Below are 144,179 nucleotides of genomic sequence, written 5' to 3'. Positions count from 1 at the left end.
GATTTAGCATCAGCTATCATTTACTCATGCTGAAAAGACCAGCACAGGTCACAAGCATATGTTGTGGTTTGGATACTGGTATCCCAATCAGGCTCCTTATTTCCTGGTAAACCAAAAAGATATTTTAATAATGTACTGTTACTCTTTTCAATGCAGCTTCAATAAATGGGGATGCAAAAGCACTGTAAAAGTATTATAAAATTGATGCATACAACTTGTGCAATATATTGAGTCTTCTCTTGAAGACATATAATAGCTTTGTTATTCACTGATAATCTTCCAGTCTAGTGAGCGCTTAACTTTTCTTGATTAACTTTTCATTCAGACCAGTTTTGTCAACTGGATCAACTCATTCATTCATTCATTGAAAAGATTTGACTCAAGAGAATAAGTAATTTACAAATCATACATCTCTATAGGTGTTTTTTCAATAGCAAGTACACCGAGTTCAGACTCATGAACCTAGTGTCCTTAGTATTTAGAACTTGGCAAGATCGGCACGTACAAACTCCTGAGGATGGTAGTCATTCTGTGAATTGAACAGCAGCAATGCTTGATACAGTCCTTCAGCTCTTATCTTCACTGTAATGTACTTTTACAATAGAAAAGTATATTTTTTTATTTTAAGAATATACTATATATGTCATTCAGGGAACACATCTTCTCTTATTATATTCAGTGTACACTAGTCAAAATTTGAAGTGAATCAAAAACTGTTGTTCTAAAACCAAAATGTGTTTCTTTCACAATTCATGCACAACATGTAAGTCTGTTATTAGTCAGTGTTGTCATTAATGAAATTTCATCCTTCATGGCTTTTGATGGTCTCCAGACATGATTGTTTGTCATTAGGTACCAATTGATCTGTCACAGGTGTACATAATTGGGAACTGGTCATCATTTAAGGCCCTGAAATCTTAATTTGAGGTCAGAATGCCACGTTTCGTAAGATTGCCAGATTCTGACCTCAACGGGGCCATTGGGATGCTGCAAGGAGGCATGACTCAGCGTGAAGTTGCAGACGCAGTGGGGACATCTCCAGTGTCATTTCTAGAGCCTGGAACAGGTTCAGATGGTCTGGTAGTGTGAGTAGAAGGCATGGTGGAGGCAGACAACGGGTCACAACACCAAATCAAGACCGATACTTGACCCTGCAACCCCGCAGATATCGTTTCAAGCCTGCAGTCAGTCTGCGAAATGACCTTCAGGATGCAACAGGGGTGCGAGTGTCCACTCAGACTGTGAAGAGATGACTTCATGAAGTTGGCTTAAGAGCCAGAAGACCAGCTGTGAGGGTCAGTCAAGTCAAGTCACCTTTATTTATATAGCACTTTTTACAATGCAGATTGTGTCAAAGCAGCTTTACATTGGTAACAGGTACATACATTTTGGCTGCACAGCAGCTCTTAAGAATATTGTCAATGCAGGCAGATCAGAATCACTGTTGAATAAATGTCGAGAATACTGTTGAATATCAGATGTCAAGTCAAATGTCAAGTGTCCCCAACTAAGCAAGCCAAAGGCGACAGCGGCAAGGATGAAGGCTGCAAGATGCAAGGGTGCCTCTTTCCAGAGCACAGAAACTGGCACGTCTGCAGTGGGCCACAAAACACAGCAGGTGGACACTTAATGAGTGGGGTACAGTACTCTTCACAGATGAGTCCTGGTTCTGTGTGAACTTCCTAGACAGGCGTAGGAGGGGCTGGCGTCGCCCTGGGGAGAGAAATTTGCCACAAAATGTTGTACAGCATGATAGTTTTGGTGGATCATCGGTCATGGTTTGGGGAGGCATCTCCATTGGTGGAAGGACAGAGCTTGTCATCGTTGAAAATTTCAGTTTGACAGGCCAAAGTTATAGGGATGCAATCGCGACTGTATGCTGGTGCAATGTGGCCAGATTTCGTGCTTATGGATGACAATGCCCACCCACATTGAGCAAGGCTGGTGTGGCAAGGGGGGCGTGGTTCAGCGAAGTCTGCAGCGGGGGAGAACGTCAGGAGACACGTGGTGAAGTGAGTGGGTTAAGCGCAAATAACAAACACCTGTCTCTTGTTTCAGTAATTGGTGTGGAGAGAGTATTTAACGCCAGGAGAAACAGGAGCGAGGGAGAGAGAGAAGGACTACTGGCTGCCACACTCCTGGATACCTGCTGATTGTCGCGGAGTGAATTTATATGTTGATTTATGACTGTTTTGGTGCCTGTCTGCACGCCTTTTTGTTTGTGTTGCACAATAAACGCAGCCAGTAGTCACAGCCGACCCTGTCATCTTCCTTCCTTCCTTATGAACTCTGTTACACTGGTGCCGAAACCCGGGAAGGAAGACGGAAGCCGCCGCCATGCAAATGCCCTCCGCCGCACCATTTGCGGAGATTATTACATCCCTCATGTCATGCAACAAGACCAACATCAGGCCGTGCTTGACTTACGTCAAGATCAGGAGAGGCGGTTCCAGGCCGTCCTCCAAGCCCAGCAGGAGGACCGCGAGAGGTTCTGGAGCTGGATGGACCGGGAGGTTCGGCCGGGAGCCATGGACCAATGAGCTATGCCCACCCACATCCCAGGTAGCGGCACAGCAGCTTCCGGTGCAAAACCTCCTGGTCTTTGAAGACCTGAAGAGGACCGTCATCCAGCAGGTCGGCTGGAGCCCTGAACAACATCGCCAGCGGTTCCGGTCCTTGGAGCTGGCCAAGTTCGGCCGGCCCTTCGTGATGGCCCAACAGCTCCGGGACTCCTGCCGCAAATGGTTGCTGGCCGACGGAAGCGACGTGGAGATGATCATCGACCGAGTGGTAATGGAGCAGTTCATCACTCGGCTGCCCAGAAGAACAGCCGAGTGAGTCCAGTGCCACCGCCCCACGTCGCTGGAGTCGGCTATTCATCTCGCGGAGGACCACATGGTGGCATGCCCCGGGGTCGGTGAACCTCTCCCATCTGCTTCTCTCTCTCCCTCTCTCTCTCTCTTCCATCTCCTTCTCTCTCTCGGCCTGTCCCTTTACCCAGGTCCCGTCCACCTGGCCCTCGCGTGAATAACCACGTTCCCTATGCGGCGCCACGAGTCCCGCCCAGGGGGGTGGGACTGCTGTTGGCCAGGGTGGACCCCGCTCCTGTTTCTCCGCTCTCTTCATAACATAGTATTGAAGTGGCAGTTAATCCGCACCTCCGGCATCCGTTAATTTTGGGAACTAATTGGCCAGCATTTACTGAATTATTGGGGGTTCTATGTACGGATGCCTCTTGGGGGGAAATGCACCGGAGGGGAACGCGAGTGTGCAGGCGGGAGAGACTGAACCGGGACCACTGGGTACTGCCTCAGGGGAACAGAGTGAAATCGAGAGACTTCTTCTCTCGGAGTGCGATGATTTTCCCCTGGAGCAGTCTCAGGATGAGACGCTGAAATGTGCGTTTGAACAGGTCAGTCCCATCGACGGTCAGCCTCTCCATCCTGGACAACCAGGATAAAAATAAGTTGTATTGAGTGTCTCAAGACGCTCAGACAAAAGAAGTTCCTAGGAGCCGCCGTGAAATGCGCGGCTTGTCGTGAATGTCAGTTGGTAAACCCACCGGCCACCCCAAAGCGCCTTTGCGCCCACATCCATTAATGCGGGTCCCCTTCGAGAGAATTGGCATGGACCTCATCGGGCCATTAGAGCGATCAGCAAGAGGACATCATTTTGCATTAGTCATTGTGGATTATGCAACACGATATCCAGAAGCAGTGGCTCTCCGCAACATTTCCGCTAAGAGTGTTGCTGACGCACTGTTTTCTTTAATCTCCCGAGTGGGGATTCCTAAGGAAATCCTCACTGATCAGGGCACGGCGTTTATGTCACGGACGTTACGCGAACTTTACAAATTATTGGGCATTAAATCGTTTCGGACCAGCGTCTCTCACCTACAAACGGACAGGCTGGTCAAACGTTTTAATCGCACGCTTAAAACAATGATTCGTAAATTCATTCAGGAAGACGCCAAAAATTGGGACAGATGGTTGGAACCCCTGTTGTTCGCTGTGTGAGAGGTCCCGCAAGCCTCCACAGGGTTTTCCCCCTTCGAGCTTCTCTATGATCATCAGCCCAGAGGGCTGTTAGATGTCATAAGAGAGGCTTGGAAGGACGGACTTTCTCAATCTAAAAACGAAATTCAGTATGTGCTGGACCTGAGAACAAAACTCCACACTTTGGGGTGGCTCTCTATGGAGAATTTGTTACAGGCCCAGGACAAACAGAGCTGGCTGTATAACAGGGGGACCAATTTGTGTAAATTTGCACCAGGAGATAAATTGCTTGTATTACTCCCAACGTCAAGTTCAAAATTACTTGCAAAGTGGCAAGGACCATTTGAGGTCACACGGCAAGTTGGAGAGCTCGATTATGAGGCAGTACGCTCAGATAGGAGAGGAGCACGTCAAATTTATCACCTCAATCTCCTGAAAAAATGGAATGAGGGAGAATCAGTGATGCTGGCGATGGTGATTAGCGGAGAGGATGATCTTGGGCCAGAGGCGAATATAAAAAAACAATCTCTCGCACTGGCCCCAGGGGGAGATCATCTCTCGCCCTCCCAGCTCATTAATTTAACCAAATTACAGGCAGAGTTTGCTGACGTGTTTTCTCCCCTACCTGGCCGTACAAACCTCATTCAGCAGACCCGGGCGTGCTGGTTTGCAGCCAGCCATATCGCTTGCCTGAACACAAGAAAAAAGTAGTTCAGGAAGAATTAGGTGCGATGCTTGAAATGGGGGTAATAGAAGAATCCAAAAGTAACTGGGTGAGCCCGATAGTTTTGGTTCCTAAAACGGACGGCTCGGTCCGGTTCTGTATGGATTATCGCAAGGTGAATGCTGTGTCGAAATTTGACGCATATCCAATGCCACGGGTTGACGAATTGCTTGACCGGTTCGGTACGGCTCGTTTTTATTCGACATTGGACTTAACAAAGGGTTATTGGCAGATCCCCTTGTCTCCATTATCCCGAGAAAAAACAGCTTTCACGACGTCGTTCGGATTACACCAATTTGTTACACTTCCGTTCGGGCTGTTCGGGGCACCGGCTACCTTTCAGCGGCTGATGGACAGGGTTTTACGGCCCCATGCTGCATATGCGGCTGCCTATCTAGATGATATCATCATATTTAATAATGACTGGCAGCGGCCTAATTATTCGGACCTCACCAGCCCCTTGAGTGATCTTACTAAAAAGGAGGCACCAGATATGGTCCAGTGGACGGAGCTGTGCCAGCAGGCTTTTACCCAAGTAAAGGCTGCTCTGTGTGGCAGGCTGTTGCTTCACTCTCCTGATTTTTCTCTCCCTTTTGTGTTGCAGATGGACGCATCGGACAGGGGGCTGGGTGCTCTCCTCTCCCAGGAGATAGAGGGGGAGGAATGGCCGGTGCTGTACATTAGTCGCAAGCTCTCTAAGAGAGAGACTAAGTACAGCACCGTGGAGAAGGAGTGTTTAGCCATCAGGTGGGCTGTCCTCACCCTCCGCTATTATCTCCTGGGATGGGAATTCACCCTCTGTTCGGACCATGCTCCTCTGCAGTGGCTCCACCGCATGAAGGATACCAACGCGCGGATCACTCGTTGGTATCTAGCTTTACAGCCTTTTAAGTTCAAGGTGGTCCACAGGCCGGGTGTTCAGATGGCTGTGGCCGATTTCCTCTCCAGAAATGGGGGGCGTGGGGCTGCAGGCCGGACGGCTCCCTGGCCTGAGTCGGGCGGTGGGGTATGTGGCAAGGGGGGCGTGGTTCAGCGAAGTCTGCAGCGGGGGAAAACGTCAGGAGACGTGCAGTGAAGTGAGTGGGTTAAGCGCAAATAACAAACACCTGTCTCTTATTTCAGTAATTGGCGTGGAGAGAGTATTTAACGCCAGGACAAACAGGAGCAAGGGAGAGAGAGAAGGACTACTGGCTGCCACACTCCTGGATACCTGCTGATTGTCGTGGAGTGAATTTATATGTTGATTTATGACTGTTTTGGTACCTTTCTGCAAACCTTTTTGTTTGTGTTGCACAATAAACGCAGCCAGTAGTCACAGCCGACCCGGTCGTCTTCCTTCCTTCCTTACGAACTCTGTTACAGCTGGTGATGGAATTTTTGGAAGAGAAGGGCATCTCAAGGATGGAGTGGCCAGCCCGGTCACCCGACTTGAACCCCATTGAACACATTTGGGAGCAGCTACAGTCAAGAGTGCAAGCACACCAGAACGTTCCCTCCAGGAACCCGTGTGGAGTTGTGAACAGCGTTGCTGGAAGAATGGCAAGCCATCCCTCAACAGAATATCCAAAACCTTATCTCAAGCATGCACAGACGATGTGAGGCTGTGATCAACTTCAGAGGTGGTAACACTTACTACTGACTGGTTGTCTCAATGCATAACGTTTGTTGTTTGTTGTTCATGACTGGTTTGTCACATTTATTAAACCATGCAATTCATGTTTGCTTTACAATACTAACTCAGATTTTTGATCAAAAATTTGGCTACCTTGTAGAATAATCTATTAAGGGAATATATTTTTTACTAGATTTATTAACTGTGACATGTTCTATTGTTTCTATTGGCTATGTGTAGGTTGCTATTTTTCATAACAAATGCTATGATAAAAAAGAAAAATGTTATAGTTTGACTTCTTATGGTACATTGAAGTAGAAATTTCTGTCAAACTGATAAGCTTACAGGTGTGTACGTACTATAAAACATCATATAAACCATGATGCAATCTCTGACATTTAGTATATCACAGTGTAATATTTTTATCATAATTAAAATGATGAAAGTAAGCAACAGTCTTATGCAGACACAGGCATATAGTGTATGTTTCGTTTTGTTTAAAAAATGACGGAAATAAGCGAGAGGTTTTACAACCTTTACATGCCAGTGCTGAGGGAAATGATATAGAATTATATGAATTAAAATAAATTCTATGAATGTATCTCTGAAGGGAACTGACTGACTTGAGAACATTTTTGATAGCATTTTCTTTTCATCTTCCCTCCATGTAAGGCATAAGCAGCGCTGCTTTGTTTACTGAGGTTACCGGGGAAACAGCTCTATTTCTGCTGTTCCATAAGCGCCACCTACTGACAGAGAGTGGATTTAAATGCGGTTTTTGTTTGTTTGTAAAACTCATGACCACATTTTTATGCGCTGTTTTAAATGTTTACCTAATGTTCAAACCAAAATTACACCCTTGAATAATTGGCTTTTGCCACTAATGTCAAAGCAAATTTAAAAAAAAAACAAACATTATCTGGTAATATTTATTTATGTCATATTAAGTTATTTTTAACACCCATTTGAAAAAAAATGTAACAATTTCAGATGTATCTCTTTTCACAGAGAATATATTTCCAAAGCAGCATGTTTAAATAATAGTCACACTGTAATGCAGTCAAAAATAATCTGAAAAATGTATTGTATTTACCTGTTTTTAATGAAACAAATGCTACTAGTGAACAACAACATAAAACACATTTACTGTCGTGATTTTTATGTTTTATTCATTATTATTTAAATTTTTTGGTTAGCTGATGAATTTATGTAGCTGATGTGAGATATCTTAAAGTCATTGATTAGCATATTCTGTTACGATAATCTATAAATTGCTCCTGTGGGAACTGTTGTAAGATGCCTACAGAGCCAGAGAATATATGCTGCATGAAGATAGAAGAGGTATAGTTTAGTTTAATTACGGTTATAATTTGTGATTTTGTTATCTTGCTTTTATGACATGCTATTGCATTTGTGTTACATACTATATTGCAATAACATGGGCTCACCCCTTTGTTGCATGTTCTCGGGGGCAGGGTTTTTGTAAATTTTAGGGTTAATGGTCCTTAAACAGAAAATTCTTTAAAAGAAAATATCTCCCTTTGCATTGAACTTTCAGTGCTGTAACTTTGCAGATACTGTATATGCTCAAGCAGCAACCTTACACACTAACTAAAGTTAAAAAAAAGTGAAATAGTACTTAGTACAGTACTTGGGTAGCGACTGATAATACTGCATACTGAGAAATGTCTCTCAAGCAAGCACAGCTAGGTATACACTTTCATCAATAAAGACTTGAATTTCATTACCAAAAGTTATCATATGGCTTCAGAGGACTTGGAGCACAGTGAAAGAGTCATGGAGTACTTTTCTGATACATTAACAAGACTTTCATTGTGCTTTGTATGTTTCAAAACTTGAAAAAAATTAGTCCCAGAATTTTGATTTTTGGGTGAACTATTTATTTTACTGCAGCTGGAATAATGTAATTGATTTACCTGCTATGCAAGTACAAACCCGATTCCAAAAAAGTTGGGACACTGTACAAATTGTGAATAAAAAAGGAATGCAATAATTTAAAACCTCATAAACTTATATTTTATTCACAATAGAATATAGATAACATATCAAATGTTGAAAGTGAGACATTTTGAAATGTCATGCCAAATATAGGCTCATTTTGGATTTCATGAGAGCTACACATTCCAAAAAAGTTGGTAGCAGTAAGAGGCTGGAAAAGTTTAATGTGCATATAAGGAACAGCTGGAGGACCAATTTGTAATTTATTAGTTCAATTGGCAACATGATTGGGTATAAAAAGAGCCTTTCAGAGTGGCAGTGTCTCTCAGAAGTCAAGATGGCAGAGGATCACCAATTCCCCCAATGCTGCGGTGAAAAATAGTGAGAGAGTTTGAAGTTATCATCACCTGCAGTGCATAATATCATCCAAAGATTCAGAGAATCTGGAACAATCTCTGTGCGTAAGGGTCAAGGCGGGAAAACCATACTGGATGCCTGTGATCTTTGGGCCCTTAGACGGCACTGCATTGGCACAAACAGGAATGTTACTGTAATGGAAATCACAACATGGGCTCAGGAATACTTCCAGAAAACATTGTCGGTGCACACAATCCACCGTGCCATTCGCCGTTGCCGGCTAAAACTCTATAGGTCAAAAAAGAAGCCATATCTAAACATGATCCAGAAGCACAGGCGTTTTCTCTGGGCCAAGGCTCATTTAAAATGGACTGTGGCAAAGTGGAAAACTGTTCTGTGGTCAGACGAATCAAAATTTGAAGTTCTTTTTGGAAAACTGGGACGCCATGTCATCCGGACTAAAGAGGACAAGGACAACCCAAGTTGTTATTAGCACTCAGTTCAGAAGCCTGCGTCTCTGATGGTATGGGGTTGCTGATGGTTGCAGCTTACACATCTGGAAAGGCACCATCAATGCTGAAAGGTATATCGAAGTTCTAGAACAACATATGCTCCCATCCAGACGTCGTCTCTTTCAGGGAAGACCTTGCATTTTCCAACATGACAATGCCAGACCACATACTGCATCAATTACAACATCATGGCTGCATAGAAAAAGGATCTGGGTACTAAAATGGCCAGCCTGCAGTCCAGATCTTTCACCCATAACACCCGAAACATTTTTCACCCGAAACATTTGGCGCATCATAAAGAGGAAGATGCGACAAAGAAGACCTAAGACCGTTGAGCAACTAGAAGCCTGTATTAGACAAGAATGGGACAACATTCCTATTCCTAAACTTGAGCAACTTGTCTCCTCAGTCCCCAGACGTTTGCAGACTGTTATAAAAAGAAGAGGAGGATGCCACATAGTGGTAAACATGGCCTTGTCCCAACTTTTTTGAGATGTGTTGATGCCATGAAATATAAAACCAACTTATTTTTCCCTTAAAATTATACATTTTCTCAGTTTAAACATTTGATATGTCATCTATGCTGTATTCTGAATAAAATATTGAAATTTGAAACTTCCACATCATTGCATTCTGTTTTTATTCACAATTTGTACAGTGTCCCAACTTTTTTGGAATTGGGTTTGTACATCTTGGCTAAAGAGAGATGGACTGTGAAGCACAAGCGATTAGCTCAAGGTTAGGCATGGGGCAAATGCCGCCTACAATATACACATTTGCATTTGAGATAACTCTATTACGTTTGTGTGAGTCAAACATTGATAAAGAGTGTTGTTTTTTTTCATTGTGCTTCATCTAATAGTTCCGTTTCAGGCTGGGTTATCAGTTTTTACAACTTAGTGGGCTAACCTTTCCTGTTTGCAGTGATATTTACACTGCAGGGCTTTTACATGAAGGGTTTTCAATGAAAAAGATGAAAATGTACATCCAGCTGGGTTTGTTAGCAGCTTGTTGTTTTTTGGTTTTTTATCCATGTAATAATTTATACTTGCCGACATTGAGGCATTATTTGAATAGTTGACATTTTCCATCCATCCCTTCTGATTATGTACAAAGGCTAATGAGAGACATCAGACTTGTTTTTTCTGTCGTCCAAGTACGCAAGTTCCGATGCAAGATACATTCTCCCAGCGTCTTTTGATGCCAGCAGTGAGCAATCATTCTAATTGGCCATGGCAATACCGATGAAATTTTCAGAACTGGGGAAAACATGGGATTGGAAAATTGAATCAATATCATTAATCACACACAGGAATCTCATATTAATTATGTCTGCTTTCCATTAGGGTCCACGCACACATGGAAGTTAGAAAGACCGTTACTAAAATTCACAATGATCTGGACAAAGTTTTTTTTTTTTGTGGCTAGTTTCCCTTTCCCTTTAGCCCAATAACTATATTATACAGCTGTGGTTTTGAATTGGTGGGTAATAACCCAAAGTTCGAAGGCCTGTCAAGACAGCAGGAGAAAACTTACAAAATATAATGAATTATTTACATTCAATTTTCCCTCTCTGTCTGACAGCCCTTGGACCTTTGGGTTATATGACCCACCAATTCAAAAATTATATATATATACATACACCAATCAGGCATAACATTATGACCACTGACAGGTGAAGTGAATAACACTGATTATCTCTTCATCACAGCACCTGTTAGTGGGTGGGATATAATAAGCAGCAAGTAAACATTTTTTCCTCAAAGTTGATGTGTTAGAAGCAGGAAAAATGGGCAAGCATAAGGATTTGAGCAAGTTTGACAAGGGCCAAACTGTGATGGCTAGACGACGATGAGTCAGAGCATCTCCAAAACTGCAGCTCTTGTGGGGTGTTCCCGGTCTGCAGTGGTCAGTATTTATCAAAAGTGGTCCAAGGAAGACTGGTGAACTGGTGACAGGGTCATGGGCAGCTTAGGCTCATTGATTCACATGGGGAGCGAAGCCTGGCCCGTGTGGTCCAATCCAACAGTCAAGCTTCTGTAGCTCAATTTGCTCAAAAAGTTAATGCTGGTTCTGAAAAAAAAAAAAAAAAAAAAAAAAAAAAGGTGTCAGAATACACAGTGCATCGCAGTTTGTTGCGTTTGGGGCTGCATAACCGCAGACCAGTCTGGGTGCCCATGCTGACCCCTGTCCACCGCCGAAAGCGCCAACATTGGGCACATGAGCATCAGATCTGGAACATGGAGCAATGGAAGAAGGTGGCCTGGTCTGATGAATCACGTTTTCTTTTACATCACGTGGATAGCCGGGTGCATGTGTGTCGGAACACATTGCACCAGGATGCACTGTGGGAAGAAGGCAAGCCAGCGGAGGCAGTGTGATGCTTTGGGCAATGTTCTGCTGGGAAACCTTGGGTCCATGTGGATGTTACTTTGACACATACCACTATCTAAGCATTGTTGCAGACCATGAACACCCTTTCATGGAAACGGTATTCGCTGGTGGCTGTGGCCTCTTTCAGCAGGATAATGCGCCCTGCCACAAAGCAAAAATGGTTCAGGAATGGTTTGAGGAGCACAACAACGAGTCTGAGGTGTTGACTTGGCCTACAAATTCTCCAGATCTCAATCCAATCGAGCATCTGTGGGATGTAATGAACAAACAAGTCCGATCCATGAAGGCTGCACCGCACAACTTACAGGACTTAAAGTATCTGCTACTAACATCTTGGTGCCAGATACCACAGCACACCTTCAAGGTTCTAGTGGAGTCCATGCCTCAACTGGTCAGGGCTGTTTTGGAAACAAAAAGGGGACCAACACAATATAGGAACGTGGTCATAATGTTATGTCTGATTGGTGTATATAAGAATATATGAATGGGATGTCATTAAAGTTTATATGCATGTAAAGGCAGACGTCCCAAAACTTTTGGCTATATTTATATGTATTAGGGCTGTCAATCGATTCAAAATTTTAATCTAATTAATTACATACTCTGTGATTAATTAATCTAAATTAATCGCATAATTTTTGCTGTGAAAGTATTCAATATTTCAATTCAAATGAATCAATGCAGGGTTTTTCGTCTTCGGTGGTGACAGACATGGTCATCCACACAAACAGTAAAAATTGCCCTACCCACATGATCTGCGAGCCCGATACTGACAATAAAGTAGTAATTCTTAATTCTTTCTTGTAATTCTGTAACACTGTAATTCTTTCTTGCCCTCTTTGCAAAAAAAAACAAAAAAAAAAAAACAAAAGGGATTTTATAGCTTTGTAAGAGAAGATGCTTTTTTTGCTAAATCTGAAAAGTATTAAAAAGTAGCATTTAGAAGTTATATTAACTAATAATATAATTTTCTACCATATACAATTGAAAGCACCTAGCTAACAACAACTTGCTTTGTTCTGGTTTCACCTCACTCCAGTCTAAACTAACTGATTTTATAGGTAGGCCTAATTTACTACACATTGTCATCTAAATAACCTGAAAATATTCTGGATTATTAAGGCTAATTTTACTAAACACTCTTGCTAAATGGGGTAAGCACACTTATGTTCTCATTTCAGAGTTGTTCGAGTAAATGATTCATTATAGAACATGTGGACAGATCAGTTGTTGTCATGATTCATTAAAATTAATCTGTTCAAATGAGTCATTAGGTCGCGAATTGGACATTAGCGGACGGTGACGCTTTGCGTGCAAATCACGACTGCCATTAGGACATCGCAAAAGATTTGTCAACACAGAAAACACTTCACCACTGGATAGGTTTTTCTTTTTGTTTACTGAAAGTGTGGTTTATGTCAGCTGCATGTGCAGGGCACGTTTCAGAGAAGATGAGGTGACGTTCTTTTAAGCACTATTCACACCCAGCTGTTATTCAGGAAAAACATTCTCTGATTGCGCCTCGTGAAAAATGGATTCGGTCTTACGAACTTTTAGCATCGTGTCAGTTGATTTAGATTATTATGTTCGAGGTAGAGAGAGTGCAAAGACGGTGCTTACTTGAAGAAGAAGAGACCTCGCGCGCACGAGGGAGGCACGTTCTGTCCGTCAGCACAGCAGTCGTCTCCCTCCTTCATTTTACAGTCAAATGGTGGCTAGAACGGCTCCAGGTTCAAAGGTCAATACGGAATGGATTAATCTGCGTTATTTTTTTAATGTGTTATTTTTTCTCAGATTAATTAATCGAAATTAACACATTATTTTGACAGGCCTAATATATATATATATATATATATATATATATATATATATATATATATATATATATATATATATATATATAAACTCTCAACTCAACTCTTCTGGGAAGGCTTTCCACAAGGTTTAGGAGTGTGTTCTTCTAGAAGCACATTTGTGAGGTCAGGCACTGATGTTGGACGAGAAGGCCTGGCTCGCAGTCTCCCCTCTGTTTCATCCCAAAGGTGTTCTATCGGGTTGAGGTCAGGACTCTGTGCAAGCCAGTCAAGTTCTTCCACACCAAACTGTCTTTATGGACCTTGCTTTGTGCACTGGTGCACAGTCATGTTGGAACAGGAAGGGGCCATCCCCAAACTGTTCCCACAAAGTTGGAGCATGAAATTGTCCCAAATGTCTTGGTATGCTGAAGTATTAAGATTTCATTAAGAGTTAAGCATTAAGAGTTAAGAATTAAGTTATTATTGTATTTTGATCTGAAACTTAACATACACACTCTGGGGACATCAGAGACTTATTTTACATCTTGTAAAAGGGCGCATACAGTAATAGGTCCCCTTTAAAGCCAGACTATGCACCATTAGAGTAGCATTACACATAAGGAAAGCTGGAATTATGGAAGCTATATTACATATTAGGTCATCTTTTGTGGGGAGGATGAGTCTTTAGGCGATATTTTGAAATGATTTTGTCACGGTTGTGCTCTTTCACACCAAGTGCTTCCTTCTCTTCTCCACTACAGACATGACACAACATTGATTTTGGAAGTCAGACCATGCAGTGGTTTATCAGATCCTAAACAGGTGTGGTCATCCTTCCTTTTCATAATCTTTGTGTAAAATGGTTGGGTTCTTGCCTTTGGGTTGGGTTGTCTTTGAATTGTTATTTCAGTAGTTTGTTTGAGTTATAATGCTTCACATTTCATCAGGTTTATGTCAAATGTTGACCTAAATGATCCAAATGATACCTCATCATTAGGGATGCACTGTAAAAACAGGCATATCTTCTGAATACGGAAGCGTCTGAGATAGCAACTCTCGCAAATCATCCTCATTGGATAAGCCACCCAATCTCTAACACAAGAAATCACACAGAGCCAGAGCGATTGATTACAAAGAATAAATTGAACATGGCAGATTTTGGGTAAGGCGGCGAGAAATGAAACAAAAAAGCATGTGTTAAAGTTTTATGCATGTGTGTTGGCTCAAGGCTGGGTGACCTCGTCCAAAGTGACACAAAGCTAGTCCTGCGAGGCACCAATAAATACTTGAATTTGTCTCTGAGCTGATGCCAAGCACAAAGGTGGAGAAGTTGTCCAACGTTCACAAGATGCCAGTCACATTGTTTTTCTCGTTTGATTAATTCTGCCTGAAAAACTCGCTCAAGCGGAAAATTGTTATGCAAATGCAGCACGAGACAAATGCGTGCAGGGCACCCACTGATCCAGCCAAACTGGGCAGCGTGACTTGGCCACAGGCATGTGAACAGGAGCGAGAACCCACCTTTGAAGTAGCGTCGCTTATGTTCTGTTTTTCTTGGCTTTTGTACCGAACGGAAAGTACAATGTAACATCTTTCTCAACATGGCCTAAGAGAACAGATTTTCTTTTTCTTTTTTTATACAGTATTTAAACATGAAGGAGCTCTTTGAACCTGACATTGACATGCTAATACCACCTAATCCCAAACTCTACAAACATTCTGCTTTAAGGCTGGATAAATTCCGACCAACATGGGCCATTAAAGGGAGGTTCTGCTCTTCACCCTTTCATTCTTGCCTTTATCTGAAGCCTGTGACATCATCTAAACATCATTATGCGTGTTCATGAGTTTGATGTCATGTGAGCCAGTGCTAATCCCACACTTGTCATAGCAAGTGTGAAATCGCTATACAAACAACAATGGTATTTTTTTAATGTGGCCCTGCATTGACAGAGCACGCAAGGCAGTTTGTATTGAAATTGAAATCTGACCTCACATGTCAGTGTAACAAAGGTGTTCTCACATGGACACAAAAACAATGGCAGGTGAAGAGTGATGCATACCAACTCGTTCAAACATTTGCAGTAATGTGTTACAATCTCTTTAAGATAGCCAATGTAAATACCCACAGTGCATCTGTAGGAAAACTATGTGACAACATAAATTCCCATAAGCAAATATTCAAGCTACATAATACATGCTTTATTGTAGTTTTATGACATAAAGACATCTGGCCAATGTTTAGCATTATACTGTAGGAACAGTGGAGATTTCTTGTTTGTCATTTCTGTATCTTTCTCACTCATGTTGCACATTTCCATCATAATTAAACATGATGTGCTGTGAAGTGCTGTCCAAAGAAAACACATCAATGCCTGATGAAAATGAGATGAACTCTGTCTCTAATGCTGTTTTCCATCCATGAATCAAGGCCAAAAGTGTTTGTATTTATACCATATCATCAATTGCTCAGTTTCTGTATATGGGCTTTTGGACAAGCGTGGTTGATCTCAGTGCCTGGGAGAGGGCGCCGTATTCTCGTCAGGAGACAATTGACTTGTGAAAAACTGTGCGGAGCTTCCATTCTTTTAAGAGAGATTGGGTCATGTCATCTGTCTCTTTATCATGTCAGGGTCACAATCACCATGAGAAAAAGCAGTAGAGTCATGGGAAAAAACTAATCTGTGCATTCAATGGCAGCTTGGAAAAATACTGGAAGCTGTCAAATAAAATAAATAAATAAATAAATAAATAAATAAATAAATAAATAAATAAATAAATAAATAAATAAAAAAAGACCAGGCACAAGATGTGCAAAATTATGTTATGTTCAGTAACAGCACCACTGTCTACAGCAAGATTAGAATGGACATTCACAAGAGTTCTGCAGTCGAGGACACATTAGAGAAATACATAAGTAAATTTTTCCATTTCAAGAGTATCTGTTGTATTACAACATGCTACAGAAGCATCATGCCCTTTCTAACTTGGCCTGTGTTTCCCTTCAGATTTTCAATGCAAATTCCTTGGAAAATAAAGAAATGTCAAGATCGCTGGCCATGTAAACTGGCCAAACTGTGACCCCCTAATACCAACCACTCCTGCACCTATCAAACCCCAAAAATATAGCTAAAACTATTTAGCACTTCTAAAGAACGGAAGTAAGATCTCATTGTATTTAGTACATACTCTGAAATCATAGAATTTTGGAACTCATGATTTGTTACTTGTTATTTCTGTTGTACACTATAGCATGTAATCTATCAATCATACGGTCACCGTGATTTTGCCAAGTAAGACATGTTCCTGGATGAACATATTTTGTTGATCCTGGAACAACATTCCAGTCTGAAAATTTAGTCTTAACCCTATTCCTACCCCTAAACCTAATTCTACCCATAACTTATCCCTAAAATCAGAGGGGAAAGATAGGTGAATAACCTAGTAGAAGCACCTAACCCTGGTTGCAAGCCTAAACTTGACATAAACGGTAAACTCGTCCCTCAAATCTGATTGGTTGATTGGAATGTTGTTCCTGGATCATCAAAGATGTTGATCCAGGAACATGTCTTACTTGGCAAAATCACGGTGACCCAATCATACACCGAAAGCTAATAATGTAATAAACATAAACTGAAAGCCATGTGCATTGGACCAGGACAGTCACCTTTAGCACATCTGATGGCATAGTTTTGCCCTCTTACTTCAACATCTGGCTTACTACAGTAGAGAATAGGGATGCAACGGTTCAAATTACACATGGTTCGGTTTTTATCACAGTTTTAGGGTCACGGTTTAGCTGCGGTTCAGTATGTACCATGTTTAATTTGATTACTGTCAAATAAAAATAAAGAAAATAATCAAACTACAAGAACAGCACAAATAAATACAATCGAGCAAAGATACAAATAAAATAAACAGTGCTTTTTCTATATTTTCATGTATTTAACAGTAGTTTTCAGGTACAGAAATTAAAGTAATCAAATGTAAAACAACATTGCATATAATTTTCACTGTATAAAATAAAGATTAATCATTATTAAAGTTACAAAAGCTATTCAGTCAAGAGCAGTGAGTGATTTCCTTATCTTTTGTTGTTTGATTAACATTAAAAGCACAGGAATATTAGGCTGCTGTCACTTTAAGACATAATTCACCGATCCAGTACACTGATAGTGTGCACATGCATTGTCTTTCTCGACTGTTTATGTTCACTTAAGACATTTTTGTGTGAATTTATCTATTCAAGCACAAGACTTGAAAGGGAATTCAATATTTGTACGCTGTCTGAGACGTGGCTTTTTGTGTACTCGCTTCGGATGAGTGCACACACAAATTCTCTCACAGTGCACGCAAGTTCTTATTCAAGTCTTCTTGCACTTGAATGTTTATTTTGGTAAGGCTTAAGTGCATTTCGTTTAAACACAGATAGCAACGTGTGCTATTCAGGTTTCACCTCACCTAACAACACCTGTGTGATGATGGCGTAAATGACTGGTCATTTAAGAGCATATGGCACTCGCATTGAACAAAGTTTAAGGGAAGCCAGAATGTATGTCCAAAAACAGAAACATACATTAGCCTAAATCTGTTTTATGCATTCTTATTTTCAACAAACCGTAGTATAGATGCATATGCGTTATCAGATTTGAGATGAACCAAGGTGCTATTTCGTGCCAAACCTTGGGTAGAGAACGGTACAGTTACTTTTTTTTTTTTAACAAGAATGTTACACCCCTAGTAGAGAACAATATATTTCTTATAATTTTACACATCCAACCTCGAAAAGACTTTTCGTTTTATCATTAGATTCTCCACATATAAAGTTAAAAAAGTAAATGATGGTAGGATATTTTGGGAGGTAGTTTACCAGAACCTGGCACAAAGTTTGTTTGTTTTTTTTTACCCCCTTTTATTGTAAATAATTGTAAGTTTACATGATTTGAGGTATTTTGGAAAATCACAAACCAAAGTATGAGCAATAGTAATAGTCATTATTGCATCAATAAACAGTAACATGTGTCTCCAATATTAAATCTGGGGTTTTAATTAGAAGTGTTGCATGCAGGTTCAAAAAAGGAACAGCCAAAAATTGACACATTTGTAATTGCTTATTAGTGTCAGCTCAGTCTTTCTCCTGGACCGATCTCATCTCATTCCTTAAAATGCATTCAGTACTTTGACAGATTGGAGTACAATATTACAACTGTAGCTGTAACAGACACCCACAGAGAAAATGATGTTTCCCACATGACAAGCAATTCCCAAGCGCAGCCTGAGACAGATTTGAGTTAAGGGTTGAGTGCTGCTGCCCTGTCCAATATCCTGAATATATATGGTCGTTGTTTGTGTTATAATGATTGTGATTATGGTTCTCCTTCGCAAGAATACTCAAGTCAAAGCCATGGGTCGGAAAGCTGTCTCCCTTGTGGCACGGTTGTAATCGCACTTCCAGAGGCCTTATCATTACATCGCCAAAACTGGAACATCAGGATCAAATGAGGCCTGTAACACTCAGCCATGGAAATTCCTACAGGGACTTCAATGAGCAACAGTCTCTGTAAATTTCTAGTGTTTGTTACTCTCTGCGATAGCTATTCATTTAGCTAATGCAAAAATAAATAAATAAATAAAGCAAAATAAACTACATTTTTACATTAAGGAGCAATATTTGCCCACTGGAATTGTGTTCCAGGGGCATTTTTTTCCTCTGTAAGGGAAATTTTTATAAGTTTACTTTTTTGTCTAATATTTAACCAATTACTTCAATTAAAGGTGCTCTAAGTGATCCTGGGTGGAGTAACTTCCTGTTGACGTTCAAAGTGTTGTCAAACAAAACAGAGGCTAGCTAGACCCTCCCTCCTCCTCCTCCTCCCCCTCCCCTCCGAGCTTCCTGAAACAGTAATGAACGCGCATTTAAAATCATTCTTGTCGGTTATTGGCTGGTGCATGTTTATTATGATTCGTGGTCCAGGCTGCACCAGTTTGTTTTTATTGCCATTTTTGGAGCTTATGGCGACTACAGAGACTGCGTTTTTTTACAGTGTGTTCAGGGGACAGGCAGCTAGCGGATAGTGAGGAGATGTTTGCTGTATGTGACAAAAAATGTTTTGGCCTAAAAACGCGTGACATCACTTAGAGCACCTTTAAGTCAGAATACTATAGTGCAGGGGTATCCAAACCTGCTCCTGGAGGGCTACTATCCTGCAGAGTTTAGCTCCAACCCCAATTAAATACACCTGAAACAGCTAATCAAGGTCTTACTAGGGCTGCGTTCCACTCCAGTTTTAGACAGGCACTAGAGACCTTCCCTAAGCACTTCCCCTTGGGGGAATCCCTGCCTCCATTTTGAAGTGCGTTCCATTTCGTGAAGTGGACGAGGGAAGTTTATAAGGACAGACCCTAGCTCCCTCGACTTTGACAGATCTGAATCTACTTCATATGTACACTTCAGGCAGCTCCATATAAACCACCATGCAACACAATTGTGACATCACCGCACATCGCGTTTAATTTACCCCACCACAAACAACTCTATGATTTATTAACTGTTTTTATATATACATAACACCCAAACACACACATATATACACATATAGAATACTGCATTAAACAATTTTGTGAGGGGAAAAAAAATTAAATAATAAATCAACTCCATAGCAGATACCAAAGTGATCAAGGGCTTAAGATGTTTTAATTTAGCCCATTGCGAAGGTTCCGCCAGTAGTGGGCACTCATAAAACATAAGCAATGACATACATCCGAGTCAACGAGACTGAGTGAAGTTAGCGAGGGAAGGGATAAAAACGAACTGGAACGCAGCCTAGGCATACTAGAAAACTTCCAGGCAGGTGTGTTGAGTACGGTGGCTGATAGAGCTCAACTCGCTGCAACCGAAGAAAACACATGCAAACACCAGCACTAAATACAGTCAACAAAAGCTATCTTTTCACTGCAAAGGTAGAGCAGAAACACAAAGAATGTTTAATGTGGCATACATTGATTTACATTGCATAGATTCCATGATGTAAATAGATTACAATGTGTAGAAAAAAACAAAACAAAACAGGATCTCATTACAGGGTAAGGCTGTAATACTATGACAAAAATCATTATTCTCGATTATTGCTCTTAATATAGTAATAATGATTAATTGTAGAATACATTAAAAAAAAAATTGTGTTTGGTGAAATGGCATGTTAAAGCGGAACTCCCCCTACAGGTTCCTTTAGTGAATCACACTGTCGTAAATACTCCAAGCGCAGCTCTGGACTACAACGACTACAATGCTCACCAGCGCAGCAGTTTTGCAAATACAGTACAAGAAATCTCAATGGAGGTGGGTAATTTTTAAAATTGTCTTATAAAGTCATAATATATACAATGTGTTTGAATTACCGTAAAGCATTTTGTCACTCTCGCGTGAACGTGAACATGAGGCGAGATTGTGTCGGGTCGGCGCAGCTCAACTTGCAAGTGCTGTTTTCTGGCGTAGACGTGCCAGAGGGGGTTGGTGCACGCCTCAAACACACCACTACAAGTCAATTAACCATCGTAAGGACTTAGAAAACTATTTATAAAGGTAAAAAAAGTTACTTAGTTCTGCTTTAAGTTCTGGCTACACAGACAAAACAAGCTAAGAACCATTAGCCTTTATGAATTAGATTGCTTTTTGTGTATTAGAAAACCAAAACTTCACATTAGTTATTTTAAGTATCATCAAAAACAAAATGGTTATTCAAACTAGGAATAAGTTATATACAGTTATATAAGTTATAATTAGACTGACGTGGTTCATGACTTCAGTTCAATGTGATGTAATGCCTTAATCAACACTTTTTATTCAATTTCACTTTAATCACAGCAGGGGCATTTTTGCCACAACCATCTCCCCCAATTATATGTACAATCACTCAATAATATAAAAATATGACCACACAATTTGAGACATTGTTCATGTCTGTAGCACAAATGCAACAAAATAGGTTAGATAAATATTTAAAATCTCAACACTAGTAACCTTAAGCAAACCAACAGTAATAGTGATGACTGTTGTAGCAATGGCACTATTGATAACTTGTTCCTGCATTGCTTCTTAATACATTTTTTCAACAGCTTTATGACGTATAACATTAACTATTCAATCTGTTTAAGGTGATAGGAAGGACAGTGGCCTTTTGGCATTTTGTTTTTACTTTTTTTACATGTGCACAGTAATGCAAAGCAACTAACTGAGTTGCAGTAGATGACTTGAGGAAGACATGCACTTGTAAAGTTCAACATTTGTATATTCTTTCAGGAATGATGTTGGTTACGAAGGGTGGTGTTATTTCCTCAAGTGTCTTAATCTTCATCATATTCACACAGTCTGTGTGAAGGTCTGTCTGTGTACTGGGCTGTCATGACTGTACACTATAGCTAAGGTCATCCCATGACGTCAGTGCTGTGGAAACGCACCTGAGCACAGGCAAGTCACGCTGACGAGCAACAACGCCAACAGACAACGAAAAGGAAACAGTCTGTAAACTTAGAATATAATAGCGTTTCCATCCGACACACCCCTCTAATGCGACGCCTCACCTACCTGTTGCATGACGAGCACTTCCTCATCATTCAACAGGGCTGTGTTTATTAGCGATACCACTGGTATTTATGGAAACGTGATCAAGGGTGATGAAACCACGATAAATGAGCAGATTGCTCTTTTGTTTAGCCACCCAATGGCCAGTCTCCTCACACACAGGAGATTATATTTAGTCCTTTTTTTCCAATTGGCCTTTCCATTTCTAAATTAAACCTAAAGACACAATTGGTGTGTGAACAGGTTTTGGAAAAAGAAATCAGCATCATGGGGAATGCATTTAGATTTACATGATGTTAGCTCCATTATTATAGAGTTGACAGTAGATATGTACAGTGAGGTCGACAAGTCTGTGTCTTCTAGTGAAAATACCTCTATTTTTCACACTTTTCAAATCTAATACAAAAATTCTCATCACAAATTAATAATTAGGATTGTTTTTAATCAAATCAATCACATATATCAATATTTGCTGAGAGAAGACATTAGATAAGGCAAAGTATTTAACATTACCGAAAGTGGCTTTAGAAGACAGTATATTGTTGGTCGTATTTCCAAGTCATTGAACATAAACCGACAACTGGCCTACAGTTCTCCACAACCCATTGTGCAATTGACTATCAATCTGTTTGAGGCTTGGGTATATATATATTTTTTATGTCTCACACACTGTTGAGTTTTCAAGCCTTTCTGACTGTACTCCATTTAACAAGTTACCATCAGTGTTGGGTAAGTTACTTCAAAAAAGTAATTAATTACTAAATTCATCATCAATGTTGTATTTAAAATACTTTTCTAATTACTCTGTCTGAAAAGTAATTTAATTACTCAATAAGTAACTTACTAATTATTTGTTAAAATCAGTGTAAACCTTGACCGGATAGACAATACAAAGGAAACTATTTTAATAATTTAGTCAAACATGGAATAGTTTAGCCTTTTATAGCTTTTAAAACTTTTTAACTTTATTAAAACATATACTATAATACTTTTATTTACTTTAATACTTACATTTTTTTTTGAGTAACAAATAGGGATGTCACTATACCAAAAATCTAGTAGTTGGTAGGTACCGATACCACCAAAAGTGCACAATACTCAATACCATGGTAAAAATATATAAAAATACAAATAAAACAATGCTATATTCTTTTTTTTCCCCAGGTAGGTCTAATATTAGTAAGTAAAAATACCACAAATTGAATAATCAAATATAAAATAACTGCATAGTCATAACTGTATAGATTAAACATAGATTTATCCTTATTAAAGCTTTTCTTTTGTTGTTTGATTATCATTTATAACAGACAGCCTATAGTAGACAGTAGCATGTTTTAAAGGCTGCTGTCACTAAGACCTAATAGACGGAGACAATACACTGTTACACATGCTGTTCACATTCACATTCACATAACCAACGCAAATATAGACAGCATTCACTTTTATCTTTTGACGACAAATTTAATTTTAAATTCAATATTGATTTAAACAGAACTGTTGGTCTAATTTACAATATGTAACGCAAGTACATTATAAGAAACTGTAATTAAATTACCTAAAAATGAACAGTAATCCCTTACTTTAATTTTTCAGTGGATAAGTAATTTAATTACAGTAATGCATTACTTAGTAATGCCTTACACTCAACATTGGTTACCATATACCATCAGCAGCCTACTACATCTGATGCATATGCACTACAACTGCTTTATGTTACTAGCCTGCAGAGGACAGCATGGTGTTGTCAAGTCAAATCACTTTTATCATAGATTTTTTTTCATAGATTTTTATACAATAGAAATTGTTTTAAAGCAGCTTCACAATAATAAACAGGAAAGTAACAGAATTAATGATGCAAACTTCATCAGATATGAGACGAATTCAAATTCTGCTGTAAAGAAGCTGTAGCAAGATAATAGTGTCATTATTCAGCTCAGTTCAATAACTGTGTAAAGTTAATTCATTATGAAACAGGTTCAGTTCAGCTATAAGCAGCTCTACAGATGACAATAATGTCATTCATCTGTTCAATGTTCGGTTTAGTTCAATAATGGTGTCGATGTTGCACACTTCATCAGTTTTGAAAAAAAAAAAAAAAGATTCAGCTATAAAGCAGAAAACAATTGTGTCATTATCAAGCTCAATTCAGTTGAAGTTTTGTTCTCATCCGATACTGTTAGTGCCACCAAACCAATAATTCTGCCGAATATTAAGTGTCCCCAACTAAGCAAGCCAAAGGCGAAAGTGGCAAGGAACCTAAAGTCCATCAAGTGACAGATCAGTAGGGGGTCCAGTTCTCCTCTGGCCTACAGATGATGAACACAGTGTTAAATCAATCAGGATACGTCACACAGGCATTTAGGTTGGAAGGGAATGGTTGTAGTAGCAATGTCCAACACAGGTCTTCTAATCTGGGGTGCGTTTTCCAAAAGCAACATTAGCCAACTGGTCAAAAGTTCCTCCATTAATTACATAGTTCAAAGTTTCGCCATTTCCTGAAACTATAGATCCAATGAACATTAGCAAACAGCATTGCAAACTTGTGTTTGCTACTACAGCTCTCGACCTGCGGTTACAAGCATAGTTTCATGTTACTAATGACATGTGGACTAGATTGTGCTCGAGCACAATAAGCAAGCTAACATGCAGCTAATATACAGTAGTCAACATTTAAAGTGGATCAAATCTTTCATCAAAGTGAAAAATAGTAATTATTGATTAGCTAATAGTAAATTATTGGTCTCTACTGTGTGCTATTACTTACTAATTTGGTAATCAGAGTTTCTTGTTAGATAATAGTAGGTCCTAAAAAGTGAACTCTTTCCCTGCACAAACAATCTAACGTGATCATCAAACATTCAACAGCATAAATCAAAACTGCCTTACATTACCAAATGAAGTATCAAACCCACAAAGATGTATGAGAATGTGAAGCTTTGGGGGTGTTCATGGACTTGCTTGGTCTATGTTCTTTCTTTAAAAATATTGTATGTTCAGATATTTATACAACAAAATCTTCTGGGGGCCATGAAAGTTTTGTGAAAATGATAAAAATGCTAATGGAGAAAGATTTAATATTGAGTTTGTAGTTATTAAATAGCGACATAACAAAAATCCTAAGTTTCCCACTCGAAATTACAGATTTGTGGTGACTTTCATGTCCGTTCAACTCGTAAATTACATGACTTGAACACACCAGCCTTGGGCTGCATCTAAAAGCTGGAAAATGCTGCTTCCACAGGCAGCATACAGAGGACATGATCATATCACATGCTGACACTAAGATACACTATATTGCCAAAAGTTTTTTAATCCATTCTTAATCCATAGAGTTTAATATGGAGTTGGCCCACCCTTTACAGCTATAAGAGCCTCAACCCTTCTGGGAAGGCTTTCCATAAGGTTTAGGGGTGTGTTTATGGGAATTTTTGACCATTCTTCTAGAAGCACATTTGTGAGGTCAGGCACTGATGTTGGACGAGAAGGCCTGGCTCGCAGTCTCCGCTCTGTTTCATCCCAAAGGTGTTCTATTGGGTTGAGGTCAGGACTCTGTGCAAGCCAGTCAAGTTCTTCCACACCAAACTCGCTCATCCATGTCTTTATGGACCTTGCTTTGTGCACTGGTGCGCAGTCATGTTGGAACAGGAAGGGGCCAGCCATCCCCAAACTGTTCCCACAAAGTTGGAGCATGAAATTGTCTAAAATGTCTTGGTATGCTGAAGCATTAAGAGTTCCTTTCACTGAAACTAAGGGGCCAAGCCTAAACCCCTGAAAAACAAACCCACACCATAATCCCCCTCCACCAAACTTTACACTTGGCACAATGCAGTCAGGCAAGTACTGTTCTCCTGGCAACCGCCAAATCCAGACGCATCCATCAGATTGCCAGACAGACAAGCGTGATTCGTCACTCCAGAGAACACGTCTCCACTGTTCTAGAGTCCAGTGGCGGTGTGCTTTACACCACTGCATCCAACGCTTTGCATTGCACTTGGTGATGTAAGGCTTGGATGCAGCTGCTCGGCCATGGAAACCCATTCCATGAAGCTCTCTACGCACTGTTCTTGAGCTAATCTGAAGGCCACGGGAAATTTGGAGGTCTGTAGCTATTGAAATATTTGCTTAGTTATCACCAAAGCTCTATTTTGTTGTAGATCATTAAACCTTTTGTCACGGTTCGCAGATCCACTGTGTCATTCTGTTGTCTGTGTGTGGGTTGTGGGGCGTGTCACCTGATTGTTCTGTGTGGGCGTCGCCGCTGATTACTGATCAGCGGCAGCTGTGGGTTATTAGATCTTGCCTATTTAACGCCTTGTCTTTCGTCTCATGTTTGTCAGATTGTTGTTTTGGAGTCCTGGTGTTGTCTCGTGTTTTCGTGTTTCTTGTTTCCTGGAGTTGGAGTTGGAGTTGCTGTTTCCTGTCTGTTCCCCTGGATACTCGTTCTGGATTTACCTTACTCATCTCACGGATTCTCACCACGGAGCACCACTCACCACGGACACCATCGCCCATCCAGTTCCTGTGTTACCATCTCTCCTGTTGTCTTTGTTGTGACTGTATTGTATGTATATATCTGACTATCCTGGCGTGAAGCACTATTAAAGTGAATAACTTGCTATTGCATCCAGTCTTCTTTTCACGTGACAGAACGATCTGACCTTCTACCATGGATGCAGCGAGTTCAGCAGCTTTCACGGAGTTCATCAGTCACGCTGTTAATCGCATGGACCAGCAGCAGGAGAGTCTTTCATCCACCGGACTCGCCGTCCAGGCGCTGGTAACACAGGTGTCCGAGCTCTCCCAGCAGCTAAACAACTTCGCGCTCCCACTGCACCAGCCCCACCATCCGTTCCCCCACCATCACCCGTGCAAAGAGACCTGTCGGAGCCCCGCCTTCCCGTTCCTCAGAACTATGCCGGTGAGCCAGATTTTTGTCGAGCGTTTTTGAATAAATGTTCTCTCCATTTCACCCTTCAGCCACGCACCTTTGAGAGGGAAGAGTCCAAGGTGGCGTTTGTGCTGACCCTACTCACCGGGAAGGCGGCGCTATGGGGAACGGCGGTTTGGGAAAACCAGGACCCGTGCTGCTCCTCCTTCACGGCACTTGCCGCCGAGATGAGGAGGATGTTCGACCGTGCGGTTGCGGGGAAAGAGGCCGCCCGCAAACTCACCGCTCTCAAGCAGGGCAACCGCACGGTCGCTGACTATGCCATCGAGTTCCGCACCCTCGCGGCAGAGTGTCGGTGGAACGAGGAGGCGCAGTGGGACGTGTTCCTGCATGGGCTGGCTGATCGTATCCACCGGGAGATATACACGTTGGACCTTCCAGAAACATTCAACGGGCTTGTTGAGCTCGACTTTCTCGGGAGGAGCGGGAGCGGCGGAGGTCCCTTGGTCTTTGCTTATACTGCGGGACATTGGGACACATCATCAGGAACTGCCCGGTAAAAGACCAAGCCCGATAGTAAACTCGAGGCTACTATCGGGCGGGATCTCTGCCGAGAAGTCCTCGCCATCGACCCTCCTCCCGGTTAGACTGAGATGGGCTTACACACGACATCACCTGTAGCGCACTTTTGGATTCTGGGGCGGAGGGCTGTTTCATGGACATCACGTTTGCACGACAACATGGTATTCCTACATCATCCCTTGAGCACTCCATTTCAGTCAACGCACTCAATGGACAGTCTCTTTCCAGTCTCTCCCACACTACGGATTACATCACCCTCGTCACTTCCGGTAACCATTCTGAAGAAGCACAGTTCCTCCTCATGGACACCCTTCACGCACCTGTCGTTCTTGGACACCCCTGGCTCACCAAACACAACCCTCGCATCGACTGGCAACTCTGAACTGTCACTGAATGGAGCACCCAGTGTCACAAGTCTTGTCTATTGTCTGCTTGTCCCACGGTGTCTGTTTCTGTTTTGCAGGATGAGGCGGTGGATCTGTCTAACGTGCCTAAGGAGTACCTTGACCTGAAGGAGGTGTTCAGTAAGGCCCGAGCTGCTTCTCTCCCTCCGCATCGTCCCTACGATTGTGCAATAGACTTAGTTCCGGGTAAGTCTCCGCCTAAAGGCAAGTTGTACTCTCTATCTGTTCCCGAGAGGGAGGCCATGGAGAAATATATTTCTGATTCTCTGGCAGCCAAGTTCATCCGCCCTTCCTCATCTCCAGCGGGGGCGGGGTTCTTTTTTGTGAGGAAGAAGGACGGGTCTTTGCGACCTTGTATTGATTACCGGGAGCTGAACAACATCACGGTAAAGAATACTTATCCTTTGCCGTTGATGTCTTCAGCTTTCGAGAGGTTGCAAGGAGCGTCCATTTTCACTAAATTGGACTTAAGAAACGCTTATCATTTGGTCCGCATCAGGGAGGGGGATGAGTGGAAGACCGCTTTTAACACCCCTAGAGGGCACTTTGAATACTTGGTCATGCCCTTCGGGCTGTCCAACTCGCCCGCGGTCTTCCAGGCACTCGTCAATGACGTGTTGAGAGACATGGTTGACCAGTTCATATATGTCTACCTGGACGACATATTGATTTTTTCATCGTCTCTCCAAGAGCATGTTCAACACGTCAGACGAGTGCTTCAGCGGCTGCTAGAGAATGGGCTTTTTGTCAAGGCGGAGAAATGCGAATTTCATGCACAATCTGTTTCTTTCCTAGGGTACATCGTCTCGTCTGAGGGAATTCGCATGGATCCTGACAAGGTTAAGGCTGTGGTGGATTGGCCAAGTCCAGATTCCCGTAAGGCCCTACAGCGGTTTCTGGGGTTCGCCAATTTTTACCGGCGTTTTATTCGCAATTTCAGCCAACTAGCCGCGCCTCTGACCGCTTTGACCTCCTCCAGAACGACCTTCAGGTGGTCAGATGCAGCCGAGGCTGCATTTGCCAAACTGAAGGACCGCTTCATGTCGGCCCCCATTCTGATAGCCCCTGATCCTTCGCGTCAGTTCGTGGTGGAGGTCGACGCGTCAGAGGTGGGGGTAGGTGCAGTTCTCTCCCAGCGTTCTCCCTCAGATAACAAGATGCACCCTTGAGCGTATTATTCTCATCATTTGTCTTCCGCTGAACGCAATTATGATATTGGTAACAGAGAGTTGTTGGCAGTCAAATTAGCGTTGGAAGAGTGGCGTCACTGGTTAGAGGGTTCAGGGGTACCCTTTATCGTTTGGACTGATCATAAGAATTTAGAGTATATACGATCGGCTAAAAGACTCAATTCCAGGCAGGCTCGGTGGGCACTTTTTTTCGGTCATTTTGATTTTACTCTATCGTACTGCCCGGGCTCCAAGAACATCAAGCCCGATTCTCTTTCTCACATTTTTGATCCCTCCGAACGCCTGTCTACTCCCGAGTGTATTCTTCCCGAGACATTAGTGGTCTCCACTCTTACATGGGAGATCGAATCGAAGGTCCTGGCGGCCTTAGAAGGGGTAACGCCTCCGCCCGCATGCCCACCGAACCGTTTGTTTGTGCCGGATTAATTAAGGTCCTGCGTCATCAAGTGGGGTCATTGTTCTACCGTGGCTTGCCATCCAGGGGTTAATCGAACCAAATTTTTGGTCAAGCAACGATTCTGGTGGCCAGGTATGGCTCGCGACATTCGCGATTTTGTTTTGGCTTGCTCGGTCTATGTTACTGGTAAGACTTCCAACCGCCCTCCAGATGGGTTACTCCAACCGCTGTCTGTCCCTTCGAGACCCTGGTCCCATATTGCGCTAGATTTTGTGACCGCCCTCCCACCCTCCCAAGGGTATACGGTTGTTTTGACCGTTGTGGACCGGTTCTCGAAGGTGACCCATTTTATACCCTTGGCCAAATTACCCTCTGCTAAGGAGACAGCGGTTACTGTCATTGATCATGTCTTCCGGCTACAAGGCCTCCCGGTGGATGTGGTTTCTGACAGGGGTCCCCAATTTGTGTCCAAATTCTGGCAAGAGTTACTGGGGCGACGGTTAGTCTTTCCTCTGGGTTCCATCCCCAGACCAATGGTCAGACCGAGAGAGCCAACCAGGATTTAGAGCGAATGTTGCGATGTTTGGCGTCCAAGAATCCTTCCTCCTGGAGACAACAACTCTCTATGATTGAGTACGCTCACAACTCATTACCAGTGTCTTCTACGGGCCTTTCTCCGTTTGAATGTAGCCTAGGTTACCAGCCACCTGTGTTTCCCAGTCTGGAGTCCGAAGTTGCGGTCCCCTCTGCCCACGCCTTTGTCCAGAGGTGCCATCGCACTTGGAACAGAGCCCGCGAGACTCTGTTGCAAGTGAGGGCGCGCACCAAGGCTAAGACCGATCGCCACCGGTCAAAGCCACCCGTATACGTCGTTGGTCAAAAAGTGTGGCTTTCTACTAAGAACATTCCGCTCCCAAATTCATTGGCCCGTTTACTGTCACTAAGATCATTAGTCCAGTGGCAGTCCGCCTCAAATTGCCTCCGGCGTACAGGAGGATTCATCCCGCCTTCCATGTGTCCAAAATCAAACCAGTTTTTCATCCACCACTTAATCCGCCTGCTCCGGTTCGTCCACCGCCGCCGCGTCCAACTTATTCGGTTAATCGTATTCTGGACTCGAGGCGGAGGGGACGCGGATTCCAGTACTTGGTGGACTGGGAAGGTTACGGTCCGGAGGAGAGAAGTTGGGTACCTGCGAGGGACATTCTGGATCACTCCCTTATTGATGATTACAATCAACAGGTAAGGAGTGGTGGGAATGCCGAGAGGCGTTCCTAGGAGGAGGGGTACTGTCACGGTTCGCAGATCCACTGTGTCATTCTGTTGTCTGTGTGTGGGTTGTGGGGTGTGTCACCTGATTGTTCTCTGTGGGCGTCGCCGCTGATTACTGATCAGCGGCAGCTGTGGGTTATTAGATCTTGCCTATTTAACGCCTTGTCTTTCGTCTCATGTTTGTCAGATCGTTGTTTTGGAGTCCTGGTGTTGTCTCGTGTTTTCGTGTTTCTTGTTTCCTGGAGTTGGAGTTCTCGTTGCTGTTTCCTGTCTGTTCCCCTGGATACTCGTTCTGGATTTACCTTACTCATCTCACGGATTCTCACCACGGAGCACCACTCACCACGGACACCATCGCCCATCCAGTCCCTGTGTTACCATCTCTCCTGCTGTCTGTGTTGTGACTGTATTGTATGTATATATCTGACTATCCTGGCGTGAAGCACTATTAAAGTGAATAACTTGCTATTGCATCCAGTCTTCTTTTCACGTGACACCTTTATGCTGCCTCAGAAGCCTGAATTCATATTTTACTTTTTTTTTCTTCAATTTTCTAAATTTCTCTTTATTTCCAGACTTAAATGACAAAAAACTGAGATTTTAATATGGTTTTAGACCCCACTGTTGGAAGCTTAAATAGATGGTCTTTGTGGGACTACCTTTGAAGCAATGCACACAACCTGAGCATAAAAACATAAACAGCAGCTAGTTAAACAAAAATAAATAAGAGCTTGACTGACAAAAGTTATAAATAATGATCTTCCGAGCAGGTTGCTTTTGGGATTTTTTACTTGAGTGCTTATATAAAACACCTGTCACAGATGCTATTTGCCCATGTATGGTCATAGGCCAGTGAGAGAATTCACGTAATTCACTGTGCTCACGAAACCTCTGACTTGCGCAGCAATAATTTACTGCTTTTATTATTGCACATATTACCTTCCTAGTGGCACAACCATTTAAAATTTCCATGATTGTTGAAGACACACTCCACCCTAGAGCAGATTTATTTTCACACATCTGGATGAGGTGTCTGTAGTTTCTCCCTGCCCTGTCATTGTTTAATTTGCTGTTAAGAGTGAATATGAACAGAGACCCAGGAGCAGAAAAGTCATTTCTTACAGCTCTCCTGTCCGCCTTTGCCCCGGCTCGCACACAGTGTTTGGAGTGTTGGGAAAAGAAACAGGTTTTCAACAATGTTTGGGTGGTTTCATTAGAGAATAGTGGTCACTTTGAGATCTGTCAGCCTGGCATGTGTTTGAGCCCCTGGGAAAATGCTGAATTTAATGACAGCTTTAACAGTTATGAAGAATAGTTTCCAGGCCTATTAACACATTTCATGTCTTATAATTAACCCCGCCAAGTCATTTTTAAAATAACAATAGTCCATTCACAGGAAAATCACAGATGTGTGACCTGAGATTATGGATATAAGATCACGAAATGCGTAACCCTCAATAGCTGGTCATGGGATGCAAAAAATTCTAGAAAAAGTTCTGACTGTTATTTGTGTTGGTGAAAATTGTACAGTATATGTGGACTTTAGTAAAGATTTTAATAAGTGGTTTTGATCTAGATAATGAAGTATGTAAAAAAAGTTTATGAAAAAAATACATTTTCTTAACCCAGTTTATTGTTTACTGTCTATTAGTATGCCATTGGATTAGTTCTATTTGTTGGCCATGGTTTATCTCAAGTCAAGCTTTATTGTCATTCTGCTACGTGTGGGGACATACAGTGGAACGAAATGTTGTGCCTCGCAGGACCATGGTGCTACATTTTTAAACATAAATATAAGTATACAACAGTAGAAGTATAAACCTGTATAGCTAACTCCTCTCGCCAGAGGAGAACCGACTAAGCCTGGTTTCTCCCAAGGTTTTTTTCTCCATTTTAACACCTATTTGCCACTTGTTTGCCACCTGATGTCACCTGTTGGAGTTTGGGTTCCTTGCCACTGTCACCTTTGGCTTGCTTAGTTGGGGACACTTGACATTTGACTTGACATTTGATATTCAACAGTGCTTTGATCTGCCTGCATTGACACTATTCTTTAAAAGCTGCTTTGCAGCCAAAATAATGTACCAGTTATCAATGTGAAGCTGCTTTGACACAATCTACATTGTAAAAAGCGCTAAATAAATAAAGGTGACTTGACTTGACTTAACCTGCTGAGAGAAGTAGATCTAATTGTACATATACAATAAATAGTTGACTAATGACTATATGCATAATCCAAGAAAAACTATACAAATACCGTACATTAGAATTAGACATTTCAGGGTAAGCAGCGCAGCTAGGAAACAGTACAAGATGATTTGTAGTGCATGTACATGTAAACATACATATTATCTTATTGAGTCTTTGTAGCATGTTGTGTTTAAAAAGTGTACATATAGAGAGAAGAGTGTGTTACTACAGGTGGTTCTCCCACAATAGTATAAGCTCCAGGCACCATCAAAAGCCAGAGGGTGTTTAGCCGCTGTGAGACCATGACTGACACGTTAACTGTGTGTTCACACCGCCATCGGCGAGAACGTCAAAGTGACGCTAGTCATTCATTTTCAATGAGAGCCGGCGGCGAGCTCTGGCGAGAGCGGCGCAGCGCGTCTTGGACGGCGAGAGCGTCGAGGAGAGTTGAAATCAGGTTAACTTTATGGTAATGAGCTATGACGCGGTTTGGCGGCAACCAATTAGAATGTAGAGGTCCTCGCTTGAGAGGCTTCCGATTGGTTAACGCGACTTGTAATTTACGTTGGCTCTGCTTTGACCCTCCCGTCAGCGGCGGTTTGAACGAACAGTACAGCGTTGTTGGCAGAGAGGCCAAGGCGAATGTTGACGCTCTCGCCGCCGGCGGTGTGAACGCACGGTAAGCCAAGGCCACACTAGACTTTAGATGTGTCCCAATTCAGAGGCTGCATTCTTCGAAGGTCGCGGACTTCTTAGATGTCTGCAAAGATTGAACCAAGCGCTGTTTAAAGGGAGAGTCTAGCCTATGCTCTTATGGACTAGCAACTGTGACAGCTGCCGGTCACTGTGATTTTGCCAACTAAGACATATTCCTGGATCAACATGTTGATCCTGGAACAACATTCCAATCAACCAATCAGATTTGAGGGACAAGTTTACCATTTATGTCAAGTTTAGGCTTGCAACCAGGGTTAGGTGCTTCTACATCAATGTTATTTACCTATCTTTCCCCTCTGATTTTAGGGATAATTTATGGGTAGGAATTAGGTTTAGGGGTAGGAACAGGGTTAAGACTAAATTTTAAGACTGGAATATTGTTCCAACAAAATATGTTTCAGGAACATGTCTTACTTGCCAAAATCATGGAGACCAACAGCTGCCGTTGACGAGCAGCAGTAACATTTGCAGTGGACTACTGGACCCTGTCTAAGGGGTCGTTTACACAACGCCGTTTTCAACTAAAAACTGAAAACGTTTTGGCCATTCAGTTTGGAAACTTTTGAAAATGGGATTAAAAGTGCAAGTCTTTGAAAACAATACTGTTATCATTGCCATGTAAAGTACAAAAATGCAATGTCATGCACATGTGAATTATGTGTTCAACCCACTGATCTATATAAATTAATGGATTGCTTATTACTTTCTAAACTGCCAGCTGGTGAAGAAGCCACCGGAAGTGTTCAAGCAGCCATCTTACAATCATAAGATGGCCAAAATGCCTTCATTCCTCCAAATCCAGCTTGATGGTGAGCAACTCAGTTTCCAATATCAGAATTCTGTCTGCCGGGGTAAGTTTCTTTGAGAAGAAGAAACATGGATGGAGTTGGGAAGGCTTCACCTGCTGCTGTGACAAGTGTCTTTTAGGAGTTGGTATCAGAGTTCCAGGACAGAGACCTGGCTTGGTTTTCAAGAGAGATGTGAGGGGTGCAGTTATAGAACTGTAGCTCTCAAGTAAAACAACGGTAAAATTTGGAGAAACCAATGAAGCGTTGTATATTGAGAGATACAGCCGCAATTTGGGTTCAAGTCCTTGGTGATTGGTAGTGAGGAGAGATTGTTCATTCCATCCACTGGAAGCTGCTATGGTGTGAAACCGATAGAACTTTTCCCTTGACATAAATGATAAACTTAGTCACTTATGAAAGAATCCAAAAAAGGTTGTCTGAAGAACCTTAAGGAAATGAGTGACTAAACTGCTGAGAGATTGTGTCACCAGTCAAGTCTGTTGCCCATTAGTTTCTGCCCATTGTAGAGCTCATACGGAGAGTAGGGAGAGGACAAATTCAAATTTTGGCTTTTTCCAAGGGAAATCTCTACAGCTGCATCTCCAGAGCAAGAGAGCATTGAAGCAGTCATCGCAGGGTGCCGGATTGACCGTGGGACTGGCGACATAGAACCTGCAGGGTTAATTTTGTTATTTGGTCTGGCTTTCTGTCAGAATACAACCAGACTGAAAGACAGAGATGAGTGAACCCAAACCGGTATTTATTTACATTCAGCAGGTAAAGTCAATGCAGGTAAGCATTAGCACAGTCAAAAAGAGTGTTAATGACTGTGCAGCTGATCCTGGATAGCAAAACATGGAATTTTTCCACTTTTTGAACACCGCAGTTTTTCATGGAGACTTGGGAATGAGCTATTTTGACCTTAGCCAGTTAACAACCAATCAGAAAACCCTAGAAATCTCACAGCAATGTGTTAAAAAAAAATATTTATAACACATTAGAAACCAAAATCGCAGCATTCATGTTGTATCAGAACATGCAAAAATTAATAGTAAAATTTTTACTATTGTGTAAGCTGTGTTTGAGGCTAGTGACAGTCTATTATTAATGTGATTAAATACAGCCAAACATTGTGCGGAGCCGCACATCGCTAGCTGAGGGTGCAAAGTCAATATGATCACTATATGCGCAGATCAAATGTTACTCATTTTTTCCATCGTGCATTTCTTCAGATCAGTGGAGATTTTCTTTCATCGCTGTGAAGTCATGCACTTGTTTTCATGCACCAGTCAGTTTTGTAATTAACATTTTTTCATGTGCTCCCTTTAACAGACTTCAGAGACTCAACTGGAAGGAAAATAGACATGAAATTCTTTGTCTGCCTGCACAGATCAGTGACTTTAGGCTCGTGATGAATGCGGAGTTTCCAAAATGTATTCCATCCAGACTTCAAAAAGTAACACAGATGATGAATTTACTGTCCAGACACTTAAGCATGCAGGGAATGAAATGGGAATGCTATCAAACTCTATACTTCATTTCAGCGTGATTCAAAAAACACCAGTCATGGACCTGAAACTTTACCATGGAACCAAAACGAGAAACCCACTTAAGAAGACAGACCTGAGAAGTCTGGGAATGCAGTTAACGGTAGACGCAGACTGATGCATGCAATGCACCCACTCACCCGCTCATTCACAAACTCGCTTTATTACATTTAGCATTAATTTAGGCCTTTGCATGTAACGCAACATACATCTGTACTGAATTTCTGCCTGTCTGTAATATTTCTCTCTCATGTAGCTACAGTGTGCACCAAAAAAAGGAAGAAAAAAAACACAAAATAGATTTACAATGAGAAATAACAGAATTACAGGTAATATTTTACAATGAGGTTTCATTAGTTAACAACTTTAGTTAACATGAACTAAGAATAAACATCTTCTACAGCATTTATTAATCTTAGTTAAAGGGGCCATGAATTGAGAAATCAACTTTTCCTTCAGCTTTTGATATATAACAGTTCATCATAATATAAGAATATCCTGTAAGTTTTAGAAATGAAATCTTCCTTGTTAGTACAATAAAAGCTTTTATTGACACCAGACCCAGTGAACGACTCATCTGGAATGTGCCTGTAGATAGGTGAAACACAGAAGAAATCAACGCCTACTTCATCATTGCAACGTTAGCCCAACCCACTGGCGTGTTAGTGAGATGAGGAGGAGAGAAGAGCGATACAGGACTAAAAATAACATTACTTTTCAACGGATCCTAATGCTAGAATATGGTTATTTACGGTATTTTCAACAATGTGAATGTCTCAGTTGAGCATTATTTATTTCTATTCGGTATTCACTGTGGATTCTTTGGTAAATCAATCACATTTTGGTGCAGGCTTTGCAAACAGACTTTTACGATATGGACTTGAAAGTAATGCAACAACATGTAAGTAACTGTGTTAATTCTAATGCCTGATCTGATATGTAATGATTCATGTACAGACAGATGATCTTTGTCTATGTGTCAGTAAATCAAACCAGTGACTAAACGGTGAACTTCATGTTGTTTCTCCTTGTAGGATGAAAATAGTTTATTTAAGCGATTAAATTATTTATAGAAAGCAATCATAGAATGCTCTCTTTACAATCGTTGGAGCTGTCAATCAAACAGCTTGTTTATCAGTGACTGAGTTCTGGACTCGCGCCAAAACTCCCTTTTTATTTAAAAAATCTTAGCTACATCACGTTTGCATTGTTAGTTATGATGAAAGCATTCGTTAGTGTGCAGAAATTGAGTTGCAATGACGAGATCACTGCATTCATACAATCAACAATGTTAATGTTAAATTCAACATTTAGGCTTACTAATTACGAAAATCAAAAATTGTATTTGCTAACATTAGTTAATGCACGGTGAACTAACATGAAATGTATGCGTATGCCTAATTCACATTACTGCTATGCAAATAATAATAATAATAATAATACCAATAATACTTTTTTTATTAGTTTTTGTTTTATTTTTATTTTTATTATTTTAGTACAGTTTTAGTACATTAAAGGGTTATTTCTCCCAAAAATGAAAATTCTGTCATTTATTACTCATCCTCATGCCGTTCCACACCCGTAAGACCTTCATTCATCTTCGGACCACAAATTAAGATATTTTAGTTGAAATCCGATGGCTCCGTGAGGCCTCCATAGGGAGCAATGACACTTCCTCTCTCAAGATCCATAAAGGTACTAAAACATACATGTGAGAGACAGTATTCATGACAGTATAGAGTGACGAGAATATTTCTGGAGTGCCAAAAAAAACCCCCAAAATAACGACTTATTTAGTGATGGCCGATTTCAAAACACTGCTTCATGAAGATTCAGAGCATAATGAATCAGTGTATCAAATCTGCTGTTCGGAGCGCCAAAGTCACGTGATTTCAGCCGCTGGCAGTTTGACACGCGACCTGAATCATGATTCGACACACTGATTAATTTGTGCTCCGATGCTTCCTGAAGCAGTGTTTTGAAATCAGCCATCACTAAATAAGTCCTTATTTTGTGTTTTTTTGGCACTCCAAAAATATTCTGGTTGCTTTATTATATTAATATTGAACCACTGTACTCACATGAACCGATTTAAATATGTTTTAGTACCTTTATGGATCTTGAGAGAGGAAATGTCATTGCTCCCTATGGAGGCCTCACGGAGTCATCGGATTTCAACTAAAATATCTTAATTTGTTCCGAAGATTAACGAAGGTCTTACGGGTGTGGGACGGCATGAGGGTAAGTAATAAATGACAGAATTTTCATTTTTGGGTGAACTAACCCTTTAATATCTTTAACTACTATGTATTAACATTTAAATTAATCATTTGATACAATTAATTTATGTACATACATGTACTTATACATTATACTTACCTGCATGTAATTACATCTGTAATTAATTTCTGTAATTACATCTATAATTACATTCCCTTACTTTTAACCCACCCTAAAACCTACCCATACCACCAAACCTGTCCCTAACCTTACAATACAACATCAACACAATAAGTACATTGTACTTGTTTTTGATGTTATATATACTAAAGACACCTTATATAAAATGTGACCATGTTTTTATTTTATTTTATTTCAGTAACAAAAATGTATTTAGTTTTAGTAAACTCTAATAACCATGAATAATGAAATAAATTATAATAATATTGATAATATATCATAAAAACAATGTGACAGCGCAAACAGAATATATTGTTTCTATTAATTTTGGGTTGAAATGCGACCTGGACATGTTTCCGTGAGATTCACCCTAGAGTGTTCACATCAGATACAGCCAGGGTGTCTTGGCACAATAATAAAATGAGCCCTTCAAATGAATGTCTCTCAGCACATAATAAACTGATTTAGGGTGCACTATTACAGCTGATCCTCAAACCACGAGCCTCACATTGCTTTCTCCTCCAAGCGGCCCTGTCCTTCCCATCTCTGCCAATGCGGTATGAAGCAGAACCACAAACACGTTTCATTCCGAGTGCCAGAGATTTGCCCCAACCTGCCGACGCAAAATATTTGTGTTTCACTTTCCTGTGTAAATGTTTTGATTGAGACCCGGTTACTATTATGATAGTCACAAGCTCTTTGTAGTGGTGCGGCTGCTGATGTGCTGACGGATGTCTGACTGCTTTAACAACTAATGCAGCAGCCTGAGAAAGAGAAGCTGTCATCAGCGCTGCCATTACAGCCCAGACTACAGGCCAGAGCAGGAAACACAGAGGCTCAGCTCCGCCAGTCCCACCACAACACACACACACACACACATGCTGCAGCAATGACTCTGCTGTGACACACTGTGCATGACTTTAAAAGCAACATGAGAGATGTGCAACCACACGTCACCCATTAAGGGTATTTGCAGAGGTAAAGAACATTAGAATGTAATGAAATTAATGGTAAAAGGAAGCATATGCATTTGCAAATACACTACAATGGAGATGTATGTCTATTAGGTGTGTGTGTGTGCGCACATATTTGTGATTTATGAGGACAAATTTATAATGACATGGGTATTACACTGGTATTATGACATAAACATGAAATATGAGGACATTTCATGAGTCAATATTTAAAATAGCTTTAAAACCATACTAAACAATGTTTTATTAAAAATGTAAAAATGCAGAATGTTTTCTGTGATGGGTACGTTTAGGGGTAGGGGTAGTGCAGGGGGATAGAATATACAGTTTGTACAGTATTAAAATTACGCCTATGGAATGTCCTCACTTTGATAGCAAAACAAACCTGTGTGTGTGTTTGTGCTTGCCAAATGGTGCCAAAAAAAGATGCCTAATATTACTGTGAGCAGAATTATTTTGTATTAATGTGATGTCCAATAGTCCTGCAGTGACACCTACTGAACACCCTAAAAATATGATTTTATTTTGCAAAAATAATTAAGACTATATTTTGCTCCACTGCATTTTTCCCCCAAATTCTCATTCTCATTACTTTTGGCATAAATAAATAAATAAATAACACAACTCGCATTTGTTGAGGCTGAAATAGGCTGATGACAGGCTTCCCACTGATATTAACTTTGTTATAACATTATCACATTACTAATTAGTAAAATAACAGTTTACATTTCCAAGTGATTATTTCTGTATTCTTAAAAATAAACTAGAAAAAGAATATAGCTTAATAGATTGTTTGATTTTTTTTTTTTTTTTTTTTTTTTTAAGATTTGAAGTGGCTTATACTATATAGGTGTTATAGATAATGTTTTGTCTCAAATTATACGAGCTGGCATATTCAGTGGTGAAGAATCATATTTTGTATTTTACCTCCACGAGACGTATGCACACATGACCACTCGTCGTATAATCATAATTACATGATATATAACAATAAACCTTTTACCCATTTCTGCCTTTGACATATCAATTCAGTTTATAAATATGTAATGTCCATAATTCACATATAATTGATATTTGTAGGCTACTGACCTCAACATACATAACTCACAAAGCTTTTGTATTCATTATGAACTTAATGTCCTTTAATGAGGAAGGGTTGTGGTGGCCACAGACAGAATTATTAATAATAATAATAATTAGAAAAGAAAGTAGAAAGTGTTGTGGTACCACAGGCTCCTATGAACACCTATAGGTAGCTAGGGTCAGAGAGTGAAAGTCAGAGATGACAAATGAACACATTTACATGTGCTTATTCTTAATTATTCTTTTTTTTTCTTCCTCCCAAACATAGAGTCAGACATGAGTTTACAGTGTCCATTATGTCTTTTGTTTCCCATTTAAAGCCCATATTTACATGCTAGTCCAAATATCCTTCAGAAGTACAGTCAGTTTCATTTACAGAAGCACAAACATTTCCACTTCCACTTGTTATGTGCCACTTAACATTTAGTTTCTCTTCACACAGTTTTCATTTACATTTAACATGTAGGTGACTGGGCCTAGACTCTAAAACCATTCAACCATTTCACTTGATTGAAACTCTTTTCCACGTCTGTGTTCTGTGTTTGTTAGTTTTTTATTCTATTTTCACAAGTAAGGTGTATATTTTCAAAACTCTTAGTACAAAACCCCAAACTGATCACACTTGTAACACAGCAGAACCTGTTTTAAAATACAAGATCATTGTGATATGTGATGAGAACATTTGGTTAAATCACTGAAACACAACAGTATGATCTTCTTTCAGTTTAGTACTTTTAACATTCAGTTCATTCAATAGCAAACAATGCAAGATATATATTTCAAAAATAATTACAGTTACACAGGCTACAGATGCCACATTAGAAAATACACTTACAGTACATTACCTAATCTATATAATTGGCATAAAATCCTTAATGTTTGTAATAGTATCTATTCAGTGTGTTATCAAAATTGTAAAGTATGACACAGTCATGAGGTTTTGTGCTAGAACGCAGTTTGTTGCCAATACAGTAAATGTTCTCACTGCTCCATATGACTGAATCTATACTGTAGTTGATCCTTACAGATGAAGGGTGAGTTAATAATGTAATGTAATGTGGCAGTCTCTACTATGGTAATGCCTCTGTTTACAGTATCACATAGCGTACTACATTTTTACATTTTATAAAAATATAATTGCTGTTTTCCTCATGGGGACCAAAAAACAAAAATGTCCCCACAAGGTTTAAAGTTACTGGTATTACCATCCTTGTTGGGACGTTTGGTTCACCACACAGTGTTTACAAGGACCACACACACACACACACACGCACACGCACACACAAACTTGAAAATTGTGGTTACCATCTAAGATATATTGCTTATAATGTAAAAATAATTCATTACATTTGGTTATCCATATCCGAAAATGCAAACAAGTTCTATAGAAACTATGGCAATAGAACTGATATCTATAGAAATCTTTAAGTGTACCAAATGAATCACTGATTAACCATTAAGTTCAGTTGGATTAAATAATAGACAGATGTATTAAAATGAATGAAAAGAGATGCAAATGAAAAGTTTGAGAGTATAAGTGTTATGAAATGCAGTTACTGTGAATGAAACATTTATATAGATAGATGAAACGTGTGTGTGTGTGTGTGTGTGTGTAGTGAAAAGGACACTCTGATTTTGTGTATTGTACTAACACAAAGCAATTAGAAAATATGGGTAGCATGCTTTGTGAGGCACAAAACAATCTATCAGATGTAGTAGGACGTGTAAAAAAATAAAAATAAATGTAGCACGTCTTGACAGGGAAATAATAACTCAGCACATCCTGATAGCATTTACTTTCAATGCACCTGTTCTACCTGAACAAATAAGCAACGGATCATTTGGTTTTGCCAGAAAGAGTTTTGTGCGCATTTATTTCTTCAATAACACTTCAACTGATGTCTTGCGTATTTGCATGAGTATTTCTAGGCCTATACCTCCAGTCTATTTGCTTTGAAGAACTGCTTGACACCTTCCTTTTTGTAAGAATCAAAACTTTCTTCCTTGTCTTCAGAGTGAAAATGAAAAGAAACAACAACAACAAAACATTCCAGAACTGGCCTTTCCTTCAAAAATGTCTTGTCCTTTTGTGACTGGATAGCTGTCTGAACAGTAAACATTTATGAATTATATTCCCTATGGAGGTAGAAGTGATTCCTCACACCTTTATCTTAGTGTATCACCACTGACAACAGTCAGCAAATTGTAAATACAATTAAATATATGTTTAAATTGTTTAGTGTGATGATAAATAAAATAACAAAATAGTTAAAAATTAAAGGCCTAAACAGTTTACCGTTTCGAAGCGTTTCAGAATATCAGTGGTTTTCATTCTTCATTTTCATGCTTTTAACCAGCAGATGTCATCAGTGTGCAAAGTTTTGTGTTTTTGGACAGTGTTGAAAATCCCTTTTCCCCTACTACAGTGTAATGGCCTCGTATGCTCCGACACACTGCTCTTGTGGTTTGGATGGACAGGTGTACTAGTGGATGCCAGAGCAGATCGTTGTGCGGTAATGTGCCAGGCGCGCTAGCAGATGTCAGAGCGGGCTGATCATGGCTCTGTCGAGAGCACTCAGATGTTGCCAGAGGATTTTCTCCTGGATTCCCGTCATCATCATTTCATCAGTGGTTCTCTGGTCTTATTACGCGTATGTCTTTGAACTGTGCTTCGGTAAGATTCCACAGTTGATAATTTATGTCTTTTAATTCGCTTATGGTTCTGTTCGTATGGAATAAGGAAGTGATGTTTTGTATCCCACAATGGTTCGCCAGTTTATTATATTTTTGCTATTATTACACAAAATAAATCGGTTTGAGTCATTGTATCCGCTTTTATACCTGTTCTATAGAGTTGTTTACATGGGCTGTGCCTCAAAACCTATGGAGCTACCTGCCTAGGAACTGCATATCATCATAGTGTCTCAGTTATCACAATGAGGCCATGATTGCAGTACTTTCTGCCTAGTTTCTGCTGGTTTCTAGGTTTTGAGACACAGCCATTATGTTTCGTGACACTGATCACTGATCTTTTTTTTCAGTTACTCTCAGCAATCATCTGGAGAGAGGTACGTGATATTCAGTCATCTGCCATTGCTTATTACAAAACCTGCCTTCTTGATCTTGTGAATGGGCTTTTGCTTAAAAAAGTGGAAGTGAAAATATCATTATCACGTTCTCTCAGTTGACCCAAGCTGCAACATCAACAAAGTGCACAAAACAGAACTATACACACATAATGGAGTAACAGATATACAAAAATAGTTTTTATACACTTAGTGGTTATGACATGTTAGCAGCACTGCAGTTCATCTACTTTTGGGGCCAGTTGCATAAACTTAGTCTCTATGTTAAGACTGTGTCTTAAGAACTAGTTTGACCAACTAGCAGTTAACCAGGGGGTACTCAGTCTTATTTTTGTTTATTTTAAACCAAGTTTTCATGCAACTGACTTAGATATGACCAGTTAAGTCTTAAAGAAAAAATCTGATGACTAACTTGTAAAACTAGAGTAAGCCACTGTGGTTACACTGGTCCAGTAAATCACAAAAACACCGGCAGATTCAAAGCCTAACTCTAACCCAACAACAACAACAACAAAATCAGTTGTGACTGCAGTTCAGTCTAGTTCATATACACCTTAACTAGTCTTATGCTGCTTAACTAAACATTTGTCATCTTATGACAAAAATGTAATGACATATTATGACTTTTACTAATAATGACATGTAATGTGTGTTTTTTCCACAGTGGCCTATTTGTTGATATTCCATGTGTGCTTTATAATGTTCTGTTGGACTTATTGGAAGGCCATCTTTACTCCACCATCTACACCATCTAAAAAGGTGCTTGTGATTTATGGTTTCTGCCAGACAGACCATGTTGAGTTAGTTGTCTTTTATATATATATATATATATATATATATATATAATTTAATTCTTTATTTGACAGGGACAATGGAAAGTAAAAATACTGCCTTAGAGTTAGCTACAGAGCTAAATTTCATCTGCTGTCCCGGGGCAGGAGAGTACCAAAACACATTATCAAAACATTGATATAATCACATATACAATACAGTTCCCCCCACAAATGTAAAATATATGCTATATAATCCATCACATAACAATTAAAACTACAATTCAAATTACGACAAAATACTGCAAAACATCACACAATAATACAAATTAAAACCCCAAAAATTATGAAACCATAACAGAGCACAAAAATATTCAATGATCAGAAACCTGACTCATCTTTAACCTTATTTTCAAATGTAACTTAAAACTGTGCAAAAGTAGGATGCTGTTTAATATTAATTGGTAAATTATTCCAGTTATTAACAGCTCTTACAGAAAAAGCTGATCGACCAAAAAAAAAATCAAAGAATGCAAAAAGATTCTTGCAGCTTCTATTGAAAGTTGACTTGGTATAAATTGAAAATTTCTAAGTTGAGGTGTCACTGCACAGACACATTTTTAACATGCTTTCAAATGTTTAATAAGTGTCTAAGATAACTCCAAGATATTCAAAATCCAGCACAATTTGTAATTTTTCATCCTTTAACTAATATATCTGGTTGGAAACTGAAAAATAATGTGAATTGCACATTTAAATTTATATATCACAGTACTTAAAGAAAAATAAAATCAATTTTTGGATTGATCATATTTTTCGCATTATTTTTATGACACTAGTTTTCAGTCATGTGACTGATACAGAGACCAGGTGGCAAAACGTCTATGAAACTGCATTACAGGCCTGCCAGTTTTCCCTCTCAAAAGAAGAAAAACAAAAATGTGTGAATACAATGCAAGTTTTGGGCACCTGTGATCCATATCCAGCACCTGCTGCAGTATTTCAGTCACTAAAAACAGCGAGACATTCTCAAACACTCAGTATATACCTTATTGATGATGAATACTACAAACCCGATTCCAAAAAAGTTGGGACACTGTACAAATTTTGAATAAAATCAATGCAATGATGTGGAAGTTTCAAATTTCAATATTTTATTCAGAATACAACATAGATGACATATCAAATGTTTAAACTGAGAAAATGTATCATTTTAAGGGAAAAATAAATTGGTTTTAAATTTCATGGCTTCAACACATCTCAAAAAAGTTGGGACAAGGCCATGTTTACCACTATGTGGCATCCCCCTCTTCTTTTTATAACAGTCTGCAAACGTCTGGGGACTGAGGAGACAAGTTGCTCAAGTTTAGGAATAGGAATGTTGTCACATTCTTGTCTAATACAGGCTTCTAGTTGCTCAACTGTCTTAGGTCTTCTTTGTCGCATCTTCCTCTTTTTGATGCGCCAAATGTTTTCTATGGGTGAAAGATCTGGACTGCAGGCTGCAGTACCCGGATCCTTCTTCTACGCAGCCATGATGTTGTAATTGATGCAGTATGTGGTCTGGCATTGTCATGTTGTAAAATGCAAGGTCTTCGACGTCTGGATGAGAGCATACAGTGTCCTCCACAAATATTGGCACCCTTAGTAAATATGAGCAAAGGCGGCTGTGAAAATAAATCTGGATTGTTTATCTTTTTGATCTTTCATTCAAAAAATTCACAAAATTCTAACCTTTCATTGAAGGAAAAGAATGGAAATGAAAATGGATGGAAAAGCTCATTATGAAATAAATATTTTTCTCTAGTTCATGTTGGCCACAATTATTGGCACCCAATTATTGCAATGTCCTTTTCCCAAGATAACAGCTCTGAGTCTTCTTCTATAATGCCTGATGATGAGTTTGGAGAACACCTGACAAGAGATCAGAGGCCATTTGTCCATACAGAATCTCTCCAGATCCTTCAGATTCCAGCTCCATGTTGGTGCTCCATGGGGTACTTTTTATCCATGTGTGCACCAAACCCATCTGGTGGGTTTGCTGCCAAAAAGCTATTTTTTTAGTTTCATCTTACCACAGAAGCCGGTCCCGTTTGAAGTTCCAGTCTTGTCTGACAGCTGAATATGCTGGAGTTTGTTTTTGCATGTGCAAAGAAAGATTTTTGTTGAAACCCTCCTGAACAACTTGTGGGGATGTAGGTGCTGTTTGGTAATTTTTTTAGGCTTTGTGAGACTCAAGACTCAACTAATTTCTGCAATTCTCCAGCTGTGATCCTTGAGTCTTTGGCCACTCAAATCTTCAATGTGTTAGCTTTTTTCTTATACCCATTTTCTATTTTGTGAAGCTCAACAATCTTTTGCTGCACATCAGAACTATATTATTTGTTTTTTTCTCATTGTGATGAATGATTAAGGGGATTTGGCCTTTGTGTTTACACATATTTGTACTCCTGTGGAACAGGAAGTCATGGCTGCACAATTTTTGCACAAATTTGCCTTTCCAGATGTGTAAGCTGCCCATGCCACACGCACTCATGCAACCCCATACCATCAGAGATGCAGGCTTCTGAACTGAGCTGAACTGATAACAACTTGGGTTGTCCTTGTCCTCTTTAGTCCGGATGACATGGCGTCCCAGTTTTCCAAAAAGAACTTCAAATTTTGATTTGTCTGACCACAGAACAGTTTTCCACTTTGCCACAGTCCATTTTAAATGAGCCTTGGCCCAGAGAAAACGCCTGTGCTTCTGGATCATGTTTAGATATGGCTTCTTTTTTGACCTATAGAGTTTTAGCCGGCAACGGCGAATGGCACGGTGGATTGTGTTCACCGACAATGTTTTCTGGAAGTATTCCTGAGCCCATGTTGTGATTTCCATTACAGTAGCATTCCTGTATGTGATGCAGTGCCGTCTAAGGGCACGAAGATCACGGGCATCCAGTATAGTTTTCCGGCCTTGACCCTTACGCACAGAGATTGTTCCAGATTATCTGAATCTTTGGATGATATTATGCACTGTAGATGATGATAACTTCAAACTCTTTACAATTTTTCTCTGAGAAACTCCTTTCTTATATTGCTCCACTATTTTGGGCCGCAGCATTGGGGGAATTGGTGATCCTCTGCCCATCTTGATTTCTGACAGACACTGCCAATACCCAATCATGTTGCCAATTGACCTAATAAGTTGCAAATTGGTCCTCCAGCTATTCCTTATATGTACATTTAACTTTTCCAGCCTCTTATTGCTACCTGTCCTAACTTTTTTGGAATGTGTAGCTCTCATGAAATCCAGAATGAGCCAATATTTGGCATGACATTTCAAAATGTCTCACTTTCAACATTTGATATGTTATCTATATTCTACTGTGAATAAAATATAAGTTTATGAGATTTGTAAATTATTGCTTAAATGGATTTCCAGAAATGTGATTTGAATAGGGTTTCAAAGGGTTTGAATGTAGATCGAAAGGGAATTGTAAAAAGTGCATTTCATGTGATTTTTGGTCGTTCACACTTGCTAAATCTGATCAGATTTCAATCGGTTATGGACAAAAATCAGATTTGTACTGATAGTCTGAATGGAGCCATTGTGTATCGCAAATGATCAAATCTGATTTGTGTGTCCATGCTGCTCTTGTTTTCCGGAATATCTGTATTGGTTTCTATGGCAATGACGTTGCGTTGGTATGCAAACGGCAAAAACAGCAACAACAAAAAATGCAACATGGAGGAGTTTGCAGATTACAAATTTCCAGAAATTAGATTTGAATAGGATTTCAAACCACATATGGATGTAGCTCGAAACAGATTTTTAGTGCCACTGTCTTGCTAAATCTGATTGGATTTCGATAGGCTATGTTTTGTGCATATCCGATGTCCCAACTTTCCCCCCACTACTAATACCTCATGCAGTTACTCTGTATTTGCCGCAGTCACCTTTGGCTTGCTTCCTGGGGGTTTACAGACAAATACATTATTAATGCATAATCTTCAGAAACCTTTTGAGACATTATTCCAATATATATTATAAAGCTGCTTAGAGCTAATGGCCACTGTGAAAAGTGCTTTATACATATTCATTTTACTCATTACTGTAATGTGAAATAATTATGATAATAATTAAATATTATTAATAATAATTATTATTAAAAATATAAATTATAATATTGTTTATTTATATTTAATTATTATTATAATTATAAATATAATTATGTAAAAATCTAATTTACGGTGGTGCTTGTACTGCATTTTACTGCTGTATTTTATTTAAAACATTGTATTGCTCTAATTTCCTTTTGTACTTCTTTAATACTGTATTACAATAATGAGAATCACCTTTAGGAAATGAGAGCAATGGGAATTACAAAAAAAAATGGCAATTGTAGGTGAACTTTTCTTGATTGTCATGCAAAAAATTCTTAATTTATATGTTTGATAAAGTTTGAAATTGTCTGTGCTCTAGTTCCAGTTATCATACACTGATAAAGAGAGATATGAGATGGAAGAGAGACCGGATGTTCAGAAGCAGATTCTTGCTGATATTGCCAAGAGACTTCCCATCTTCACACGTGCTCAGTCAGGAGGTACACAGAGCTACAGTAGCCACCTGTCATTTATGTGTACATTTCCATAGCAGCTGCATCTATATAGTCAGAATGTTTGCCAGTTAAATATGTGATCGGATGTGAAGGCGGGCAGCTGACCTTCTTTATCTCCATGTCTTCAGCTATCCGGTTCTGTGATCGTTGTCAGGTGTTGAAGCCAGACCGCTGTCACCACTGCTCCGTCTGTGAAACGTAAGTCAAGCCACACGCCAACCCCTGTTCTTGAAAGCAGATCTCTAGACAAAAGCCTTATTTTAATTAAAGTTACAGGATGCAGTTGAACAACATGACCTGGATTCACTGTCTTTTTTCCTCCTGTGTTTTTATAGATGTGTTTTGAAAATGGATCACCATTGTCCATGGTATATACAAATTTATTATATTATGAATCAAGTAATTTATTCTGTTCTGTTCTGTTAAATGTAACTTTTTTGTTGTTCAAAGCATCAATCCTTCTTCCAAAGCATGTTTTTTTTTCTTACCCTGATTCACTATGGTAAGCCTGTATGTGATGTTTTTGTCTTCTGTACTATTTAGGGTAAACAACTGTGTAGGATTCTCCAACTATAAGTTCTTTCTTCTGTTCCTGTCTTACTCCATGATCTACTGTGTCTTCATCGCATCAACAGTGTTTCAGTACTTCCTCAAGTTCTGGGTGGTGAGTTTCAGCAATCAGTTTTGACTTATAAAATGGAGTTCATATAAACTTAGATACAGGGTTCATATGGCCATGGAAAACCTGGAAATATCAGGGATTTTTTTTTTAAATTGTGATTTCCACACCTGGGAAAGTAATGGAAATTCATGGAGTCATGGAGAAATCATGGAAAGCCATGGAATTTTTTTTTTTTTAATAGTTAATATGTTTTTCTTTATTATGCTCTGTCCTACAATATTTAACCAGAGCATTATGTTGCACTCAATTAACACACACAGTGAAGAGTTATTTATCATGCCTGACCAATTAGAGACCACATACTTGTACATTAAAGGATTAGTCCACTTTTAAATAAACTTTTCCTGATAATTTACTCACCCCCATGTCATCCAAGATGTCCATGTCTTTCTTTCTTCAGTCGAAAAGAAATTAAAGTTTTTGATGAAAACATTCCAGGATTATTCTCCTTATAGTAGACTTGAATGGGCACCAAATTATTGAAGGTCAAAATTAGTTTCACTGCAGCTTCAAATTGTTCTACATGATCCCAGATGAGAAATAAGGGTCTTATCTAGTGAAACCATCGCTCATTTTCTGAAAAGAAAAAAAAAATTATATAAGTTTTAACCTTAAATGCTCATCTTGAACTAGATCTCTTCTTCTTTATTAGAATTCCAGCAGTGTAGATGCTGCTAAGTGTATTGCTGCCCTCCACAGGTCAAAGTTTGAACTAATTGTTATATACTATTGAACTAGCATATTGCATATAAAAATTAGTTCAAACTTTAACCTGTGGAGGGCAGTAATATACTTAGCAGCATCTACACTGCTGGAATTCTAATAGCGGAGAAAAAGAAGAGATGATGTTGTACTTGCTTGCTTACCCTTACCTGGGCTGGCATATGCAAATATTGGGGGTGTACATATTAATGATCCCGACTGTTACGTAACAGTCAGTGTTATGTTGAGATTTGCCTGTTTTTCTGAGGTCTTTTAAACAAATGAGATTTATATAAGAAGGAGGAAACAATGGTGTTTGAGACTCATTGTATGTAATTTCCATGCACTAAACTCTTGTTATTCAACTATGCCGGGTAAAATCAATTTTTCATTCGATGGCACCTTTAAAATATCTTCTCTTATGGGTGTTCTGCAGAAGAAAGGAAAATAACAATTTCCGTAAAATTAATATTTATTTATTATTACAAATGTTCAGTGTATTGCTGCATTTGTTAGTTTTGTTAAACATACATTTCAAGTATCTTTGCATTTGTTTGTTAGGGAGATCTGCCGAATGGCTCTGCCAAATTCCACGTGCTCTTCCTGTTGTTTGTGGCGCTCATGTTTTTCGTCAGTCTCATGTTCCTGTTTGGCTACCACTGTTGGCTGGTGGCTAAAAACAGATCCACGCTAGGTGAGGAAGCCTTCACTTCTTTTTATACTGAATTCCTTGATTATCATTAACCCTTTCATTGTGTTTCTACAAGAAATATAAAGTTCATACAGCTTTAAACTGCTTGCTACATTTTTTAGCTTGACCTTTGGTTAGCAGTAATTTATGTGGCTCATAATATTGACCTCCATGAATATTCCTGTTTTCCAGAGGCGTTTTCTGCACCAGTGTTTCAGAATGGGCCTGACAGGAATGGCTTTAACGTTGGGCTCAGCAAAAACCTCCAGCAGGTGTTTGGTGAGGATAAAAAGCTCTGGTTTATTCCAGTGTTCACAAGGTGAGCTCATGTCAAAACTGGTCACACTTAAAAGCAAATGTAGACAGCAACAGTTCAGCTCAACAGCTCAAGCCCAAATGTCACACTGGCCATAGATGTACAGTATAAATGTTCATGCATTTTGAAATTTGTATCCAGCAACTGCTCTATGAAGTATGGCTTATGTAAATATTTTCCACTTGTTCTGTGTGTTCGTATGTCATAGTCAAGGTGATGGGCACTATTTCCCTCTGAGGACCCTGCGTGAATCAGAGAATCCTTTATTGGCCAATGAGGAGAAATGGATGGAGGACGGTGGATCAGATGAAGAAAGCGCAGGTAAGATCAACATTGTATCTAAGTGATTTTAATTGTATGTTATACATTTAAATCTATCTTTAAAGGGTTAGTTCACCCAAAAATGAAAATTCTGTCATTTAATACTCACCCTCATGCCGTTCCACACCCGTAAGACCTTCGTTAATCTTCGGAACACAAATTAAGATATTTTTGTTGAAATCCGATGGCTCTGTGAGGCCTGCATAGGGAGCAATGACATTTCCTCTCTCAAGATCCATAACGGTACAAAAAACATATTTAAATCAGTACATGCGAGTACATTGGTTCAATATTACAGTTTTTTCCAATTGCTAACACACAATTTTTCAAACTAGTCTGGTTTTATCAAAACACTTAACACAATTCACAAAACCACACACCCAAACTGCAAAATACCTCATATATCCTGCAAAATGAAGCACTGCAACCGAAACTACACAGAGCATTATCAAAATCAAACTTTTGCATGAAATGGCACACACTTCATTCATATTACCAGATTTTTGCCTAACCACCTACACACTGTTGGGCATAATGAAAAGCACCCCCATCTTTAGTATGCTTTGCCATAATATTAAAATATGTATCAGATTGTTCACATGCACAGAAATATTTGCAGATACACACACATGCTGTTGCAACATTTTTATTTTTTTTTCCTTCACTACAGTAAACAAGTCAGTACAACATAAGCACAGCAGATATATTTACATGGGACTGAACAAAAATATTCTTACAAAAAAAGTAAACTGAAAAAGAAAATTTCTGAAAAAAAATATATTACAGTAAAAAAAACAAACAAAAAAAAAGGCAAGAAAAATAATTAGGCAGCATCTTGCCGCACAGCCGGGTCTGGCCACAACGCCTCGTCAACATCACAGGCAATATCTTCCCTTGCCAGACATCGAGGAAGAAGCGCCTTGAGTGCCTTATCCATCCCTGAATTGCACCCACATCAATCTCATCACATGCCTCTTCCATGGCCTGCACAAGAGGCATGCGCACAAAGGGCTGCCGGTCGTATACCTTCCACCGCCATGCCGAAAATAATTCTTCTATGGGGTTCAGAAATGGTGAGTATGGTGGGAGGTATTGCACGAGAAATGTTGGGTGGTCAGCAAACCAGTTTTGGACTGGGGCTGCACGATGAAAGCTCACGTTGTCCCATACTACAACGTACCGGTTTCTTTGATGGTCTGCATCATTCATACGCTCTGGTGGTATGAGAATGTTGTGAAGTCTGTCCAGAAATGTGAGAATATGGGCTGTGTTGTATGGTCCAAGTTTGGCATGACGGTGGAGGACACCATGCATATTGGAGATGGCAGCGCACATTGTGATGTTCCCACCACGTTGGCCAGGAACATCTATAATGGCTCTGTGGCCAATGAGGTTTCTCCCTCTTCTTCTGGTCTTTGCTAGGTTGAACCCAGCCTCATCTATAAAGATGAACTCATGTGGGATTGCATGAGCATCCATTTCCAGTACTCCCTGAAAACAAAGAACAAAAATCACTCAATATGGTGTTATCCAGTACACTGGGAAACAATGTTGTGTGTAGTGTACTGCAGTCAATATAGTACTTACATCCACATATGCTCGTCTGAACTCTTTGTTTCTCTGAGAGTTTCTCTCAAACGGCACCTTATAAAGTTGTTTCATTCTGATTTGGTTTCGCTTGAGAATGCGAGCCAATGTGGACAGACTAACTCGTTGAATGTTGTTGAATAAGGTGTTGTCTTGGATGATGTGGCTTTGAATTTCTCGTAATCTGATTTCATTATTTTCCAAAACCAAGTTTACAATGGCAGCTTCCTGTACCCCGGTGAACATTTGGCCCCTTCCTCCACCATGGTGTCGTCTCTCAGTCCTTTAGAAAAAATAAAATAAAAATATATATAGGGCTTGGACAATGCAGCCTAAATATTTTCCCCCACAGTAGAGTACATTGTACAGGAAACTTGAACAGTTCATGAATGGCTGATGTCATACACTAAGTAAACAGGTGTCACCCAACTGATACACTATGACATGGGGTATACTACATGTGTACTACGTGAAATTTTGGTTACATACCTGTTCTCCAGTCTAAAGGTCCGGATGACAGAGGCGACAGTAAAACGGCTCAAGTTTGGCTGCACTCTCTGTCCAGCCTCACGCATTGTCAACCCATGGTTGATGACATGATCTACTAAGGTTGCTCTGATTTCATTTGAAAGTGTTTGTCTTCTTTGGCCATGAACTCCTCTACCTGCTCTACCCCTACCTCTCACTCTTCCTCCCCCTCTTATTCTCAACCTCCCTCTTCCTCTTCCTCTTCCTCTTCCTCTCTCTGCAATGTCTTCCATTGTTGTTGTAAAAAAAAAAGGTTCTCACCTGTGGTCTTTTCATAGTGCTTACATCCTGATTGAAGTGTTAACAATTAACCACTGAGGTGTTTGGCCAGGTGGCACATGTAATTGGCCAATTAGCTCATGTAGTGTCATTTTGAATGGCAGTGTTTTGAAATGGCAAACATGTGACTTTATGTCAGATTGTTGTGTCTTATGCAGAGAACTGTATTTAGTGAATTTAAAAAGTGCTATTTTGAAATGCAAAATGTGTGTAAAACAGAAAAGGTGTTTAGACTTTTGGAGACTTGAGAAGAAGTTTTGCTCTCTGTGTGTCAGTTTAAATAATTGTGCTGTGCATGTCATTTTAGTGTGTTAGCAATTGGAAAAAACTGTAATATTATAAAGCGACAAGAATATTTTTGGTGCGCCAAAAAAAAACAAAAACGACTTATATAGTGATGGCCGATTTCAAAACACTGCTTCAGGAAGCTTCGGAGCATAATGAATCAGCGGTTCAGAGCGCCAAAGTCACGTGATGTACTATTTCAGGCCTCCAGACTGAGCATTTTGCTACCTTTTTTCCTGCCTGTGCTGCAACATTTTGTTAGAGGTCGCACTGGTGCCTGTAGTGTTGCCCGAGTATTCTTATTTGCTGAGTATGAGAAACAACAAAGCTTTTTTTTTTTTTTTACATCTCTTTTTTTAAACGGCCTTGTGAGATCCAGTTAGAAGCGCATGCATTCAGCACAAAATTCTCGTTACAATCCACGTCATAGTGATTTAAACCAGTTTAAAGCCTGATGAAATCCCACTAACAATTTTCAACTGCACACATGCAGAAATTAACAAGTTAGAAGTCTTTTCAAACCAAAAATCACCAACGTTTATCATGGATTTACAGCTGTATATTTATGTATATTGCATTAAATGTATTTCAGGAGTAAAGCAATATAATTACCATACTGTCATTTTTGTTATGAAGCTATGGCAGTGTTTTGCATTTGTATTTATACTAAATTTCAACTATTTTCATAACAAATACTATAGTGTTATGCAAACCACATACTGTAGTTAGAAGCCTTTTTTATTTATTTTTTTATTTTTAACCATGGTAACGATGAGCCTTGCACAGTTTTGCCTGTGGTTACCATGATCTACAAATGTATGATTCTGTAGAAGAACAATGGTAAAGTTTGATAAGAGCAAATACAAAGTCAAGGGCTGTAAAGTCTAAATTCAGTCGCACAGTCATAATTTTTTTTTTTCATATATACATTTTGTTGTTTTTTACACTTGCACACAGATTTACAGAAGTTTACTGTTTTTACAGATAAGTACAATTACTTCGCATTCCAACTCAAACTCTGTGGTTTATTGCCCATTTCCATGATACAAAATATGTAATATTAGTAACTGCACTTGAGAAATACAGTTGTAATATTGTGATTTTTATCAGTTTATACAGGTTTAGGGATGTTTGTGTTCAGTATAAATTGATATTTAGCTGTTTGTTAATAGGTCAGATTGTTCCAAAAAAAATGAAAAATATATTGCATCAAATAAATTTCTCCAATCAAATGTTATTTCAGATGAAAATGAACCTTCAGTCATTATTAGGACTGAATCATAATCACTGGAGTGGACGAACCCTTGGTGAGTATGGATTGTTCATTGTAGTGGTGAAGGCAAGCATCACTTTCACAATTACTATTGCTCATATGTGGGGTTAGTAGTTAAAGAGTATACCTAGCATTGAGTATTAAAGTTAAGTGTGTAACTCCAAAACAATTTGGTTTGTTCTATAGACATGAATGATACCAAATCAAAATATTGGCACAGAAGTGTGCTATTACTTGAAAATTGTGTGTGAAAAGTGTCAAAACATTAACGTCTTATTTATTTTACTAGTGGGACCCTTAATTCACGTTAGCACCAATCCTTGAATGAGACAACTGCATTCCAAATCCTGGACCATGCCAGAAAAGCATGTTTTTAGAGAGCCAAATATATTGGGAACAGTGAGGACTTTTCTTGTAATGCTGATTACTTAGAAGTTATCATGCTGAATGTTATCAAGTGTATTTCTCATCTTTTATGAAAAGGAGAGCCACAGGACAATCACAGGCAATTTCAGATGTCATAGACCTGTTGGACTGTTTATTATCATGCTTTGATGTCAACATATGGACACATCTGATACAATATATCAGTAACCATTTGACGGTATTCCTGATTGCTGTTTGCTGAGGTTGTTTTGTTGTTTTTTTTCTCCAGAGAGTGGAATGAATCTTTTAAAACCTAGAAAACATGTCCAGATCATATTTCACCCCCCCCCACCCCCCAAACAAAACAAAAAAACAAACAAACAAACAAAAAAAAAAAAGTTTTTTTTTTTTTTTTTTTTTTTTAAAAATAGCAAAACTTATTTATTTCAAGTTGTTTGAATAGAAAAATAATTATACATTTTGGTAGTATTTTCTGCTAATTTGAATTAAAAGCATTGTATTACAGTAAAACATTCTGCATAGCAATAATGAGAATAACCTCTGAGAATAATGAGTCTTACAGCAGAACTCAAAATTAAAATGTCTTGACACATTACAATAATGAAAATTGGGATGTCACAAACTAAAATAGGTTTTTTGTTTATTTATGCACAATATAATTCCTTTAATGAATTTCCTTTTTCTTTTGATTTGGGGTGAAATGTAACAGAGGCATGTTTTAGGACATTCGCCTAATGGTGCAAACGGAAGTACAGAGAGTTCTGCCTTTGTTTTGTGTGTGTGTGTCTGTCTGTGTTGCCACCATCAATATGAGTTTCGATATTTAGTTGGTATGAAATCAATCCTATGCATTTGTCCACTGTATCTTTGGCTGGCATTTTTTATGAAGCTTTTTTAATTCTGTATGACTAATTCAGACTGTTTTTCTGTGGTCAATAGAGAGCAGTCTGGATTCACCTTATTTCTTTTGCATTGTGATGCAATATACACATTTTGATACCTCTCTATGTATATATTTAGGAAGAGACTGCTGAGGTCAGTATTTATTAGGACTTCTGACATGTAAAACGAAATACGGGATATGTTTATTACCATAAAACCCATAAACCCACAAGGCTTTTTTCAGACTATGGGACTGTCCTGTGAAGTGTTGGCAAAACAATTACCTTGTTTTCCTCTAGTACAAAAGGGGTAAATATGGGATAGCAGTATCGTGTTTTTAATTTTGTCCTCTTTGAAAGTTATTGTATGTTTGAGTCCTGTTTGTGTGGCCCTTTTCAGATACTGTAATTGTATACATAAATAATTGATATACCTGTAATATGGTTCTCACTTATGAGGATCCTTATTAGCCGCCAATGCTTATTGTATTATTTGCACTGACCCTTATCTCGGGGTGATCATTGCTTCCTTTTACTGTGTATGTGCTCAAACACTTTTACTGAACTCCATATCCACTACATGTTCAAGTCATTATATGCCAATGTTTTTCCAATGGTACAAAATATGTATTGTTTGAAAGTTCTGTCTGCTCATTAAATATCAACAATCTTTAGATTCTCTTTACTTATTTGGTGATCTTCACTTCTTAAAATATAACGCCTGGTTTTACACACAGGGCTTAGATTAGGCCAGGAAAGACATTTTAAAGGGATAGTTCACCCAAAAATGAAAATTTGATGTTTATCTGCTTACCCCCAGGGCATCCAAGATGTAGGTGACTTTGTTTCTTCAGTAGAACACAAATGATGGTTTTTAACTCCAACCGTTGCCGTCTGTCATAAACATCAAATTTTCATTTTTGGGTGAACTATCCCTTTAAGTAGCTTTTATAAATGTGCCTTAGAAAAAACATTACTGGTGTGCATCTTGAGACAAAACAATGGCAGTGACATATTTAAAGAGATGTCAGTGCAAGTTTTCAGTTAAGGAAACTCAAACTTGCATTTTAGTCTGGGACTAGGCTTAAGCCTTGTCTGTGATAAGTGTATTTTGTAAGAAGTCACACATTATAATTGGAAAATATTAATATATTTATTTCAATATATTTGTCTTTCAAAATGTTTCAAGTTTAAAGGTCAAAGCAAAAATGGTTTTAACAGTCTTAACTAGCAAAGATTATCACACCATATGATTTATAGCAACACTCGTTCTTTCTGCCAAGACAAATTTGTAAATAATTGTTCAGATTTTTTGTCTCCTTTTAGAACCGAAATATGATCAAGCCCATGTATGAGTAACCAAAATCAACTAAAACTCTGTCTGAACAGTCCAATTTGGTCTTTGTCATAAACATCAAATAATCATGTTTAAAAGGGAAATTTAATAAGAAAATACATAAAGCATTATAAATAGAAATTGCTACAGAGACTTAAAGGATTAGTTCACTTTAAAATGAAAATTACCCAAGCATTACTCACCCTCAAGCCATCCTATAGGTGTGAATGACTTTATTCTTCCTGATGAACACAATCGGAGATATATTAATAAATATCCTGACACATCCAAGCTTTATAATGGCAGTGAGTGATACCAATGAGTATGAGCTGAAGAAAGTGCTTCCATCCACATCCATCATAAACATACTTCACACGGGGGTTAATAAAGTCCTTCTGAAGCGATGCGTTTGTGTAAAAAACATCCATATTTAACAAGTGAAGCCAGATTTATTAATATATCTATGATTGTGTTGATCAGAAAGAAGAAAGTCATACACCTAATGGCTTGAAGGTGAGTAAAGCTTGGGGTAATTTTCACTTGAAAGTGAACTAATCCTATAAGGTGATGATACATGGGGCAACTTTTAGCAATGTTGCCGAGCGATGTTGCTTGGGCACTTTCCCATTGAGAATGGGCAACAGATACCAATCTGGATACTTTAGATCAAAATTTGTTGCCCATTCTCAATGGGAAAGTGCCCAAGCAACATCGCTCAAAAAGTTGCCCCGTGCATCATCACCTTAAGTCTTTTATTTACAGTTCACTTTAGTAAACTGGTATTCATGAGCCCCTCAACATAATGGATGTTATTTTTTATACAAATTTTGCTTTGAATAAATCAACCAAAAGACCCATGCCAATTAGTATGCTTGTCAAATTATTTTAAAGATTACTGAAAATTACCAGACCTTATCCTACAGTTTAGCTCTCTGACGCTATAATAAAACATCTGAAAAATATAACCAAGTTCTCAGGATTATTTGAATATTACAGAGAGGTGTTGTTTTTTAGGGTTTGAGCTGAACTCTGCAGGACAACCCCTGTATTACTAAGTAAACAACATTAGTAAAATCTCAAAGTACAAACTAAGATTAATGCAATTTCCGCAATTAATGTGATTAAGTAATGTGAATTACTTACATTTTCTGCATGTATTGTGCACTTTCTAAACCTTAATTCATCATATTTTTTTTTTCTTTTAGTGAATTACTATTTTTTAAAAGGAGAAGCTGAAGAATGGAGCATTTCAAATAAAATCCTCAGAATTATAGTTGTAAAATGACAGGCGTGAACTGTCCATTATTGTGCTATTTTGGAGAACCATCTTTGTACTATTTAACACTTGTGACTTGGCTAGCTACCAAGCACTCTGCAATTTCCCTAGGATGTCTACAATTATCGCTGATGGCTGGTCCTTGTTGAATGAGTTTGAAATGTAGAACAGAATGCAAAGGTCAGCAGGAACAGAACAAAGAGGTGGGTGCTTTCTGATTTCACATTTTTAATGGCAGGTAATTACATGACTTCACTGCAGGCCTGAAAGGACAGAATATTCTATCAATGCCCACCACAACCCCATTCACTTCGAAGTTATCTATCTATCTATCTATCTATCTATCTATCTATCTATCTATCTATCTATCTATCTATCTATCTATCTATCTATCTATCTATCTGTCTATCTGTCTATCTGTCTGTCTGTCTGTCTGTCTGTCTGACAACAACATAACAATCTGCAGTTGTGAATGCTAAACAAAATGATAAAATACAAAAAACATAATCAGCAATAATGTAAATATAAATAAAAATCAAGCATACCAAAAATAAGTACATTATCTCCATCCATCCATCCATCCATCCATCCATCCATCCATCCATCCATCCATCCATCCATCCATCCAACCAACCAACCAAACAATATATTATAACAAACTACAATTGTAAATGCTAAACAAAATGACAAAATACAAAAAAGCACAACAACAATCAGTAATCAATCAATCTGTTTGACAATATTACAAAATTATATTCTCTCTATCTGTCTATCTATCGACAACATATAATCTGCAATTGTGAATGCTAAAAATCTGTCTATGTTAATTCTCAATAAGAACTTCTGTAGACATGTGACAGAAATAAAGTCAATCTGGTTAGTAATGAGTGAAGCTGGTAATGCTGTTTGTGGAGTTGTTTAATCCTCCTCAGCTGAGATCTTGCGATTTAATATCCTCTGGAAGTCAGCTGTACTGGCCAGGGTGAGAGAGAAGGGCCTGTCTCTTATTCTGATAGCACCCAGGTGTCCCAAAAAGCACCGTGGCTGGCAGAGATAATCCCTCTGTTATATGCCCAGCTGTGGCTCCTCTCCCTCTACACAGATCTATTATTTCAAGCAAACAGGGAGATTTATCACCCACACCCGGACAGGATGGCTCTCTGGGCCTGGCCTGTGAGAGGACAAACTTAAATCCGCTAGGGCATCCCCAGCATGTTGCTGCTACTATACAGAATGCCAGGGCCGTTTTAACATGCCCTTTACATGGTTATAAGTGCAGGTGTTTGAAGGGTGGTGTGATGGGTGTGGATTCTTACAAGACCTTAGGGATAAAGGCAGGTCTTTTTCCACTACTAAGGTCTACCTGGCGGCTATTTCTGGCTGTCATTTGAGTTTTGAGGGCTCAACGGTCAGGCAGCATCCTCTAATCAACAGATTTATGAAGGGTGCACGTCGTTCTTTGCCAGTCATCAGGAGAACTGTTCCTGAATGGGACCTTTCCATGGTGCTGGAGGCTCTGTCTCAATACACTTTTGAGCCCCTGGGAAGTATTTCCCTGAAGCTGCTGTCCTTCAAGAATGCTTTGCTCTTGGCATTGACTTCAGCTACATGTGTCAGTGAGCTACATGCACTCTTGGTTCATTCCTCGTCCAACAATTTCTCTCTTAGTGGAGAACTGTGCTTAGTTTAATTTCTTAAGCCTAACCCAGCTTTTATGACAAAGTGCTTCCCTGCGTTCGGAGGCGTTGGAGCTGTCCACTTTTCACCCTCCACCTTTTCCCTCCATGGAGGATCAGACGCTGAATGCTCTGTGTCCTATCCGTGCATTACAGACGTATATAACCAGAACCAGTGCTTTCCGGAAGAGCAACCTGCTCTTTATTTCATGGCCGCCCTCTCACAAGGGGAGTCCCATATCTAAGCAACACCTCTCACATTGGTTTGTGAAAGCTATAGTTGTGACATATGAATTGATGGGAGTGCAGCCCCCAGGAAACATCAGAGCTCATTCCACGAGGGGCTTAGCTGCCTCTTGGACCTTGTTCAGGGGTGTGTCACTGTAGGACATCTGCTCTGCTGCCAGTTGGGCTTCTCCTTATATGTTTGTGCGTTGCTACCTTCTGGATGTCACCAGAACATCGGTAGCACATTCTGTTTTAGGGGTGGGGTCTTCTTAGCCCCTCCTTGTTATCTTCTTTTCTCCCTTCCTATTTAAACATTGTAATAAAGGAACAAGGGGTGAATGGGCCAGCAGGCCACGCACATTCATGTCACCTGTAAATGCATAGGTGACGCACATTCATGTCACCTGTGCATTTATATTCCTGCCTGGGTGTGTATATACACTATATTGCCAAAAGTTTTGGGATGCCTGCCTTTACGTGCAAATGGTTTTTAATGACATCCCATTCATAATCCGTAGGGTTTAATATGGAGTTGGCCCACCCTTTACAGCTATAACAGCTTCAACTCTTCTGGGAAGGCTTTCCACAAGGTGTTTATGGAAATTTTTGACCATTGATCTAGAAGCACATTTGTGAGGTCAGGCACTGATGTTGGACGAAAAGGCCTGGCTTGCAGTCTCCGCTCTAATTCATCCAAAAGGTGTTCTATTGGGTTGAGGTCAGGACTCTGTGCAGGCCAGTCAAGTTCCTCCACACCAAACTCATCCATGTCTTTACGGACCTTGCTTTGTGCACTGGTGCGCAGTCATGTTGGAACAGGAAGGGGACATCCCCAAACTGTTCCCACAAAGTTGGGAGCATGAAATTGTCCAAAATGTCTTGGTATGCTGAAGCATTAAGAGTTCCTTTCACTGGAACTAAGGGGCCAAGTCTAACCTCTGAAAAACAACCCCACACCATAACCCCCCTCCACCAAACTTTACACTTGGCACAATGCAGTCAGGCAAGTACTGTTCTCCTGGCAACCACCAAACCCAGACTTATCCATCGGATTGCCAGACAGAGAAGTGTGATTCGTCACTCCAGAGAACACGTCTCCACTGCTCTAGAGTCCAGTGGCGGTGTGCTTTACACCACTGCATCCAACGCTTTGCATTGCACTTGGTGATGTAAGGCTTGGGTGCAGCTGTTCGGCCATGGAAACCCATTCCATCAAGCTCTCTGCACACTGTTCTTGAGCTAATCTGAAGGCCACAGGAAGTTTGGAGGTCTGTAGCTATTGACTATTTTACGTGGCCTACCACTTTGTAACTGAGTTCCCAATTGATTCCACTTTGTTATGATACCACTAATAGTTGACCATGGAATATTTAGTAGTGAGGAAATTTCACGAATGGAATTATTGCACAGGTGGCAACCTATCACGGTACCACACTTGAATTCATTGAGCTCCTGAGAGCGACCCATTCATTCACAAATGTTTGTAGAAGCAGTCTGCATGCCTAGGTGCTTGGTTTTATACACCTGTGGCCATGGAAGTGATTGGAACACCTGAATTCAATGATTTGAAGGGGTGTCCCAATACTTTTGGCAATATAGTGTATGTGTTGCCTATCTATAAATACTCAGGTTGTGGTGTAATTTAACACAATTCAAACTCTGATTGCACTATAAAGACTTTGGATATTTTCTGTTTTATGATTCCTGAAATCTCTTGATTCTTGAAATTATTGGTTAAATCTATAAGAAGTGGCTTGTAAAAGTGAGATTTCTATATTTTTTCAAACAATACATGTTACACGTGTGTGTGTGTGTGTGTGTGTGTGTGTGTGTGTGTGTGTGTGTGTGTGTGTGTGTGTGTGTGTGTGTGTGTGTGTGTGTGTGTGTGTGTGTGTGTGTGTGTGTGTGTGTGTGTGCATGTGTGCGTTTTTGTGACATATCAGGATACAAATTTGTATAATGACATGGGTGTGACATAGGTATTACAAGGAGAGGGTGATTTATGAGGACATACCCCATGTCCCCATTTTTCAAAAGGCTTATAAATCATACAGAATCTTTTTTTTTTTTTTTTTTTTGGAGAAAGTAAAATGTGCACAGGTTTAGGGGTAGGGGTAGTGTATAGGGGGATAGAAAATACAGTTTGTACAGTGTAAAAACCATTACGCCTATGGAATGTCCCCACAATTCACAAAAACAAACGTGTGTGTTTTTATCCATGTGGGGACTTCAACCTGAACTTTTGAATGAACCTGAATGTCCCCATGAGGAAACCAGCTTATAAATCATACCACATGATATGAGGTTTTTCTTTTTTTTTTTTTTTTTTGAAAATGTAAAAATGCAGAAAGTTTTCTGTGATTGGTAGGGTTAGTATAAGGGGATAGAATATACAATCGTACATTATAAAACACAAGGATAGTAAACCATACGCGCGCGCCCACGTGTGTCACCTGATGATGCCTACGAAACCCATGGTCGTATTTTTATTGGCTACAGGGGGCAGCTGAACGGAAATGACGTCACACATGACGTTCCCTCAGCCCTCCTCCAGTTCTTCAGCATGGCGCCGCTCTTGGTTCCGCTGAAATGTGGATTTCACATTCAAAGACGTAAATTATCACTGTTGCTTCAGCAGAGCAGCACTGTTCACTCGTGGAGTTGTCACGATCACAGAGTGGCGAATAAACGGAAGCAGCGGAGCACGTATCAGGTACATTCACCTCTGTCACACACTTTAGGACACGACACCGTCACACAAGGACAGATCCTCAAACTTTATAAACACACAAATGCAACTTTTCACAATTTAGTGTCTCATACAGTAACGATATTGAAAATACCCATTTTGTTGTGTTGTTTGCATGTTGTTTTTTTTATTAGTTGTTGCTTGCTTAAGTAGAAAGTTTGACGTGGTTCATCGTGACTAATGAAATTGTCATTCTGTTTTGTAAATGTGAGACTGTCGTTAGTAGGACATTTCTGCTCCCCAGTAAGTAGGTACTTAAAATATATGCTGATATATAATGTCACATAATATAATGTCACGTGTTCACCTTATTTTGTAGACTAATTTGGTCGTTATGGGCTCTTTTTAACTTAACTTTTAGCTATTAGTTTGGAGTTAACGTCTTTCAACCCGAATGTTATATGATATAAACAGTCGCACATACAGCATGTGTGCATAGATAAGACTGAATCCCGCCCTCTGTCCAGCTCATATCAGAGTAACATGTGACACGAGACTCCATTTATGCCGGTTTCTGAGCCACAAACATCTTCATGTTATGACATCAATGACCATATAGTTTTTGGGACATTTTACAGAAACGTCCACTTTTCTGTCCCTAGACTTTACAGAAATATTACACTTGAAAAACAATTTAGGATTACAATTTATATATATATATATATATATATATATATATATATATATATATATATATATATATATATATTAATATGGCACTATATGTTATTTGATCAATGAAACATTCTTGAGCCATAAATGTGGCAATATTTGTTTTTTAATTAATTATAAAAATTCCAAACACCACAGAAGCTCTCGTCCGCACAGTCATGTACCCCGGTTTTTCTACCATTTCAAATACAATAATGTATGCATAACTATCAAATATATGATGTAAATGACATAAAAAAACAAATGCCAAATAAATATTATAAAATATATAATGAATGTAGTGGTCCCCTGGTGTTGTCACTGGTGTTCAACAAAAATCTCTTATTTTGAAGTAAAAAAAATCACATTGATGACATCACTTGACTTCCTTCTTCCTATTTCCTGAAGATCAATGAAGAAAAGCCAATGGAAAGTCCATTATCTCTTTCAGTTATCAGAAATTTTAATTAGAAAATTATAATTTCATATAAAGCTTTTAGTTGAAGTCATTGGTGTGACCTACTTTATTGTTAGGGAATTTTAAAAAACTACAATACAAATGGATTAAACTACTTGATTTAGTGAATATATTATGATTGATACCTTGCAGCTGCCATTTTGTAAAATGCATTTTTCATGGAAAAAGGTCACTGGTGTTACTGTCACTGGTGTTACCCATTTGTAGATAAACTTCATTTAAAGCTATTCATTTAGTTCTTTTGCATAAAATAGCACTAAGATTACATGTTTCTAACTTTTCTTTCTCATTGTTAATCCTCTTTTGGGCAGATATGGCTAAATTCAGTGCAGCAACTTTACAGACAGCGTATTTTACAGACAGTTTTAAATGTTGTTTATGATCTTTTTCTGACTGCTTTCACTAAGTGTCAATGATAAGTCTTTTATTGTACACCAAATGTAAAAATTTAGTCCAATCTACTTAATTGCGCAGTTGAAGAATAAGGATCTTTGGTCTTATGTATACGTCACTGCTGATTAATTTTGTCACTGGTGTTACTGTTTTTTTTTTGTCTGTCACATTAAAAAAAAATATTTTACATCCATTTGAATTCTGCTACACTCAAGAATTAAGATTTAAAGGATTGCATCATTTTTTATAACTGTTTTTCAAATATTTTCATTGTTATAGCAAATACATGGTTGTGCAACTGAATTATCATCCTTCAATCACACTTTTAACTAACCTGATTAAAATAAATAACACATAATCTCCTTATTTTTTGCATTATCATTATTATTCTGTAACTCTGACTGCATGTGATGAAAAAATAGTAATAATATTAAGATAATATTAATAAAAAGAGTAATAATATTTCATAAAAATGTTTAAAAATGCCAGAGAAGTAAGGTAACACCAGTGACAAAAAATGGTTACATGCAGTCTTTAAATAAATGTACAAAAAAATAAAAAATCTTTAAGCTGTCATTTATGTGTATTCATAAACTCAAAGTGTAATATAATAATGTGGTCTAAATTTAAATGTTAGAAAAAGAAATACATTTTAAGACATTTTGGCATACCAAAAGTGGACTTTTCTGTAGAATGACCCTTTTGCCTAAGATCTATAATATTGTTGCAGTATGATTTACAGTCAAGACATGGAAATAATAGTCACATAACTTGTATAACTGTTGTATATTTATTTTATATACTGATATTTGGGGAAAACGGTACTCTTGCTCATGTGATTTTATAAGATAACTACATCATATGATATAAATATGACAAAAACTCATCTGGGCAAAAATGCCTGTGTCTTGAATTTTGAGGGCATATAACTGCATCATGAAGTGAACTCGAGGTCAGTTCGCACATCATTAAAACAAAAATTCCGATATCAGCATAGACACCCCTATGCACATAAATAATAACTTACAACTGGACTGATATTTACCCATTTTCTTCTCTCTTCCTTTTGCATGCTGGAGGAGACAGTACATAATATGGTGTTGTAAATGCTGTGAATTGTCACGTGAACAAGCAAATCCACAAAGAAAGAATAATAAAAATAATCTCTGCAAATCTCTAATTTGATAGTTTTGATTTCATAAATGATTTTAGATATGTCCAAATGAAAGTGTCATCTAAAATTTAAGACCTAAATATAAGACTAAAATACATTTTATGGCCTTAAATTTTAAAAATCTAATTTAAGACTTTTTAAGGATCCCTGACTGAACTCTGTGTGTGCAGATTAAAGGGTTAGTTCACCCAAAAATGAAAATTATGTCATTAATTACTCACCCTCATTTCGTTCCACACACGTAAGAAGATTTTAAATATGTTTTTAGTAGCTTTCTGTGCATTGAAAAAGGAAGTGTTATTGCTGGCTATGCAGGCCTCACTGAGCCATCAGATTTGATCAAAAATAATTTGTGTTCCAAAGATGAACGAAGGGCTTATGGGTGTGGAACGACATGAGGGTGAGTAATTAATGACATCATTTTCATTTTTGGGTGAACTAACCCTTTAAGCACTAAAATGTGGACCAAATTTATTACATTTATCAGTGAATTGTAGTGTTGTCATGTCATGGAGATGCTATAGGTTTAGATGTAAAATTAGGGCTGTCACGATATTGGATTTTTCACACCAGGGTTATTGTGGCCAAAAAATATCACGGTATCGATATATCGCGATATTTATATAATCCTTGGGGGAGAAATGTATCAGTCTAAATAATTTTTACTTTGTTTATTTAGTTTTTCTCTTTCAGGGTTGCTGCACATTTTAAAGTCATTTTAAAATCAAATTTAAGGTTTTTTAAGACCTGAAGAAATAAAAATTAATACTAGCATAGTGGCCTATGCATTATGGCTGTTTCCAATCAAATTAAATCATTATCAACAAAATCCATCTTTGTAATACAGAGGTGACACAGAATGAGAAGTGACATTAATATATTTACACAGCATTTACAATTTGTCTACATAAATTTAATTTAATATTTAAATATTTAAATATATTTTTCTAATTTTAACTTTTTAATGTCCCTTAAATATGAAACCAAACTAAACTGCCAGTAGGTGGCAGCAAGTCACTGTCTTAATGAATGTGTGAGTCAAACGATTTGTTCAAATGACTTCATTCAGGAACAAAGCTCGTATTCATTCGTTCTAAACGCAGATTCAGTCAGAATAACAAAAACATTTGTTGCATGGGGCTTTGTTCTGCTGTTCATCATTTTGAAATTTCCGTTGGCGAAATAAAGAAAAAAACAAACCATATTAACAATACTGTGTCTAAAATGTAACTCACATTGTTCATTTAACAAGTTGAAGGAACATTGCATTTGTGCTAATTTGGGGAAAACGGCACTTTTGCTCGTGTGATATTGTAAAACAACTACATCTTATAATATGATATGATGAAAAAAAAATTTGGGGGCAAAAAATGCCCGTGTATCTTGAATTTTGAGGGCAAATAACTGCATGCATATCTACATCACGCCGAGTAAGACGAATAAAGAAAACGCAGTACTTGAAATAATCGCCCTTTATTTAAATATGTGAACACAGAAAATCACTGTTAACAGGCTAATATAACATTTCCCATTCCATGACTAGTAAAATAATCGCAACTTACTCTCTGTAAAATGGAGTAATCTGCAGGGTGATGGACACAGAGGTGGGTAAGAGGTTGATGGTGTTGCCACCTTTCACACTGACTGTAGCTAGGCAAATCCTGCGGATTGGGCTGTCTAAGGAGCCGAAAAACTCCCACACTGTCGAGCTTATTTACTTTTTTCGGGTGTGTGAACAGAGCCTTTCATAACGCGTCAGCATTAAGGTGCAATACTGCCACCTGAGAGCTCAACCAGGTACTGGCGCTGGAGTATTTACATGTCATGATATCTTAAGCATCCTATTCATTTTAAATATCGTGATTATCGCCAATACCGGTATAATTGTCACACCCAAAACACGATATCGATATTTCATGCCTTGAAAATCACGGTTATCGTCAATATCGGTATATTGCAACACCCCTATGTGAAATCAAAATCCCTTTTTCTTTCAGAGGTTAATTAGTGGTTAAGATTTTTTATAATGCTGTTCATGAACAGTACAACCAAAAAGTTTGCTTGCATACATCGCATTTTACAGAGGATAGCTTCCTGAATGCGGCTTCCTAAATGCAGACTACTTACCTGGGATGTTCCGAGCTAATCTCAAGAATTGGTAATAGTATTGGGGCCAATAAACACACGTCGCTTTTTTCAGAGGATGGCTTCCTGAATCTGGGAGAGCACAATGCTAGCTATAAATGAAGACTACTTACCTGGGATGTTCCGAGCCAGTCTCAATGATCGGTAATAGTATTGGGGCCAATAAATCATTTTTTAAACTGATTGTTGTCACCCAGCCTTTACATCAGCTGTCATGCAGGTGTCTTGTAGTAGGTGGTGGTATGCACCTTCATGTGGCTTAGCAACTCCCTTTAGGCAGGAACACACCAAGCCGACCGTCGGCCGTCAGGCAGTTTTTGTTCGTCGGCCGACTAAGTTTTCTCGGTGTATTCCGCAACGTCTGTTTTTTTTTCGGCCGATTTGACATGTTGAATAGGCGTCGTAGCTCGGCGGTCCGTCGGGTCATCTGATCATTCTGATTGGCTGTTCAGCTACTGCCACCTGCTGGTACGGAAAGGCATTTAATCTTACGTAGGCGTAGAACAGACGTGCTACTTGGCCGTCGGCTGTCGTGTGTCTGCATTATTAACTCCTATATTAATAATGTGTGGAATGTAATGTAAAGGAAATAAGTTACACAAAATAAGTCCTAGTATAAGAAGAATGTTTTTTTACTAATTTCAAGTCTAGGTATGATCAAGTTGTTTTTACTAGATGCCGTTTAGGTCATACAAGACTTGCACATGGTTGGTTATTAAAAGGTGAAGAACCACCATCCTGCCTCACATGTCAAACTACAATGACTATTAAACATATTTTAGTGGACTACAATGTTTTATATGTAAATAGACAACGGTTTTATTCAGAGATGTATAACCAATGTATTAAAAAAAAGAAGTACCACCTGAATGTATTTTAGAATTTCTATCTTGTATTATTCTGAAATGTCTTATAGTTTTTTGTCAATTGTATGAATTTTGTTCTGTTTTCGCCATGAAAATAGCCTTGTTGCTGACATGGTGAAAATAAATAAATAATATGAGGTGATTAAGGTGAAGTAGAGATACTTTGTGAAAAATCTTGATGAAGTGATTCCCATTTATTTTAATATATTTCATATGTCATGCTACTTCACTTTCATTCAGCTATCAAGTCAAAGAAGTGCGTCATCAACATGGGCCAACAACAGAGGTCAGAACAGCCGACAGATCTTAGAAGCAGTAAAAGTAAGTTTTTAATAAAATAGTGGATAATATAAGAAATTGTGCTTGATTTTTCATGAAATTAATGCATGTTTCATCACAATAACTGAAATGCTAATTGATTAAAAAAAAGTAATATTTAAGTTGGTGTGTTCCAGCATTTACATCTTCCAGAGAGACATTGCTGGCATGGACATGCAGGTGGAGGGCTCAATGCAGATCCCAAAAATGTGGTAAGGTTTTTTGCTTGTGTGGTAGTTATTTTTTAAACTCGGGCTGAACTGATCTAATGCAATTTAATGTGTAACATGAAATGTCAGAAACTCAAAGGTCTTCACAACAGAAACAAAACAGTTTGATTAAACATGAAGAAATTGTAACAGAAATCTCACTGGCCATTTATTTAAGTACACCTGTTCATCTGCTCATTAATGCAAATATGTAATCATCCAATCATATGGCAGTAAATCAATGCATTTAGGCATGTAGACATGGTCAGGACGATCTGCTGAAGTTCATACTGAGCATGAGAATGGGGAAGAAAGGTGATTTAGTGACTTTGAATGTTGCATGGTTGTTAGTGCCAGATGGTCTGGTCTGAGTATTTCAGAAACTGCTGATCTACTGGGATTTTCATGCACAACAATCTCTAGGATGGTCCAAAAAAGAAAATGTTCCCACCCATACCTTACCATATAATACACTTCTACACTTCTAGCAAATGTGACAAACTAGAATCATTGGTTGCACTTTATTTTACAGTACGTGCACTTACATGTACTTGCCGTGTACTTACCTAAGAAAGGTAAGTACACGGCAAGTATGTAAGTACAAGGTAAGTATGTACATACATAGTATGTACATATGGAACAGGACTGTAAAATAAAGTGCTACCGAATCTTTTTTGCTTGCAGAGAGTTTTTATTGTAATGTGGACAGTCTGGTTTTGCACATTGAGTTGCTCTCTTTGCCATGTAGGGCTGATTGACAAACCAGGTTGATTGACAGTGGACTGAACTGACCACTGACCAGTCATGAGAGGGCTTTGTGGATCTCTGCTGCCACCTGCAGCAGATGTTGATATAGCAAGCATCACATAATAAATTACAACCCCAATTTTACAACTTAGAGTATTACAGAAAATGCCTGGGATTTTGAGATGCATGCAATTAAACAACATTTTGTTTTGGTTTGAACTTGCAGGTTTTAAGAGAATGAAAACGCTAGAATATTTAATTTTTCTTTCTTTTTTAATTCTATTTCATTTCAAGATTTATGATTTTTAAACTAGGAATCCTTTAAAAAAAGAATATATTTGTTTTTTGTTAACAGCTGAAGGAAGTGCACGCCTCGAAGATTCTTGCAGCCATGCTGACATATGTTTGGCCCAAGGACAGACCAGACCTCCGTGCTCGAGTGGCCATATCACTGAGTCTGCTCGCTGGAGCTAAGGTGCGTTCATTTATCATACCACCACTATATTTAATGGCTCATTTGTCTTTTTATACACTTCTAGTTCTGTGACAAAAATTTAACATTCAGGCGGTTGGTATTTTGATGTTGTGCTTAGGTGTGTAATGGTAAACAAAAATGATGGTTGCCAGCCAATGACTGCCAAGAATCTGGTGATGCGATACGTATCACGATACAGGGGTTATGATACGATAAGAAAGGTGGTGTATTGAGATATTTCTTTTTCTTAGGAAGACAATTAATTTTAGAAAAACTTATAAAGAACACACCAACATATGCATAAAACCTAAGCAAAAACTATTTTATTTAATCAAAACCATGACTGCATTTTATTTTTTATATTTAATACTGTAAATCTGCTTGCTTTAAAGCAGGGGGATTCAACTAAAATTTAAAGAGGTCCAGTTAGAGAAAATTTCTTGAAGCAAAGGTCCGGAAGATCATAATGTCTAACTAGTTAGTGTGATATAAATTATATACATTATAAGTAGCCTAGTAGTTGTTTATCTGCATGTAATTTATTCCTGACTGTCAAATCAAATGAATTCAGTGAAATTCAAAAACGTTTTGACAATATTTGTCACGTAAAATAGAACTGAACATATATGTAACTGTAGATATGTTCTCTCATTAGCTAAATAAAATAGAGCTACATTTCAAAATAAGAGAAAATAAATAAACAAAAAATTGTGCATGTTCAAACTTAAGCATGTTCTGACTATGAGTAAAGTTGACAATGAGTAAAATTGGCCACATATTCAGAGATTTGAATTTCCTGGATCAATAACTTGTGAGCCAAATTACACAAATAACACCTCCTTTTCAATTATTTCACACTCCACTGCTGGTTATACTATAACACTTATTTTGGAAAAATGTATTTTTTGGTATTTTTTTATTATGAAAAATAATGAATAACTTCACTATAATACACTGCACTATTGACATTTATCTACTATCAAGACATCAGTGATGTGTGATCTGAATTTGGTGACAGTACAGTGTGTTACAATGAAGTTACTACATGCATTTTTCATAATGAAGTTCATAATTTCTTAGTGAAGTTACTGAATATTTTTCATTATTAAAAAATTATTCAAAAATATATTTTTTCCAAAATAAAGAGTTGTAGTATAACCAGCAGTGATGTGTGAACTGAATTTGGTGACAATGCAGTTTGTAACATTGAAGTTATTGACTGTTTTTGTAGTAACGCTTTTCAGGTTTTGCACTTTGCAGACGGTCCCTTCGGATCTGTCTCTCAGCCGTCTGTTTTGTCCACTGTTATTTGTGTAGTAACATCGTTTATCTCACGAGTTATTTATCATGAAAATTTGAATCTGTGAAAATGCGGCCAACTTTTCTCTACCTATCTCCGTCTCACTCGCCTGTTTCTCTCCTTTTCTCCGTCTCTGTGACTCTTCTTTTTCTCCTCCTTTGTTTTGTACATGTATCGCTATCTTTCTTTTTCTTTCTACTGTCTTTTCATGTGTAACTTGCCTCTAATTCTCGCATCTGTATGCACTATAGAGTTAAAGATTACCGCCTGGGATTGATTGAATTGGGACTTGATTGGCTGAGTAGTATCACGTGGGATAGCTTAACTCGCATGCAATTGGTCTGTGCGTTTCATCATCATAAACCTTTACCGTAAAGACTACAAAAGCTGCGCCAGTAAAATAGCGCCCCATCAGGTTTTAAATCATAACCTTCTGTTTTGGTTCGGGTCCATACGGGACGGCTTCTGGCTCCGGACCCGGACCGCGGTCCGCCTGTTAGTGACCTCTGCTTTAATGCATCTACATCTATTGTGCTATATAAAAAACGCGCCTTAACTGGAGTGCTGAACTGCAGAGCTGGTGCAAACACATCCATATCGCTATGATCAGATGCTTTCTTAATTGCTGTTTTCTTGCCACTGTCATTTATGTTGTATTCATTTGTTATTAAAAGGAAAGCATGCAGTATATTTTTACATATTCTGTCGAAACTCCACTCTCAGCAGCGCGGATGGCATTGGGTTGTTAAAGGCCCACTGAAGTGCCTTGAAACATGCAGCAGTATTCAGTGTGTTGATGTAATTTCCACTGAAACAGGAAGAGAGGCCAGGACATATCGAGCAGCTCCTCCCCTTTTTTAAAATAGCCAATAGTGTTTCGTTTATATATCAAAGCTTGGCCAGAGCTGTTGAGCTTGGTAAATATGCCATTTCCTCTTAATCTCTAACAGTTTCTCTTCCCAATCCCCTCCATATCGCTTTAAAATAAAGCATTTGGTGCAGAATTCAAATGGGTCTGTTATCGAGTCTCTGGTCCAGAGCAAACTGTGTGCATGCTGTGGCAATTCATGTGACACTAATGTGAAACCAGACTTGATTCGCCCCAATGGAAAGCCAGTGATAGTGAAGCTACTCTGAAACTGTAGCTTGACAAGCTACAAGCTACTCGTGAGTTGAAGGAGCTGTTACATTTAAGCTACCCTTCTGAAAAAGTAGTTAGCTGTTTTTCTCAGTACATCAGCCACTTTCACATTTTTGGGATGAAGTGGTGAATCTACAATATGACAGACACCGCATCCCTGACTGTTTCAGCTTAAACGAACTAGATAGTGGAGTCCATAGCTTGGTAACTTATTGATAAACTAACATAATGAATATAATTATTTAAAAGTATTTAAAACAGTGACAAGTTTATATATATTTGGAGTAAAATGGGGAAAAAAAAAATGCATCATATATTGCTCTTAGGACTGTGCATCCCTTGACAAGCTTGACATGTTACCATGGAAATAAGAATGAAATGTGTTCTAACATAACTGTTGCATTAAACTGTTGCTGAGGGCTCAGTTAGAATATTTTAAACTAGGGTTGTGCCGATGGATGACCGACATCACGATGGAGAGACACCTTTTTTAAAGGTGCCCTAGATTAAAAAATTTAATTTATCTCGGCATAGTTAAATAACAAAAGTTTAGTACATGGAAAAGACATACAGTGAGTCTTAAACCCCATTGTTTCCTCCTCCTTATATAAATCTCATTTGTTTAAACGAAGACACAAACAGGCGAATCTCAACATAACACCGACTGTTACGCAACAGTCGGGGTGTACGCCCCAATATTTGCATAATGCCAGCCCATGTTCCCAACATTATAAAAGGCATTAGACAAAGGTAGCCAGTATTAACGTCTGGAGCTGCACAGGGGAATCAACAGACTAGGTAAGCAAGCAAGAACAACAGCGAAAAATGGCAGATGGGGCAATAGTAACTGACATGATCCATGATATCATGATATTTTTACTGATATTTGTAAATTGTCTTTCTAAAAGTTTTGTTAGCATGTTGCTAATGTACTGTTAAATGAAGTTAAAGTTACCATTGTTTATTACTGTATTCACGGAGACAAGAGCCTTCGCTATTTTCATTTTTTTAAACACTTGCAGTCTGTATAATGCGTAAACACAACTTCATTCTTTATAAATCTCTCTAACAGTGTAGCAATAGCCGTTAGCCAAGGAGCACAGCCTCAAATTCACTCAGAATAAAACTTTAACATCCAAATAAATACTTAACTCACATAATTCGAAGCATGCAGCATGCATGACGAACATCTTGTAAAGATCCATTTGAGGGATATATTAGCTGTGTGAACTTTGTAAATGCGCTGTAATATAGTTGACAGCTCATGTGGCAGGCAGTACGCGATTTAAGGGGGCGGTGCTGAGTGTAAATCAGTGCATTGTTAATGATGCCCCAAAATAGGCAGTTAAAAAAATTAATTTAAAAAAATTGAGCTGAAACTTCACAGACACATTCAGGAGACACCTTAGACTTATATTACATCTTGTGAAAGAATGTTCTTGGGCACCTTTAAATACTGAAGTGTTTAAATGCTATACTGCCAGAGACATGACGTGTGTTAGTCTGTGAAAATACTGTGTCAGGCATTTGATCTTGACATTGTTAGAATCTTATCTTTTTTACATGTCTAACACTGTACGTTTAACTTTAAAATATTTAATTTTGTACAAGAAAACAGCCCTTATTAATGAATTATTAGTAGCATATTGTAGTGTCTTCAGAGATCATGCTCACTGTTACATAGCTCTGTGGCTATACTGCACTGAAACGGCAGTTTAAGATAAACCCAGAATTCAGCGAACGTCAATCAACTTTTGTCTGGTTAATAAATACCTTTTAAAGACAATTTTCCTTGGCCATAATGTCAAATCAAACGAAAGAATGAAGTTGATTCTGATAACAAAATTTATTAAAACTCAGAAGAACAACAAAGAACAAGAAAACGGGAACAACACTCAGACCGAAACGCGGTCATTAGTTGGGTTAGTGAAATAACGAAATTATAGGTTTTCTACTTAAAACCTATAATTTCGTTATTGACTACTAATACTAATGACTCATCCGGGCTTTCCAATAAGTTGCATGTAAGGAAAAAAAAGTAGCTTTTTTCCATACATGCAACTTATTGGAAAGCCCGGATGAGTCATTAGTTGGGAAATAAAATAAATAAAGCAATAAAGTAAAATAATGAATAATAATTATTATATAATAATTATTCCCCACCCCCACCCGATGATATCATCATCCATTGCAATGTTTTACTGCAAACATCGTCAACTGCCAATTTAGGGGACATTGCCCAACCCTATTTTAAACTTGCAGGCGCTCTTTGACAATTTGTGAATATTGGTCTGTCATGTCTGGCTGTAGTTTTGTAGTTCCTTATTTTAAGCGCTTGCTGGTGAAGTGCCTGCTATGCGGTGATGTTGATGTGAAACTTTGGGGTGGCAATTAGATAAGAAAAATAGCCTAATAATAGGGATGTGACGATACACTTAGCTCATGAGACCGTACACGATATTGGGTTCACGAGAATAAGACAAGATATTTTTATGAAGCACTATATTTAAAAAAATAAAACTTTGATGACAAAATATGACAGGTCTTTTGTTCGAATGAAAGTCACAAAATGCAAAACAATGCAGGAGCATTTTACTTTTCATTTAACTAATCTACACTCTAAAAAAAATCTGTAAAAATTGGGCACAATGTACTGTATTCATTGCACTTCTTTGAGTTGTGTTTTAAGGTTAATGGAAATGTCCATAAAATTACTGGATAATGTCCAGGTAATGAACTGCCAGTACGTTTTACGTTATTTTTACAGATTTTTTTTTTTTTTGTAGGGCTGTCACTAACTATCAGTTATTTTGGTAATCGAGTAATTGGTCAATTATTTTGACAAGTAATCAGATAATATTTTTGTGGTAATTAAAATAGACCTAAGTGAATTCCCTTTCATGCTGATGTCATGCTGATACCGCAAGACAGTTTCTCACCTCGACAAAAAATATTGTCACGTTGTCTCACTGCTGCATCAACCAATCGCATAACTGATTTAAGCAGCTCATGCACACGGACTCTGTGAAGGATTACTGAAAACAATGTGAGGCTTTTTTTTTTTTTTTTTACTAAAGTGTTTGCATCCCTGTACTGACATCTAGCGATGTGAATGCAGCATATCACATATAAGCATTAATTTCCAGTCATCGATACAGTTGTACAAATGCACCATTTATTTCACAGGTGAAAGTGTCCAACAACGGGAAGTACTGAGATACAGTGAACAGTATTCAACTGGTCACTAGGGATGTGCTCCATGACTATTTCATTTCGTCAACATTTAAACAGACATTTTGTAACCAGTGTACTTATATGCAATGTGCTTGCATTAAGATCATTGTACATGAAACTTAAATGTTCACTAAATTAACATTTATTACCACTACATGCATATATATTAAAATCAATGGGCAGTGCAGGACCAATAAACTCATTATTATGTACAGAATTTCTCAAATAAAATTTAGCCTAGTTTACATAAGTCATGACATGTTCCGACAACTATACATTGTAGCCTCTGGTCCTCTTTGTTTAGGGGTCACACTTGGTTCCTTCGTGCTCAGAAGTGACCAAAGCCTTAAAATGTAACTTCTTTTTTTGTTTGTTTTCCTGGAAAATCAATGTAATATAAAGGGGGTGTATTTAAAAATTTGAGGGTATTTTATGATACTATATTTATACAATATTTATAAAAAAAAATTATTAGCTATTTTTCTCCATTGAAAATAATACACTTTTTTTTGTAATATATTTTCAAATTATTTTTCAATCAAAGCTGCATTCCATTAGCCTGACTACGTCAGACTTCCTACTTCCGCTCAATTTCATTTCGCTTCTGTACTCAGTCTGAGACAGCGTCAGAGCTTTCTGTTTACCACCGGTCTGGAAACAGCCGGGCAAATCAACGAACAGAGGGCGGGCTGAGAGCCGTGACGTAGATGCTAAGCGCCGAGTTTTACATTGTAGGTTAGAGAAATCGAAAACCGAAACGACCGCGGAAATGGGAAACGAGACACGGGATGCAATTCGCTCTGTTATGGAGAACATTCAACTCTTTTTCAAACTGAAGCCAGAACAAGAAGAGTGTTTGATAAACATTTGTTTTATCATGTGTTTACAACAGGTTTGCAGTGGAAGTTCAATCATAGATTTGAGTTCGATGCATGATGTCTGTGCTTCGATGCGGCTGTACAGGCACATAACATACCTCATAACTAAACGTATCTGATTGGCTTACGGGTAACCAATGATTTTAAACTTCAGACAAGCGCCCCCTGGCGAGAGAGAAAACACTTCTCTATTATGCCATTCCAGACTCTGTCTACGAAGCAAAGTGAAGTAGCAGAGTCTGGTATTACCAGGCTAGCATTCCATGCTAAAGTAGAGACAAGGTATTTAAAATCAAATTTTTTGTTTTTGAAAGTAGATTAGTGCCATCTGGTGGGAGTAAAAAAAGAAAAACATATGTAATGCATGGTGTAACCACTAGTTCTATATAAAGTGGCTAATACATTTTAGACATAAATAAAAAAATTAAGTTGTGGATTTGGATTTGTACTTTTGACTACTTTTGTCAAGGTTTAGATTTTTTTTTTTTTTTTTTTTTTTTTTTTGAAATGTTGATTTGAATTGAGTTGATTTTTGCATTAATTTTACTACTGTCAAAACTGAAAACATAGGAGGACATTTTGTTACTCATAACATCAAAATCCAATAAAAATGTATCAAATGAATAGGTATGTTTTGTCACAGCTTAAATGGGTGTTCTGTCTGTCTTCATGCAACATATATTCTCTGGCTCTGTAAGCATCTTACAACAGTTCCCCCAGGAGCAATTTATAGATTATTATGACAGAATGCTAATCAACTTTAAGATGGTTTACTCCACATTAGCTACATTAATTCATCAATTAACCATTCAGAAGCGTCCTGTTGCATTCAAAATGTTATTTCTTCTTGAGTCTGTCCATCATTGTCCGACTCCATTTTGAACAAAAAAGGCTGAACAGTTTGACATTTTCAATGAGTCTGAGTGAGGTAATGTGAGGTGAGCTCCTGAAACCTTTTGAGAGCAGCAGCTCATTTACATTTAAAGGGACACACAAAAACAGCGTTTTTGCTTGCCATCAAAAAGTGACAAATTTAACATGCTATAAAAAATGATCTGCAAGGTTTTTCGAGCTAAAACTTCACATACACACTCTGGGGACATCAGAGGCTTATTTTACATCTTGTAAAAGTGGCTTTATAGCACCCCTTTAACAGCACCCCCTGTGAAAAAATTCATAATCAAATTACTAAGCAACCACTGACAGGAATAACACAAAATAGGTATCATTTTAAAGCTTAGAATCTCAGCTTTTTAGTGCATCCATTTTGTTCAACTCTTAACGAGTACTGAGTCGTCACCCTAAAACAGAGTGTACTGCCCACGGGCACTATATATATATATATATATATATATATATATATATATATATATATATATATATATATATATATATATATATATATATATATATATATATATATATATATATATATATATATATATATATAATATATATATATATATATATAAAATACATTTTTTAAAACCCCTGCTTGATAATCACAAAATGGGTGTCATTTGAAAGCTTAGAGTCTGAACTTTACAATTTTATATGTAATTTGAAAGGTTTCACAGAGTACAATACAATGAGTATTACGGATGGTTTTGATGGTTTTGAGTGATGTGACATTTGACACCGAAGCTTGTGTAAAAAAAAAAATAAATAACGAAACTTCTCACAGTGAAGCACTGTACCGGACCTTGATTCATTTTGCCATAACTACGTGATCTGTGACATCCGAAAGCTTTATAAACAACTACGTGATTGCTTCGTATGCTGATGTCAAGTGTCATTCACTTTTTTGGTAAGAGTAAATCAAAATACAAAAAAATATTTACCTGTGTAGTTTTGTGCATGTTCAGTTTGTAATTATTCCCAGTTCATAAGCACTTTAACTGACCATACTATAACAATCTTTGTTTATTTTTATATTATATGCTCAAGCTTGCTTAACTTATTCACAGACTCATTTATTCAAATTAAGTAAAATGACATGCAAAAGACTATTTTTATATAGACCTAATTATTTTCATTGTTTTATTTGCTTTTCATAGTACAAACTGATTTATTATATGAAACAGTCCAAAAATTGGGGTCGCCTGGGACGCAAAGGCAGATTTTTCCACCTTTTTTCCAAGATGTCGTTTGCACCGTGTTGAAAGGCTTCGAGTAATGAACCTTTTTACGATACAGTTGAGGGGAAAGCCTTGGTGTTCGCAAAGCTTCATTTCGCCATCACTAACGCAAATAGCACAAGTGGCTTGTGAAGAAATAAAGACTGGCTGCATGACTCTTTCATTGAAGCAGAATTTCGCTGTGGAGATTGCTAAACTCCAGCGCACATGTTTGTTTTCAGATCACCAGCGCTGCTTCCAAATAAAGGCTTGAATATGAAGAGTTTCCAGATTGCACAGATTAAGTAAAACACCGGGAGGAAAGTGTATCCTTTTAAGGGAAAAGCTCTATTTAGGGGATTTAAGCTCTTTGCATCTGGCAACCACAAGCATGAACGCTAGTGGAGGCTTGTTACCAATGCAAGATAACGCAGATGCCTAATAAAAAACACGTTTTCAGGATAAATAAGGAGTGGGCCAATATCGTGATGATGAAATTATTAGAAATTCAGTTTTAGAAAAAAAAAAAAGTGTAATTACCATATACATCCAGCAGAGGCCCATAGAGATTCATTCATTTATCTGGATGTGGCTTACTGCTCTATTAAATGCAATGTGGAACGACGCGTACACGTACACACACACACACAGAGGTCTTTGTCTTTGAAATATCCACTGCATCTCTGTGGGTCTCTGCAGCGCATGTGAGATTTTCACTGGATGTAAACAGTTCTCGCGCACACATAACGATTTTCCACACAATTTGGTTACAGTTCACGTTGCGTCTTTTGCACGCTCAAGTTCATTATTTTAAATGTAGACACAAGAAAAGCGCACACAAATACAGATCAAAAGCTCAGCCAAGATGGACGAATGATGGGTGGGTTTTTTTTATTTCTCATCTCCATAAATATATCTAGTAGTAGAGCTAATGTAAGTGCTTGAAATCCATTTGTTTTTTTCTGAAACTTCGTCTTTATGGAGAATGCGACGCAGCTCATGATTGCTTATCAATAGCAGAGCGCAACACAAAACTATTGTACATACAATACACATACAAATTTAGAAATGAAGCAATCTCATTTGCAGTGCTTTATAGAAGTGTTTTATCATATCTTAAAAATATTCACTAAGAAGGTTTTATTTAATTTCATATTTATATATATATATATATATATATATATATATATATATATATATATATATATATATATATATATATATATATATATATATATATATAAATACTATAATATTTTTATAGATATGCTTTGCTTCTGCAATTTTTTGCAGTTATGAATACTTCATTTTTAAAATTCTTATCCAGTATTCATGAATGCCTGGAAACGTTTCATTAATTCACTAGACAAAAGGTTGATTAGAGGTGTTTTAGAAGCACTGCAGTGTTTGGATTGGTCTCTTTTCCCAGTGATTTTTTTTCCTTCCCATGTGTGTGCATTATCTGCCCATGTAGGTTACCAGAAGTCATATGTGGAAACATAGAGAAACACTGACAAGGGCTCTATTAACGGATAACTCCCTGTTTTATTAGCTGGTCTGATCCCTGCCATCTTATCATCCCGTGGTGCACTATTATTAACCCAAAAGATAAAACCTATACAAACCTTCATCTTCCTCAGACTAGTTTTCTTTTCTTCTTGCAATACCTTAGAGGCTGCTGTTGTCATCCTGTGTGTGAGTTTTGTAACTAAAACCGGTTTATAACCACTTGCCTTCTGACTCTGTCCTCTTGGAAAAGGGCATCGCTATGGGTGCATGCTCTTTGAAAGTGAAATTATCACTGAGGTGTTGGCAGCTCATTTTTATCTTCCACAAATGAAGCTTCAGTGTAGTAATTAGTATGTTACGGATCCCTGATTTGCTTTGCAATGACATTACTTCCTGCAAAAGCAAACCACCATGACTTTCTTTTTTCTGCGGAAAACACTAAATAAGTTATTTTAAAATGTCTCAAGTGTTTTCTGTACTTTTAATTAGGGATGCACCGGAAAAAAATGGCATTTTTGGTTTCTGGACGAATCAGAAAAAAAGGCCAACAATATAAGCCAAAAATCTTGCGCAGCTTGTGCGACATTAAATTTCTCTGAACTTGTTTGTTTCTATTTGCAATAGCCCTACTGTACTGTAACATGGTGTGGTATGGCTGTTCTGGGCAACGTTGGTGAAATAATGCTACCCTCTCATTCACTGATTCACTCCCTGCTATCTGTTCACATGCTCTGATAATAATAAAATTGTAGGACTATACTTTTATAATTGGTCAAAAAATAAATGTTAATTATATTTATTAATATATAATTAATTAATATATTATATATAATTAATCTTATTCTGTCGCATAAAACTGAATTGAGAATAATTTATTGATATTAATTTATTGATATGTACTATTTAAATACAGGCCAATATTCTGTCCAATATTTGTGTTAATTTAAATAAAAGTGTGGTAATTTTATTTTATTGGCTTGCATTTTTTAAAATTCAGATTCAGTAAAATTATTCAATTTACTTGTCTAATAATAATAATAATAATACAATTATACAAAAAAAAATAAAATAAAATAAATGAATAATTCCCATAAACCAAAACCGAAATTGACTATTCATTGTGACTAAGTTCATCCAGAAGTTTTGGTTTCTGCCCAAAATTTTCTTTTCGGTGCATCCCTACTTTGAATGAAAGTTAGTGGGGTCTAATATGTTTGGACCCCAGCATTGTTCATAGTATATTTGTTTGTGTTGTGCATAAGAAAGTAAAGTCATACAGATTTGGAAAGACAATGTTTAATGTAATCTAATGTAATAAGACAGTTTTGTTTTGAGACTTCAGAATTTAGGAATCAGATACTTGTTATAAAAATTTAGATTCCACTTATCGATTCCAGTTTGCTCATTTTAATGTTGTTTCAAACCATTCATGCACAAGACGATGTGAAAGAGAACTCTATTCAGCACTCGCGTGCTGTTTTCTGTGCTGGGCACATCTAGAGCATGCACAAAATGCCGCACCTCATGTAGTCCGTGAATACTGAATTGAGTTTTCTTTTGCGTCTTGTTGCACTTGAACAGACAAATACACTAAAAATTGTAACTGTGTATATTGGATCTGTGCATTATATCTTAAAGTGACAGCAGCCTAATTAGCCTGCTGCCTTCACTACTGTTCATTAAAGAACAGACTACAAAGAGAATCACTCACTGATCTTAACTAACTTTTGTAACTTTAATAAGGACAAATCTATATTTTATTTATAAAAAGAAAACTATGCAGTTATTTTACATTTGATTTCAATTTCTGAACTTTTCAGTTGTATTTATTTGTGCTGTTGCTAATTTGCTTATTTGTTCTCATTGTATTACTGACTGTATACTTGTCTTTAATAATGTTTGAAATTTGTATTTGTCTAGTTTATTAGTTAGTTCTTTAGGCTGCAGATTCAGCTGCAACAACCAAAAAAAAAAAAAAGAATAAATATGTTTGATATGTAAATGTTTGACTTCATTTCTCTTTTTGGCATATTGGAATTGAAACCGGAAATCGATAAGCAGAATCGGAATTGCTAAACTTTAAATGATACACAACCTACTCTGTGCCAGTGTGCCAATGAGTTTGGGATGGAAATGTTATTTTGTCACTATGTTTTACATTTGGTTCACTTTATTCACTTAATTTTCTAAATTAACTAATTTGGTCTTTGTCAAGACAAGTACAAAGCAGCCCTACTAGTATGTTTATTTGCTTCGCAATTTGTATGATATATCAGTATTTTTGCCTTTTATAATTTTTGGGAATTTGGGGTAGAAAATGTCAATACAAAATAATATCTTCTTCAGAGTGTCTTTTCAGAGTGAGGTATGGCCAGGACTTGTTCTTGACAGGTTTCGTGACATTCACCTTTGAGATTCATCATGCGTGTGCTGTAGAAGTGTGCCATTCACCTAAAATGAATTATACGATAAAAAGGGGTGAGCAAAAGTGAGGCAAAATTCAAAGGAAATGGCGTCCAGCTAATGTGTTGCTGTTTATTGGCACGACCCAGCAGCTTTCCGCGAGCTTTTAATTAGCTTTAATAATCATTTCAATTCCATTAGTGGATGCATCAAGCAAGTCATTTTCAGATCTGTCTGCAGGAGGACACGCACAGCCTGCTGTTAATGCAGTGCTGCGGTGCTGAGCTTCTGCCCATCAGTGCACTCAGGAACATAGAACAACATTTGGCATGCTCACATCAACCTTTCCTTTTTTTTCTTTTTCTTTTTTCTTTTTTTTTTTGCTTGTCCTCCAGATAACCAATGTGATGGTGCCCTTCATGTTTAAATATGCAGTGGACAGCCTGAACCAGATGTCGGGACACATGTTGAACCTGAACGATGCGCCAAACACGGTGGCGACCATGGCAACGGCTATTTTGATTGGCTGTAAGTTCTCCTTGCTCCTGTTTGGCAGGTGTTTGACTTCATTTTGGGAAGCGTGCTGCATATTAAGTGCCAACTGACCTTTCCCGAAAAGTTTGTGTCAGTACTGCTTTTTAGTTTCATTGTAATGTGTTTTGTCATGTATGCTTCTGCTCTAGGTGCTAATGCAGTTTGAAATTTTGTGTTTTATTTGTTCTTTAGTTTGGCAGCACTGACCTGAAATTTCTGGCTAAAATGTAACACTATATCAGCAAAGAGAAAAACTGATTCACCACATAGGGCTGTGACAGTGACAATATTTACCAGTTGGCTTTAATAGTTGGGGGATATACAGTACTGTGCAAAAGTCTTAGTCACGTCAGTATTTTCACCCCCCAAAAAAGGTTTTAAGCCAGTTATTTATATCTTTTGCTGTAGTGTGTCAATAGGAAATATCCGTTCACATTTCCAAACAATCATTTTGCCATTAATTGTAATAATCCAGTGAGATTTTTGAATACACAAGGAGTCTGACAACAGCTGGTGCTTCACACAGTGATCTGATCTCACCATCATCGAATCCGTCTGTGATTACATGAAAAAATAGATGAAACTGAGACAAACTAAATCCAGGAGAACTGTGGCCGTGTCTCTAAGATGCTTGAAGAATCCTGCCTGCAAACATATAGTACTGTGAAGAGTTTTAGGCACTTGTGTAAAAATGCTGTAAAATGAATATTTTGTGTGACCACCCTTTGCATTTAAAACAGCTCTTGTCCAGGTACGCTTGGGCATCAATTTTCAGGTAGCTTTGGAGGCAGGTTTCTTAAAATCTCTCTTCTGGATTTGGTTTGTCTCAGTTTCATATGTTTCTTCATGTAATCACAGATGGATCTGATGATGGTGAGCTCTGATCTCCATGTGGAGCACCGGCTGTTATCAGTCTTATTGTGTATTCAAAAATCTCACTGGATTATTACAATTAATGGCAAAATGAATGTTTGGAAATGTGAACGAATATTTCCTATTGACTAGATGGCGAAATACATGGCTAGAAAAAAGTATTCTGCAGGTGTATTTGAAATGTTTTAACGAATCATCTTGTAATCAATGTCATTTCAGTTCTACTTTCGGAGTATGAATTATCATGCTCCGTAAAAGACAACAATACTCAAGCACTGTAAAAGGTTTTGCCACTAACTCAACTGACTCAACTCATCTTCTCTCCTGTATGATTTCAGTCTCTTCAGACCTTACTGTACATGATTTATGAGCTTCTACAACTTTTGACCTCCTAACTGAACTCCTTTTCACAAACTGATCATAGAAATAAAACGGTATAAATAAAAATGTTAACACTTTACAATGAGGTCTCATTTATTAACATTAATGTATTAACCAACATCAACTAACAATGAGCAATATATTTGCTACAGTATTTATTCATCTTTATGTTAGTTAATAAAAATAGTCAATAGCGACCGTTATCCAACTTAATTAAATGTTTTTTATTTGAATACAAAGCAAAACGACAGTGGAGGTGTAATGTAAAGGTAGCGGTGACATTCTGTCCTAATCATCCTCCTAACACTCTGTCATGGCAATATGACGAGACTACTTTTCGCCTCGACAAGAAATCTCATCACATTTTAGTCTCGCGAGATCTCGTGACACCCCTACCCTTTATTTAAATATATGAACACAGAAAATCGCTGTTAAGTTTAATATAGCCTAACATTTCCCATTCCATGACTAGTAAAATAATCGCAACTTACTCTCTGTAAAATTATGTAATCCGCAGGGTGATGGACATGGAGGTGGGTAAAAAGGTTGGTGGTGTTGCCACCCTTCGCACTGATGTAGCCAGGCACATTCTGCAGAGTGTTTTCTTTGAAGCCGAAAAACTCCCATACTGTCGAGCTTACTTTATTCAGGTGTGGACAGAGCCTCTCACTCTCTTCTTGGAATAGCTGCGAGTGCTACGTTTTTCTTCTTGTTTGACAAGTGTCAGCGTTAAGGTGCAATACTGCCACCTGAGAGGTCAACCAGGTACTGGTGCTGGAGTATTTACGAGTCATGATATCATAAGAGTCCTATTCATTTTAAATATTGTGGTTATTGCTAATACCGGTATATTGTCACACCCTAAATTAACACGATGCCGATATTTCATGCTTTGAATATCACGATTATCGTCAATACCAGTATATTGCATCACCCCTATTTTGGATACAGAACAAGCCATGTTAAACATTATGCTATTGCATTAGCTTGAAGCTTAAAATAAATAAATCTCATGTTTTGGGCAGCTTGGAACACGTACATTTCCTGCATCAGCTCACTGTTTCCTCCACTATTTTTACATGCATTTTGTCCATTGAAAGTGCTGCACTTTGAAACCACTGGCGAATTTTTCTGTGCACGTGGGCAGACGTAAATAATCGATAATGACATTCGTTGTCGATGATTTTCATTTACGATTATTATCAATTTTATCGATTAGTTGTTGCAGCCCTTGTGGACTTTGCTTTTCCTGTGAGCGTGATTGATACATGAGTGGAGTGTTCAGGCTGTGAGTGACTGAGCAGAGAGTGTACAGATGGAGTGGAACATTGGGTAGAGCACGCAGTGCACACATGGATCATTAGCACGCAGCACAAACGTGGAGCAGGTTTCGCTTCAAAGTTATGCATCTTCGAAAGTGGAGCCTTTTGCAAAGTTACAAAACATGCTGTGTGAGAGTAAACTCTGTGGCATATTTTCGGCTTCTATTTACGGTCTTTTTTTCTCTTTTGGCCAAAAACCGAATTTTCGGTGCATCCCTACTTTTCAGCCATTCATTAGAAAAGAATGTCTGTATAATATTGAACGTCACATTTTGCAAGCTTATTCATAGACATTTCCTGAGAGCATTTAGTGTCTAAAACAGGCAAGAGAAGGGAATTCTAGAACGCTACAGGTGTGATCTAAAATTGATAAACATGACAAACTTGTCCTGTCATGGAGTTTGACCATTCCAGACTAATTTATTATGTATTTTAGTCAGAGTTTGCTTTTGTTGAAGATGTCGGTGTGCAGTGTGTCACCAAATGGAGCCCAAGTGCATCTTTAAATAAAGATAAATGAAGATAATGACTAATGGTAACTAACCACTTAGCAAGTCATTGTGTCTTAAAATGAAAATTCACTGTCTTCCCATAACTGCGTATTTTAATGAGAGCCATTAGGTCCTGTGCACACAGACCATTAAATGCTTCTCCGTGCTGCTGCTTGTGTGATTTGTGTGTGCTGCAAGGCACAGATTATCTATGCAGAATTTGCATTGATTGATATTGTATCCAAGGCACTATTCATTCTGAAGCTGAGAATTTGATGCACTAAGAGTGGTTTTGAATTCCATAAGCAAATAAAACCTTAATCAGATGTTCATGTCAAGTTCATATTTGACCCATGATATCTCTGTTCAAACAGAATTTAAAAAATAATAACTTATCAATGGTCATAAACAAGTCCTGTGTAATTACAGCTTTAGGGTCATATGTTTCTTAATTCTTCACTGTTTTTATTTACAAAAAATCGTATTTACTTGCATTTAAATTAACTGACAAGTTAACCTCAGAACCTCGGAAATGGCATTACGTCAGTTTAGCTTTTCTCGTAACTTGAATACATAAGATGTAGGACGCTTTTTGAACTACAAGAGTTTTACACATTCTTCATAAGTTGAATATGGAAGGCGGTCTGGTAGAAGCTAGATATTTTACTAAATAACTTTTTAAATAGGGATATTTTCTTTCAAAAACCCATCACTGCATTTCAGAAGGCCTTTATTAACCCTCTGGAGCCATATTGATTTTTTTTTTTTTTTTTTTGATGATGGATGGATGGATGCGGATGGAGGCACTTTCTTTAGCTCATACTTGTTGATCCCGCTCGCTGCCATTATAAAGCTTGGATGCGTCAGGATATTTATTAAACCTTTATAAAGTAAAATAACTAGCTTCCAGCAGATGGCCGTACACATTGATTTGCGGCAGAAGAGTGAACTCTGACCTGATGCATGACCTGAGCAAAACAAAACCTAAACTTAAAGAACTGTCAGTGTTGTAACGTTCAGGAATCACAATTTAATTTATAATTACAACTTCAGCTTGAACTATAAAGTAGCACTCCAGTGTGTTTGTGTTTTAACTTGTGTCTCCAGAGCACTCCCACCTATTACCAGTAGTAAAGTCATTTTGGACAAGTCATTGTTTGTGAACAAGACCATTTGCGGAATGTGTCGGGACCAAACAGAATCATCTGCCTGCTGTTTGCTTGCTTCTTCCCTTCACTGTCTGCAAGTCTTTCAGCAAATTAAAGTGGATATCATGTCCTTTGAATGTGTGTATCATGTCAGTTAATGAGTAAGTCATTGAGTTTCAACTGATTCGTTCAAAAAGCTGATTCATTCAGTAAGGAAGCACCCTTGTGTGTTGCTCAGAGATGCAGTTACAGTGCTTTGGCTTTGTTTTGGACTATTTTCTCTGGTGAAATAATAGAGCAAAGACTGGCAATATGGCGTCTGAAATGTAAGTCACTTAATATAAACTTCTTGTTCATTAAACTTGTATAAAATCAACATCACATTTGTTATCATGCTGATCTCTGGAGAAAAACCACACTCTTTGTGTGATATTTATTAACTATATTAAATTAAATTAAATTATTGCAGACAATATATATCGCACACTCCTAGTTGAGTGCATTTAAATTAGTTGTCTGAAATTTAAGACTACATCCATGCTTAAAGGTGCAATATGTAAAATTGAAAACTAGCGGTTGAAATTGGTCCAGATTGAGGACATGCACCTTCCATTGACAATGGAAGGTGCTGAGACAATTTATCCGCATTGTAATATGCCTTTGGTCATAGAGCTTTTTAGGTGGATGCTGAGTTTTTTTTTATCTGACTCAATTCTCGTTTGCTGGCTTATATGGTTGCAATACCAGTGTTCCCTTTCAAAACCTTCTTTCAATGCTGCGCTGATCAGCGCTATGGTAAAATATCTTTGTTTGACCGGTTGTGAACCTGTGTGGCAAACACGCCAAGAATGTGGCTTAAATAATCTGATGACGTCATCAGAATGCACACGTCAGAGGCTATAAATAGACGTGAGACAGGTACGCTTTCATGTTCCTTTGTCTTCAGAACCACATTGTATGCCGTGTGTGCTGCTTTCTTTCTTAAACTATACCCTTTTGCTAAGACTTAGTTCTGTCAGGCAGGAATAATCTCTCTCTCTCTCTCTCTCTCTCTCTCTCTCTCTCTCTCTCTCTCTCTCTCTCTCTCTCTCTCTCTCTCTCTCTCTCTCTCTCTCTCTCTCTCTCTCTCTCTCTCTCTCTCTCTCTCTCTTTTTCTCTCTCTCTCTCTCTCTCTCTCTCTCTCTCTCTCTCTCTCTCTCTCTTTTTCTCTGTAACAAAAAGAAAAGAGTTGAAGAAAAAGAGAATCATGTCAAGAGAACGCCCTGCTCACAGCCTTTCTCAGAGGATGATCTGCATGATTTTGCAACATACAATAAGCTACTCGAGGTAGTCACTCGCGCTGCGGACTGTCTTCAGTTAGACTGGCCACAGGAACAAGAGACCTCCAGAAGATCAATGTTTGCTGACACATTTTTGTTGGGTGGCCAAGGGGAGGCACCAGAGGGATGGTCCCTCCCCTTCTTTCAAGATCTTCATGACAAACTGTCAATGGCATAGAACAAGCCATATTCTTCCCGTGTCTTTGTGCCCACGATGTCGGTTATATGAAGATGCCCCAGGTTGAAGAGATGTTGCGGGCCATCTTTAGAGAGAGATCTTTTGCTCAACCTCACTGGCGTCAAGGAGAACGATAAGGTATTTCTCCTTGATGCCTCCGTGTCGCCTTCTGGCCTATTCGCGACCCTTATCAACGCTGTTGTCAGTAGGTTTCGGGAGGCTAAAAGACCCAAGGAGGCGTTTGACAAGTTCCACCCCCACCGTGCCCAAGGGTCGGGACTGTCGGCCACCCGGCCTCAACCTGGTCCAGTTTCTCAAAAAGGAGATGCTCAGAAACGGATCATGGCAAGTCGTGCTCACCCTCGTAAAGACTGGGGACCAGCGCGCCACACTCCACCACCAAAAAACAACCTGGAACTGAGATCCCTGATCTCAGATAAAAAGAGGTCCTCCTGAAGCTTTTGCGCACCCAGACTCCCCTAGAGGGACCGACGTCCACCAACCACTACAAAATGTTGCTGGGAACACTGAATACACTGTGTTTTCTGTGGGATCACGCAGACCAAAACAAAAACGGATATTCTGGAACGCACATTTCAAAGTAGAATACCTGGCTGTAGCATTGTTTTTTGGAGAACTTATAGTATGTGAACGTATGTGAACTTTTTTTGACCTTATTATGTTTCCTAAATCTCTGCAAAAATATTGTGGTATTCTTTTTTTTTTTTTTTTGCTTTAGTCAAAAAAAAAAAAAAAAGTGTTTATGTCCATATCGCACAGCCCTTCTATACAGCGAGTCAGAAATACTCTGTCACGGGTCAAGAAGAGTTTAAACTGCACCCAGGTGTGATGAGATGTTGGCTGGTTTAATGAGCTTTACGTGCTGTTGAGTGAAGAAGTACACTGTTGTCATGTAGTCTGGTGTGTTTCCAGACTCTAATTATGAATATATTCCCTGAAGCTAGTTAACATGCATACATGCAATGTTAGGCTCTTCATTTTTGCCATTGACAGGGGCTTAAGAGTGCTATGACTGGCTTCCAATAAATCCTAATATATTCAAAGTTGTCATTGCCACACGCATTGGGCCTCGTTCATGAAACTTTCATAAATGCGAGTAAATTCTAAGTAATTTGCATATAAAATAGACCTTCCCAAAAAAAATCCTTCAGATTCACAAATGCTTTGTAAACATCAGATTTGATAGTTAAACATGTGTATGTTATTGAATTCCAAAGATTCCTAAATAGGGCATGCGTACACGTTCACTCGTAATTAGCTTAATCCTGACCAGTGAATTACAACTACGTAAAATGTGTCCAGGGATTCTGTGGAAGCTTCTGGACTCGCGTCTCAGGATTGCCTCCAGTATATTGGATAAATGTGAAAGAGACTAATAGGCCATATGCCTAACAATAATTCAATGAATGTGTGACCACCAAAGCGTTTTTAGCCAGCTGGAAAAAATGCCTGGTGCTCTTCTGAAAACGGTCAGCTGGTGGCACTTGTGAGCACTCTGGAGGTGCAGCATTTTTTCAGCTGAGACTCTTTGGTTGCTATGATTTGGAATATCCATGGCAGTCAAATTTTGTTCAGTCGTTGTACAATTATGATTGGCTGGACGGTGTAGTATTTATCCCGCCCCTCCTCTACTGTGATTGGAGGGCTGAGTAAAAAGTGACAGAGACGAGCACTGCGTTTTACCCAAAGTTGAACAGTTTTAAACTCTCGGCTACCAAAATAAATAAATAAATGAACTTGTGAAATATTATGGTACATAGTGAAACAAAATGCAGTGTCATCAGTTTGTCTAAAGAACAGAACTTTGGAATGTTTTCCACACCATTTACTGTGGTAGGGAGCAGCAGTAAATTTAATTCATACCAACTATCATTTTTAAAAAATACGAACATTTTCATGAATCCGAAAATTAACGTCAGAACGGCTTTACGGACGATTTACACAATTCATTCTGCTCATGTTTACTGAATGAGGCCCAATGACTCCCTCTGTTTATCCAGCAACTACGTAAATGAGCTGGCACACACTACATGTAGTTTTTCTTTTCTGTAGCTTTTATTCTGTTACAGTACTTCAGTGAAAGTGTGTGTGTGTTTTCAGATGGTGTTTCCCGTGCTGGAGCAGCTCTCTTCAATGAGCTGAGGAATGCGGTGTTTGGGAAAGTGGCTCAGAGCTCTATCAGGAGGATAGCCAAGAATGTCTTTCTCCACCTTCATAACCTGGATCTGGGTTTCCATCTGAGCAGGCAGACAGGAGCTCTGTCCAAAGCAATCGACCGTGGCACTCGAGGAATTAGCTTTGTGCTCAGCGCTCTGGTCTTTAACCTGGGGCCTACGCTCTTTGAAATGATACTGGTCAGCAGCATTTTGGTAAGTCCAAATGAATTCCTCATATGTTAGTAAATTATTAAAGCCACAGTTTTACCACAGATAAAGTTTGTTCTTGAGCACAAAATAGACGCTGAACGATCAAAATGCACCATTGGAGAAGCACTAATTACAATACCAAGCAACGTAAACTTGCCGCATTTATAAAAAATTTAGGTGATGCGTGGTCATCATTTACGTCAGCTTGAAAACCGTTTACCCCCCAAAATACTGAGATGAATCTGTTTTATAAATTTAATTTTCCTTCAGTTGTTGCAATTTAGTCTATAAAGCTTGGAGTCTTTAAAACTGAGTTGTTTTTGTTGGAGATAACCAGCAGGACAAGCATTTCACTGCCTGTGCATATATGTGACATAAAACACTTCAACTGCACAGATGCTACGATAGTCAAATACAGATTTTATGTTGATCATGTGCTGGAAATTATCTGGAAATTACTGTTTTTGTTGACATTCATCCGACCATGTATACATTAATTCACATTGAATATATAAAATAAAAATCATTCTTTTGTTCCCCTGGCTAATGTGAGACATCATCAGTAATGTGACACTCTTCAGTATAACACATCATTAACATGGCACTTTTTCCATGTTTAAGAATTAGCACGGAAGTCCTGCTCTGTTTTCCCAATCTCCTGAAGTCAGATGATAGCTTTGTGTAGGGAATGGAATGACATTTAAGTTATTTATTCACTGATAACCTTCCACTTCAATTAACAGTTCATTTAAGAACCAGATGAGCACATACAGAGACATGTACAAGATTTCAACTGGCATCTTCACTATTCCTACACAACAGTCAACACACAGTCAAGTGAGACAGATCATGTGAAGCACACACATTCAAAGTTCAGCTCATGTACAGTATGTAGTCAGAGACCCTCCGCTCAAGGAAATACAGTCACAGGAGATATTAAAGGTGCAATAGGTGATTCTCTACAGAAACATTTTTTTGTTGCACTGGTTGAAAGTTATACTGGTATCCTGATGGCAATCAATATGTTTAACGGGGGGGAGGGGGGTCTCTTACAAGGGTATTTGTGAACTTACAAGGGTAAATGATGAACTGGTTGTTTCAATAAGTACTGAACAGTGTTTCCTTTACTCTTTACTTTAAAAACTGTCTATAAAGGGTAATATTTTATGTATTTGAGGTCTGAGATGTGGGAATGGAGAAGAGAAAGAGGGAAAACAGTTTCCAGTTTAGCTCAGTCTTGCTTTCTAATCTGCCAATTTTGTCTTAAATAGCCTCCTCCATAGCACTATATATTTTATAAAATGAGATTTTGACCAATCGTTGCAACAATGTTATTTTGTGAAAAATTACAGTTTTTGACATATAAGGTAATAAAAAATAAATTAAAAAATCTCTTAAAATAACTAAACATGAGCATGTTAAGCAAATATCTTTAAAAAAAAATCTGTGCGGAACATGCCCCCACCCCATGCAATGTTCTCACCTTTTTTCCCCCTTACCTGTTTGCATCCCTGATAAATATATATTGTCTAAGGAAGGCATAGGACCCTAAAATGTTCATCCAGTCTTTGTATTCTGTCCGAATTAAATAATACGATGTACTGTCTGCTTGTCAACATATATTTTTACATACCCTTGTGCACCCTGTTCGCGCATACATCATACGTCGTCATACGGCTGGGCGATATGACCAAAATCTTATATCACGATATGAGTAATTTTATATCACTATATAGTTATTTTTGCTTTAAATAAGATTTCAATTTCAATATAATTTAAAAAATTAATACTAGCCTAAAAAACTCTCAAGCTTACTGAAGACAAATAAACTGTGATAAAGAGAGAGTAAAGAAGACAAACTACAATAGATCAAAGATAGATGAAATAGGCCTACATGAGAAAACTTCAAGCACTAGAAAATGTATAAAGTAATCAAAGGTATAAAAACAATGCATAGTCTTTACTGTGTAAATTAAATGTACATTTATTCTTATTAAAGTTACAAAAGCAAGCAGTGAGATATTTTCCCTTTTTTGTTGTTTGATTAGCATTAATAATGACAGCAGGTCAATTTGGATGCTGTCCCTTTAAGACTGACTGCACCGATCCATTAACACGAGCCTTGTCTTTCTCACTTAAGTACCTTAAATGGCTGTTTACTTGCAAATACGTGGTCACTTTGGCAAGTAGGTATGTGTATTTAACCAGTCAAGCCAAATTAGGCGTCAAAAAGCGCTCGGTTCAGTCCTCACGTGCTTTATGAACAGCGGCTTCATGTGAAAGTCTCTTCAGAGAGCGTGTGCATATGCTGAAATTAGCTCTCTTTCGCTGCTAATTGCACTTAAACGGTTCAAAAATTTCACGTGAGCATAACCTTGACAGAGACGATGGTCCAAAATCTCTAGTTGACAAATTTCAATCTGCTAATCGTGTCTACCAGTATATCGCCCACGCCTAATTATTGTGCTTAATACACATTAACATCGAGCACGTCTCTAATTCGCGATTGCCTTCTGAGACAGGCAGGTGTCATGTGCGCACTTTGGAAGTTTGCCAGTCAGCACGAGTGCTGCACTGAGTTCCTTTTCAGGATATATTGAGCTTATAACTCTTTTAACATCAAGCACGTCCCGCTCTTTATATTCTCATTCATGCATTTGCAAGTTTCAATAGTGCAATATATTTACATATTACGATATATCAAAATCTCTAACGATACACATTTTATTTCGTGGTAACGATCGTCATATCGCACAGCCCAACGTCGACACGTTTCATTCTATGCAGACTTTATACAGACAGACCTCAGTCACAGAGCATTTCAAACAAACAGCAGGCACCTTTTACAGTTCCCCCAAAACAACAAGCTTATGCTGCATTCCCCCCCCCATAACTACCGTAATTAAGGGATGGAAACCTGTGACGTTCTAACCAGAGCTGTTCACGTCAACCGTATCAACGTCGAAATTAATCTGCGGCAGTCAGGGACAAGTTGTTTACGTTCATTATTATTGTAATTTTATGTACTTTACTTTGACACGTGTGTGTGTGTGTGTGTGTGAGCGTTCAGTGTTTTGGAGGAGGCATGGCTTTGGATGGCGATTTGCAAGCTTTCAATGCTAGCAGGCTAATGCTAGAATTTCCCAGATCACCAACTGCACCTTTAACACCAGAAGCCTTGATAATCTTGTATTGTGGGTCCCATGTGCTGATGTGCCTGATAATGAATGAGTGTAGATTATGAAGATGTATGTAGCTGCTCTCTAGAGACTCAATGTATGTCATGCATATAAAGACATGTCACTCTTTCAGTAACCCACAGCTGTTTCTTTGCAGTATTATAAATGCGGGGGTCAGTTTGCTGTGGTCACTCTTGGGACCCTCTCAGCATACACTGCATTCACAATCGCTGTTACACAATGGAGGTACTGTATGTGTCTGTCAAATAGCAGCCATCGGTTGTTGCAATAAAAAAAAAAACTGCATTTTGTTCTCACTTGGGCCCAGTTTACAACTGGTATTAAGATGTGTTTTGTCAATCGGATCTAAAGTGGATGACACTAAATACATCTGTAAATGGTTTGTAAAATGTTTTGAGCTTGTCCACTTTTGACCACTTCCAGAGGTAGTCGAAAACGCATTTGACCAGATTGCTTTTATAGTGTAAATATGTGATGAATGGCCACAAAAGGCCGCCTAATCTCCACCTACTGGCCTAACGCATAAGCATTATGGGAAGTGCACTAGCCAGATGGCATTTAAACTTTGTTGGCCGAAGACCCAACTTTGGTTTGAAGACGATAAACATACCAAACACAATGTTCTCTCACCATTCCTGATTTCTAAACAACACTCAGTGTTTGGCATGGTCTTGCAGCTGTCAGAGCAGAAACGAAAGTTGTTGCTCTCCGTATATCGTCTCCGGGTACATTCATATGTAAATTGCCTGAACATATTCCATACATTAAATTGAAAGATGTGAAAAAGCCCATATATTTACCCGTCCATAGATCCTCCACTCAAAGAAATCAGGACAGAAGTGGTTAAAAGTGGACAAAAGAGGTGGATTAAAACACCAGGTGTAAATGGGTATGTGTTTCCCTCGTCTGCTTGTGATCCGATCAACCAAAACACATCTTAATACCAGGTGTAAACGGGGCCTTGATTACTACTGTATTAATCACCCATCTGTGTCTTTGATCAGGACACAATTCAGGATCGAGATGAATAAGGCTGATAATGATGCTGGAAATGCTGCTATTGACTCTCTCCTCAATTATGAAACTGTTAAGGTGGGTCACATCATAAACTGCATTGTCACTTTACAACTAGCCTACTTTAAGTTTTTTTGTTTGTTTGCTTGCTTGTTTTCTAGCAACAATGTTTCAGGGATTGCATTATACTGGATTACTAATTGTCTGTCATGCTATATAGTGTTAGAGAAGCACATATGAATGTCTAGTGAGTGTTGTGGGTTTTCATGTGTTTGGTCTTGGTAACTTACATAGAAGCAGATATGAGCTGTATGTGTCAACAAAAGGTTTCAGATTCAGGCACTCTTTCCACTGGAGGTTTGTGGTCTGGCCACCACTCAAACTCATAATAGGGCTGCACGATAATGGTTAAACTTATAATCATGATTATTAGGGCTAAATGTATAACATATTTAAATGAACGCTATGCAAACATATTAGTTTTATATCATTTGAAACTGCTATGCCAGTGGGGAAGAATGCAAGTGCAATAATTTGTTATTTTAAACAACATAAAAGTTTTGTTTAAACTTAAAATCTACACCGTAGAGATGGTGATATGGACATGCCCACATTTAAGCATTACAGCTCACCCTTGTACAGCAGATTTAGTTCACAAACAACTGACAGATGTGACCTAAAGATGAGATTTATTTACAATAATCAATCCTAAAATTTTTAACTTACTTTTCGCACACTCAAGCTCCGAGGATCTCCCGGTTCTTGGCTCATTTTGAGTCGGACTCGTACATTCAGTTAACTAGAGACACACTCTGAACGGATCATTGAATCAGTGAGTTGCTGACTTGAGAAAAGCTGCAATCTTCTCAGTCCATTTCTCAAAATGAATCATTTGGTGCGATTTGCGATCCGGTTTTACAGGTTCATTGAAAATAGTCAGTTCGTTCATGAATCGCACACTGCTGTTGCATCTTGGAGCATGTGATTATTTCTTCAGTTCAAAATAAGAAGTAACGGTATATTTTTTTATGAAATGTAGTGGAATAAAAAGTATAATATTATACTTTGGAATGTAGTGAAGTAAAAGTTTCTCAAAATAAAAATACTCCAGTAAAGTACAGATACTTAACTAGAAAAATGTACTTAAGTATTTTTACTTCATTACTGTACTTTGTTACTGTCCACCACTGGATTTATTCTAATGACATCTGGCAACCCAAAGCAGGAAAGATAGTGGATGGAAATGTCTAAATTCGATTTTTTTTTAGCACAAATAATTGACTAATGAACTTGCACCTTGATTGGACTCATGTTGTGTCATTTGTGACAAGATTTTGTAGTTTTATGGATGTCTTCTTCAATACTACTGTAGTTTTGACTATAGGTGATAGTCACGAATAGAACACAGACTTGACGTTGGTTACTTGATTCATATAGACACTATTGTAACTAAGGCCCTTTTGAGATTCAAACCTTTTAAGTAAATGTGGTTGTCAGTACTAGGGATGCACCGATACCTGTATCGGTATTGGGCCCAATACCAAGCTCATGTACTTGTACTCGTACTCGTAAAAATACCCCCTATAACAAAGACCGATACCTAATGGGACGTAACTGACTCATACTCGGTCCTTAAAAAATAGTATCAGTGCATTCCTAGTCAGTACCAAACATTAACAGTAAGAATGTAGCCTGCGTGCGTGTATCAATTCCACCAATTCATATGGATTACTTTTACAATGTCTTTATGAACGTTTTGAAGCTTTAAAATGTTGATTGCCTTGGCTACAAATTCTGTATAATGACGAAAGCAGACTGCGGGGTTGGCTCACGTCGGCAGCATCTGTGTCCAAAGTTGCCCTGACACACCAAACCAACACTAAACAGCCGACGGCCAAGTAGCACGTCCATTTTGCGCCTGCGTGAGATTAAATGCCTTTCCGTACCAGTAGAATGATCAGATGGCCCGATGGGCCGACGAGCTCCGACGCCGATTCAACATTTCGAATCGGCCGAAAGAAAGCCGACGAGGACCAACTTCAGCTGACTGTGAGGAACACACTGAGAAAACTTAATCGGCCGACGAAGAAAAACTGCCTGACTGCCGACCGTCGGCTTGGTGTGTTCCTGCCACACTAGAACACAGCATTCTAAATCACACGGTTTCTTTTGTAAATGTAGTCATATAACATGTTCTAATCAGTAAAATGTGCTGGGTCAGAAATACTTCATTCACCTTCACAAATTGTTTATATGCTTGTATCTTATTCCCCAACAAGCTGTTTTGCTTGGTTTCTGTCTCAACCCTCTGATCTTCTGCCCTTCTTCTCAATCTGTTTTGTGTTCAGGTTAAGAGCAGATATATTTTGTGCCAAGCTTGTTTTGTGTCACTGGTGTCAATGCATGTGGATTTAATGTCACTTTAAGCCAGTGTGCATGCATAATGAGATCTCCACCCACTCCAAATCCGTTACACTAGCACATATACCCCCATATCTGTCTGTTTCTCTCTAAACACACTTGCTGACAGCACCATGCACGTCTTTAAAGCAGCCACACTTGCGAAACAATCCTCCAAACATTTCGCTTCCTCTGATAATTGGCACAGGAGTCTTAGCTGAGTTTGATGAGCTGTAATGGAATGTTCTGAATGTCACGGCAATCCAGGAGAGCTGTCCGTTATGTGTTCATAAAGGCGCTGAGATTATTGTTATGCTAACAAGATGCACCATCTTTCTCCTTGACACCACAGGGGGAAAAATTATTGAATATGTCCCATATATGCTGAGTTGATATTCAGACTAAGCACAATTGTGAGTGATCTTGCTATTATATAACATTCAATAACAAGAAGTTAGTGTTCGGTAATGTACATTTTAGACACAACTTTAACAGTTACTTTGTCTGTTTTTGTTTTTATGATAATCAGGCTCTGCATCTTCGAACTACACACAGCAGTGGTGATTTGTACATAAATAATTTTTTTAATTAATAATTTGAGTGAAATTCATATATTATAAATATAAGTTTTATCATTAGGCCAAATGTATGGCCATATATTCATGTGTTGGGGGGGGGGAGTAGAGCTCAGGTATTTTTTTTTTATCATGGTTGCTCTTCATAATCCTGTCAGTCCTCCACATAAACAGCAGTCGCTGTTTATCGCCGCACCCCTGTTTGTCACATTTCAGAGCTAATTAATTGTGGCGCACTTCTATTTCAGAGCCACGCTCTCTCTGTGCAGCTGTTTTCACTCCCATCATTCTCCCTGCTGAACAGTCTCAGATGTTTGAGCCACTCTGTATCATCTTTGAGCCTGTGAAGTCATTAGCCTTTGGTTTACTCAGCTGGTGATGTTTGGAGAGATGCAATTGTAGCTTTGATGATATCTGGATATGTGATTGAGGCATCACCAGCATGTGGCATGGGTGCTGTTACACGCTTGATTTCACATCCCAGAGGCCTTTAACTAAGAAGACAGACACTTAAAGGTACCCTAGAATCAAAAATTGAATTTACCTTGGCATAGTTGAATAACAAGAGTTCAGTAGATGGAAATGACATACAGTGAGTCTCAAACACTGTATTACTGTTACGTAACAGTCGGGATCATTAATATGTATGACCCCAATATTTGCATATGCCAGCCCATGTTCAAGGTATTAGACAAGGGCAGGCAGTATTAACGTCTGGATGTGCACAGCTGAATCATCAGACTAGGTAAGCAAACAAGAATAATAGCGAAAAATGGCAGTCGGAGCGATAATAACTGACATGATCCATGATTATAAATCACGAGCACGCGATTTAAAGGTGCCGTAGCCTGAATCGGTGCATAGTTAATGATGCCCCAAAATAGGCAGTTAAAAAAAATTAATAAAAAAAAAAAATCTATGGGTATTTTGAGCTGAAACTTCACAGACACATTCAGGGGACATCTTAGACTTATATTACATCTTGTAAAAACTGGTTCTAGGGCACCTTTAAAAAACTAATCTTTTTATATATATCATGTTACTACTTGTAGTATCTTGGCATGTAAATGCCATAGTATATGAATATAATCATATTTTACCATCAGTGCCATTGTATTACCATTTGAATATCACCACTGCACCTTTTTTTGTACTGGGCATTGTATTCATTGTTTATGATTCCAGTCAATTGTACAATCTCAAGTAAAATTCTAAATTAATTTCTCCTTCAGAATGTGTCTTTTATATGGGGACAGAATGTGTGTCTTTAGTCATGGCCTAATGTTAGAGAGTCAGACTTGCAACCTGAAGGTTGTGGGTTCAATTCTCATTACCGGCAGGAAAAATGTATGTGGGGGAGTGAATGAACAGTGCTGTCTTCCACCCATGACTTGAGCAAGGCACCCAACCCCCACTTGCTCTGTGGGCACCACAGCAAAATGGCTGCCCATTGCTCCTGGTGTGTGTTCACAGTTTGCTGTGTGTGTGTGTGTGTTAATTTCAAACGGCTCCTAATGTGTGTGCACTAACTTGGATGGGTTAAATGCAGAGGACAAATTCTGAGTGTAGGTTACCTTACTTGGCTGTCACGTCACTTTCAGTTTTCACTTTTCGTTTTCACTTTTTATTTGACGACTGGTGTTCAAACAGGTCATTGTCATGACCTTTCTTTAATAGTGCTTTAATTGTGTTCTTTTTCCAACAAGGTCTTTTTCTGTTTCTCTCGCTTTCAGTATTTCAACAATGAGAAGTATGAGGCCGAGCGGTATGATGGTTACCTGAAGGTGTACGAGTCATCTTCTCTGAAGACTACCTCTACTCTGGCCATGCTTAACTTCGGTCAGAGCGCCATCTTCACTGTCGGCCTTACCGCTATTATGGTGCTGGCGAGCAATGGCATAATGGCAGGTGAAAATCAGTGATGTCATTTTAGGGCTATACCGAATTATTTTACCTTAAAGGATTAGTTCACCCAAAAATGAAAATTCTCTGTCATTACTCACCCTCATGTCATTCATCTTCCTTCGTTCATCTTCAGAACACAAATTAAGATATTTTTGATGAAATCCAAGAGCTCTCTGACTACACCATAGACAGCAATTTAACTACCACTTTCAAGGCTCAGAAAGATACTAAAAACGTCGTTAAAATAGTTCACTTGAGGATGAGTAATTAATGACAGAATTTTACTATCCCTTTAATTGGGTCAAATTCTAGACCCTTGTAGCTTTTTTTAATTAATTTATTTATTTTTTGCCTTTCTTTCGATGTGCCTCATCAATATGCAGTGACATGAAGATGTCATGAGAGATAAATGTTGTCAGGAAACCCAATCTAACCAATAAAAGCAGGTATAAAAGTCTCAGCTGGCTCAACTTTTGTATAAACAGGATCTAACAGGTAATTTGGCTTCTTACCCTTGTAGGGACCATGACTGTGGGTGATCTAGTGATGGTGAACGGGCTGCTCTTCCAGCTCTCGATGCCACTCAACTTCCTGGGCACTGTGTACAGAGAGACCAGACAGGCCCTCATAGACATGAACACGCTCTTCACGCTGCTCAGCGTGGACACTAAAATAAAGGTATGTTAGGCCTTTACTGCTGCCTGCTTCATTGGTTTACTAGGTTTTGCTGTCTTTTGCAGAATTAAGTATAGAGAGTAATTTTAATGTGAAAAGAATACCCTGTGAATGGTGCTGTATTATTTGCTTTAGCCGTTCTAAAATGTCAGAGCTTTTTAAAATACCATGACAAGAGCTTCCTTTTAGATTAAAATATTACAAATTGAAGCTTTAAAGCATGTCATTCGTCCTAGTATTTGTTTTAATTCCAAAAACATTTGAGCGTTTCCTGTCTTTCATATAGCGTTAGTGGGGGAGGTTGATGAATCTCATTCTTCGTTTGGCTAATTTTGAATGCATCCTGTAATTACCATGTATAAAATCTGTCCGATTGTTCGCCCACCGTGATCAGTAATGGTTTTCACTGCATGACAGCACTGCCCATCAAGCCATTATTGTGAGACCCTAATTTGATTTCTCAAATAACATATCTGTGTGTAGAATTAGTGTAAATGTGCCAAAGTGCTATTGTTTTGATGACGCCATTACAATTGATTTGTCGTCAAAATTTGTTTGAGAAAAGCAGCATTCTGTTTCCAGCCTCAAAACGTAAACTTCAGACTGCTAAAAAATTTTTTTTTTTTAACCTTTGTGTCCTGAAGGAAAAAGAAATGGCGCCGCCGCTGCTCGTTCCACCCCAGGAAGCCACCATCAGGTTTGAGGATGTGTATTTTGAGTACTTGGAGGGACAAAAGGTGCTTAACGGGGTTTCCTTTGAAGTACCTGCAGGAAAAAAGGTGGCCATTGTTGGTGGCAGTGGATCTGGGTAAGTGCCCCAGGAAAGATTTACTTGTGTTATATTACCTTGAGGTTTCAATGAACTTGTGATCTTGGCACAATAGGGTACAAATTGGAGCACTTTTACTTAGAAATACGGCAATAAAGACATTGATTATTACCATATAACACTGATATGACTGAAGTTTCATAATTTGAACCCTTTTTAGAGCATGGCAGAAAGTCAAGTAACAAATATCATTCAATTTGTTTTACACACATTGTTGACAGCATTTGTCAAACTTAACCGTTACCAAAGTTCTGAAAGAAAAATTATGATATATATTTTTTTTATTTAATTTGCGGGTAAATAAGGTTATCAGCAACTACCAACCAACATTTAAGGCTCTGATTTAAAGATCTTCTCTGTTCAGGTCTAAACTAAAGTTTGAAATGGACTGTTTTCACAGACTGTGATGTTGCATTTTCACAGTTTAAGGGATAGTTCACCCAAAAATTACAATTCTGTCATTTGTGCACCCTCATGTCATTCCAAACTCAAGACTTTCATTCTTATTCGGAACACAAACAAAGATATTTGTCTCTCCATAGACAGCTATGCAACTACCACTTTGACGCTTCAAAATGTTCATAAAATATTGTAAAAGGGTAAAAGCGGTGTAACACTTTACGGTAAGGATCATTAGTTAAACATTAGTTAATGTAGTTAATGTGCAAATACTTAAGAGTCTATGAATTGATCATTATTACAGTGATTTTTGTTTCTAGCATGTTATATGTTTGACAACAGTTCTTTTAACCCTTAAAGATGGAGTGTATAGCTTTTCATTTCTTAAACAACCTTGTAGGAAGACACATCATGACCATATTCCAGAATGACAATGCCAATATTCATCAGGGTTAAAATTGTGAACGAATGGTTGAGACCATGAATTATATTTTAATTTGTTAAAAATGTAATGTACATTTATAAAACTCTGTGAATAACTAATAACTGAATTCCCAGTATTTCCACCACCTCACTCTGACCCTTTGTTAAAACAATAGAACAATAGAAAGTCCTATTTTGTACCCAGTGCATGCAGACTGTTTTTATGTTGGTCACAGTTGAGACAGTGCTTTAAGAATTTTTTTTTTATTTTTTTTTTTCTAGGAAGAGCACAATTGTCAGATTGCTCTTTCGTTTCTACGAGCCACAGCAGGGCAACATTTACATCGCAGGCCAGAACATTCGTGATGTTAGTTTGGAGAGCTTGAGGAAAGCTCTGGGTGTCGTGCCTCAGGTGAGGGATTGGTTTTAATTCTATAGCCCCGTTCACACCGCCAGCGCCGCGCAGCGTCAAAGTGTCACAATTCCATTCATTTCAATGGAGAGCTGGTGAGTTCTGGTGACACAGGGATAGACAATCAATCGGAGTGAAGTCAATGAGTGGTGAATGGTTTCGAGCCTGAATGGTTTTGTGAACCCAGATAGAACGGTGCTTGCGCTTTCACTGCAGATAAATAGCTGCGATGGCAAAGAGCACTCGTTCATCTTTTAATATTAAGCATTTTATGATTCATGTTTAGGGTATGTTTATATAACTACGATGTACTCAAAAAGGAAAAAAAAAAATTGCTTTTTCACGTACAGACGACAACGTTGTTCAAAACGATTGCCGTTCACACAAATTTGTGAAAATGACAAAAATGTGTATTATGCTGCCAGGCCAGTAGTTGGCGATGTCACTTTGTAAAGAAACACTACGCGCCTATAGACTGAACATGTAATACGCATGCGCATGATGTCATCATTTTCACAAATTTGCATTTTTTTTGTTTACATGGAGACAATAATGTTTCAGAAACCCAATTTCAAAAGCTTGTTTTCAGGAAATAATGGCCAAAACGCAATAGTTTTCCTTTTTTTTTTTTTTATTTTTTTATTTGAAAACTGTTTGTCTCCCACAAGAACCCGCTAGTGAATTCACCACCAGCCACTGGCGACATGCAGCGACAAAGTTGCTGGCAGTGTGAACACTATCAGATGCAATTATCAAAATTATCAAAACACCAAAATGTTGTTTTTTTGTTTTTTTGTTTTTAAAGAAAACTCTCTCTTTCTCTCTCTCTCTCTCTCTCTCTCTCTCTCTCTCTCTCTCTCTATATATATATATATATTATTATATATATATATATATATATATATATATATATATATATATATATATATATATATATATTATTATATATATTAATAAGGTACCATGGGAACCATAATCAGACTTAATTTTAGGCTGTGAGAAAACTTTTTTTTTTTATGGAACGATGGTTAAAAAGTATCTACTGAAAAATCAAATGTAAATATAATTTCAGGATGCTGTGCTTTTCCACAATACCATATTTTACAATCTGCTGTATGGTAACATCAACGCCACAGCAGAGGATGTGTACCGTGTGGCCAGACTTGCTGGAATCCATGATGCCATTCTCAGAATGCCACATGGATATGAGACACAGGTTGGAGAACGAGGTCTGAAGCTCTCAGGTACATGCGTCATTCATTGTCTTAGGAGTATTTCAGAAAAGAAAGTGAATATCCTTAAAGAACACCTTCAGTTTAGAGGAATAGGATGGTTTTTTTTTTTTGAGTGGCTGGTTCATGTTTTTCTTGTGATAGGTGGAGAAAAGCAGCGTGTGGCCATCGCACGGGCGATCCTTAAGAACCCTCCCATTTTCCTTTATGACGAGGCTACATCTTCACTAGACTCAATCACTGAAGAGGTAAGAGCCTTGGACTCTTTTATCGATTAAATAGTAGATTCCTCAATAACCAGTATGGAAACACAATTGCACAGTACTGTCTGTCTGTAATAGGCTATGGGTTTGCTGTCAAGTCAAATAGTTGTTTTATATATTTTAACAGCCTTTTGTAAAGATTCATTATATGCAGAAAGCAATATGTGTTGAAATGTGCCACTCAAAGCATTAAGCACAGACTGAAATGATTATTTTCTGGTTAAAATTGCACTACTGGCATTCGTTTCTAATATTGAGATTAGGGCTGGGCGATATATCGAATGCTTTTGTCACGCGCATTTTGTCAGTAAAGCCGGTTCCCTGATTACCGCTAAATCGGCATCACCTGCTTTCAAATGGAGCGGCATTTAATAGACAGAGCCGTAGTTCACTGACAAGCCACGCAATATCGCGTTCAATATCGACGGCGATTCATATCGATATTGAACGCGATATTGCGTGGCTTATCAGCATTCGATATATCGCCCAGCCCTAATTGAGATTCTTTAGAAGATCTGCAGAGCTGTAGGTGCTGCACACAGCCAACCTCTAACCAAAACTGTGGCCATGTATTGATCTGTGACATCGCAGTAGAGCTGTGCGATTAATTGAAACTGAGTTTTGATTTTAATTTTTAGCTTCCAGTGATTATGAAAATACGATAATCCAGATAAAATTATTATTGTGCCTAATTCCATTAATTTTGTTCCTCCTTAAAAGCTCAAACTTAAAGTGCAAACCAGTGAAATTTTGTAAAATAGGACATGCTTCATATTAAAAAGTTATTTAAAGCATGAAAGAGAACTCGCACTGTTCCTTGGGTGACATCCTGTGTGTGCGCTCAGAGATGGAATGGAACACGAACAAGCAAAGTGATCTCTGTGCTTCAGGTGTGCACCTAAACGGTCAAATACACTAGCGCTGTGTCCAAAATGAAATAATTCTATACTATATAGTATGCAAAAAACTACGCCTAAAGAGTAGTGTGTCCAAATACATGGTATTTGAAAAACAGTAAATAAAAAAAAAAAAAGAAAAAGTGTCTCCAGATGTCCTATTACTTCCGCCGAGATTCTGAAGTGCACATTCGATGGACATTTTACTATCCCATGAGGCCACGGGAGAATATTCAGGAATGGAACTGTAAAGATGCAACTGACACTGGTAGGACACGTATCAACATGGCGGATGATGATCTGAATTTCATTCATACTATATAGAATGTACTTTTTTTAACAGTCACAAAGTAAATTCAAATGTAGTACCTACTCAGGTGTTTAACAGATCATAGTTGATCCATGATCCATACAGACCAGGCCCCATGGTTCGACACACGTGATTTGCAGATTAGTTGCAAAGTTTAAGCCTCATAGAGTGAAAGTTTTTGTCTTGCCAATTTACACATTAAAGCGATTTTAAACCATTCCAATGCAAGAAGAGGCAAAATCTATGCACACAGCCACAGATAGCTAGCGTCCACGTGGACACTGAATTTATTCCTCTAAATACCAAAATAAATGTCAAAATACATGTCTTGGCAAGTGTTCTCATAAACACAGTCGAGTATGTCTTAAGTGAACGTAAACAGCTGTGAAAGGAATCAGGGGCCGGATTCACGAAACATTCTTCTTAACTGCCATTTTCTTCTTATTTTAATTTTTCTTATGTATCTTATTTTAACTTAAGAAAAAAAGATAAGAATATTTTGTATCCCCAAAAACTTTTCTTAAGAACAATCTTAAGAAAAAAGATAAGAACATTAAGACATTTAACAAGTAGTACATTCTTGAAAAGAATGTGTTCTTAAAAATAATAACTTCTTAAAGTTAGGATAGTCTCCAACCTGTCTTAAAGGATTAGCTCCCTTTGTAATGAAAATGACCCCATGATTTACTTACCCTCAAGCCATCCTTGGAGTATATGACTTTCTTCTTTCAGATGAATACAGTCAGAGTTATATTAATAAAAATCCTGATGCATCCGAGCTTTATAATGGCAGTGAATGGGATCAATGAGTATGAAGCTCAAGAAAGTTCATCCGTTCAAAATAAACGTACTCCACATGGCTCAGGGTGGTTAATAAAGGCTTTTTGAACTGTTTGTGTAAGAAAAATATCCATATTTAACACATTATAAAGTAAAATAACTAGCTTCTGTCCAAACGCGTATACAGATTCTACTTGCGTGTAAAGCGTAACTTATGTGCCGTATAACGTAGGACATGGCGTTACGGCATCACGTAAGTTGAGCTTTAGACGCAAATAGAATCCGTATGGCAGTTTCATGGGGTCATTTCATTTTAAAGTGAACTAATCCTTTAAATCCCCAAAGGTAAGATGTTTAATGATTTTGTTGGGTTGTTTCAAAGATTAAAAATTCCAACATAACACAAGCTACATATAATACATATTACTAGTACAAGGAATGAGGAGTGAACGCGTATACATAATGTGTAAAGGCAGCACACAGACTCATTTACTGTAGAAAGAGTGCAAGAAAGATGGAATGAAAAATAATGGGAAAGACCTCTGCATTTTGAGACGGGCCCTTTTAAAATAACTATTTTAACTTGACATGCTTCATTAAAATCACAGCGCTGAGTGATTAACTCTCATCAAGCCAGTCGCGATGAACATAGTCTGCACGCTTATTAGGATGTCTACGATAATCTGCAGGCAGTGCAAAAAGACGCGCTTTGAGGTTTTTCATTTGGTGAGTCTTCTGCAATACCCACCTTTCAACCAAATAACACCAAAGCCTTTCATTTTCTTAAGAAAAAACCTAAGTTGTTCTTAAGAAAATGTTTGAGAAAAATCCTTTGCGTTGAGCCTTTCTGCTTCATCGTGACGTGACATGACCACTTTAAAGCCAGCCGGTCAGACAAGATATTGCCAGATCGAGAAGGTTCTTCTTTTCTTTGCTGAAAGACTAAACCCATTTGGTTTATCTGCCTAGTTTTTGAACTATTTAGCAGTGTAGATCACTAACAGATCTTTGAAGAAAGAATATATCTGCTCAGTACTGCTAGTTTTCCCCAATGTTTTGAGAATACTTTTCCTTTGATATTTACACTAAGCTGTTTCATTTTCATGAGGCTTTATGCCTTATAGTCAAGGAAGTGTTTGCTCTGTTGGCTTTCTACTGTTTTAATGTATCTTACTGTCAGAAGGTCTTCATATAAATCCTGTCAATCATATCAGCGCTTGTTATTACAGTGAAATGTTGCTGTCATGAGGCAGACGGTTTCTTAATGAAACATCTCAAAAATATCACAATCTTTTTTAACCTTGCAGACTCATTCAGTGGAGTAAAGATAAAAGAGAAACAACACTTTTCAAACACACCATCTTTTTTTTTTTCTCATTTTCTTTGCAGAATATTCTGACTTCAATGAAGGAGATGGTGAGGGACAGAACATCTGTCTTTATTGCACACCGGCTGTCCACCATTGTGGATGCAGATGAGATTATTGTACTAAATCAGGTAAGCTCGTCTGAAACCTCTAAATGTGTGTGACAGGTGGTGAAACATACAAAAATCACGTTCAGGAAGCAAATGCATAATTCAGGAATAGATTATTCAATTCAAAATACGACAACTATAAAGATTCACATCAACATTTTGCAATGAATTCAACCTGATTCCAGGTCAAAGTTCACAATTTGAAACTTTGACCCCAGTGGCTACTGACCTTTTTAAAGGGTTATTCGTCAATTTATAACGATCACCTAAATAGCGATTTACATTACAAATATTATTTACTTTACAATGTGCATGTTAAAATATAACTGAGTATAAAAAAGTGTATAAATGAGTATAAATGTCAACTCTTTTTGATTCTGTGGTTTGAATGTATGCAGGACATGGTTATATAACACTGTGACATGAGATTAGTTGAACCCAGTCCACCTTGAGGAAATGGCACTCGTCAATACGGGGCCAGTGCCAAAAGTCAAAACAAATTGATTTATGAAAGTGGGACTGACATTTATTAGGGATTGCACAACTATTGAGTTTTATTTTTGTACTAGTTGTAGTATTAACATTGAGATGCAATTTTTTTTTTTTTTTTTTTTTTTTTTCCTTTGGCAATTCTTTGTTTGCTGGTATACATGAAAACAATTGGTGTAATCAGTTTAGTTTCAAATGTTCAGATGGAGTTCAGATGGACAAAAGCATCCACATCATTTGAATGTCTCTTCTGTGTCCTTCATTTACAATGAAGAAGAAAGCTCTCTCGCTTCTGTCATTGCCCATGTGACCTTGTACATTCAGTCTGTTCATGAAAAAGAGCTTATGAAACAATGACTATATCCTTCAAATGTACCCTTGAAATTGGTGTGGAGTTTGTCAGTGTCGTACTGTATTCTCTTATATCTTTTCGAATCAACATCAATGCATTCATGGGAAAAGAAGGTTCCCACTTTAAATAATTTTGTTGCTACAGGTCTCCTACACAGTACGCAGTACTCTGGGTAGTAAGTGGTTATATAATAATAATAACAATAAACTTTATTTTCTATAGTGCCTTTTAAAAAGTAGCATCTCAAAGCGTTTCGCAGGAGAAAAAAGAAAACATACAATTATACAAACAATACTCTAAAACAAGTGATATATATATATATATATAATAACACACCAAATAAGAACATACTATCAAAAACAAGTAAATTAAAAATTTCAATTTTCAATATAATCAAGTAAAAGCTACCCTAAAGAAATAAGCTTTAAGGGAGGTATATATGTAATCAGGTTCCCAAAATTAAGTACTTGTAATTATATTACTGTACTTTCTGGAAAAAAGTCACACCGTGTCAAAATTGCTTTGTTGATAGGAAAAATATAATTGTTGTATCTGTGAATAAGTTGTATTTTATTACATTTATAAATAATGTAAACAGGGCTTGACATTAACTTTTTTGCTCACCAGCCACTGTGGCTAGTGGTTTTCTAAAGTTACTTGCCACTCAGCATTTTTACTGGCCACAATTTTGATATTGATACCATGCGGAAAACCTGCCATTTAGATATTTTTATCATCTCATAATTTGGCAGCAGGTATATTAGGCTACTGTCTCTTTAGGACCTGACGCACAGATAAATTATACTGTTACACATGCATTAAAACACAACTGACTGTGTTTATGTGAATACTCGCCAAAACCAGCATTATTTTGTGTGTATTTCTCTGTTTAAGTGCTGTCAGCGAAAAAGAACACTCTTTAGAGCTGAGAGGTGGCTTTATGTGCGTGCGCTTTGTGTGTGAGCATAAAATCTGCGGGAATTATTAAAATTATGCACAATGTACACTCAATCCTACACCGAAATTCAAGTCCTGTAACACCAACCATATTCATCTGGAACAAATTAAATGTGAGTGAGAGGAGGTGGGCTTATGTGTCAACTCGCTGCCGGAGAGATGAGAGAGCAAGAAAACGCAGCTGGTATTGTGTATCTATTCTGCTGAAAATGAGTATTGGAAGCATTTAAGATATTTCAGTATCAATATGTATCGAAAAATCGAGATTTTTTACAACATTGTTCTTGGTTTATTTTAGATGCCGTTTTAAAAGACTACAATTGCGTCATAAAAATTGACAGGTGATAGGCGTTACCCTCGGTTTCTGGTTTTATTTTGTAGAAACCATGGAAACACCAAAGACGCTTTGATATATTACATGTTTTACTAGGCAAGGGAACAACGGTTTATGTTTATAGACAGAAAACTAATTATTGTTATATAGCTCAACACGTTTAGTCTTATTGTTTAAATCTAATTTTCTTTTTTTTTTTTGCGAGTACCATGCTTTACCTTGCCTCAGAGAAAAACACTATTTTGTCAAGTAGCTAACATAGCATAATCAGATGCAGCTTTATTTTTAGTAACAGTAATACAGAATTTTCTCCATCATACAATACGTTTTAAAATTAATTGCATGCCGTTTATCAAAAGTCATCCAGCATTTAATATGATATTCTAAAATCGATCTAGCTTACTGCAGTGTTCAACAAGTGTCTCACAGCAGCCACCGAGCGATTGTATAGAGTAACGCTATAACATCATTTTCAACACTCTCCGATATATCTAATATGATAAACAGAGCTGTGTTACCTCATACTCATGACCGGAAAAGCGGAAGTGGCGACTGTGTCATAATAAAAGTTCTGCTTCTCGTGAGGCGTGTGTTGGGCAATCGCTCCAGCAGCCTCGTTCAGCTCCCACAACACTCGGTCCTGCTCTGCTTCATACTACAGTAACCTTAATAATCGCATCCATGAACATGATTTCTTCCTATCCCTATTCTTTTGCAGCAGCTGTGATGTGAAGACCACATGTCCCAAGATTCCGTGCTCAAACTTGGCATCATCAAGCTACGCCTCAGTTTTGAATGGGCATCTAGCGACCTCTAGTGGACAGAAATCTTACATAGTGCACCTTTAATAGAGTTCTCAAAAGTACCACGTCGGAACTGAAATTGTAAAAATGTGACGCTTTGGGCGCTGTTGAGCGTATTCGGAAACACTTCTGATTGGCCGATGTGTTCACAGCTCATCGGAAATGTCTGTGATTGGCTTTAATGATCAACGCAAAAACTTAAATAGACATTGATGATGCTCTTCAGAGCGCTTACACAGATACACATGGGAGCATTTGAAAGCATAATAATTCAAATTCTTCTGTGTGCTTTCAAACACTCCGTGCATTGATTATTGTAGCCAATCACAGACATATCCGACAAGCACGTCAACACAATGGCCAATCAGAGGCGTTTACGAATCCGCTCAACAGCGCTCAAAGCTTCACATTTTTTACATTTCAGTACCGATTGATACTGAAGTCTGTACTTTTGAGAACTCTAAAGCTTAAATTACACACAGTAATAAGCTTATGTAATGAATCATCGTCAACAGAACACTTCAAAATGTTTGTAACTTAAAAGGTTTAATGAAATCAACAAATTATAATTTTTAACTTGCAACCGTGCACTTTTGTTGATGGGATTTCATTTTTAGAGTCCAGTAAAAGTAAAAAATTATGACTGCTTGCATTTACAGCTTTTAGACTGTAGCAGACGAGATTCACTAGCCAACTCCGTAAAATCACATTCAGTGCATTTCACACCAAGAACAATAACTGTAAAGACAACTATAACAATACCTATATTAGCATCCACACCAATGCACAATATCGTTCTGTTTATTATAAATAATACTTGATGCAGTTTTGTCGTCTGCTGCTTTAAATGCTCGAGCTCTTTAAACAGGATGGATTGTGATTGGCTGTCAATGTTTTTATTGTTTGTCAGCTGGAAAAAAATCGTTCTCAAAGTGATTTCCAACTTGTGTCATTGTGGTGTGGCCATTTAAAAAAAAAAAAAATTAGAACAGTTTTTAAAACTATAATCTTTATCGTTATCATCCTTGGTCTGAACAGGCCTTTAGTGTAGAAAGACTGGTATGTACCCAAGTGCAAGCACTTTTAGCATCCCTTTTCAAAGTAACATTCCTCTGCTTAGTGTGTAGCAGAAGAATACAAGTTGATGCACACTTCTGAAGCTGGGCCAACGTTGTACACTCATAACTATAAAGAGCAGTCTCACAGCGTCTTCAGCTGTGTGCGGGGGCTGTGCCGTTAGGTTTTTAGCTCATTAACAGTGGAAATACCTTTTGCCCAATGCTCAGCGACACCTTTGTTTGTCTCCCATGTGTGGAGACCTTTTCAATGTGGATGCTGGTGGGGGGTGGAGCACATGATGCAGCTGCAGCTGAAAAAAAAAGAAGAAAAAAAAGTCGGCTGCCGGAAAAAGCACTTTAAAAGAACCTCACGTTCATAGGTCCACCGAACAGAAGCAAATATTGTTTTGAAACGTTGCGTTCACCCAGCAGTATCTAAAATGGGTTGTAATTGCACTGCATCCACGCTGTAAACGACACGGCTCCTAAAAATACCATCAGTTTTTGAGTCTTGCTTGGCAAAAGTGGCATCGTAATTGATGCAAGTAACTAGCAAACAGCCCGGAGACACATTCACTTGTCATTGTGCAAGCTAATTTCATACTTTGCTTTGTTGCTGGCAGTCTTTTAAGAGCCAGTGCTGCATGTACGCCCACACTGCTGCTTCCCTGCTCTGTGTCTAAGCTCTCCTTAGACCTTTCTCAAACATACACACGCTCTCTCTCCGTCAGTGCCCCTTCATGGCCCTAAATCTCTTGTTTTGCCCAGTTCTTCCAATTTGGATGCAGCTGCACAGGCTTTCTGTCTGCAGGCAGCATTATACTGGTGAATATCAAGGCATCAATAAAAGAAACAAAGCATTAAATGCTGAGAAACACCCTCTGGCCCCCTGAAACAGTCCTAAGGCAAAGCCTGCATAAACGCTCAAGGTTTTTTCCTTTTGTGTGTTTATCAGAACATTGCTGTGCATCGGTGCTGTTTTCACACAACGACCCTGGTGGAAAATAGATAAATATTGTTAACCTTCCAGGGTCTCAACAAGTCTCATTGAAAGTAAATGAATGTTCTGGGTTCAGAACTAGTTAAGCTGTATGTACGGCATCTGCCGATTATCAGACTTAACTCTCCAGTTGTAAAAACGAAATGTTCATTTATAGTGATGAAATGGGATAAAATAAAATAACAGAATGAAAAGAAATTAAATTCAGTGAGTGAGTCAGATGTTGATTCGTCAAAGGCTCTGGTGGTTTCAGTTCAGTGAAATACAATTCAAACTCCTCTTTTTGAATTATTCATTAAAAGAATCGCCTCAAAAATAATTTGTTCGGGAATCTTGCCTACACTGTTGTACATTGCTTTTTACATGCAGACTCAAAACAAAAATGTCTTGCCATTATTTTGTGGTACATGTTCTTATATTGGCTTGAAGCTTGAACCTTTTTCCCCAAGAAGCACGTGCTATTTTTATTTTTTATTTTTTTATTTTTATTTTTTTATTTTAAATGAAGCACATAAACAATTTTAGGGGCACAATGGAAAATCTTTTTTCCTCAATATAGGTATATGTGTAGACATTTACAAGCAAAATTTAAAGGCAAAAAGTACAGTAGGTTTTTAAATATTTCTGCTTCAAACTGTAATTATGTATTTTATTATTTACATTTTAAACATAGAATTCATTGTAGAAAACATGGAAACGCCACAGATGCTTTAAAGTCACCATAAAATCAAAATGGATAATTCTTATTTTTGTATGGAATATTGTTGTATTTATTACACATAATTTATCTGTGCACTTCATTATTTTTTTTAAAAATTATGTGCTCTGCTCTCATAATCTTTAATCAAAAACGTTAACCTCCCCTCCGCCTCAAATCGACTCATCGTCTCTTCCTGTCACATGCAAAGACTCGAGGGCGGAGCTATATGGAACTGCCACAGATCCAGTGACGTCAGTGATGTGAGGGATAAATGCTGTTGCTTGGTAAACGGGGGAACGCTTAAGCTGATGCTTTACTTTATAGACATCAGTGCATTAACCAGCACTGATGCCAGTCAGTACCCATAAACATTGAAAGGGTATTAGGATATAATGACAATGTTACTCTTCGGACATGGCAAAAAAAAAATTTCATGAACGACTTAATCTCTCTCTCTCTCTCTCTCTCTCTCTCTCTCTCTCTCTCTCTCTCTCTCTCTTTCTCACGTGCTCTCATTATTTAGTGCCATTGATTGTCCCCATCATCCTCAATAAATAAAGTTCTTAATGTGAGGGTGCTGGCGGTGAGTACGATGGAGAGAAATCCCCCACAATTTACTGCAAAATGGCATTTAGATCTGCCTCCATTTTGTTAGCAACGCCCAACTCTAATGTTCCAATCAATTCCCAAAGGACAAAATCACATCCTTCTCTCTCATTTCAAATGCCGTTTCACTCGGATAGACGTCACAGTAGAGAAGAAACGACAACCAAAACTTCCGTTTCATGTCGACTTTAAAGGATTAGTTTACTTTAAAATGAGAATTATCCCAAGCTTTACTCACCCTCAAGCCATCCTAGGTGTATATGACTTTCTTCTTTCTGATGAACACAGTCGGAGTTATATTAATAAATATTCTGATGCATCCAAACTTCATAATAGAACAGGATCAATGAGTATGAAGCTCAATAAAGTGCATCCATAAAGGCCTTCTGAAGTGAAGCGATGCATTTGTGTAAGAAAAATATCCATATTTAACAAGTTATAAAGTGAAATATCTAGCTTCCACCAGATCACCTTCTGTATTCAACTTACGGAAAGTGTAATCGTTATCGAATAGTGTAATCGTTTTGAATTGCGAGAGGCATTACACTTTCTTTGTAAGTTGAATACGGAAGGCAGTCTGGCGGAAGCTAGATATTTTACTTTATAACTTGTTAAATATGGATATTTTTCTTACACAAATGCATCGCTTCACTTCAGAAGGTCTTTATTAACCCCCAGAGCCATGTGTAGTACTTTTATGATGGAAAGTTTGGGTTAATTTTTATTTTAAAGGTGCCCTAGAATTAAAAATTGAATTTATCTTGGCATAGTTAAATAACAAGAGTTCAGTACATGGAAATGACAGTGAATCTCAAACACCGTTGTTTCCTCCTCCTTATATAAATCTCATTTGTTTAAAAGACAAAAGACTGTTACGTAACAGTCGGGATCATTAATATGTATGACCCCAATTTTTGCATATGCCAGCTCATGTTCAAGGCATTAGACAAGGGCAGCCAGTAGTAACGTCTAGATCTGTGCACAGCTGAATCATCAGACTAGGTAAGCAAGCAAGGACAATAGCGAAAAATGGCAGATGGAGCAATAACTGGCATGATCCATGATAACATGACATTTTTAGTGATATTTGTAAATTGCCTTTCTAAATGTTTCATTAGCATGTTGCTAATGTATTGTTAAATGTGGTTAAAGTTACCATCGTACTGTATTCATCGAGACAAGACTGTCGTTATTTTCATTTTTTAAACACTTGCAGTTTGTATAATTCATAAACACAACTTCATTCTTTACAAATCTCTCCAACAGTGTGTAATGTTAGCTTTAGCCACGGAGCATACTGTCAAACTCATTCAAAATCAAATCTAAACATCCAAATAAATACCATACTTATGCGATTAGACATGCTTCATGACGAACACTTTGTAAAGATCCATTTTGAGGGTTATATTAGCTGTGTGAAGCTGTGTGTTTATGCTGGTTAAGGCAAGCGTGAGCTCCGGGGGAGGGGAGCACGAGATTTAAAGGGGCCGCAGCCTGAATCAGCGCATATTAAATGTTGCCCAAAAATAGGCAATTAAAAAAAATGAATTTAAAAAAAAATCTATGGGGTATTTTGAGCTCAAACTTCACAGACACATTCAGGGGACACCTTATTCTTATATTACATCTTTTAAAAAGACGTTCTACGGCACCTTTGAAGTGAACTAATCCTTGAACACTGCTCACAAGGATACCAGAAAGAGACGTGACTCTGTAAAACAAACTACACACACAGGAGTTTCATCAGAAACACGTAACCAGAACTGTGTCTCTGAAGATGCTGTTCCAAGTAGCTTTATATGAGGAAAAGACATAAGTCATAATTAGCTGAAAATCTTCCCCTCCATCGCATTCCTTGTATGTCACAACCAGTCGAGCTTGTTTTTACAAACTGAGTGACGACTCAGTTATTTTATTAATCGAGAGCACATGCCGCACATTTCCCTCCTCACCAGCCTTTCTCACCCATCTCTCTTTTTTCTGCTCTCATCCATGTGACACAGGGGAAGGTGGCAGAACGTGGCAACCATCAGACTCTTTTGAACACACAGGGCAGTCTGTACGCCGACCTGTGGAACACACAAAACAGCAAAATTTTGTCTGACGGAAACAAGCCTGAGCCTGCAGTCGAGCGCATGTCACAGAAAGAGGAGGAACGCAAGAAACTGCAGGAGGAGATCATGAACAGTGTGAAGGGCTGTGGGAACTGCTCGTGCTGAGCTCATGCCCAAACCTGCTTCAGCAAACACCTGCCAGCTTTCAAAATGACCTGGTAGATGTCCACTGCTGGTGACTGGACTCTTGTTATTTAATCCTAAACTGAGGGGGGTGTCCTTCCTTTTTGTGATTTTTTGCTATGTCATGCCTTCATTTTCACAAGCTATCAAGATGATCCGAACCCGTTTTAAAAGATTTGTATGCATCATCTGGAACTCTTGTTTTTATTTTGGGTATGTACATATTACTAATGCAATATTTTTGGCCCAAGGTGCTGAGAAGCACACTGTATAGAGCGCACATATCATCAAATAGATATTTTGTCTGTTGAAGTATGTTAGATTTGGACCATTTTGTAGTTTTTCTGTGAACATTGCCACCTTTGTTGTCTCAAATGTAACCAACATTAAATTATACCAAATCTGAGTATGAATGTACATTTAACAACTTGTATTAAATAAACTGACTTTACTGAGTGTCTGAGACTCATTTCTTTCAGCTAATCATACTTGGCTATAAAACTTCTAATTGTCAAATTGGATTCATTGGATTGTTCAAGACTTCATGTATTTCAGGCCACAGGATGTCTGTGGAAATCATTCAAAAGCTGTCATTATTTGATGAGATGAATATTTAGACCATGAATGTATAAAGGTGTATGTTAAAAGATGTAACATTTCTACAGCCAGTAATTTTCACTCAGTTACATTCATTTATTTGTGAGTTTGAGATGAATAAGGGGAGTAAATGGGTCAACGATGTGATTCATGTTTTGTCTGGAAAGATACATTAACATTAATTTCATACATAAAACAAATTGAATCCACCTCTAATAATCCTTTTATCATAATAGAAACTGAATTTATTTTTATTTTTTTTTTGTTTAAAGTGTCAAGCTGGTGATAGCCTGAGATTGTAATGAAGAAAATCTTGTTCTTCCTACTTCTTGGGGTGGAGCTTGTTTTATTTTAAGGTTATATAATACTTTTTTTTTATTTTTTTTTTATTTTTATAGGACACAGTAGTGATTTGGATTTTCCTGTAATATTTATCAGGTTCATTTTTATGCATCCTTGACGATGTCCCAGTTTGCCAACAGTGTATTAGCATGATGTTATTGGTAATATGGGACTTTATAATTAATATTCTGTCTTAAGATATATTGTTCATAAAATGACAAAAGCTAAAAAAAAAATGACTAAAAATGAAACAAAATAACAGTGAAGAAAAAATGTATTAAAAGGCTGGACTTCTTGGGGTGGAGCTTGTTTGGCATATTCTTTTATGATTTCATTTAAAAATAAATAGCGATGCAATTTCGTTTTACAGTGTTTTAAGGATGAGTGTCGGTAAAGTAGGACACTGCATGTTGATCATCTTTAGCATAGTGGTTTTCATAGTTCTGATATTTAAGAAGCTGTGTCATACCAGATTTGGAAGTATTTTTTGTTTTTCTTCCCCCCCCCCCCCCCCCTTTTTTTATAGGACACAATAGTGATTCAGATTCATTTTTCATGCATCCTTGATGTTTTCCAACAGTGTACTAGGATAATGTTATTGGTAATATGGGACTTTTTAAGTAGCATTCTGTCTTAAGATAAGCACACAAGGAAATTACTAAAAAATAAAACTAATTCAAAAACATTCAAAATATTAATGAAACTAAATAACACTGATACACCAGTAAAGCAGTCAGGGAAGAGGTTAAGTGTGAAATCTCTTTTAGTAACATTTAATAAGGAAAAAAGTTATTGTCATTATGCATTTAATTCATTTGATTATAATTTATTATTTATACAAGTGTCTTTTACAATTACAATACAATTGTGATTTTATATTTAAAAAATAAAATAAAGATTTCTAGACTCAAGTATTCAAAATGTAAGAAAAAAACTTTTATATCTGATTGTTATACCTGTGAGATTTTTATTTATATCTAGGTTATTTTTTTTTTTTAATTTTCATCATCTTGACCTCTTTGTTTCTCATTGACTCAGAGCACAATAAAAACAATTACAAATAATTGTATTTTAATCTCGAATGTCTTTGAGACAATTTATTAGAGTTGATGAATTTATATCATTTCAGTTAATGACTGATTGTGCTAATATGATATGATTACACGAGCTGTGATTGGGAGGCTGATGCCGTGCGTAGGTGCAGTTCTGCATAATATTACAGCAGATGTTCTGTGTTTAATCAAAGCGACCTGCTGGAATCCATATGTTTACAGAGGAAAGATGCGCTCCATGAAAGAGAAAAAAAAAAAAAAAACTGCCCTTCATTGAGTGAAAACATAATAATGTTATAAAGACAACAGTGAAATGATAAGCATATCTTCATAGCATTACATGCATGCAAATATTGACAAGGGTTCTTGGAAATTACACTGCACTATAATGTAGATATTATAATTGTAGGCCATATTTTCTAGTCAGTCATTAGGAGTTCATTATAGCTTCTTCTTTCCTATAGCTCTTTCTTAAATGCACAGCGCTTCGTTAGATGAACTGAACTGTCCTTATGGTTGAGCGCCATTTGGTCTGAACATTCTCACTCGTACACTCACTTGTTTTTCACAAATGGAATCTGCAGGTTTTCCATTGTGGCGTCTCTGGGCACGTAAAAGCCTGACAAGGCCCCCCTCTCAGCTTTTGTGCGAGCAGCACAAATAACACATCCTGCTTTACGTCTGTTCAAGCTGTTCCCATTAATGTCCTCACCACAGCATGAATCCTGTTTCTGAAAAAAAAAGTTACTCTGGAATATATAGCGCAAGACAAATTACATGCAGATTCAAATTTATATCACATATCCTTGGTAAATTTGAGCATTAGCAGATGCGATTTTCTGACATTCTGGGACCGGTTGAGTGCGTTATTTGGGTTGTGCTTAGTCGTCTTAGCCCGGGCGAGCTCTTATGTTGTCTGAAAGGAGATAAGAGGCTCTCAGCATCTACAAGTGCCTTAACTAGAATGGCCTTCCTCAAATCCTGCTTGAACTCAGCTGGGGGTTTTGGGGACATGACCAAACCTAATGTAATGTGCTTCGACATCACAGTCATTTTTGGCTTTTCTTTAAAAACAAGAAAATGCTCTGCTTTTAGTTTCCCGCTGTTCAGGGCTTTGCAAAAAGCAGGTCTATGGAACTGCTGCATATTATAATCAGGTGCTATTCATATGAAATGTCATGTTGCTTTTATAGAGCAATCATGCTATAGCATAGGCATTGTTGAAATAGTTTTCACGTTCAGAAAACAGAAAGCAATTTAGGGCACAGGTCAACATGTATTCATGTATTCAGGAATTATTCCAAAATCTTTCATCAAAATGTAATGACTTGCTCCACCTGAAACATCTTAGTGCAAACTGGTGGTTAATGTTAATCTGTTTAGCCATCATTGTAGCATTTCAGCTCACACTCAGATCTGGCTCCATACTTGTTTGGAATGCTTACTCATTTGCTGATAACATTCCAGATGGATAAAATCAAGTCCCCACTCTCAGAATGTTCAGTGGGGTTCTATATAAAACGCTAGGGTTCTTGGCTCAGTTTTCTCAATTTTAAAGAACCCTTCATGCCAAAAGGTTCTATGGAAGGATAATTGTCTTAAATGACTGAATATAATACTTTCATGTTTAACATTTCATTTTTTTCTAGTGACAAGTACAAGCTGTTTAACTCTTAAAATTAAACTGGCCCTCTAGCGGTTAAAAAACAAAACTGTATGCATGTTGTGGAAGAACATTGTTTTGGTTGTGCTTTGGCTCTGTGTAACTGTGCGGAGAGAGATTATCCTACTGCTCATAAAACATTCACTACTAGGCTTGAGAGATATAACCAGTTTAGATGGAAACAATCTCAAGCTGACTAGCTGAAGACGTTACTGTAGCTTTACCCATTAATAGACATGGTATTTCCTTGATAATAAATTCCAGCACAGCGCTACAACAACCATAATTAAATGAGCCTTCACAATAGATAATGCTTTGCAAAGAACTCTGTTAGAGAGCTACATATGGCAATTTATCTGTTCAATAAAATACCTTACTCACATGTTGAGTAATAAAATTGCCATCTCCATGTGGCTTTTACAACATTTCACATCCCTCAGTTCTCACCATCGCCAAGAAGCCAAGCCAATGTTGATTCTGTTTTTTTTTTTTTTTTTTTTTTTTACGAGCTCTGTCGTGTTCTCTTTTTGCCAGCAGATGCTCATCTGTTCAGCGTTTGTTTAAAACAGGTGATTCCGCAGAGGTTGGAGATTTAGCATGATGTGTCACGAATGAGATGGGAATGAGATAAGCAGGACCTAATGCTCATGCTGGTAATGATTTTATGGTCCCACTTTATATTAAGTGGCCTTAACTACTATGTACTAACATCAAAAAATAAATACAATGTACTTATTGGGTTCATATTGAATTGCAAAACACTTTTGCAGCTTTTGGGGTGGGATATGGGTAAGGTTAGGGAAAGCTTTGCTGGTATGGGTAGGTTTAATGGTAGGGTTAAGGTGTAAGGGATGGGTCAACAGTGTAATTATAAATCTAATTACAGAAATTAATTACAGATGTAATTACATGCAGGTGTTTTTAAAATATAAGTACAATGTAATAATATGTATGTACACAATAAGTACATTGTATTAAATGATTAATTTAAATGTAAGTACATAGTAGTTAAGGCCACTTAATATAAAGTGGGTCCAATTTTATTAACAAAAACTCAAAACAAAACACTTGAAAACCATAAACAGAACAACAATGTACAAGCGACAAGAAGAGACACTGATCTGAAGAAAACACAGCGCTTAAATACAAACAAATCAATCAATGAAATGAATGACAGGTGCACATGATAATCAAATCAATGAGAAACCATAGAAGCTATGCTGGTCCATGTTCGTTCTACGCTGGTCAAGTGCTGGTCCTATGCTGGTCCATGCTGGTCCTATGCTGGTCCTGGACAAGCTTAGGACCAGCACTTGACCAGCATAGAACCAGCATAAACCAGCTCAAACCAGCAGCTTCAAAACCTACCTTACTAGCATATGCTGTTTTTTTCAACAGCATGCATACAATTTTCCAGCGAAAACCATCCCGACAGGTCTAAAGTATAACCACTTATATGCTTACCATAGTAAATTTGGAACAAAAAAAGTTACATTGTATACCTTAAATGGTAAATTATGTTAAAATACATTCTCTTTACACAGTTTGACTACTATACTATATGTCATTCATGGGTTTATCTCCCAAGTATAAGCATTGAGGTCCCCCAACACCATCAAAACATTGATAGTGGTCTGCTCAAATCTGTCAGTCTCTTTCCAGCTCATCCTATAGCGTGAGTTTGGGGTGTGGCTACTGTAGCAGGCGGAGCCAGAGGGTGTTTAACCAGTGTGAGACAATGAGTGCTTCTTAATCGTAAGGCTGCATCCTAGTAAGGCCGCATATTTATATAGTAAGCTCCATCAATGGTCATTTCAAGGATCCTTTGAATGCAGTCTTCCTTTCCCCTTTTTCATTCGGCCTGCTGTCTGCCTCGCTGCTGAGTGGTTTGTGTTTGTAACTCCGTATAGCTTTGTTTTGAATCTCTATTTACTATCATCTCTTGTTGTTTATATTGCTAAATATAACTTACTCATCACTATATATATATTGTCTAATATTACCCATCACATTAATCTGCTAGCTTTTAATCTTTTAATCTAAATCGCAATTGATAGCATAACATGTTAGGATTTCGCTAATCTGTTGACTTGTCATCTCTGCCTACCGTCCTTTCTCTCACGTGCTCATTTTTCTACAAGTTCATCAAACAACTGTGGTAAGCCGGAATCATTTAACAAACACTTGAGTCATGTCGTCGTCTCGTGTTATTGTCACTTGCACTGCTTGTCACATTTTTAGTATAGCCTTCTCTGTCAGCAAAGATGGATTCACATGTCATAAATGCAGGGAAAAAGTAAGGCCAATGGAAAAGATTTCAGAATTAAAGACACACATCCAAATTTTAATCAAGGATAGTTAGAATGGAAAGGCTCTAGATACTGTTTTGGATGCGACTAGCTTAGCGAACCCTGTACATTGTTCGGTTCCGGCAGTAGAGCCTGTGAGACGGCATAGTCATGGGGCAAAACACAGCTGTTCTGTTCTGATTAGAACATCAAACAGGTTCTCCCCATCTCAGTGATGCACCCACTGAGAATTCTATTGAAAGTGCCCTAGTTATTGGTGATTCTATTACACGCAACATGAAAATAGAGACCAGCCCCAATAGTCACATGTTTGCTGGGAGCCAGAGTGCCTGGCATCAAAGCAAATTTAAAAGTTCTGGCTAATGCTAATCATAAATACTCTAAGATTATTATTCACGTCAGCACTAATGATGTCCGACTTCACCAGTCGGAGATCACTAAAATGAATATTAAAGAGGTGTCTGCTAGCTGTCTCACATTACAGAAGTCAGATAAATCTCAACACAGGCTCTTTCACTTAGAGACTATCTGTTCCCCAAATTAGTAAATACAAAAAAACTCCCAAACCCATTTAAGGGTAACAATTTAATTGATGTTCAACAAAATACAAAACAGATATAATACAGATGAACAAATGATAAAGCTTGGGTTGCTGAATATTAGATCCCTAATATATTAGATCCCACTTATTGTAAATGAAATGATCACAGATAATAACCTAGATGTGCTGTGTTTGACAGAAACCTGGCTAAAACCAAACGATTACATTACTTTAAATGAATCAACCCCGCAAGATTACTGTTATAAACATGAGCCTCGTCTGAAACGCAAAGGAGGAGGTGTTGCTGTAATTTATAGTACTATCTTCAGTATTACTTAAGTCTAAGTCTAGTTTCAAATATTATTCCTTCAAAGTGATGATGCTTTATGTAATGTTATGTAGTGTTAAATCCTGTTTGACATTTGTGCTGGCTACTGTATACAGGTCACCAGGACACCATACATACTTTATCAAAGAATTTGCTGATTTTCTATCGGAGTTAGTACTGGTTGTGGATAAAGTCCTAATTCTCAAATCTAGTTAGACAACACATGTCAGGACCCACTCATTGTCGTAATCATACTTTAGATCTAATATTGTCACATGGAATCTATATTGATAGCAGAGTGATGACATCTCAGATTATTATCTATTCTCGTGTAAACTACATTTAGCCAAGGCTGCAAAAGTGACTCCCTGTAACAAATATTATATTGATAGCAGAGTGATGACATCTCAGATTATTATCTATTCTCGTGTAAACTACATTTAGCCAAGGCTGCAAAACTGACTCCCTGTTACAAATATGGTAGAACTATCACTTCTTCCACCAAAGATTGCTTTATAAATAATCTTCCTGATCAGTTTCATCTCCTTAGCATATCAGATAGCTAAGAAAAACTCGATGTTGCAACAGAAACTATTGACTCTTTTCTCCTTTGCTCCTTTGCACTTAAAGAAGATTAAGGAAAATAGTTCAACGCCGTGGTGCAACATGCACACTCGGGCCCTTAAGAGAGCAGCCAGAAAAATGGAGCGCAGCTGGAAGAAAACTAAATTAGAGGTCTTTCACATATCATGGAAAGAAAGCATTTTTGCATGCAGAAAGGCCTTAAAAACTGCTAGATCTGCTGATTTTTCAAATCTCTTAGAAAAAAAACAAACACAACCCTAGGTATTTATTTGACACAGTGGCTAAATTAATGAGAAATAAAGCTTCAGTTTCTGATGTTTCCAAACAGCACAGCAGTAATGACTTCATGAACTTCTTTACTTGCAAGATTAATAATATTAGAGAGAAAATTATAACCATGCAACTGTCTACTACAGCATAATTTCATAAAGTGCCTTGTAGTGTCCCTGAGGAAAAATTCCATTCATTCATTGCTATAGGAGAGGAAGAACTGTCTAAACTCATTAAATCATCAAAATCAACAAAATGTATGCTAGACCCTATACTGACTAAGCTATTGAAAGAGATGTTTCCAGAGGTCATAGACCCTCTTCTTAATATGATGAATTCATCTTTGTCACCAGGATACATACCGGAAACTTTTAAGCTGGCTATTAATAAACCTCTTATTAAAAAAACACAACTTGATCCTAGAGAATTAGTCAATTACAGGCCGATCTTGAATCTACCTTTCATGTCAAAAATACTAGCAGTATCGTCACAACTATGTCCTTTTTAGAAAGAAATGGTATATGCGAAGATTTCCAGTCAGAATATAGACTGCACCATAGTACTGAAACTGCTCTCATTAGAGTTACAAATGATTTAATCTTATCATCAGATCATTGTATCTCTCCATTAGTGTTACTGGAACTTAGTGCTGCATTTGACACTATCGACCACATCATTCTTTTGAACAGACTCAAAAATTATGTTGGCAGTAGTGGAATTGCATTGACCGTTATCAGTTTGTAGCAGTAAATACAGAGATGTCATAACGATCACAAGTTCAGTGTGGAGTACTGCAAGGCTCAGTACTAGGACCATTGCTTTTCATTCTGTATATGCTTGAGAGATATCATTAGGAAGCATGGCATTAGTTTTCACTGTTATGCTGATGATACTCAGCTCTATATTTCTTTGCACCCTGACGAAACCTACCAATTCACAAAATTGACAGAATGCATAGCTGATATAAAAAATTGGATGACTAGTAATTTCCTACTACTAAATTCAGAAAAGGCAGAGATTCTATTTATTGGACCAAAAACCTCTGCATGTAATAATCTAGAATACTGCCTAACACTTGATGGCTGCTCTGTCTTCGTCATCAGTTAGGAATCTGGGTGTGCTCTTTGAGACCAATCTTTCATTTGAAAGCCACATTTCTAGCATCTGTAAAACTGCATTCTTCCATCTCAAAAATATATTTAAACTACAACATATGCTCTCAATGACAAATGCGGAACAGTTAGTTCATGCGTTAATGACCTCAAAGCTAGATTACTGTAACGCTCTACTGGGTGGTTGCCCTGCACGCTTAATAAACAAACTATAGCTGGTCCAAAACGCAGCAGCTAGAGTTCTTACTAGAACCAGGAAGTATGACCTTATTAGCCTGGTTCTGTCAACACTGCATTGGTTCCCTATTAAGCATTGTATAGATTTTAAAATCTTGCTAATTACTTTCAAAGCACTAAATGGTTTAGCTCCTAAGTACCTGAGCGAGCCTTTAACGCATTATAAACCTTCACGTCTATTGTGATCTCAGAATTCTGACCAGTTGATAATACCTAGAATACAGTGGCGAGTGGTGACTTTTTTAACCGGGTATGCTGGGTGGTGTGTCAGGTAAAAAAAATGTGGCCGATGCAGTTACGTTGAAAGGGTTTAATAGCTAATAAGCGAGATACTCGCGTTCTCTCTAGACAGTGTTAGTTTACTCAGTTGCTTGCTCATGACACATAGCAACACAGTGAAAAGTATTAAAATGTTCATGCCATCACAAGCAACCGCAAGAGCTTTTGTGATGTTTGAGTCGACGGAGGCGCGACATGCAAAAGGTGCGTTTGCAAAATATGCTGTCCGCTAGGTGCCGCTAGTGTCACAGAAATGACGTACTTCACCTTTAAACATATCAGTTTATAGGACACAGATCTAAATCAAACATGACAAATAAGAAACACCATGGTGTCAATTTAAATGTATGCCAGAAGTACTTTTTAAATTAATATTTAAAAATAAGTATAATATAATTAGTGTTAGCAGCCTATTATAAATAAAAAGTAAAATGTAATTATGATATAACTAGGCTATAATAAATAAAACTATCAGTATTCTTTAAAAAAAAAAATTGAAATTATTCAAACTAATGACTTTGCAAACAAACACACAGACTATCGATTAACATCCTCTGTTACAGTAGGACTGTCTTAAACAATTTATAAGTTTTAAAAAATGAAATACTGTGAAAATAGTTTTAGTTATGATTTTTTTCCCCCCATTTGATTTAGTCTAGTTAGTTTTGTATCAATGTGATTTTTGTTGATCGAGATCTGGCATCAGAAGCTCATTTTTCCTCTTGGGCAAGCGATCCGCTCACAGCTTATCCTGCCCATGAAATCCCCCATAGGCCAGCAAACCAATGAGAACGCGGGACAATGATGACGTTCCATAACAAAAGAGTGAAGGTGCAAAAACTGCTGTAGATCAGCTTACCCAGAAGTCTCTGTAACTGGCAGAATTAAAGAAAATGACTGTTGTTTGGCAAATAAATAAATTATAGACAGCTGCATACGCATTACCAACATTTTATCATGTAGGCTTCATGGTACACCTCAAACAATAGATTTAATAGTAATTTATAGTGTTAATATTAATTGCAGAGTCCACGAATAGCTTGGGCATGCAGAGCATTTACAGCTTATATGGACCGCACGCCACTGCTAGAATATCAAAATCAACCGCAGGTGGTAGATCCTTTTCCTACTTAGCTCATAAACTTTGGAACAGTCTTCCTAGCATTGTTCGGGAAGCAGACACACTCTGTCAGTTTAAATCTAGACTAAAAACACATCTCTTTACCCTGGCATACCAATAACACATTATCAATTTATATTTTCACATCTGTTAAAGGATTGTTAGGCTGCATAAATTAGGTCAGCCAGAACTGGCAACACTTCCTATAACACCAGATGTACTCGTTACATCGTAAGAAGAATGACATCTATGCTAATGTTAGTCTCTCTGTTTATCCCAAGGTTTACTGTAGTCAGCTGGATCCGGGCCATATCCAGATCAGAAGGAGGACCTGTGCCATTTGCACTGCGAGGATTTCCAGTCAGGATATAGACTGTACCATAGTACTGAGACTGCTCTCATTAGAGTTACAAATGATGGATTGTGGTTTTTATGTCAAATGGGTCAGGTAAGGTATGGAATAAAATTAGTGTTGCTGTCAGGTAACTGGTCAGGTGTTCTGTTAATAACTGCGGGTGCGGGTTTATCAAACAGGATCCATGCAGGACTCTGGTGCAGGAGACGATGGTGGTTGCATAGAAAACCAATGCAGCAGGGCAGAAGACCACCACAGGTCAGGAGGCCATGGCGGAACAGAGACATGGACACACCACCTGGCCGTGACAGAGTAGGCAGATGGTGTGGCAGTGACATAACAGGCAGAGAGTTCATGAACGGCCTCCGTGGCAGTGACATGACAGACAGAGGGCTCAGAAAGAGCAATGGTGTTCGCCGGCATCTCTGAAGGAACTGTAGCTGTCGCCTCTGAGGAAGTGTATGCAGATTTTAAAATAAAAAACATAAACATAAACAAAACCCAAACCAATGTGACATAGAGCCTATATCCCATATATCCCTTTACTATCCCATTAGTGACCCAACTTATGCCCACCTGGGTTTGCCCATGTGGGACCTACAGTACATGGTTGAACAAGGTAATCTTCACATGTATTTACCCATTCTGAATCCATATAATTACCTACTTGTGCACTACCTAGGACCCATGTAGGTAATCTATATGGGATTGATTGTGTTTGCCCATGTCAAACCTATTTGTTACACCCACATAGGCCCCATTTGTGTTGCCCATTTTAAACCCATACACTCATTTCCCATTAGTGACCTACATTAGTAACTTATACCTACAATAGGAGCAAACCCATGTGGAAACACATGGTTGACCCAAGTAGGCCCCAGTTAAAATGCCTATTTTGGGCCCATATCCACTTGGTACCCATAGTAACCTCTGTGGGGTCCAATTACACATGTTGGCTGGGATTTAGAGGTGATACAGTGCCCTGTATATCTCCCCTCTGAACTTACAAAAATCTGTGATTAAATATTTTAGGATTTCATTGCATGCAGACTTGGACATTTTGCAGGATTTGTTTCTCTTCTAGTCTAGCCTAGTTTTCTGATGGTTAATTGTCTAGAAAATGAAAGTACAAAACAATTCTAAATTGGTTGGGCAGATTCTTACTCATTTGTAACTGTGATGAAGAGCAACGTCCTCGCCATGTCTTATAGAATATTTGGCAGCATGTCACATGCAAAGCCGAAGTGGTTTAACTGTAGAAGCATTTATTAGCTGTGCTGGTTTGTGATGGAAGGCCAAATGAACCTTAGCATCCACAGATGTCCATGTCTACATGATGTGTGCATGCTGCTTCCAGAGATCAGAGCTTAATGAGGACTATATTTCACTGTTTACCAGGATAATGTCTATACGTAGGCTGGGAATCACACAATGGAAAAGGTGACGGTGGGAGGGCAACGCTTACCGCAGCTTTGAACAGTTGCCTCAAATATGCTGCTTTGCTCAGCACCACAGATTGGATTTCAGTATTTTTGTTTTTGGATATTTTACTTCAGCTGTAGAAAACTTTAAAATATCTTTTCACGATTCTGCCTAGTGCCACTTTGTGTAATCTATCAGCACTGGTCTAAAGATAGCTACAGTAGCCTATAACAAACTATATTAGCATCCACATCAATGCATAATGCGGTTCTGTTTTATATGCGCGCGCTGCAATTTTATGTGCGCCGCTTTAAATGTTTGAGCGCTTTAAAGCAGGATTGGTTGTTAATGTTTTTGTTTTTTTTTGTAATTATTATTTATTTATCGTTCATCAGCTGGAAGAAAAAAAAATCTGGAACTGATTCCCGCAATATCGTTCCTCGTGGTCATTATCGTTATAGTTGTGGTGTGGACTATTCTTTTAATTGTAGAACTTTTTTTTTTTCGTTATTGTTATAGCTGGTGTGAAGGGGCCTCAAATGTAATTTATTTAATATTTGCAATTGACACATGTTCTGCTAAGTAATACCGTATTACATTTTGGAAAGTAATTTTCATTAGTGAAAAAGTGTTTGAAGCCTGTATCAAACATCTGACCTCTCAATAAAACCTTTATTTTATATGCATATCTAATCAGATGATGCATCACCTGCATATTAGAAATATGAACCAGCAGATTCACAATACATTTTACGGTTATACATTGTGTGTATGGTAAAGTTCCGTTTTGATAAAAGGAAAAACAAAACTTTGTGGCCTTTTCACCTGTAGCACCTCCCCTTCACGTACACGTCACGAGCCTCTGAGCAGTGAGGGCGCGCGCACTCTCACGAGCCGGAGAGACGCGCGAGGGGAGCAGCGAGTCACCGAACGAGCGCGCTTACGAGACTGCGCCCATCACACCGAGACCCAGCAGCCTGAACAATGGCAGCATCCAGCTGCTGATTTACAGATGGAGACACGCTGGAGCTGATGAGTGGTCTTCAGCGGAGATTTTAAGAAGCGTTCCTGCTGTCTGCTGTCATTAGAGATGGAGCGATAGAGGAGAGAGAATCAGCGGGCTGTTCTCCATCACTGACGGGAGGCGCGTCCACCTGCTCTCTGACTGGAGGCCCGGGATGCGCGAAAACATGCACAAGTGCCTCTCATAAAGGAAATTATTTCAACATATGAGCCGTTTTGTGGTGAAAAGAAATCGGCATCAAGAAATAAACACTGTCTGGCAGCATAAAGAATGGGTAAGTGCTGTTCTGCATGATTTCACGAATGAAAACGCATCACTTTGCCAAAATCCATGCATTACATGACTGTTCTTATACAGTGCACATTGATATTATGAGATATGATGAGGAGGTGTTCATAATGTGCTTTGTAATGTTACTTTTGGCTTCATGAAACCCTGCTCACTTCTGACACTTGTCTCAAAACCAAGCATTTTTGGGCATGTGTCGCAAAACCTAGTGCGCTGCCATAGACAGCATGTTTGGGCACCATGGACTCAAACCTACATTGGCAGCATTTTGGAACGTCATGATCTCTAAGAGCTGCCTGCATAGACAATTTTTGAGGGGCATCATGGTGTCAAAACAGTGAGCAGCCTACCTTAAAATCATATTTGGACATTATGATTTTCTATACTGAGAGGGCATTTTTGTCAGTTGTAGTAATAAACATTGAGAGTTGCCTTCCTAGACAGCATTTTTGGGCATCATGGACTCATAACTGGAATGCTTACTTAGACGGTATGTTTTCCCCATCATAGGCAGAGTTTTAAATATCCTCAATGATGCTATCTAGGTAGGTAGCTTGTTCGGTTTTACAATACAGAGTGTTGGATCATTCTTGCCTAAGAGCCGACTCTTATTGTCTTATACAAAAAAGTGTAGATCAAACAAATATGAGGTCATTTTCAAAAGAAAATAGTACTAATATACATTTTGCTTGTGTGCCTTCAAGATGCATAATAGTTCATTAACACATTGTCATTATTCAGTAACAGTATGAAAATGCAGTGTTTTTTTCTCATCAACCTCAAGAACAATTTAATTCCTGACAATTAATGACTGACCTAGACAGCATTTTTGGTCTCAAAACCGAGTGACCATCAATGACTCTGTCTTGGTTCTGCCTGAGATATCCGGATATCCTTTAGTGGGCATACTAAAAAGATGCTTGATGTATGATCCATTTTAAGAACTATACATAGGGCATCAAGTCTGGTGATGACTGTGTTTGTTTGCAGTCATATAAAAGAACTGAATCGCATTCTGATTGAATACATTGGCAGTTTTGATCTCTATGTCAGCCCAATCTGTGCCGCTCACTCACTGAGTCACAAGTCTATCAATGGGCTAGTGTGTTTCTTTCGTTCTTTCTTCCAGCATTTAGTCATACCGTCTGCTGGTTTTCTTCCCCATGGTCACCACAACAATGCCCTCTGAGATCATGGCTATAAGCATGAATGTTTTTGCGGTGACCAGATGGGATCATGAAGTATTTGAACCAGGGGCCAAAGTGAGATTCACGTTTCTTGTTGAACAACCTCTCAGCTCTAATGCATTCATCTTTTTTTCTTCCCCCTTATTATATTTGTTCTCAGTCATTTTCAATGACATTCCACTTCTGGTTTCTGATTTTTGTTTAACCCTTTATTTGTAGCATTCTTTTAAGTCCATGGATCCCTTTATAATACAGTTCACTTGCATTGATTTGCCTTGGACTGCAAGCATCGTCGCTGTCGTTGTGAGTGTATTGTTTTTGTTCATTTAATTGAAAGACCTTGGCCTAAAGGATTTCTGAAAGCTTCTTTACTTCTAAGCTACTGCAGTGGGAAAAAATCCCTTATTAGCCACATTACAACAACAGTTTTGCTAAGTGATTATGTAGGGAGAGGAGAACATACCTTGATGAGTATGTTTCAATTAGTACGATCAAATTATCGCCCAGGCAGATTAATCGGCTGTTATTCAGTCATTTTGAGATTATCAGCATTAGCTGGTATTTGTGCCTGATTAATTGGTCATTGCACCAAAATGTTGTCAGTTCCATGAGGGGTCGTCTAATAAACGTGATTTAAAAAAAACATATTGACATATATATTGTGCAGAATACTGTGTTCATTTAAATTCCATAATTTTTAGTTTTTCTTATTTGCTGTCATTTATCTGTTATCATCAGCTATCTATATATACCATCCTTCGGTTACGCTGCTCGCCAGTTATTAGAATCTTTATTGGCCCTTAAAACACATTCTATAATTTGCATTGTCCACACTGATATCAGTACCATTACCATCCTACCACTCGGTCGGTACATGTTTCATTTTCAGCAACTGTGATTTTCTGTGTTTGAGTCATATTGCAGCATGTCTTTCTCTTGGAGCGTGGATAAGCTCAGTGAGGCAAGCTGCTGCTGTGAGACGGCGCTGTAATTAAACAGCGAGGTGAGGTCCATGGGAGATTGTTCAGCTTCTTGATTGCTTTTCATGGCCGGAGGGGGAGAAAGCTCAGGCTGCTCCTGAGGGACAGAGCCAGTGCACAGTCGTCGACGTCAGGGTTCCTGAGATCTCCACACACTGATAGCTCAAGACATCCTCCTATCGGCTCACCTGAGGCAAAAGTTCAAGAACCAGGTCTAGCGTTTCAGCTCAGTGTATGGAGTAAAAAAAATAAAAATACATGATTTTTAACCATAACTTAACAAAACCTTTAAAAGACAGACCTGCTGTGAGTTTAGAGGTTGTTAATCAAAGCAAAATGTTTTTGATGAAGCCATCTTTTCACATTATTTTACATTATTTATTGTGTTTAACAGTGGAATTTGTGGTGAAAAACTACATTAAATGATGCTGCACTGAAAATTCCACCAATGAGTCGCACAAGCAAATCGAGCCAAAATCCCTCTCTAATGACACATTGCAAATGATAGGCTTGTTCGAGATGCATCGGTGCTGCGCAGACCAATTGGCGTATGACATCAAAGTACAGCGAGACCGATTTTTAAACGCACGCTCTCCTGTTGTTCTTGCGAGTGTTGCAGGTTTGATGTTAGAACGTTGTTCACTCGATATTTTCCTATGGGGTTTTTATAATGTTTTTTTTTTTTTTAATTTATGAGTTAAACCTGTGGTAAACATAACTTGACGATACTTTCACATTTTTTTCTACAATGTAAACTGTACACACCTATATCGGAAACGCAAATTTTGAAGCAGTTGTGTTTATTTTCGTAAATGTTTGTTTTTAATAAGTAACTAGGGCTGTCACAATTCCTTGATTAAATTCTAGTACTCCATTTTAAAAAATCCTCAATTGCAATTTATCCATGTCGAGTAACCCACAAAATACCGTAAGTGGCACATTTGATTTGATCTGCTGCAAAGTGTAACAACGACAATCACCAGGCCATTGGCACCCTCTGCAGGCATTTGTATAAAACATAATGTACATAAGATGATTGTTTATAGTATGTACAGTATATTATGTATTTTAACAGTGCTATTCTATAAAACCATATTACTTGCTTTTGATACTTTATAGGAACCAAATATTATTGCCTCATTGTCATTATACATGTATTTTAAGTCATTTTAAAAGGCTTTGGTCTTTTGCATTGGTCTATTTTTATTACCACAAAAAATATCTGATTACTCGATAAATTGTCAAAATAATCGACCAATTACTTGATTACCAAAATAATCATTAGTTTCAGTACTAAACTTGAGAAGAACGTTTGGAATGTGAGTGTGTGCAATTTACGTTGTCGAACCCCATTATAAAACCCCATAGGAAAATCTTGAAGGAACCAGTGGTGAATTAGTTTTCTGGCTACTCTGTTGTTCTCAAAATACTTAAATATTTGTGTGTGTGTACATGTGTGTGTGCATATAAATATTAGGGGTGTCATGGTACAGACGTCACGGTTCAGTACATACAGTCAGACGATGAATACAGTCAGTCACAGGCGATCCACACTCTAATCCAGAAGGGTGCGCGTGTGTTAATTCAACGCTGTTTGCTAACCGCCACAACAGGAAAAAGCACAGAAGAAGAAGAACAGAAAATCTATGCATAGATATGTTAACGACATGTAAAATCATAACCAGTGTTTTAACCATGGAAAGAATCATTAAAACAGCTTGAGAATAATATCTCACATAGCATTACATTTACTTCAGGCAAGTCATTTAGTTATTTTTTGTCCACAGCATGTTAGTTCACTAGTAAGAGAAGTGAACTGCAGATGGGAGCATTTCACTAAATATATGCACTATATTAGCTTATGTATTCATTTTATTTACCTGTAAATTATTATATTTCAAAAATGAACTGGGGTAGAAAAATTTAAAGGGTCATGAAACCCCCTGTTTTATCCTGGTTGTTCACACCTCAAAGCTGAAAAAGTCTGTTAAAACCAATGAAACAGAGTCATACAACACACTCATTATACAGAATAATGAATATTAATATATGAGCATGGAGAAAATGACAACAAACTCCCAAGCACAAGGGAGAAATGCGAAAGAATATTTAAAAGGGCTAATAATAGGCTATTTTGATTATGTTTAAGAGCACTGCAGTCTCATGATAAACAACACTTAAAGACATAGTTTAATTTTTGTCCATTTTTCTTTGAATTTTCCATCTAAATCAGTCTTTTGTCTATCAGAATAATCGTGTCATCACGTTAACATACACCACTGTCCAGTTTGCACATATAATTAATTTGAAGAAGACTTGATGAAATATGTGTGCATACACTGTGCTGGTTCTTGTTTGGTGCAGGAGAATATGTGAAATATGTCTATAAAAACTTTAAACACGGATACTTTATTCTCTATATGAGCTAGGATCCACATGGCTAGTGTTGTTGTTGCACTGAATCCGATCATGTGCATATCATAACAATCGTATTTTTCATGTGTTCGTATTCAAACTCCAGTTCTGAGAGGGACACATTTGTTCAATATGTTTAAAAAAGAAAAAAAAAAAAAAGTTATGTTTTATGTATAAAACATAACCCCCCGCTGAACCGAACCCGTACCAAACCGTGACTTCAATACTAGGGTATGTACCAAACCGCCATGTTTTTACCATATATATATTGCTATAACCTTAAAACATATCATTTCTATAGATATAATCAAATTCTTTAAATTAATAATTTTATATTTCACCATGTTTTTAATTTGATTATGTCCTTTACAATGCTTCATGGGATTGTAGATCTTCTCCTCATTAAAGCTGTTAAATTCACAGTCTTGTACCTTATTCTTTTTGTCGGATTTTCAAATACTTTTTTGCTTCAAATCAAAACCCTGTAGCTGGTCTGGTTGATTTGTGGCTTATAACGCTTTAACAAAGACTTTCATTAAAATCCCTATGGGAAAAATGAATGGAGAAAAATACACAGCCAATGCCACTGAAACTAATGCACTCTACTGAGATGCTTCTAGTAGAATTGGGCATTAGCCATGCTTTTTTTATGGTGTTGCAGTGTAAGTGAACCCTTCAGTAGAGCTGCCTAATTGGACAGTATTTTAGGGCATCGTGGTCTGAAAACCTAGTGAGCTGTCTAGACAGCATTTCTGGGCATGTTAGTATAAAATACCATACCGGCTGCCTGCAGTATATAGAGTGGATTTTGGGGCCTTGCAGTCTCAAAGCCTAGTAAGTTGCCTTCCTAGACTCTCAGGTAAAAAAAATAAAAATAAAAATACATAAGTCATAATGTACACCATCATCTAAGTGTAATCAAATTTTTAGTGTATAAAAATTTTAATTTTAGGCTTTTTTTAGGCTGCATTGTGATCTGCCAACATAGACTGCATTTTTGGGCATCATTGTCATAAAGTCTAGTGAGCTGTCAACCTACAGTAGATGACATTATTGTGCATCATGGTTTAAAATCATGGTTTAAAAGAGTGATGGCATTTGTAGGCATCATGGTCTCCATGGTCTATCAAAACCACACCTCTGGACATCATGTTCTCCAAACCAAAGCTCCCTGTCTAAAACACATTTTGGGGTAACTAGGTGAGTTTTGAGCCACGTAGCTATGTATATTTTCAGTCATGCTTGACTTTTGGTGCAGTTTCCCATGGTGTTACAGTGTAATGCAAACCCTTCGAAAGCTGTATGCTTTTTCTTTCTGGCACACAACACATTTTTCTACTCATTCTTGGCATACGCTAAAGTGCACGTCTTTGTTTCCTTCACATTTAAAACAATATTAAAATGCCATGCACATTGAATATGCTCTATCTTTTTTAACTATACTGTACTGAACAGAACACACACACTTTCTGTATGATGTGATAATTTCGTGTGGAAGCACACATCTGAATAAGCAGAGCTGTTTGGCTGAAGTAGCTCTTGATGGAGCATTTTTTTCATTGTGAATGCTGTGGTGGTTTTACGCTACATGTAAATTGCTGGGTTGTAGTGGCTGTGGTCAAGAGCTCTTTGATGAAATCATATTCCAGCCATGTGCAACTCAGACAGTTGTCAACATTGTGGTGATTCACATAGAGATGACTCCAGATGCAACGCAACAGTTGATTTTATCGAAACAGGAGGCAAAATCACAAAGTGAATGGTCTTCTCCAGATGAAATTTTATTGTAATTGCATTTTTGTAGAGATAAAAACAATTGACCAAAGAAAAGCTCAGTGACTGCTGTGTGATTTTTGAAAACGCCACAAACTGATGTTGAGCTAGGAAGACAAAAGTGTTTTTTGTTGTTTCTTTGTCCTGAATGTTATAAATTTTACTCGCACCACCAGAGCACATTGTTGATATTATGCCACCAAAACAAAACGCAATGAAATATTAGCATACAAATTAAAGTTTAATGGCCAGTAAGGAAGTATTTATGGCCAATACATTTTCTCAATTCAAAAGGCAGTTAATTCTGGACTTATACATGTTTTACTGGTGATATATTCATTTAATGCTCACCAAATAATAGCTATACCTAGTTATACATAAAAAATTCTGAAATCATAAACATGCATCTACATACGTTTTTGCAAACTCCAAAGACATGAAATGATTATTTTTCACTGTCATGATAAGTGTCAGATTATTGATCAATAAAGACTTATTTTCACACAATTCCTTGTACGATAATATGCTAGGGCCTCAATACACTTTTACCACAGTGATTTGTGAACTAACACATTTTGACATTAACACCACATAATTAGCTCCATATGTGTGGCTTTTCTACGGTAGTAAACTTGCTCGGAAGCTCGCATGGTACAGAATTGCACTGTGAAGCGAAGCACTCAGGTACGAGTCCCATGAAACACAAATCACATTAAAAGAGCTCAAGCAAAGCTAAAATGACATCGTTGATGAAAAGTGTTGTTTTTATCTCTTGTTTCCATTTGTTAATATTTTTGGTTAGGTTTAGGGCTGGGTTTAATGTTGGTGGTACGTTATTTCCCAATGCAACAGAGCTTTAATCTTTTAGTGCCACTTGTCAGACATTTCATTTCCGAACTGCAGCGATACGTGCAACAACCAACACAATCAATATAATGCATGTTAAGTGCCTTAATAATACATTAAAATAGCTTTATAATGCATTATATCTAGTGGCTTCACAGAAAGAGATCCTGCTTTATCTTGGGGGTTTTAATTGTGTGCTCGGTGGCGTTTTCATTACCCAACCCCCCATCATCAGTGGACTGCAGTGACACTAGAGTCTTTGTGTCTCTCAGCCTCTTAAACTGGCGGCTCTGGTTTCAGGATCTGCCACTGGAGCAGAGGATCAGGGCAGAGAAGAGAAGCCATCTATAAACACCACCAAATGAGTGGCTAAAAATGCTTCATGCTTGTATAACAGTGTTTCATGCGTGTTTCTTTCATCCAGTTTTATAAAAGGTTGGTCTGATGGTGTAATTGATAAAGATCTAAGCTGTTAACTCATGGGTTAGATTTTCAATGCATTTAAAGTATGATCTTCCCATTAGTGGAACACCAAAAACAATCAAAATCTTGAACAGAACATGGTTTATTTTAGTATAGTAAGAATATTGGTTCCCACTTTACATTAACAGCTACGCACTAACATTTAAATAAATCATTTGTAATTATGTAATTACAGATGTAATTAATTTCTGTAATTTCATGTATAATTACACTGCATGATCTTTCCTAACACCTTAACCAACCACATACATGCCACAAAACTTTACCACCTCAATTGCACAAGTGTTTTACAATACAACACAATACGTGCATTGTACCTAAAAAATAGTTTTGATGTAAGTACAAAGTAGTTAAAGACCTAATATAATGTGTGACTGAATATTGTATATTCTTGGTGTAATTTAATGAAAGTATATTGCTATGTATTGTACTGCGGAGCAGTAGGAAAGTGTTTTAGTCTGTTTCATGTGGTATGGCTGTCAGATGATAAGCTTTAAGCTTGTTTATTCTCAGAGAGGTTGGCAGTACCATGTTTTGAAGTCCTCTGGCTCTTTACTCTGTGCCTCAAATGATTTCATTTGTTCAGAACAGAGAACTTTGAAGGATGTTTGGATTTCTATGAAGTTGAAGCCTATATCATTTTTAACACTTTTAACACAAGACCCATGCTTTGTCCACATTTGTATCACAGCTACCAATGCTAAATGCAGTGATAATTTCTTACTGGCTGTAAAACTGTTTATATATTGTATTGCATTATTTTTGTACTTTGTACTGCCCATTTTCTTTGCATGTATGCATATATGAAATGAGCCAATCCACATCTCTTAATGACATACAGCACTTGTCACTGAAACATGATGACACATTGTGATTTGGTGATCTGGTTTAATTTTAAAAATATGAAAGAAGAAAAATGCATTAATTTCAGACTCCGATTGCCATTTCAGCCATACCGCCACCGCTCCTAGTCCCACTGTGAACCTTTTCTGTAAACTGTGTCTCATCTCTCAGTGTAGGCAGTGAGACTTTCACCTGTTTGTAGACTCATTCTTGGCCAGGAAGCTTGAGCCAGCTGGCAGACAGGGCTGTCATCAGCATGCGGTGGCACGCTGGGACCTGTCAAGGGTTTGTTTCTCCACCTCGCTGGCACAACCTCACTGGACTCAAGACATTTCAAACACACCACCAGATCTAAACAGGATTTTTCTGAGAGAAAGAGAATACTCCTTTTTATTCATTATTAATCCATGAATCTGCTCCAATGCTTCAGCACCACCAGTTAATTTACTATTAAGGTCCAAATTTGCTTAATTTCTTCATTTATAGAGCATTGATGAATCTGTAGGAAGTCAAATCACTAAGACGTGGCATATTTAATCATAATTGTATTAATAACACCACTTTCAATTCGTGTTCTTTGTGGTTAGTCTGACTCACGCATTAACCCGAGTTCACTGCACGCTATAGTCACCGACTGATTCAGTTGCGCTAGCGATGACAATGATTCTGTTTGAAACCCTAGTGAGCTGCCTACCTAGACAGCATTTTTAAGGCATGAATCCAAATGTGAAGGCTGTTTCATGGCCAATATCTAAGGCAGTACTGCATATGTCCTTCACGAGAAAGAGAATCCCAAATAAAAAATAAAACTATTCAGTTTAATACTGAAAGTTATCACATTACAAGTTATCACATTATAACATTACAGTCTAATAAAAAACTAAAAACGCATTATTTTACCAACTATTTTGTTTTGTGCACTTATTGTGCTTAAAAGAGTATTACATTGTTAGCTTATCACCATGCTATTGGTAAAGTCTATTGATCACTATCAATGAGTAGAAGTGGCCAGTATGTCTAACATGTAAACAGTGTTGCAGATAGGTGCTTTTAGGGTAAACAGTTTTGTTGATTTTAATTGGAACACTTCAGTTTTGATGCATCGTGACACAGTGTAATTGCAGGTAGTTTATAGTTGCTGAGCAACTTGCTGCATTAATTCATCTAATGTGTGTATATCAGCTATAATAAATCTCCATTTCATAATATTAGTTTTTAATATGTTGTGTCTTTTGTATTAACTCAATTGTTCATAATGTTAAGCTGTTATATCATGCTTCATTTAAGAAAATAATCAAGAGAGATAAAGTACCTTTCATTTGTGAGGTATTTAACTCACTGGATTATCCAATAATAGGCAATATATATCTATCTATCTATATATATATATATATATATATATATATATATATATATATATATATATATATATATATCTATATCTATATATATATATATATAAAATTTATAAATATGCGTTATGAGGTTCCATTTCAGTTAGGATGCTGCTTTAGAAGCTTCCTATTTAGAGCATAAACTGAAGTAGTGCACTAGCCTTTGGAACATAGCTAATGTATTTGCAAGAACAGTCAATTTTTAAGTAAGAGTTAATGTAGCTACACCAGTGATGAACAGACTGAGCACATGCACCTCTCATGTTTTGAAATGCTCGGTTTTTCAAAACAAGCCGGTGTGTTAAATCAGCCACCCCTGAGGCTTTGACTCAAGAATAGGGCTTATGGGAAAAGTCAAAGCAGAACAACACTCAGGCCTAGTGCACAAACTCTTTCCTGCTCTTATTTGTCAGTACTAGGGCTGCACGATATTGGACAAAACTGACATTGGGTTATTTTGTTTTCCTGCGATTATATATTTCAATATGAAACCCCGTCAAGTCATCACCAGATGACTTGAATAGCACTATTCGGAAAAAATCAATCAATAATCAGAATAATTGTAGAGATTTTGTAGGGAAGTAAATCTGAATAGAAAATAATAAACAAATTACAAGCGTATATAAATACAAAGGAACAGGGGTGTCAAATCAGGAAGGGACATGGCAAGGGTTGTGAATAAAATCAGAGGCCGGACATATGTTTAGAGGATTTTTTCATTTATTGAAGAAATATAAGTGTATTAATTACTTAAAAAAAAAAAAAAAAAAAAAAAAAAAAAAGTTTTCACCAAACCAATTCATTAAAGCACATTTATCAAAACAACAAGGTTTTGGTTTTAATTTTAATTTTGAGTTGTAACACAACTGGAACACATTTGTGTCACAGCAGGCTTTTTTTTTTTAATCTTCATTTAAACAAGAAATAGGGTCTCTGACCATAAAACAGTACTTTAAAAACAGCAATTTCAATTTCATAAAATAAGTTTGATTAAGCAAATTCATCAAATTATAGATAGTCAAACCAAAATTTATTCAGACAGCTTGAACATTTCATTCATTAATATAGTTTATTTACTATAGTTTAAAAAAAATGGTAATAAAATATGACAAGATCTAAGAGTTAAACTGTGTCAGAAAAAAATAATCTTAATTATGTCAGATAACACTTAAGGAAAACATGGTCAGGTGGTCAAAGTGTCTCAATAATTTTTGGTTCCAAATTTTTATCAATTTTACTGGTAGTCCACCGTATGAAGAATATTTGGGTATAATATCTCACAGTTTAATTTATTTTGCTATCCTTACTTACATAAATGAACTATTTTGGGCCCTATAATACACCCGGCGCAATGCGACGCAAGGCGCAGCGCAAGTGTGTTTGCTAGTTTGCAGGGGGCGTCGGACTGGGGGGGGGAAAGGGTACCGAGTACCCAGGGCCCGAGGCAGGGGGGGGCCCTTAGAAGTCAGTTTTCTATACATACATATACATGCACTAACATTTGTATAGCATTTATTTACAAATAAAAAAGTTGCTGTGCAAAACTAAACTTGTAGTTAGGCACTGGTTTGGTATAAAAAAAAGTCATTTTCATGCTGTGCAGGGCCCCACCACCCCTCTCGAATCAATGTAAATGGTACGACCTGCAGGTCAGGTGCTTCTGCGGACCTGCGGTGATTCGTGAATCAGTTAATGAGACAGGAGCTGGAGTTAGCCGTGATATGAACTAGGAAGACAGGGGAAGAGTAATGTCTTTCCTTAAGAAAGGAAAATCAGGGGCTCAAAAACGAAAAGAAAAGAAGATTAAAGAGAGAAAGGCAAATGAGGGCAAGCAGTTGCTCACTCAGGTTTTTGAAAAGAAAGGTGAGCTACAAATGCATCATCGAGCATTGACATTGTTTTAACATAAATATCTACTCCAGGTAGAATAGCATACATTTATGTTCGTACTCTATTTGAATAATATACCAATACTTTATAGTATCACACCCTACATAGCAAGCAAACAATATTTCTGAGTAAATAACGGAGTGAGAAGCAGACGGAGGCGGAGCCTGCGCAGCTTGTCTCCTTTTCTGCTGCAGTTCTCCCCAGAGTCAGAACTTTACATGAAAACACTGTATATTTCCCTCCATTATCAAAATCTAACACCCGCGAAAACACAGATCGTTAGCGCCTATTTTACCGCATTGTTATGCAAATTAGCTCGCACACGCTCTTACATTAAGTACAGGATTGTTCTCAGTTTAATGCACATCTTAATGATTGAAAATGACTTATTTTAAAACGTAATTCAAAGACTGAATGTCTAGTTTGGCGGTTAGTGTATCCTGTGATTCTATAGTCTGCATTTATTTTAAACAGACAAATAATCAGCAATTAACTTGTACTTAGCCTACACTTTAAAAAGGGTATTGTGACAATAAAGGATATTTTAGCTAGTAGTTAGTAGTACTTTTGACAATGAAACAAAAATATATTAATCAGAGTGTGGCTTATTTTGTTTACATTTTAAGTGTTTTTATGATAAAAATGCAATACCCCACCCATTGGTATCACTATGGTATTTGGTACAGGGGTCCAGCAAGATGGTTTGTACCCAGGGCCCAAAATTTGGTGCTACGCCCCTGCTAGTTTGCGTCCGGCGCCGTTCGCGTTTTCCCGTTCAGCGCCACGTCCTTAAATTAGTATGCATTTGCGCCAGTTAGTGTGCCCATGGGCG

General features: G+C 38.0%; 2 protein-coding genes across 2 annotated transcripts; both read left to right on the top strand.

Annotated features, from left to right (window-relative positions):
• Positions 1–42,798: 42,798 nt before the first annotated feature.
• On the top strand, positions 42,799–56,200 carry zdhhc15b (zinc finger DHHC-type palmitoyltransferase 15b). Its single transcript, XM_067364956.1, has 12 exons — positions 42,799–43,036; positions 43,404–43,430; positions 44,113–44,207; positions 48,684–48,804; positions 48,948–49,017; positions 49,155–49,187; positions 49,363–49,483; positions 50,765–50,897; positions 51,087–51,213; positions 51,419–51,531; positions 55,454–55,517; positions 55,773–56,200. Exons 1-11 carry the CDS (start codon positions 42,919–42,921, stop codon positions 55,492–55,494), a joined length of 999 nt encoding a protein of 332 aa, XP_067221057.1. The 5' UTR covers positions 42,799–42,918; the 3' UTR covers positions 55,495–55,517; positions 55,773–56,200.
• Positions 56,201–63,790: 7,590 nt separating this feature from the next.
• Positions 63,791–118,659, top strand: abcb7 (ATP-binding cassette, sub-family B (MDR/TAP), member 7). Its single transcript, XM_067404995.1, has 16 exons — positions 63,791–63,980; positions 69,964–70,044; positions 70,179–70,253; positions 71,353–71,472; positions 84,450–84,582; positions 92,422–92,690; positions 96,024–96,112; positions 96,892–96,979; positions 101,610–101,784; positions 102,302–102,459; positions 103,101–103,264; positions 104,390–104,519; positions 105,592–105,763; positions 105,896–105,999; positions 109,390–109,497; positions 117,779–118,659. Exons 1-16 carry the CDS (start codon positions 63,831–63,833, stop codon positions 117,992–117,994), a joined length of 2,232 nt encoding a protein of 743 aa, XP_067261096.1. The 5' UTR covers positions 63,791–63,830; the 3' UTR covers positions 117,995–118,659.
• The last annotated feature ends 25,520 nt before the right edge of the window (positions 118,660–144,179 follow it).

This window comes from Chanodichthys erythropterus, chromosome 1 (assembly GCF_024489055.1).
Source record: "Chanodichthys erythropterus isolate Z2021 chromosome 1, ASM2448905v1, whole genome shotgun sequence".
NCBI classification, from domain to species: domain Eukaryota; kingdom Metazoa; phylum Chordata; class Actinopteri; order Cypriniformes; family Xenocyprididae; genus Chanodichthys; species Chanodichthys erythropterus.
The sequence above is the reverse complement of the archived record's forward strand: the minus strand, read 5'-3'. Positions and strand labels throughout refer to the sequence as shown.

What these genes read in the sequence shown, in the direction of transcription:
- zdhhc15b (XM_067364956.1), top strand. Translation starts at nt 42,919, where the DNA reads ATGGCTCTGTCGAGAGCACTCAGATGTTGCCAGAGGATTTTCTCCTGG. An exon ending in CAGCAATCATCTGGAGAGAG is followed by an intron (nt 43,431 to 44,112) that starts GTACGTGATATT and finishes TTTTTTCCACAG; the next exon opens with TGGCCTATTTGTTGATATTC. An exon ending in ATGGATCACCATTGTCCATG is followed by an intron (nt 49,188 to 49,362) that starts GTATATACAAAT and finishes TGTACTATTTAG; the next exon opens with GGTAAACAACTGTGTAGGAT.
- abcb7 (XM_067404995.1), top strand. Translation starts at nt 63,831, where the DNA reads ATGGCGCCGCTCTTGGTTCCGCTGAAATGTGGATTTCACATTCAAAGA. An exon ending in GCGTGGACACTAAAATAAAG is followed by an intron (nt 102,460 to 103,100) that starts GTATGTTAGGCC and finishes TGTGTCCTGAAG; the next exon opens with GAAAAAGAAATGGCGCCGCC. An exon ending in TAGACTCAATCACTGAAGAG is followed by an intron (nt 106,000 to 109,389) that starts GTAAGAGCCTTG and finishes TTTTCTTTGCAG; the next exon opens with AATATTCTGACTTCAATGAA.